The 144,179-nt window shown below is 38.1% G+C and overlaps 1 protein-coding gene across 3 annotated transcripts; it reads left to right on the forward strand.

The window, feature by feature from the left end:
* Positions 1-38,538: 38,538 nt before the first annotated feature.
* On the forward strand, positions 38,539-108,016 carry LGSN (lengsin, lens protein with glutamine synthetase domain). Of its 3 annotated transcripts, none has more exons than XM_074820784.1 (4): positions 38,539-38,652; positions 91,303-92,293; positions 103,273-103,451; positions 106,817-108,016. In XM_074820784.1, the coding sequence occupies exons 1-4, from the start codon at positions 38,539-38,541 to the stop codon at positions 108,014-108,016; spliced, it is 2,484 nt and encodes an 827-aa protein (XP_074676885.1). The 3 variants fall into 3 exon arrangements, with proteins under 3 accessions (XP_074676885.1, XP_074676887.1, XP_074676886.1); XM_074820786.1 differs by lacking the exon at positions 38,539-38,652 and adding an exon at positions 84,053-84,082; XM_074820785.1 differs by lacking the exon at positions 38,539-38,652 and having other exon boundaries at positions 91,219-92,293.
* Positions 108,017-144,179: the final 36,163 nt, after the last annotated feature.

Consider the following 144,179-nt stretch of genomic DNA (forward strand, 5'->3'; position numbering starts at 1 on the left):
ATATGAAGTTCTTCCAAATTAATTAGTTTCTTGCTCTCGTCTATTTTTACTATGTCAGCTTTATTTCTGTGGCTTGGTGTCATTTATTTCCCCCTCTAGCATATTTTCCTCTATTGTTTGATGGATGTCTTCAGCCAAAATCTTTTTTCAAACTGCTTCCTTTTGTTCATTCCTTTAAAAAGTTTCATGATTGTTAAATATTAGTTCATTTCGCTCCTCTGTCCAGGTTTTGCTTGATAGTGCAGTCAGGAAGCCTGTTCTATTTCCACGGCCTGGGCCTGTGTGATTACGGCATACATTCGAGCCCTCTACTGCTGGCATACAGTACCAAAGGAGCACTGTTCTAGTGGAAAATTGATGGAACAGACCTGTGCTCTATGAGCACAGAGGGGGTAACCTTTCTGTCATGGAAATTTCTGTGCTGATGTGCTGCAGATACATTTGATGTATTTGTGGTTTTGAGTGGAATGAAGTGGTTGAAGAGTGATACAGAATTAATGTAGGAAATTTATGTGTGTTGCTCTAGCACATTATCAAAACTGAAAGACTTTACAGTGGATTCTTCATATTTGTTTAGTTTCTTTGGCCATGTGTATTTATAAAAAATACTCTGAATTCATTATGAGGATTTAGCACAGACCTTTTCACCCATTAATGTAAATGGGCACTTCATATACAAGGTGTGGTATGCTAAAGGTTTCCGATATAGCATCATGATCGTGGGCTAGATCTTGTCTATATGCCTCAGTTGTTTTACATTTTCAGCTCCTAAAACTGCTTCTGGTTTTGGAAGAGAAAGTCATTTCAGTTTCTTTCTGGAACTCTGATAATATACATTGGCCATGGACTGGTTAGAGAGAGTAGAGAACTACTGCTGGTACGTCACAAATACAACCAAACATTGTGAAGCCCTTTTTCAGTTGTTTATGGGGAAAATTCAGTGAATTCCTCATGTTGCTTCTGTCTGTTCAATAAAAGAATTGTCTCTGTAATGAACTTTATGCTCAAAATATGTTAGAACTTTGGAGATCTGCTAAAGAGGGATTTTTCATGACTGAAGAAGTCATGATCTTTTATAGGCACGTACTGTAATTGTCAGCAGGTTTAACATTCACAATTGGCACTTAGGCAACATATAATCCAAGTAGATGTTATTTAAGTATTACAGGAGTAATCCTAAAGACGAATAGTTTTAGAAAAGTATTGCACAGTATTGCTCACAAGTAAGTTTTTTGTTGTTACGCACTTTTACAACGTCTACTTATTTATTCCTATTGAAGTAGATTAAGCCTATACATTAGGAATGCTTGGCCTTTTTGATTTCATTTAAGTTAGATTTTCTCCAAACACTCTTTTTGTAACAGTCCAGTGGTCTGACATTCTGGATATATCATGGCGTTTATTTTAGCAAGCTGTTTGAGGTGACAGCCTGGGAGTATTTTCTCAAGACATGTTAGGGGACGAATCAGAGCCTAGATATAGGGATGACGAACAGAGCCTTTGGCACTAATAGTGCTTTCCATATTTGCTGTGACTCTGTATGTAGGAAATTGTGGTATAACGATCCTATACAGCTGCTGTTACAAAACTGCAATCTAATTCTCTTTTTTTTGTTACTGTCTTTCAACAATGCTATCCATGAAGACTGCTAAACTGGGACTTTAATAATAATATCTTTGACATTTTAATGGCAATTACAAGAGCATACAGCAATTACAAAGGCTCATAACTATTCCCTTTTGAAAAGGTTTTTTGGGTGAGTGTGAAAATTCATTTATGCTTTTGGTCTAAAATGTTAACCACAGATTTTATTCCCTTGTGCTGTTAGGGCTGCAGCCAGAACTAAACAGTGGTCTCTTTGCTTAGTCTGTTCAAATTACTGCAACTATCAGTCACTCATTGCCAGTTCAGTATCCTCTCCACGCTGCTTCTGATTTTTTCCCATCTGTTGCTAGGGAGGAACGTCCATTGGGTTTTTTTGTTTGTTTGTTTGGGTTTTTTTTGTGCAGCAAAATATCAACAAATTATTGAGACAGGAAAACTTTTCAGGCCCACTTGTATGACTCACTATATTCTTCTATCAACTGATATGCTGTACTGTCACTAGACTCAAAGATTGTCTTGTCATTTACTGGTGGAATTCCATTATTGTTAAAAATTGTTGCCTTCGATTTTAATTCTGAGATTTGAATTAAAAATTGAAAGATAGAAGCCAAAGCTGGTAACAGAAGCTCTGTTGCAGTTCTATTCCATGCTCCAATATAAGCCTATACCATTAAATGACAAAATTATTATACAAGAAGGAAATTTGGAAGATGTCATTAAAAATATAAATTATTATATTTTCTTGTTAGGCATACATGTCCTTTTGTCACTTCTTTACTTAGTGAACATTTCTCTTTTGTATAGTACCATAATTGTCAGTGTATCAGAAAAGATATACCTGTATTCAATTTAACAGGAAAAACAAGTCACTTGGAAACCAAAATATGTGTAATCTTAAAATCCAAAGATGATGAACACAGAGAAATTATCTAGTACTACTTTAAATGGAGAAAAGCTGTAAGCCGATACAAGGAAAAGATATGTAATTTTCTGTACTTCCTAAAAAAAAGAAAAAATTTAGCTGTTTTTCTATTTGGTTTTAAACAGGAAAGCATCTGAGAGCTATCAGCATCCATGATCAGGCACTGAGATTATTTTGGATGCCTAGTTTCCTTTGCCTTTTGCTTGAGTAAACTGGTTCAGCAAATCAAAAATATGCCTAGTCTTTGTTATAAAAAAGGACTTCTGTTTGGTCTTGTAGTGGGTAGAGTGTTCAATAAACATGCACTTTTTGCATGTTTATTTTACTGACATTCAAATGGTGTGGTAGGTCTTATGCTATTTTGCTTTCAACCTGCCAGATGAACTCTGCACCAGCCTTTGCTCTATGTGTAATTAAATTGTCTTTTCCCTGAGTTTGCACAGTCAGAGTATTATTTTGGCCAGCAGTCATGTCAGATTGTTGGCCAAAATAATACATGCCAAACTAATAGTAGGGACCTGTACCCCATTGAGAGTATGATGACTGACTACTTTGTAGTTTGCTTGTGCAAGTTTATGCAGAAAGGCCTCCTTTGTACCCCTAGTGCCATGCACCTTTTTAAATTTTTCAAACTAGTAGTTCTGAACCTGTCAGCAAGCCCAAAACCAGGGAGTGTTACGTTGTTGCAATTGACGTTTTCATATGTCTTCTCAGCAATTCAAGCTGTAGGCATATGCATCTCCACAATAATCATTTTTTCTGAAACTAACTATTACTTCAACATGTTTCTCATGCCACATGGGTAACTTCTTTTAATAATGAGGGTTAGAATCTCCACACCAAGAAGAGTGGGACACATTTGTTTCTACATCTGTTTAGATGCAAAATCCTGGAGCCACTGCAACTATTCCCTATCTGTGTTGAAATGTTCCCATTGTAGAATTGCACAATTCGTGCCTGAAACACTAGTGTGTACTTGGGGATAGGGTAACAATTGCAGCAGTCTCCATGGCCATCCAGTTTGTCATGAAAATATTATGGTAGTCATCTCTCTTATTTTCAGCATCCTGTTGCATTCCAGTATTGTCCAAAGGGCATGAAGCATCATATGGATGTCTCCATCATAACATAAACACTTAGAATTGGGGACAGCACATTTAACGTGTCTGTGATGCAAATAGAGAATAGTAAGAACTATAGGGGCCAGAAGTACCCCACATGTGTGTGGTGGCAAGCTAAAATAACTACTGTCTTTAGAGCCATAAAGGAAAAAAATCTGTTTGTACCTAGAGACACCCCACTCAGAAGGGCACTAGGTAAAGTGAGATATACCATCATAACCATTGGAGTAAGCAAGTGCACCAGTGAGTATTCAGGATATATTTTGTTTATGGAATTGTAGATAATCAGAGGTATTTTGGTATAAGGTTGCCTGAGTAGATGTGAAAATACTCTGGAGAAAGGTATGGAGCTATTTGCTAAGTCTTACTAAATAGGTCACAACAAGTAATTCTGAAAGTCCAACAATATTTACCAATATAGAAAAGGGTGAAGTCTCCCTTCGTGATGCCAGTAGAGCCAGTATTTCCTGCAGACTCTCACACACTTTTGAAAGATTGCAATACACCAAAAGGAACTTGATGCAATGTCCTCCTAGTTAGTAGAAGAAAAATCTTAGGATACAGACAAGATGAATGTAAAACTGATAATATTTTTTTTTTTCTGCAGTACTTTAGAATAACTAAAGAAGCTTAGAAGCAGACTCTTGCATTTTTCACTACACAAAGTATACTTTTTAAAAAAAACAGATCCTAAAATTTACTGACATCTTTCTTGTAGCTAGTCATTTTATTAGAAATTCCAATTTTTAAACAAAATCCATTATAAAAAACATGATAAAATTTCAAAACTTCTAATATCTAAGCATCACGATACATTTCAAAATTTAATTTTATGTCATTATTTGTAAGCAAGCAAGAAACAGCCTGGAGACATTTTCATAAGTCTGGGCAATGTGATAACAGAACTCTGCAGACACTGTTCCTAAGAACTAACGCTACAAACTTTGGAAAGAACCTCTGAAAACGAGCATGTTATGCTGCTCAGCGGATGCAAATAAAAGCCTGAAAACCTCTGTTGTCTATTTGTTGGGCTCATAAGGCAGCTCTGTGAACCACATGTTTTCTGAAGCCTCTCAACGTTAGTGATTCAGTAAGTCTGGACTTGAACAGAAGCTTTCAGAACCAAGCACTGTTTGTACAAGATAAAAGCTACCAATCTCTCTCTGATTTGACTAAAATACAATGAAAGGTAATGCAGGCACCATGACCTTTTCTGAAGGTACCGTTGTGAATACAACTGCCCATAAATACTTTTCCACTACTCATATTTTGGGGCTTTTTTACTATGCTATTTTCCATTTTTATGTACTTTCACTATCCTTATTTAGGAAAGAACTATACCCTATTTTAGCCTTCTTTCAGAAAATAGCCTGAAGCCTTCATTCAGGTTTTGCTCTGCTTTATTCAGGCACATTCTCACATATGAAACTAATTTTGGAAACAAATAAATGTGACCATCTCTGATTAAGAGCGGAGCAAAAGGTAAGTTTTTCCTTTGGAAGTTGGCCTTTAGTTTCAAAGATTATTTTCAAAAGCATCTAAATTATCTTGGAGCATAAGTCACATTTTCCAAGGTAATAGTCACTTGGGGATACACAGTTTTAGATGGTTCCAGCATAAGGGAATTCATACCCGTAATTAGATGTTATGGATTCCTGTTCAAAGCATGAGAAGAACTAGGAGACTAAGAACGGAATCAGTAGGAGTCAGCACAGCTCACTGGAAGATACAGCAGACAGAAAATGTGGGGGAGAGGAGTAAAACTTAAATAACTCAGCCGACTCTTGGGGGATGAGGCTGACTTTCTTTAGTCAGGCTGCAATCAAAACAAAGGAAGAAAATAGGCAAAGATGGGGATAAAAGGTCTTGAACATAACCGTGAAACTAATATTTTTTAAAAGTAAAACATTTTAAAAACATACTATGGCTTATAAGAAAACTTACTAAAAATGCTGATTAGTTAAGAAAAAGGAAGAGGTATCAGTATAGCCTGCAGGTGAAAATTATTCAGCAAAGTAAATGGCTACTCCAGCCAATTTGTAAATACATTTGAGCCTGTGCAGCACTGTCAGGTGCTTGAAACAAATTGTTTTCCTTTATCTCCTTATCCATCATAGTCATGAACATTAAAAAAAAAAAAAGTTCTTACCTATAATTTTCATGTTCACACACTGCCTCACTCAAATCCATTAATTCTCTAGAAACTAAAGCAGCATACATTCTTCATTATTACAATTATATAACATCTTAACTACTTTTGTATACTGCTTTCTGTCCTTGCAGTACAAGTGCTTTATTTTTAAGGATTTTCACTTATCTGTGTTTGACAGCCCTTCCTGCTCCTTTTTCTCTTCTGGCATTATAGGGACCAATGAACAATATTGTTTTCTTCATCTTATTTGCCACAAGACTGTGTATTTATTTTTTCTTTATTCTTGTGATCTCAGTCCCATATCTTGTGCACCAGGCTACCTCAATCTTCTTTAGAACATTCTTCAGGGATTGCAGTTTTCAACCTCAGAAGCAGAGGTGAAAATTTATTACTTTATTTCCCCCTGCTGAATGGTTAGGAATACAGTTTATATTTAGTCTTAGGGATTAGTTGTTTTTCCTCTCCCTTATGCTCTATATTTCTCCTATAATGTCTTTATCAAGTTCCTCTGACCTGAGCTGTCCATTCCTGCCTATTTGTATGCTTTCCTTATGTTCTGTCTTCTGCCATGTTATTATACGGCAAAAATGGTATAAAATGTTGTCTTCAAAGTAACTGTCGTTGCTTTAAGAGTGAATTACAAGAAATGTCATTAATATGGTGTTGCATTATATAAGATATAAAACAGGAAATAACGTGATAATTATAGAAAACCCTGATCACAGGACTGACTTGTAATGCAGCAAATTTGTGAATTGGTATTCACACAAATTCAGACATTTAACTCAAGCTAAATCAGAATCATTTCCTTTCAAGTGGAAAAATAGACACGTAACTTTGGGCTGTGCCTCATTTAGAAATCTACTGTGGTAGGATACATCCCACGTAACTTTTGCCACCATAAGTTAGGTGTCAAATCTGAGTTAGTGGTCCAGGCTTCCTCTATAATTCAGAGAGAGAGAGAAGTCCTTCTAGAGGGTAATTAATCCTGTTCTGAAATAAGTGTTTAAGATGGGATAAGTTGCTTTTCAGATGTATTTCTCTTGACTGTAGAGAAAGAATGAACAATTACAGTAAGCACCTATATTTCAAACTGGTCACATAAGGTAACATGAATCATGTCCCCCATGGGCAACTTAAGGTGAACTATATATTATTTGTATAAACTCCCCCATAGTTTGTCACAGACTCACAGAGCGATTGGGGTTAGAACAGACCTCTGGAGATCATCTTGCTCAAGTAGGACTACCTAGAACCAGTTACCCAGATCCATGTCCAGACGGCTTTTAAATATCTCCAAGGATGGAGGCTCAACAATCTGTACGGGCAATCTGTGCCAGTGCTCAGTCACCCTCACAGTCAAAAAGTGTTTCCTGATGTTCAGAGGGACCCTCCTGTGTTTCAGTTTCTGCCCATTGCCGCTGGTCCTGTCACTGGGCACCACTGAAAAGAGCCTCGCCCCATTTTCTTTACACTGTCCCTTCAGATATCTATATACATTGATGAGATCCCCCTGAGCCTTCTCTTCTTCAGGCTGAACAGTCCCAGCTTTCTCAGCCTGTCCTCATATGAGAGATGCTTCAATCCCTGAACTCTCATTCAGCTCCTCATCCATCCCCAGGCAGAGCTTCATCTGCCTCACATAAAGGGCAATTCCCCCTCCTTGTCTTTGTAGCCAGTGTCTCTCCATTCCATATGCCTCCTTAGTATTCAAAAGCCTAATTTTTTTAATTGGTGAAATTATAGGATTGACAAGAAATGTAAGACTATTCAATGGCACACAGCTTCTGGTATTAAATTCTGTTTTTTTCAAATCTAATTATAGTCCTATTTGTAGTACTCCTTAGCTTTGTATTAGTATTTGTTCATGGTAAAGTGTAGACATTCAGTGAGTCAAACTCTGTGTAGTATTTTAAATTAGTGGCCATAAATATTAAAAAGTTTTTTCCCTTTTAACTGTAATAGTAGATAATGTCTTAAGCAAAAAATAAATCTAAAAGTAAAGGGAAAATTCTAAAATTACATTATAATACCTTGAATGCATCTAATGCTTACCATTCTATAACATTTAATATAGTGATGTGCAAACAATAACCATGCTGAAATGAAGCTTCTTCTTTGCATTATAAGTCTCCCCAACAACTTGTGTTAGGAATAAAATAAACTACCTTTGTGTTCTGTTGAAACTGTAGAATTTATGTAGGGTTGGGTGTCATGCCTCAAGTGATATTCCAAGTCTTGGCAATCTGGAGTGACATGGAGTCTCCTTACCAATGGCTTTAGTGTATCACTCATCTGAAAAGATTACCCCATCAATATCTAAAACCACGCTAGGTGTCTGGCTTAGTTCTGAGTCAGAGAAAAGTGTATCTTCTGAGTCCCATACTCTGCCTGATGTTTTACTTTGAGTTGTGCTACATACCAAATAGACTTTAATCCGCTCAGCTTGTGAAAACCAATAGAATTGCAGCACAATCAAATATGGCTATTGATAAATATATTCAGTCAGTTGACACAATGCATCTACTATTCCGCAGGACATGATTTTCTACCTTTCTTCTGCAAGATTTCAATACATTCTCTTAACTCATCCTCCTGAAGTTAAACAGTGATACTGTATCTAGAGTGTCAAGTTAAAATGACAGGTAGAGTACTTGCAAGCCCTAGGAACATATGTCCATATTTCAAATTATGCAGTTAAAGCCAAATTTCTTATATTTTAAATGAACTTGTAGTCTTGAAGCCTGTGGGAGAAATTTCTGCTTTTGTAAGATTAAAACCTGATCCCTTCTGAAGGCCAGAGATCAGAGAAAAATGGAGCTAGCTAAAAACCTCACAAAGTCACCCAGTTCATTTTCCTGTCCCAAAGAGTTATGGATCACTGCATGTCACTCCCAACAGATGCTTTTCTAATTTGTCCTGACTGTGCTGCAATATTTGGGATACTACAACCTCTTAGACATCTGTTTTAGTTCTATGTTAACCTTGACCTTGAAATCATTTAAAAACCATAAAGAACAGAAGCCACCACAATTTCATTTTTACAGCATTAAAAGGTGCATTTGACCTGAAGTGATTTATGCACTTTTAAGAAAAACAAAATAAATGAATGGCCTCACATGGTTTCCAAATACAACTATGTTGTTGTATTGGCCTAATACTGCAGGGTCAGGGCACTTGTTAAGGACTACAAGACCTTAAATTTAATCCTCTCTTCCATCTTCTAGGATTTGAGCCTTCATCCCTCAGAAGACTCCCTTAATCCTCAGACTGTACTCCATCTTCATTATACAGTGAGTGACTAGGGCCTCTCAGTCTCCTCTGTTACTCTTCCACTCTCCAACAAGGTGTAAAAACCTTTGCTGAAACACGTCCCATACCTATTAGTTAAGTGTCTACCTTCTTACTCTTTTGGTCTCTGACTCATTGATTATTTATTCTTTATATCCATAGTGGAACAATATCATTGGTGATCCAGGATAGACCAGTGACTGAAGAAACAGGATTTTAAGTTAGGTCTGTTTGTTTCTGGATAATGATTTAAACAGAAGCCTTAAACATCTCAGGATGGTGTATTATCAACTAGTAATTTATTTCTTATTGCTGAATTTAAAAGAGCAAGGAGATATACTGTGTTTCAAACATATTTTAAGAAACTCAGCATAATATAAGACTGAACACTAGAAGGCTGGCAATGAGATTAATGTCAGTTTAGAAAGGACAAATCACTAGACTGTAGGGTTAATGAAGCTCTGTGCTGTGAATATACTTGACCTGAGCTATGGACATAACTTTAGTTAGTGTGACACAAAAGAGGGAATTTGGATTCTGGTTACTGCCTTCTCGTGGGGCATTCAGCCAAATTGAATCCTTGTCTTCTGCTGCTTATCTAAAAGGTGCAATAGCTCTGTCTGTAAACATTAATTTAAAAATATGGTTTCCACTATACATAGTGTTGAAGTAAAAGATCTCTAGTATGATTCTGAACAAAAAGTTTACATTTGTCATGCCTTTTAACATGAAATAGTTTTTCCACCCATTTTGATGCCTGTAATAAATGATGTTTGTTGGTTAGTAATGTCTGAGATGTCCCTGTAATTTGGGAGGGAGGTTCAATAATCCAAAATAAAGTTTATTTAAGTAAACAGTTCTTCTGCTCACTGGACAAAATATGTGGTAAATTCTGATTTTTGTATGAAGGCCTTTCTAAGTCTGAAATGTAATTTTTCAAAAGTTTAAATTAAGTATTAGTAGTTAAATTAATGTTTTTAATGGCTGTTTGACAAAGTTCTGATGGACTAAATAGTGTAAGGAAGACTTTGATAATGTCCTCCTTCCTGTTGGTAGTAGTTAAGCCATCTGTTTAAAAACAGAGGCTTGCTGCATAGGTGCCTTGGTTTTCAGTGAATATTCCCCTAATTTATAAGGGCTAAAACTGATATTTTAAAATATATTTCTTAATATAGTTAAATATTTTAAATATTAATTTTTTTTTTTACCCCAGTTTACATTTCATTTTAAACTTACTAAATTTTTTTGCTGGATCTGTTTTCATTTGCATTCACTGTTTCGAGGTCTGGGATGTCTGCTTCAGCCCTGTGTTCTGTGCATTTTGTGCTGAGTTTATATTGCTAATAATAGGGTTATTTATGAAAGTAAGCTAGACATGGTAAGTAGGCAAAAGAATAGGAAATCCAGCAGCAATAATTTCCTTGCAGTCTTAGATATTGATGACATGACCCCCTAAAAGCAAATCTTTTCGGTTGGGGTTTTCTTCCTCAGAAGGAGAACAATGGAAGGAACCTAATACTTCACAGCACTTCAGACATCATTTTTGTCATTTTATAGAGCAACTAATGGACTGTCTGCCTAAATCATTGCTGGAGCTCTACAGGTTTAGGTTTCTTCTGAAATTAAGCAAATCCAGTTCCTTCAGTCTTTTGCTCCAGAGTACATATTTTGCTTCTTATCCTGCTCCAGTTGGTCCAACTCCTTTCTTGAATTTAGATGCCTGAAATGGGATGCAGTCCTCAATTCAAACATCTATCCATGTCTGTGGAAATGGTACTTCATATTGCATTGTCTACAACACTGTTGTTTATGCATCCCAGTATGGCTTATTTTTTCACAATAGTAAGACAGTGTTGATTGACCTTGGCTTACGAACCACAGTGACTCCCAGATTCTTTTTTGAAGAAATTCTGCCTAGTCATCTTGCAGTTGTACTTTTGGTAAACCCTAAACAGAATAATACTTTGAACTTGTCTTCTTTTTTTATTGCATTGATCTTTTCTCCAATTTGTTCAAGCATCCAAATTCTAATTCCATTGTTCAATCTGCTTATGTACTCTCCAAAACCAAAAATAAAATACAACTGTAATAACTTACTCTTTTATTTGATAATCTAAGTTACTGATTACAGATTATTGAGTAGTACCAGATGTAAGGAAAATTTCTGTGGTTTTACACTCAATCATACCTCCCTTTGGACAACGAACTATTAATTTAAAATTTTCTTTAAAAAAATAGTTAAAATAGTTTCCCAAGCGCTTTTGCACCCACCTTACTTTAGTTTCGTCAAGATATTTTTCTTTGATTGCTTAAAATAAAGTCTCATGGAAGTATAAAAAAACTTTTTGCAAGTTAATAGATTGATCTTTTCTACTTCTCTCATATCCACAAGGCCTTCTGCCTGGTTTAGAAGTAGGTTAAAATGGTTTAATGCAAGAGATTGCCTACAAATCTCTTAGGCTATCCCTTAAAGACCTTCAAATTGTTTGGTTGTTTATTGCAGTATTTTTCTGAGAATTGCAGTTGGCTGACTAGTTCATAAGTTCCTAATTCCCCCCTCTGTCTCCTTTTAAAATATAATTCTTTATGAAACCTTATTTACTGGCTACAGATAGTGTGTCAATTAGAAAATTCTCTAGAAACTAGAAAACATGGGCTTGATGTTGAAGACAAATTTAAACCCAAGGCAGTTCTTCCCTTAGCAGTGTGTTAACCTCAAGGCAGCTACACAGAAACCATTCCACTCTAGTCTAGAAGGAAAGGAATAAATCTGAATCTCGCCTACTCTCGTCCAAGAACTCATGACTGTAGATCACAAGTGGATAGGAATGCCTTACTGTTGTCTGGCATTACATGCAAAATTTCTGGAGAGGATTGATTTCAGACATGTCATTATCCTCAGTTTTTTTTATTGTCTGGGCAGCAGGATATCAAATTTTTGTGTTGCCATTCTAAGTCACTTGCATACTGCTATGTGCTATATATGTCATATGTATGCCTGTACTGGGTCTGGCTGAGCCAGAATTGGTTTTCCCCTGTAGCAGCCCTCATGGTGCTGTGTTTTATGTTGGGAGCTGGCAGGGTGTTGATAGCACACTGGTGTTGCGGCTACTGCTGAGTAGTGCTTACACAGCACCAAGGCTCTTTCTGATATTTCCCCCCCACAGTGGGACGGGGTGGGCAAGATCTTGGGAGGGGACACAACCAGGACAGCTGACCCGAACTGACCAAAGGGATATTCCAGACCATATGACGTCTGCTCAAGTATAAAGCTAGGGAAAAGGAGGAAGGGGTGTGTGTGTGTGTGTGTGTGTGTGTCACCCTTGGTCCTCTGAGACAACCACTACGCGTATTGGAGCCCTGCTTCCTGAGAAGGCCCGACATCGCCTGTTAATGGGAAGTAGAGAATAAATCTGTTTTCTTTTTGCTTCCACGCGTGGACTTTGCTTTGCTTTGCTTACATTGAAACTGCTTTTGTTTTACCCACAAGGGTTGTTTTTTTCCTATCTTATTTTCTTTCCCCCTTTTTGCGCTGTTGAGAAAAAAGGGTGGGGGGGTGGGGGGGTGGGGGTGGGGGTGGGGAAGTGATAGAGCAACTTGATGGGTACCTGGAATTTAGCCAAGGTCAAACCACCACAATGCCAAATCCTCAGTTTTGAAACCTACTCCTGGGACCAAGTGTTTAAATATTTTTATTGGGTCTCTTTTCAGATATTCTTTGAATAGAGGATGCAGTGTGATTTTAGGCTAAGGGCTTCCAGCTGAAAATAGCAGAGGCAGGGAGGGCACAGGAGCAAACTGTGTTGGAAAGACAGGTTCTGTTCAGTCTTAGGAGCAGACCTGATAGATACTGTTGAGCTTTCTGAGGGAAGAACTATCTGACAATAGGCTTACTGGATTTTGGTGCTTTTTTGTAAAGTTAATAGCATCTTTCCAAAAAAAAAAGTCAAAGAGGAAAAAGAGTACATGTGTAGGGCAATTCCCTTGCAAGGCGAAACATCTCTTTAAAAGCTCCCAAAGCTCCCAGTATGCTGTTTGGCAGAAGTTCAGCATTTTTCTATTGGGATTTTTAAGATCATTGCTTCCTATACAAATTGTTCTTTGTCCCACAGATCTTGGCCAGACAAAGTCTAATTTGATAGCACCTTTCCTCAGGCAGGCCAAATCACATGGGCTGTGGGCCAATGGCTGTAGCTGATAGGTCCTCTTTGTACTACTGCTGCTATTGATTGCATTGGGTACCCCCTAATTGCCATAGTGACATTATGTGCTCCTTTTCTCTCATCCCACCCCCCCCTAATTGCCATAGTGACATTATGTGCTCCTTTTCCCTCATCCCACCAAACTTTCTCTTCCTGCGTCAGTGCCAGGCAGAAATGTTGCCTAAAGAAATGTGAAGGAGTGGTAGTGTGGAAAAAAATAAGGAAAATTATTTTTAATCTCAAATCTTCTTTTGATCAATCCACCATTACTGGACTCCACTTTAATATTGTTTTAAAAATCATTTCCACAAAATCCCAAAGAAGAGAAGAAGGACATATTTAATTTCTAAAGCACACAGGGCACTCAAGCGCTTTGACTCTGGTCATTGCAGCAGTACAAACAATAATTAGATCCCAGCACAAAGGTAGGTTATTTCCCACTAATGGTTCCTTACATCTTGTTTGCAACCTGTTTTTGCTCAGAGCACCACAGCTATTTATAAACTGCAAGTGGGAGCTGAGAATAGGAAGAGGTTTATGTTCATATAATGGCACTGTCAGGAGAGCAATACTTTAGCTAAATTGGGATGGCCTCTACAAAGCCCTATTTTTATGATCGTAATACTACTGGTATTTTGGGGACTGAAGTCTCCCAGACACATGCCCAGCTTCATGTGATTTATCTCTTACATATAAAAATAAAAATTTTTTTGAGTAAAGCAAAGATGAGTAAAACTTTTTTGCCTTCAATTTTAGCTGTATGAAATTAGGCAATAGGACAGGCTGATCACCAGAAAATACAAGCAGTTGACCAGAGAAGGCCAAAAGGAGGTTATTAAAACAGTGAGTTATTCTGAGGAGAGAGTAAGGGTGGGTGGGACAGGCAGATGCATTAAGGGAAAAACCATGTCTTCCAAAGACCTTGCAATGGCAGAAAATGCAGTGCAGTTCTAGCAGGTCTGCATATGCCTGCAAATGACCATCTCTGATACTGTTTTTCTGTTTCTCCTTCTTTTGTTCTAGGTAAAAAGAAGACACTGCACAAGGGAGTGGGGAACCTCAAATTTCCAATTATACTTGCTCTTTGCAAGTGAGGTATCATTCCAAAACTTTCTAGAAGAAAATTTGTCTCTAGCTCATTTGCCTCTAAATACTATAGTGTTTGGTGTGCAGCAGTTTGGCCTGGAATTATTACCTGTCAAATGCTGATTTCTAAGAAGAACTAAAAAAAAAAAAAAAATAAAATTAAAGCTTTTTTTCACTTGCTTTGGATGCACTGGGATAAAATGCTGTAGAAACACTAGCTAGAAGCAAATTGATTTAGTGTCAATTTGAACTCCTACCAAACTATTAGATTTGATTCTATTACTAGAAGAGAAACCTGCAATCCAGTTCACCACCTGCTTTTGCCAAATAGATGTTACAGAACTATAGATTAAAAGATATACATTTTTAGATTTCTAAGAAAAAGATTTTTAAATCAGTCAAAACTCTTCTTCAAATTTGGCAAGATACTTGCCTCTCATTTGAACATAGCAACAAAATAACAGTAGGACATGTTTGATTCACTTCTTAAAATTGTGGAAAAGGAGTTTGCAGTTTTGATTTACAACCTTCCGGAACTGGAATTAAAAGCAATGTATTATGGCTCAGTTCATGGGTAAAATACCTTTTAAACCTACTGTTCATATTCATTCAACACAAATGTCTGGAGGCAATGGAGAATGAGTCAGCACCGGAGTTGTTAGTGTTTTCAACACTTCCATGGATATGGCTAGGAAAATATAGTTAAGAAAATGATAGCTTCTCAATTTCTGCAAAAGGGCATTTAAGAATAATGGGACTTATACAGCAATTTTAAAATGTAAAACAAGTACAGAGAACTCCTAGTTAATAATTGCTGATGGCCTTTTGTCACTGTCTATATTGATTTAGAGATCTGAGATGAGGAAGACAAAGGGAGATATTAAATTCAACTGTCCATCTTGTTAAAAGACTCGAAAAGTAGAACAATGTCATGAAGTTAAAGAAAAAGTGGGTAAAATTCCTTTTTGATATACTTGAGGACTAGGTAAACTTGTACTCTCATCTAATTACAGAACAAAACCAATGATGTTGCTGTCTGGTAATTGCAAGTAAATTATACAAATTTACAAATATTGATATTCACAGAGAACTGGGTTTATTCCAATACATATTAAAGAAATATTTTTAGTTGTTAATATTGCTAATATTTAATGAATAGGGGAAAAGACTAGATTAATTAGCTAACTTTCTTATTGAGATTTTTTTAATTACTGTGGTTGTACTAAAAGAAACAGCTATCTATGTGTGTAAAAATGCCTTGTTGGCACTAACCATCTTTCTTCTTTGGTAAAGGGAAATCTGGTCTATTATTTAACATCCTGAAACTACAAACAGAGAAAGTATTCTAACAGCTCAGCAATATTTTCATGTATTTATGCTGTTTACATGCTTATATGCTAATGTAGGTCAGTGATCTGTAGCAAAGACCTCCTAAACCTTTGTTAGTTGCTGGAAAAGCCTAGAATCCAAATATACCTGCTCTTTGGACCCGGTGTCCATAATCAAGTGCAAGTCTTCCTACCAGCCTTTAGGGGCACTGAAGTGAAGTACTGACAGCTTAATGAACTCATTACCCAAGTTAGCTTAAAGTTAGCTTTCACGTATCAGTGCTTGTACATGTGTTGTATTCCTTTTCCTTACTACTATATAAGGTCTCCATGTCTCTGGATAAGACCAAGGAAGAACCATTTGTATGCTGAGGGAAAAAAATTGACATATTTTAAGACCAGTATAATTTTAAATTGTTGAGTAACTGAAGGAGTAGACTATGCATGCTAGGCCCCTGAGTTAATTTTGAAGAATCAAAGGAGACTTTGTGCAGATGATCCAGTGAAGATTTTCTCTTGAGGTCCGAGTTTCCTGAGATAAGACCTTAGAATTTCAGTCAGTAAGATGTAGACAGACAATGATTATAAAAAAAAAAAGAGAAGAATGGTGTAGGAATATCTTAGGGAATCTGTTTCAGAACTTTGTAGTTTAGAAGCACATCCTACAAGTATACATTACCCCATGAGCTGAGTTGGTCCAGTGCTCTTTACAATCATTCTCACTTATGTACTTTGCTGTTAGTTCTGTACTATGTTTAGATACCTTAGCGTTAATCAAAGTCATAAGATATGTGCGTTGTTACTAAAACTCTTGCTTTTCTATGTTGTTGCTGTCTTCTGATCTCATTGGCTAAATCAATAATTTATGATCGAAAAATAAATGCTACCCTGCTCAATGATCATACCTCGGATTTTCAAAGGGTTCAAAAGGAGCCCACTCCTTCAATTTTTTCAGTCATCTTTGAATATATATATTTTTTTATAACTGAATCACTGTTTTTAAGAAGTCAAATCCTACCAGATTTAAACCTTATAGTAATCTCTAGTTTGCTATTGACTTGATCCATATCTCTTGATAATTTATTAATTTTAATCATGTGTTTTGAAAATGGCAGGATTTAAGGATAATTTTGATACAGAACAACTTATGTAGATAAATGGATATGTATACAAACTCAAATGATCTTTTACATAAACAAAAACCTAAATTAAATATACAGTATTCTTAGTGAAGGATTAGTGAGAGCATGAATACTCCTTCTTTTCCATTTTTCAAGTCCAAGTCACTCTTTGTGAGAGGAAAATTGTGTCAGTGCTTCAAAAGTCTTAGTCCAAAGACTTTCATATATGCAGACAGAATAAATAAATACTAATACATATATATATATACGTACATAACTGGCACTAGTTCCTTTAGTACCAATCAGTTTGAATAATCTCAGTGAAACTCATCATCAATTTATAAACAGTTTCGTATTGTCATTATGTAAATCAGGAGAAGTTAGGAAAGCATGTGGCAAATTCCATTCTCACCATCTTTTGAAAATTGCAGAGGTGATGCAGAAGTTCTCTAAAACTTGCGTTTAGAGCTTGACCTTTCAGAATTCTTTATGCCCATCCTGTCTACTTAGCTTTTTTGGTATTTTGCAAAACTTACGGCAGCTGTTTGGAGTTGCAAATATTATTACAATTACTCGAAGGAATCACAATCATTATCTGATTCAGATATTGAATATAAAAAGGAGTAACAGTTTTTGGATAATACTGTGACAAAATGAAACGGTTTGGATCTGTAGAGGAAGGTTTGGAAAACTACAGGCAGATTAGAAATAGGATCAAGTCAGGCTTTCAACAGCACATCTAGCATTTACATATAGAGAACAATGCTGACTGCATGGTCCTGCTATCTTTCAATGTATTTTAAAAGCTCCTGTAATTTTTATCATTTGGGAATTCTGATGAAGCATTTAGAATGAGACAAGGTAAAACATTTTTCTTATGGTGCTTGAACTGTTAGATGCAAACTCTCTTCTGACTGTAATGCAAATTGATCTCTATGTATTTTGTAGGAAAGCTTAAAACATATTGCCATTATTGATATAATGGGAACCACAATGCAGTGCACAATTAACTGAATTTTAACTTTGATTGAGTCTAGGCTGTAAAGTTCAAAAGCTGCTCTTTTATGCAATGTTGTATTTGGTCCCTAGCAGCTTGCTATGTCTAATTAATGCCTATACATGTATTTGAATGCTCCCAACACTCATAATTTGTAGGACCTTTGCTATGGATAAACTTGCAGCAGTGCAACAAATCTATTAAAAAAACCCCATTATTTTTATCTTGTGAAAGCTCTAGTGAATAAAACAAGTTAATTCTGTATCTTGCTCATACTCCATTGCTTAGAATGGTGATCATGATTTCATGGTTTTTGTACACAGGATTCTGTTTCTGACTGAGGTTTTGGGATGTTTCTAACATACATGTTGTATTTGGTACACCAAATTATCATGATCTCAGGATTCATCAAAAGTTTTATGTTCTCTTTACATTTGTGATTTTTAAACTTACTAAAATATGGGTGGTATTCCAGACTTAACTTTGATATATTATGGCAAAGGTTGATGTTATGCTTTTGTATGATTTTCTCCCATATGCTTTTAGTTTGTCTCTAGTTTATCACTGAGATAAAGGACTTTTACTTTGTAAAATTGATTTGCTATGGTGAATTTTTCCTGCTGCTATTTTAATCTTTGTTGATCTGGATTTATAGTGACCGCTCTTAGAGAAATTGTTCTGTATAACCTGGTTTTTTCCCTTAGGATTTAAATGATTGTTTCAGCTAGATCCATGAGGTTTTTGTTTAGTTTTCATATTCAGGTTTATTTCTGTTTTAATTGGTTGGTTTGCTGTTTTCTTGGTGACCTACTTGGCTGTCACAATGTCCAAACTCAGTCTTTTTGACTATGCTCTTTTTTAAAAGGCTGTTTCTAGAAATCTGCTTGTTTGAACAGCATACAAATAAAACAATAGTTCAAGTCTTCTTCCTGACCATGTGCAAAATCTGCCACAGCATCTGTTACCTTTGGTGGTTTTCCATGTTATTGGAGTGAATGTATAGGCATGTTGTCTTTTCTATCACATCTAAGCTATTGGATACTACAACTTCCACTTTATTCAAATTCTAGTTAAAATGTCAAGCTGTGACTTTCCTTGGACAGTATTTACGTAAGTATGGCACTTTCTTACCAAGTAAATATTTTCCTTTATTAATTGAGAGCCACACCTGAAAAACTAAGCCAGTGACAAAGCAAAGTAGAAAATATATTCCTGCTAACCCCCTTCACATCTCTAGATTTAACATTAAGGACTTATCTATATGGCTAATTTTAGCTGGCAACAGTTAAAAACGTTATTAAGTGTATTGACATGTAGCATAGACTGAAATTTCTAACATTCCTCAAAATCAAGTGATGCTAAAACAAACTGGCCAGTAAAAATGTCCCTTAAAGGTGAAACAGGGCAAGAAATGGTAAACTGTTATCTGTTCTGTTGTTCATTTATCTGATTTCATAGCCTGTAGGCAAAAATCGGGGAGTGAATCCTTTCTCTGTTAGTGTATTGGTAATTTATTTTTCATTATGGTCAGCAACTGAAAGATTAAAGTGTTTAAAGAGAGCTCTGTGCTCAGGTAGCACAACTACACAGCAGTGAGCGTGTTGCAAAGCAATGGGGGACAGTGTCTTTGAAGTGACTCTTCAGTTCTCATGAGTTGCAAACATGCAAGGCAGGACATACAGTGAGAAAACACTGTAAAAGCAAAATACAGTCAGTAATAATTAATAACAATTACAAGGAGAAATAATGATGACAGTCATAAATAAGTCCTTTTCTGTTCAGAAGCGGTAGAATTTGCCATTACCTCCAGATTTAAAGTGCTGCTGCAGCAAAATTCACTGTTTTAAAGACTATATGCATATACACAAATCTAAAAATGTGAGTAAGGTTGAGAAACCAAGCACTAAAAAGTTTGTAAGTGCCAGAATGAAAAATGCCTCTGCAATCTTAATTTGGCATCCAAGTGTCTATGTATTATGATATAGAAGCACATATTTAAAATATTACCTAATTCTTTACAGCTGCCAGTGTACACTATTTAAATCCTTCTCTGAATCATTACCTTTCTCATAGATTTTTCTATTAAATGTATCACTTGCATCTGAAATCACCACAAAAATTCATTAATTTGTTGTCTTAATGCCCTTGTGAAATAATGGAATATTTTATCCCTATTTGATTTGTAGGAAGCTGAAGTATGGAGAGGTTAAGGTCAAAGGGTTCCATTAATTTCTTGTGTCTAACTGAGAAGGCTGAGGCCTCATTTTTCAAATAAGGTAGTATTTTTAGCAATTCATACGTCTAGAGCAGAGGTCCCTCTGACAACTGTTACAGTCTGAGTGCTTAATACTTAAAAAATCAGACTATGTGGTTGCAGTTTTCACTTCTTGTACAGAAGCAGCAGAGCATACAGAGCAGCTGGGGACAGCCAAGAAAGGGAAAATTTCCAAAACTCCATGTATGAGCTCAGTCATTCACTTTATGGAGATTGTGTAGGAATAAGCTACTCATCACTACAAGCCTTGTAAAGCTTTAATGTGTTCAATGAGTACAGAATTTCTAAAGATTTTGACTAAAGATTTTTAGGTCTCTATGGGTATGTGTGAGTGGCACTTTAAAGCTTTATAATGTGGCCATTTAAGATGGTATTTCACAGGGACAGTGACAGGTCCATCCTTGAAATGTCCATATCTTGCTCAAGTTCAAAACTGTGGCCCAAAAAATGAAGGAGGGGGAGACAGGGGGAGAGTGAGATGGGGCTAAAATATTGGCAAGAAAGATCTCAGGTTTTTTTAATATGTAGAAAACAATGTGGTTTTTCTTACTCTCTTCTCACAAATACGTTTTCTAAAAGCTTCTAGGCTCAGCTTAGTATCGAAAATGTCAGTTTAAACAACTATTGTTGGGCAAGTTTAAAATAACTCATCCAACTTCTTCTACTGGAAAGTATTGGCTATGGTTATCTCAGCCACCTGCCCTTCCAATAACTCTAAGGGCCTCATTCTGTTCTAAATTGCACTAGTACAAGCCCCAAATAATTTCATTTTTGTAAAAGAAATAACATCAGTGCAACAGTGATATCAAATAATCAAAATAATGTCAAATAAAAAAAATATTTTAAATAATTGGTTAAGATACACACAGTGCCTAATATAAATGTAAAGAATATTGAACAGCTAAAAATGAGATAATGAAGTATGGGATTTTTGCCTTATTAAGTATTTATCAAGTATTTCTAGGTCCAGTTGCTTTTCCAGACACACTCTGGCAGTTTTTCTAGGAGAAAGCGTAGTTTGTTTTCCAACTTGCCTTCAGTTATCTGCATCCTGACAATCAGAAATCCTAGATAAACAATTTAATTTACATCTTTTTTTTTATTTTCTAAAACCAGATCAATCCCTCAGCTAAAGCATGTGAAGAAGTGCATATACATAATTTAGAATGAAATCCACTGATATTCATAAAAGAACAATCCCATGCCAAAAGATCACAGATCTCTTGCATGTTTATTGTGTAAATCAGGAGTTATTTCAGTGCCATAGAAGAAAATACATGACTTTAAAACCGGGGCAAATGAGAGAAGTGAACTAATTTTAGTGAAGTTACATGGAATTAACACTGTTAGGACAGTTTCTATTCTATTTTCAACTGTAAGTCAGATAAGAAGATAATACTTAAACTTATGTCAAGAAAGAGGAGGGCAGAACAGTCATGAGTTTGAACTGAAAAAATGTACAAATTATGATAAATTAAGCATATTTTCCCTCTTTTTTGCAAACTAAAGTAAGAAGTTAAATATCTATTAGTGTCTTGTCTCTCTAGGGAAGTTCTGTTGTCCAGACAATCAATTTTGCAGAAGAATTATTGTCAGGACTGTGTCTTTTGCCTTACTTCTGCTGTAGCAAACACAACAGTATCTTAGCAAGACTAGGATGACTCTTAGCCTGTTTATGTTGCCTTTATTTTCTTCCTAATCTGGAAATTGAAAGTATCAGCTGGCATGTTGGACTTTGTATGTATCTGAAGCTAAGTCAAATCTTTCATGCGCATGCATTACAGAGGCTTTTTGTCGTACCAGCAGCTGTCTTACTTTCCCTATATCCTTTCTTTGAATTGTGACATTAGTTTCTCACAGAAAAATCCAGTCTCTCTTTGCTGATAATCTTATTAGTCCACTTCAAGTCTCATGCAAACACTAATTTATTTTAAAATCACATTAATAATAGGAAAAGTGCACAGAAAATATATTACATTCCTGTGAAATCAGTCATTTCAGGAACTAATAAAAATATTAGACATATTGTGAAATCTTGGCATGATAAGCATTACAGGCTTCTATCTTCTATGAACTTTAAGGAGAGTTGTGTGGAGCTAACTTCTTTTTCTGAAGGAACATACAAGGATAAGAAGCCTTAACTCCCTTACTGCTTCACCCATTTTCTTCTGAAAACAGTTAATTCTTTGAAATAACATAGTCATTTCAGGAAATAATATTGGTATTGAGAAGTGATATATGTTACTGTATAGCTTTAAAAATAAATATGTAAAACCGTACAATTTTATAATAACAGATAATAATAATAGTAACAATTTGATATAACAGATTAACCTTCTTTTGAAGGTATCAATGCCAAATAATCAGGAATTATGTACTACAGATAATGCTTACCTACTACTTACAATCATTTATTGCAGTTGTTGAAAATTTTGTTTGTTTTGCCAAATGTGAGTTTGTATGACCATAACATGTGTTTAAATACCTGAAATATTTCCTCACACTTGTACAAGTTCACAGAATTCACAGAATCATGGAATCACAGAATCATCTAGGTTGGAAAAGACCTTGAAGATCATCCAGTCCAACCATTAACCTAGCACTGACCGTTCTCAACTACACCATATCACTAAGCGCTATGTCGACCTTACTCTTAAACACCTCCAGGGATGGGGACTCCACCACTGCCCTGGGCAGCCCATTCCAATGCCTAACAACCGGTTCTGTAAAGAAATGCTTCCTAATATCTAGTCTAAACCTTCCCTGGCATAACTTGAGGCCATTACCTCTTGTCCTATTGCTTGTTACTTCATTAAAGAGACTCATGCCCAGCTCTCTGCAACCTCCTTTCAGGTAGTTGTAGAGGGCAATGAGGTCTCCCCTCAGCCTCCTCTTCTCCAGACTAAACAACCCCAGTTCCCTCAGCCACTCCTCGTAGGACATGTGCTCCAGACCCTTCACCAGCTTCATTGCCCTTCTCTGGACACATTCGAGTAATTCAATGTCCTTTTTGTAGTGAGGGGCCCAAAACTGAACACTGTAATCGAGGTGCGGCCTCACCAGTGCCAAGTACAGGGGCAGGATCACTTCCCTGTCCCTGCTGGCCACGCTATTTCTGATACAAGCCAGGATGCCATTGGCCTTCTTGGCCACCTGGGCACACTGCTGGCTCATGTTCAGCCGGCTGTCAATCAGCACCCCCAGGTCCCTCTCTGACTGGCAGCTCTCCAGCCACTCCTCCCCAAGCCTGTTGCGCTGCTGGGGGTTGTTGTGGCCCAAGTGCAGCACCCGGCCTTTGGCCTTATTGAAGCTCATACAGTTGGCCTTAGCCCATCGCTCCAGCCTGTCCAGATCTCTCTGCAGAGCCTCCCTACCCTCGAGCAGATCAACACTCCCACCCAACTTGGTGTAATCTGCAAACTTATTGAGGGTGCACTCGATCCCCTCGTCCAGATCATCAATAAAGATGTTAAACAGGAGTGGCCCCAAAACCGAGCCCTGGGGAACACCACTCGTGACCGGCCACCAACCAGATTTAACTCCATTCACCACCACTCTTTGGGCTCGGCCATCCAGACAGTTTTTTTACCCAGCAAAGCCTGTGCCCATCCAAGCCACGAGCAGCCAGTTTCACCAGGAGAATGCTGTGGGAAACGGTGTCAAAGGCCTTACTAAAGTCAAGGTAGACAACATCCACAGCCTTTCCCTCATCCAATAAGCAGGTCGCCCTGTCGTAGAAGGAGATCAGGTTTATCAAGCAGGACCTGCCTTTCATAAACCCATGCTGACTGGGCCTGATCATCTGGTTGTCCCGCGTGTGTTGTGTGATGGTACTCAGGATAAGCTGCTCCATCAGCTTCCCGGGCACCGAAGTCAAGCTGACAGGCCTGTAATTTCCTGGATCATCCTTCCAACCCTTCTTATAGATGGGCGTCACATTGGCCAATTTCTGATCTGTCGGGACCTCCCCAGTCAGCCAGGACTGCTGGTAAATCATGGAAAGCGGCTTGGCGAGCACCCCAGCCAGCTCCTTCAGCACCCTTGGGTGTATCCCATCCGGTCCCATAGACTTGTGTGTGTTTATGTGAGGCAGTAGGTCACTGAGTATCTCCTCCTGGATTGCTGGGGGTTCTTTATCTGTCTTCTGGCTGAGGAGGCTGGATTCCCTCAAGACAACTAGTCTTGCTATTAAAGACTGAGGCAAAAAGGCATTAAGCACCTCATCCTTTTCCTCATCACTTGTTACCATGTTTCCTCCTGCATCTAGCAGGGGATTGAGGCTCTCCCTGGTCTTTCTTTTGCTACTGACATGCTTATAGAAACATTTCTTGTTGTCCTTGATTGCTGAAGCCAGATTAATTTCCAGCTGGGCTTTAGACCTCCTAATTTCCGCCCTGCATAGCCTCACAGCATCTTTGTAATCACTGTGAGTGGCTAGCCCCTTCTTCCAAAGGCCGTAAAGTCTCCTCTTCTCCCTGAGTTGCAGCCAAAGCTCCCTGTTTAGCCAGGGTGTCTTCTCTGGCGCCAGCTTCTCTTATAGCACCTGGGGACCACCTGCTCCTGAGTCATTAAGACTTTCTTCTTAAAGAGCACCCAGCCTTCCTGGACCCCTATACCCTTTAGGATCGTCTCCCAAAGGATTCTGTCAAGCAGATGCCTAAACCAGTCAAAGTCAGCCCTTTGGAAGTCCAGGATGTCAGGTCTGCTGCCCCCTCTCCTGGCCTCTCTAAGAATAGAGAACTCTATTATTTCATGATCGCTGTGCCCTGGTCGGCCTCCAACCACCACATCATCCACCAGTCTTTCTCTGTTCACAAAGAGGAGATCCAGCAGGGCACCTTGTCTGGTCAGTTCACTCACCAGCTGTGTCAGAAAGTTATCTCCCACACATTCCAGGAATCTCTGGATTCTGTGAAGTTATTCACATATGATTTATTGTGATACATTTTGAAGAAAATAATAACCTTAATTTCAAGGAAGCATTATCTGAATAGAAATACAGAAAGTTTTTCATAGAAAAACTGTCTTCCCTCCCACTGATTTCAAGACGTTCTTGCCAGACTCTAGTCAAAGACGTCTTAATTTCTTATATATAATCTTAATAATGATCTTCTAAAATAATAAAATATTTTTGTACTATTATTTTTCAACACACATCTAAATGGAAAAAACCAAAATGCTTTAGAACTTTTTATTTTTTTCAAGAAAGAAACATAAATACCTAAACAACGTTTATAACACAATTCAAATAGATAATTTGTTTATAGCTACTGTAGAAAAATATTTGCAAATATTAAAATTATTTTTAAATGTACTTTCGGTATTAGTTCTAAGTGATGTATATTGTCTCTGCTAGCCATCAATTCAATCTCTGGGAATGACCTAAACATGTTGTCTTTTGCTAAATTCTTCACCCCTACCATCAGACCTTATATCCTTGTGTTTAAGGGTTAGAAATGTGTTGCAGAAGAGTCAATACAAAGTGACCATGTCTCCTGAGTTGACCTCAAGTGTCCCAGAATGCAGGCACATCCTGACAAAAAGCAAAAAAAGCAAAATTTTCTTTAATTTCCTTTCTGAAGCTGGTGAACTGGATCAAGCAAATAACTGGGTTAAAGTAGTGATCTTTTTTTTCCTGGGTTTATTTTTAACATGTGTCAGCTTCTCAATCTGGTTCATCCATGGCCACACAAATAAATGAACCAACAGAACAATGGGGGCAGCACACAAGCAGAAATGAACAGCTGGGATGGAGAGAAATGGGTTATTTAAATTCAAACTATCATGGGAAGAAATGGTTGTGAAACTATCTTTAAATGGGTTACATATGCCATCCAGGGAGTGTTTCGCTTTTCCTATCGAGTAAAGAATGACACCTTGACTTGAGTGGTCAGCCTGGTTAGCCTTAGAAAGTGTTCCTGGTATAGTTTTAGCAGTAAACTGGTAGAATAGCTCCATCCATGCTAAGGTTTCTTTCACTAGAGATATATCTCAAACAAATTCTCTTTGCCTAATATACAGGCAAAACTGTTAGTGCTCTTTTATTTCCCACTTCTGTGAGGTTTTCTTTACTTACCTATATTTTGGGACTTTCTACAGAACAATATTGCAGTTCACCTTCCTAATTTGATCGAATAGTAAGTTTAAAAAGTGTATATTTCTATTGACTTCAGTCAGTGTTGGGTTGGGTTCTTGGTGAATGGTCCTTAAAAGAGGAGAAACATTTAGAAGTGCATTAGTTCACATGTTCTATTTCTACCAGCTGTAACATCATTTAACCTAATATCTTCTTTCTAGAAATGGGAGTAGCCATTTCTATCTTTGCAAAGAGAGTGATAAAAGAAATAAAAGAATTACATTTTAAATGAAGCTCTATTTGAAAGCATAAATATAAATAATTCTCAAAAAGATGAAAGCCAGAAGAGAATCCAGTCTATCAGGGAATCCAGCACACTTGACTGGCAGAAGTCAAATATTTCTCATGGGTAAGAAGTATAATTGCCCCAGATTATGAAACTTAATTAATTCAAAATAACTAAATCTCTTGGAACCAGCTGGCCAGTGGCTACTTTATGCAAATTTTAATCAACAACACTTTATATTAAATATTCTGTTTTTAAAAAAACTAACCAACATGAGAACATCAAGTCAAGATTATGCAGCAACAGAAAACCTCCTAGAAAGTGTGATTAATTTGGAGTTCCTCCTGATGTAGAAGAATGAAAGTTGTCTTGCCTTCCACAGCATGGCTGCATGAACTCTGGTTTTGCTTTTCGTGCTGCATTTAGTAAAATAAAGAGGGGCAGTGGTGGAGAGAAGAAAAGAGTGAGACCTAACTGCTTCCTACCGGACACTGGCAGCATTAGATTATGTACTTCTCAGTGTGATCATGTTTAGCCAGAGTGGTCATGTCCTTCCTTTCCCTGTTTTATCCCAACAAATTAAAATATATTCTACTGGATAATTTTTAAAACGCTAATTTATTTAATCCTATTGGCAGTCTCATATATCAAGGTTGCTTCTTCAGTGCAGTTTTAAGAGCACAAAAGGAGAAACTATGCCTTTTGAAACTTACCCCTCATTGAAGTAAATATGCATTTTGAATACAAGAGATCTAAATTAAACTGTGAAGAATGATGATCACAAAATACCTCTGTTTTTCATTGCATTTGTTTCCTATCCATTTTAACCAATTTCCTTTAGAAGGGGCAAAATAAGACTCATGTTACTAAGTTGGTTGCAGTGTTGTAAGAGAAGAGTGGTAGCATTCATGTTAGTTTTCTACACAATTATATGAACTACTTCACTAAAATGGAAAGATGTTGAAATATCCAGATTTGTGATGTCTGGAATATTTCTTAGATGTGTACATTTTCATGGAGTTTCAGCAGAATTTAATATTATGATGGAACTCTGGCAGGGTTGTCTGATTACTTCTAGTGATCACACAACTTGAGTTCTTGAAATGTAATGAGTTGTTTCAACAGAATTTCATTTGTGAAAAAACTCTTTTTTTCTTTTCACTCCACATCAAAATTAAAGTAATCTCAAAAGCTATTGGCAAATTGAATTGTTTTCCATATAATCTGGTTAACTTTCATTCCAGTAGAGTTAATAGGTATGGTAGCTACATCAGTTCATCTTTATTAATGGAGACATGGCTGGCAAATCCACTTCTGGTACACTTCTGAGATATAGTTTAATAACCAGTGTATGTCAGATGTCAGCTCTGCTGTTCCTCCTGGGATTCCTCCATTAGGAGAACACATATTCTGTCTGTGCTATACAGGCATTTTCTAAAACCATCCTCCAACTTGCTTGCCGAAGACCCACAGAGGACTCAGAAAAACAAGTAATTTTTTCTAACAACTGCATGAGTAGTTTTAAATATACAATGCTTTCATCATCATAAGTCAGTGAAAGACGAAAATGCCATTTCAACCAACTGTTCCATTAGAGTATCTTACTGCCCAGAAAAAGGAGTACTGCTGTTGTGTGGCAATCATGAATGAGGAAAGCTTGGTGAAGATGAGTCACTTTCTTCTCTAGGTTTCCAAACTCAGCGGTATTCTGAGTTACACATTGTTGATTGTTCATCCTCCTTTAAAGAACTTTTTGACACATAGTTATTCTAAACATGCTGACAAGGGCTTTAAAATAGACAACATAACATTTAGAAAATTTAGTTATTTCCACACAATGATATGATTACCTGTCTCCAAATATACTTTGGGAATTAATTTCAAGGCTCATATGTTCATAATGGATGCTTTTGCATAATAAATTAAATGTCCTTCAAATATGCTATAATTTAAGAAATGTCATGGGTTTCATTAGATGGCTTTATGTATGACTGGAATATACTCTGTCTGTCATGATGAGACACTGGAAACACTGGGACTGAATCCACAGCTCTCCAGGAGAACTTCTATTGAGAATACATGAAATTTACCCTCAGCAACTGCAAAGCTGATCCAAATTTAGTAAAATATTGACATCTTCTTCATATTCATAACTTTATCTTCTTTTCAAAAGGAAAGAATATACTGACATATGACCTGCACAGAAGAAAAAGCCTTAAAGGCATTCATTTATGGGTAGAAATGAATAACCACTCTGTTTTATTTCAGTAGATGCAGGAATTAATCATAAACCAGCTGCTTTTTTGAAAGTAAAAATTCAGTCATTTGGGGGCTTTATGTGTTTCTGTGACAGATTTCCAGTTTATATTTCTAATCTTGTTTTTGAAATGATGGTATATATCCACACACATGCATACACCTGCCCATCCTTCCACACATATGTTATATGTACAGTATATGTATAACCAAATTTTTATATGTATTCTGAAGTGCATAACATTGTTTTGTGAACTACAAAAACTAAGATAGTGAAATATTGTATCATTCTTTGTCATCAATTTCTAAAAATGTGTGACTATTCAACTAGAAGAGTCATTCCTTGTACCATCAGAGTGCTTTATTTCTTAAATATAAATTAAAACTGAAGAAATAGTGTAAGTTAATCTGATCTTATAGAAGTAAAAAAGAGATAAGGTTGGGAAGACATCATTGGTGAAAGATGATGGGAAGAGGAAAAGAAGAGAAATGAGAAATTTTAATCTTATAAGGTGTCAATTTAAAAAAAAAATCTGAGCTGGGCTACAAAAAGAAAAAATTAGAGGAGGTTGAAATCATCTGTCCTGAACTCATTCTGTCAGTCAGAGATAGGAAATACCACCTTCAGAAATCTGAATACGGTTGATCCATTGACATGTCAAACACAGGAGGATTTCAGTACACTGATTCCAAAGCCTGATTTAAAGCACTGTAGGAGTTAGTGAGTGAGAAATAGGGAAATAGTAGGCTTGATTGGGAATACAATTTCTGAAGGAGGTTAAATGAGATAAAAATATGGAATGAGCAAAATGGAAAATATAAACTAAAGAAAGGGAAAGAAGAGGAAAAAGGAAGAGAAAGAGAATCTGTAATGTTTTTTGCTTGTTTTCACACAGACTATTATTTTTCTGGGACAAATTTTTGTCCAAATTAATCAGCTGATGCCCATGTGTAACAAGTGCTTGATGCTCTAATGCTTCCTTAGGTAATGAAGAGCGATTGTGATACCTGGGAGTCTGGCTCTATGAGCAGCTATCATGTGTGAATATTTCACAGTATGACTTGCTTGACCCACCTTACTCCTGGTTTGGAGCATTATAGTGAGCAACAGATGACCATTTTTAAGCTTGAATGCTCACTTAAGTCCTAAAACTAGAATTAAACCTGAAATAAATAACCAGGGGCAGTCTGTGATGGTGGAGCCAACACTTCTGAGCAGCTTCTTTCAGACAAGATGCTTCTTCCACCATGTGCACGGCTTCTGAGGATTTATACTTGAAAATGTTGGCTTCATTCCTCAGAATATTTCTGTGCCATCTGTAAATTTTCCACCTCACTATTTCACATTGTCCATCTGTTTAGACTAAGCATTTTCTCATAGGTTCTGAACACAGTGTGTTATCCTAGAAAGCTATGTGAAAAACTATTTATCTGTTGGTCTCAGAGCCTTGCAATTTTTAAGCCATTTATTTCCCCACAATACCAACAAAGTGGGGAGATAACAGTTCTCTCCATTATCTGAGGCAGAGGTCTTATACCAAATGATGCTTAATGCAAAAGTCTTTCACTCAGGTAGTGCCAACTTCCTCGATTTATAATCCTGCCTTCCTCGACACATAATCCTGCAATTCATGTACTGTGTGAATTTCTGCCACTGAGGTACTTCTGCCACCTTACACTGGATGTCACTGCATTGCTTGGGGACCTACACTGAAAATCTCCTGACAGGATTGCCAAACCAGACATCTTCCCAGCTACCCTCTCTTAGGGGATCAATTTAGAGGATGCTCTCATGCTATTTCCGATGAGTGATGAAGAGGTTTGCAGTCTGTGTGGTAGTGGATATACACATTCCCTCCAAAATGTAATAGCCAGTAAAAAACATATATTCAGTTTTTCATTTTAATATATCAGGATCTGGAAGAGTCTTCACCTTTTATGTGAGAACACTTTAATCAACAGAATATAGGGGAGTGAAAAAAAACACACTGAAACAGTTTCATTTTTATGATGTAATTATTCATTGGTACAGAGAGAAAGGACAACAGAGTAGTTTTAAACTGACATATAGGAGAGTCAGGCTTAGATTTCTGTTTCAGTACATTTTATATTTTGCAGCAATTTTGAAAAGTAAGACTTTCAGTTGTAGTGTTGGGCAAAATGGAACAAGCCACTAAACTTGATTTATATAAGTAGAGGATAAAATCTACAAATTTTTAAAAAATCACATATTTCAAAAATCACAGTAGGCGGATATTAAACATTAACAGATACTAATGTATAAAACCAGAAAAAGAATCACTTCAGCCTTTAGGCTGATGACAACCTATCTTGAGGAGAAATTACATAGTGACTTTTGACATTTTTGGCAGAATTAAAAGGCAACAGGATATCCCCAATCTGTTGCTGCAAGCAAGAAAGAAAAGAGTTTCATGTTCTGCCACCCATCTTACATTTTCCATAGCTATTTTTTACATCATATGACTCCTGACAGACATGAAAATTTAATGATGGGACTATAAAATTTATCTGTGTACTACACCACAGCCAGGATATATGTGGGCTAGTGAAAGGCTATCCATATCACTGCTAGAGCTCATTTCCCTTGCACTTTTGGATGTAAACTGAAAGAAATAAGACACTGCTAAGAACATGCAGGAGTATCCAAGACTATAGTGCTACTATCAGCAAAGAAGGCATAGAATCATAGAAGAGTTTGGGTTGGAAGGGGCCTTTAAAGTTCATCTAATCCAACCCCCCTGCAAGGAGCAGGAACATCTTCAACCAGATTTGGTTGTTCATGGCCCTGTTCGTGTTCAGCTCTGTCAAAGGTGTGTGGGTGGAAGGATGCTAAGCCCTCTGTAAAACTCCTCAGGTTATAGATCCAGTGAAGGGGATGGAGAAGGGGTGCCCTTCTGGGAGGAGGTATTCCCATGGGGCTGCTTCTCCTGAACTGCCTGTCCAGCTTCTTTCATCAGCTTCACTCTGTAACCACTGGGAAGGAGCAAAGCAAATGTTTCTTCCTGGAGCTCTTTAAAGTGACCCAAATGAGGGCAAACATAAACACAATCAAAATGAAGTTTTGAAGGGTGTTTGTGTGTAACAGCAGGAAGAATAATCGTTCAAAAATCAACACCTTAGTGACGTTTAAGATGAGTAAACTAGATTTGAAAAGCAACATTGTGACAACTACAATACTTGTTAAGGTTTGTTTTCATGCTGAATTATGTGAGATTCTGGACTATGCCATGAGCACCATACACAAATTAAAATAGAAATAAAAGTTAAGGGACTGCACAGGTCTGAACAATAAGCAAAGAACTGCTAATAAAACCCCAAAGTCTTGCTTTCTACTTGTACTCTAACACAGGACAGTCATAGAGAGCTTACAAGCAAGAAGAGCATGAAAAAAGGGCAGATTTAATCTCAGTCTTTGGAAACTCGGAGCATTTTATTCAGCACTGAAACTACTGGCAGTCAAATGTGGGGGAAATTTACTTTATCGTTAGACATGAATGTTGCTATATGACTAAGCAAGAGATTTCAGATATCATTGTTGTCAGGACTTCCAAGAACAAGAGTTTACTCTCACTATAAAAAGAAAAATGCAATCTGATCTGTTACAATAGCAATATCTGAACATTCTTCTATGGCAGGTTATCTGTGAATAATGGAAAACTTATGGGAGCTAAACAATAAGTAATTGCTCCAGATATACTGAATTTCATGTCACGTAGTCTCTCCATTGTTAAATTTTCAGGAAACATTAACCTAGAGTATGGTACCCTGTTACACTAAGCATAGCTACCACCAAACAACTAGAGCAGTTACAAATATGTAAATTTTTAACTGTGTGAAACAGTTGTACTACACAAAATGAAACTTTAATTCAAGAAATATTGAATTTAAGCATGAATTACCCATATTTAGTGCTGTTATTTGAACAAAGTGAAAAAAATTACAAATTAGTCATAGTAAAAATGTCAATCATGAAAAGGAGGGACATTCATAAACTGTTGCAGAAATGTGATCTAGAGGCACATACAAAGAAAGACTAATGGCATCTAGAGCAAGACTTATGCATGATTGATACTTGGCTAGACATTAAGACCCTTAAATTTAGATTTTCATATTTAGATGCATACAGACGTGCCTATGGCCCCATTATAGCCAATGTAAATCTAATCAACACAGTTGGAGTCTAAAGAGCAGTTCAGTTCACCTTAGAGCAGACATTAAGGCTATAACCTTACTAGCAAATAGAACAGTTCCACAGCTGACATAGCTATAACACTTAAATTTAGGTGTCTTAATCTCATATGCAATGCAGTCATACATCAAAAACCTTCACATGGTGGCTGTAAGTGCTTCATTTCAGCAAGTCATCCTGACTGTTTCCTTGATGCTCAGAGTTATTGTTTCTGCACTGTCCCAGTTTAAGCATCTCAGTGCTTGGCTTCCACCTTTGCCATAGTAGGATCCAAAAACTACCCAAAACAGCTGTTAAGACTTCAGAGGAGTCCAATCTGAAAATCTTGCTCCAAATATGCCTAACTACACATAAAGATTTGAGATCCTTCAAATTCAATCAGAGCTCTAGCTCTACTTTCTAAAACATAGCTAATAGAAGAGATAATAATGATCATTCTCTTATCAAGAAATAATTTAGTCAGCACTACAACTCTATTACCTCATGGTCAGGGCCCTGTGATCTTGACAAAATCACATTCCTCAGCTTTTGCCAGTTTGATTGCTGTCAGTTTTGTACTTTGCCATCAACACAGGCTCTTCTTTTAGCTCTTACTCTATTGTTTCTTCTAGAATCATAGAATCATAGAATAGTTTGTGTTGGAAAGGACCTTTAAAGGTCATCTAGTCTAACCCCTCTGTCATGGGCAGAGACATCTTCAACTAGATCAGGTTGCTCAGGGCCCCATCCAGTCTGACCTTGAATGTTTCTAGTCATGGGACATCTACCACCTCTCTGGGCAACCTGTTCCATGGTTACATCACCCTCATGGTAAAAAATTTCTTCCTTACATCTAGTTTGAATCTACCCTCTTTTGGTTTAAAATCATTACCCCTTGTCCTATCACAACAGGCCCTGCTAAAAAGTTTTTCCCTATCTTTCTTATAAGCCTCCTTGAAGTACTGAAAGGCTGCAATCGGGTCTCCTCAGAGCCTTCTCTTCTCCAGGCTGAACAACCCCAACTCTCTCACCCTGCTTTCATAAGGGAGGTGGTCCAGCTCCCTGATCATTCTCGTGTCCTCCTCTGGACCTGCTTGAGCAGGTCCATGTCCTTCTTATGCTGGGGGATGCCCAGAGCTGAACACAGTACTCCAGGCGGACTGTCATGAGAGTGGAGTAAAGAGGGAGAATCATCTCCCTAGACCTGCTGGCCACACTTCTTTTGATGCAACCCAGGATATGGTTGGCTTTCTGGGCTACAAGTGCACATTGTTGGCTCATGTCCAGCTTTTCATCCACTAGTACCTCTTCTTGTGGTGTTTTTGCACACAAACTTTTCTGTATGTAATTCAGCCCATGCCAATCTTAATATTTCTGTTACAACTCTCTACTGTTGGAGCAATCATGAAGATAAAGAAAATTAAGCTTTCTTTCACTTCACATATATAGCCAAGCAATTTTAATTGCAGAATAAGTTGATTTATTAACTTGTCAGTCTCTTACCACCAGCTTAGCCTCACTTAGCTGAAAGGGACTTTGGGATAGCATTTACAGTTAGTAGAAAGGATCTAGTAAACACAAGTCTGAAAAATCTGAAAAATTGTAGTAAATGCATTTCTCATTAGATAAATGAGAGTCTTTCTGACTTTTTCTTTCTACTGGGATTTAGGCTGGTAGAATTCTATGTCATTGTAACCAATACCATCCAAGTCCTTTTTTTATTCAATGCTATTGGTTTTGATAAGAAATGTTGTTCAGTGTCTCAAATCGTCAAATCGGGCAAAAACCAAGGTACTGAACTTTGTTATAACAAAGCATAAACAAAAGGAAAAAAAATTGTACTCTGTCTTGAAGATTTTTAAATTTAATGTTTTAATTCCAACCTTAGCACTGAAACAATTTTATTCTTTTTTAATGGGGACCAAGGCATATCCATCACTGAAAGCTTTTAATTATGGAACAGACAAACTTCATCAACTGTGACAAAGCTGATCCTGCACTCCAGCAGACAGAAAAACTAAATGACCTCCCAAGATCCTTTCCAGGCCTGTTTCCTATTATTTTGTTAGTATTGTGTATAAGTCACAATTATAGGATGCTGAAATTCCCAAAACATCAGGAGGTTACCATATATACATACATATATAGAGAGAGTAGTGTGTGCATGTATAATTCTATCTATATGTACACACAGTTTGTTAGTCAATGAAAAAGCTCTCAAGTTGGTGTTTTAAAGATACAAAAGCAAAAGCAAGCTCTTTGTCATGTTATACTTTTCCATAAGTCTTAACAAAAATGAATCTAGAGTGTTGTATTAAAAAAAGACGGTCTTTAGTTTGTATCTGGTAGAATTTTAATATGAATTTATAAAACCTGCAGGTTTGAGAACATAAGGTGTATCTGATTTTAGACGTAGTTGTGAAGTCTAATGATAAAAGCAGTTATACTATATCTGCGCAGAGCCAAATTATCTGGTAGAGCAGAGTAGGGCCAATTCAACATGTACATGCAAGGTCAGGTCATGAATGGTCACTACCTGCATTGGAAAAATCATATATTATGCTTTTGTGTCAGTTTTCCTTGTGTATTTTATGTGATCTTTTGGGTTGTCTTGTGTCTAACTTTCCCTTTACTTTCCACAAATCTGCCATATCCAGGCTTTTTCTATCTGCTTTTTGCTTCAGAGCTCAGCTCCTGCCCCAGGAGGCAGCTGCACTGGAAGCTGACTCTTCCAGATGTAGCCACTGCTTCTATCTAACTTCTCACCTGGGCTGGAGTGAGAGCATAAACACTGCACTGGAAGGACTTTTGCAGGTGATGATATTTCTGTTTCAGGCATGTGAGTACTGACGTGTCCCCAGCCACTGAATCACTGCTGAGCTCAGTGAGACACTTACAGCACAGAAATTGTGCAGTCCAGACTGACTGGCTGGCTGGGACCTGCTAACTTCATCACCACCTCTGTTAGGCCCGTCCTCATTCCACTCAATTTCCGAGTTTCTAAAGAGAAAAATTAATGCTAGCAGATAGTTGTGCTGTAAGGATTGTGAATGGATGCAGAAGTTTCAAATGGAGACAGTGACATTCCCATGTATCACATACTAAGGAAGACTGAGTGGCTGTTAGCAATTCTTTACTTGAGCCTGTGTTAGGTCTTGGAGAATTGATTTCATTTCCTGCCGTGCTCTGCTGTGAGCTCAGGATTGTCTTTCTCCTTGATATTCTGGAACACCATAACGGTCAACCATAGCACAGCAAGGTGGACAATTAGTGTTTCAGGCAAGAATATGAAAATGCCTATTTGCTCAAGCCAAGAGAAGACTGGATGCATATGTCTAGTAATGTTTCAGAACGTGGTACTGCGAGGAAAGACAAGCACCCAGGCAAGAAATACTATCATCCATGAGTCACTGGAAAAGCAAAGTTTTGGAAAGTGTGCATATCATAAGATGACTGGCAATTTTTTTTTTTTTGTCTGCTAGATATCCTTCTCCAAGGAGGGGATTATTGTTCCATCCCTGGAGATTAACTGATTTTGCTGGGGGAGAAAAACTTCCAGAAGTGATAGGATAGGTCAAGTGGAAGAGAGTGAAGAGTTGTAGTAAAAAGCTTGGTGCCTGCATGTGAAGGAAAGACTGTGTTCAGTTTGTGAAATCAGTGGCTGTAATGTGACAGGGATGTTGATAGATGTGGACTTTGCACAGACAGGCCACAGCTCCAGAGATTAAATGAAGCCTGGGGGAGGATTCTGTGCTGGACTTCATAGCTATAACTTCATAACTGTATCTCTAGAAGGAGAATGGGTGTAAGTCCAACCTGCAAGATGTTCCTGTTTGCAGAATACCCAGAGCCTGGTTGTGTGCCCATAAAATGGAAAACAGAAGCCAAAGCATTGAGACACACATACATGCCCATAGAAGAGGACCAACAGTACTGCTCACCTGGGCTAGCTGTAGATCTCCCTATGGACACTGAAGCTAATTTTCCTTGATTTCCACTGTAGCAAATAGCCTTACATTAGGAGATGCTTGTGTGCTATTCAGAAAAGCCATTAACCGATCCAGAAACAAGGTCTTCATCCCCAGGAAGGATAAAGCCATCTTCTCATAATTTGGAAGATCTGATAGGGTTTCCCACAGACCTTTTAAATGTCCTTCCTTTCTTGAGGTCCCTCAGGTGTCCATGGTGGTCCTTCAGAGAAGTAGTGAGGCAAGCAGCTAAAGTCAGTAACAGCTTCAAACATTAATTTAATCCTCCTCTGCACTCAGGGCATAAGACTTGAGAGCACTGGATGACTATTCTGAATATGGCTTTAATATCTCACAGGGGGCACAGAAAACAGGCATCAGCAGAAGTATTCCATTGGACCAGCCCTATATCTCAGAATCTGTGCTATTCAGCGTATGATACTTTCAGGGAACTGTTGTGGTTTGTCTGATCCAGTTGTGCCTAGGCAAAGAACTAGTTTAGAAATAAGGTGTTCTGGATGAGGTATCAACATCTGAAAGACATCAACATGCAGCTATATTTTACTGTATTTACCAGCTACTCAGAATATATGGTTACATTTATCAAAATGCACTCATTAGCAGTTTATCAAAATGTACAGTGTAGACCTGTCTTGGCAGTGAGGTATTTCATTTTTCATAAATTCTAACAAGATGTGTTGCCACAGATTGTGATTGCAAACACCTCAGTGCTAATAACCTAACAGATTAAAAATGGCAGGAAAGGTGGTTGCATTACCCTTTTGCTTTAGGGCTGGAAAAGAAACATGGTTTCGAAGAGTTTGAATAAGAAAGTATCACACACAAAGATAATAAAACGTAGCAAAAGAACAAGTAGAGACACTTCCATGGTATTTAAAGGATTAAAAGGTTTATTTGTGTGCCTCTGAAAGTATAGAAGGCACAGCCTTCTATATTATATTAGACTGATAATATTAGGTAATATTAGACTGACAAACTGGTTTATCTCAGAACCATGGGGAAGGTTTAAGGTAGGAGCATGATAAAAAGTGATGTGTTCGTACCCTTAGAAAGAGAATGAGAAATAGGATATAAACAAATTATTTCCTATTTCATAGCTGTATGAGCCTCCCAAAAATTTGCAGAGCAAAACTGATCCTTTTTGCAGATACACTTTGGTTCTAAGTCACAAGTACAACCAAAAACAGAAAAAGAAGTGAATTAAGCAAATATGATCAAAATGTTTAGAGGTATGCTGGTTTTGCCACTTAGTGCTAAGTTAGCAGTTATTTCATGAGAGGGCAGAAATAGACAGCTGGAGTGAAAACCTTTTACAAGATTCCAGCTAAATCAGTCCTTTTCACTATGGGTGCAGTATTGTTAGGTGGCATTTGAGTGAATCCAGATCTCAGCAATCCATCAATGTGTAAACACTGCAAATTATGAACTTAACTTTGAAAGAGCAAATTAAAACATTATTTTGTCTCATTTATTTGTTTGCTTTTGTAGTGAGAAAGCTGTAATTTAAAAGTAATTAATTTATGGTCTGTCTGATTGTGTAGCAGGTGTATTGAATTTAAATATCATTAGGTTAGAATTTGCCCCGCTGAACTGGTAAATACAGTAATTTACAGACAATTAGCTGCTTGCTGATGGCTTTCAGATGCTGATCACCGAGAAACATAACCCCAGTGCCATATCTGCACAAGCAGTTTGTGCCATCCTCCCACTGCTGCCTATTCATCTGGACCTGAGATCTCATAGGCTCATTTCAGCAGTAAGTAAAAAATTGACATTGTTGGCAAATTTACAGCTATGACTCTGTGCGGTAATGTGACTAAAGCAAACTGGCAGGAAGCATGTAGTCATGTCTTAGATCGTCTAGAATTTTGCAGCTATCAAGAGATTGTCTATTCCCAACACATTTAGCAACTAAACCCTATTAAACTATTAGAAAACAGCCTTGTTTGTTCTGTTCTTATGGAACCTCATAGTTATGGATTTATCAGTGTTGTAACCATTTGAACTTGATTTACATCTTTCCTTGTCAGGGATCTAAAATCTGTTGCTTGTCTGTATCTGGTTTATCATCTGTGCTATCTGAACTGCTAGTGATTGTTTTTACAGAGCACAATATGCCTCAGAGCCCACATGTCCAGTAATCCGCCTGGCTTCTGAGCAACATTATTTAATAGTACTGATGGAAAACAAGTATATTCCACAAAATAATGATTACAGTATTTCAATTCCTCACAGTAGTCAAGGAGGAAGTACACTCATGCAAAACATGCAGAAAAATGAAAAAGAGATACACAGCTTAAAAAAATTAACAGTTTATTATCAGCATGAAACCTCAGTAGTGTTGTCTTTTCTGAACTAATTATTATTTTTCAATGGTTTCTAAATCCTCCACTATGTCCAGGGGGCATCGTACAAACCAAAGCATTAGTAATACAAATGTGAAAGGATCTCTGCTTCTGTTTTTTTCTTTTTCTGACTACCCCATCACCTTCCCTTGACTAGTCAACAGCACAGTGCCTCCTTATCTGTTAAGAAAACACATATTAAATGAATAGGCAAAACTCCAGTTCAGTCTCATCTCTGAAAGTAATGAAGTCCAATAACACGGGCTCTATTGATACTCTCTACATTAACCCCTGTCTTGTCACTTGCTATTGTCTAGATTGAAGCTCTTCCATGGACTCTGAAAGGAGAAATTATCTGAAATTTTAAATCCCTAACCACTTAAAATTAGACAAGAACCCCAGTCCTGAAAACTGGTAGGTGCAGGGAATAAGCCTGGATAGTGTCAATAATTTTCAGAAAATTACTCTCCAATTACATTACTGAGGGTTTACAGAAGCACATCCTAAGACCTTGCACACAACAAATGATTGTCAGTGAAAGTGTTGTGATGTACCCCAGTCAATGTGCCTTTGCTAATGAAGAGGGCTGCAGTATATTGAACCAAGGTCCTTTTGATTTGGAGTTTTAGTTGTGAATATGGGTTTAGGATGCAATCATCTCATCTCTGGGAATCAGACTGACCACATCAATTCTACCATCAAATGACAAGAGCTTCCACTCATTGCCAGAGTTGGGACAGCATCAAACAAGTAATTTCATCACTAATTTGCAACCATTATCCAATCACTGATAAACAGTCCAACCATGACTTTTGTTTTATAATATGCTCACTTGAGAATAGGAGTGAAGTTCACCAGGAGTGGATCCTTCTCAAAAAAAATGCTAGAGCACATAGAAAATAAGGAGGTGATTGGTGACAGCCAACATGGCTTCACTAAGGGCAAATCACAGCTGACAAATTTGGTGGACATCTACGTCAGGGTTGCAGCATTGGTGGATAAGGGAAGAGCAACTGACATCATCTACCTGTACATGTGCAAAGCATCTGACACTGTCCTGCACGACATCCTTATCTCTAAATTGGAGAGACATGGTCTTGATGGATGGGCCACTTGGTGCATCAAGTGCATCTATACCAATGCACACAGTATGAGCGACAAACAGGGGGAGCTTGAAGCCATGATGCAGCATGAGAACTATGACATAGCAGCTATAACAGAAACGTGGTGGGATGCCTCACATGACTGGAGTGCTGCAATCGATGGCTAAAAGCTCTTCAGGAGGGATAGACAGGGAAGGAGAGGTGGTGGAGTGGCCCTGTATGTTAGAGAATGCTATGAGAGCTCAGAAATCAAGTATAGTGATAACGGGGTGAGAGTGTTTGGATTAGGTTAAGGGCCAACAAAGCAGATCTTGCTGTGGGAGTCTGCTATAGACCTCCCAACCAAAGCAGTGAGGTGGATGAAGCTTTCTATAGACAGTTGGGAGAAATCTCACAGTCACTTGCCATTGTTCTTGTGGGGGACTTTAACCTCCCGAGTATCTGCTGGGATCACAACACAGCAGAGAGGGAACAATCCAGGAGGTTCCTGGAATGTGTGGAGGATAACTTCCTCACACAGCTGGTGAGTGAGCCAACCAGGGAAGGTGCCCTCCTGGACCTGCTTCTTGTGAACAGGGAAGAGCTGGTGGGGGAAGTAAAGGTTGGAGGCCATCTAGGGTGCAGTGATCATGAGATGATTGAATTTTCGATCCTTGGAGAAACAAAGAGAGGGGTTAGTAAAACTGCCACCTTAGACTTCCGAAGGGCAAACTTTGACCTGTTCAAAAGACTGATTAACAAAATCCCTTGGGAGGCTGCCTTGAAGGATATGGGAGTCCAGGAAGGCTGGACATACTTCAAGAGAGGAGTCTTCAACGCACAGGAGCAGGCTGTTCCTGTGTGCCGAAAAACAAGCAGGCAGGGAAGGAGACCAGTCTGGCTAAACAGGGACCTTTGGCTGGATCTCAAGAACAAAAGGAGAATCTATTGTCTTTGGAAGAGGGGCCAGGTCTCTCACGAAGACTATAAAGATGTAGTGAAGTTATGCAGGGAGAACGTTAGGAGAGCCAAAGTGCAGCTAGAGCTCAACTTGGCTACAGCTGTTAAGGATGATAAAAAATGTTTCTATAAATTTGTTAACAGCAGGAGGAGGATTAGGGAAAATCTCCCTCCTTTATTGGATGCAGAGGGAAACATGGTAACTAAGGATGAGGAAAAGGCTGAGGTGCTCAATGCCTACTTTGCCTCAGTCTTTAGCAGTGGAACTGGCTGTTCCCTGGACACCCAGCCTCATGAGCTGGGAGATGGGGAGGGGAGGCAAAATAAGGTCAGCACAATTAAAGAGGAAGTGGTCAGAGACCTGCTTCACCACTTGGATGCACACAAGTCTGTGGAACCGGATGGGTTACACCCAAGGGTGCTGAAAGAGTTGACAGATGTGCTCGCCAAGCTGCTTTCCATGATTTACCTGAAATCGTGGCTAACTGAGGAGGTCCCATTGGACTGGAGGGTGGCAGATGTGACACCCATCTACAAGAGAGGCAGAAAGGACAATCAAGGAAACTATAGACCTGTCAGTCTGACCTCGGTGCCAGGGAAGGTCATGGAGCAGGTCATCTCGAGTGCCATTAAAAGTCATATAATGGACAACCAGGGGATCAGGCCTAGTCAGCATGGGTTTAGGAAAGGCAGGTCCTGCCTGACAAACCTCATCTCCTTCTATGACAAGATGACCCAACTGTTGGACGAGGGAAAAGCTGTGGATATTATCTACCTGGATTTTCAAAAAGCATTTGGCACAGTTCCCCATAGGATTCTCATAGAAAAACTGGCTGCCCATGGCCTGGATGAGCAAACAGTCTGCTGGGTCAAGCACTGGCTGGATGGACGGTCCCAGAGAGTGGTGGTCAATGGAGTTAAATCCAGCTGGCGGAGGGTCACAAGTGGTGTTCCTCAGGGCTCGGTGTTGGGACCATTTCTGTTCAACATCTTTATTGATGATCTTGATAAGGACATAGAGTGTATCATCAGTAAGTTCGCAGATGACACCAAGTTAAGCGGGAGTGTCGATCTGCATGAAGATAGGGAGGCACTACAGAGGGACTTGGATAGATTGGATCGGTGGGCCAACGTTAACGGGATGAGCTTCAACAAGACCAAGTGCCAGGTCCTGCACTTGGGCCACAACAACCCCATGCATCGCTACAGGCTTGGGGAGGTGTAGCTGGAGAGCTGTGTGGAAGAGAAGGATCTGGGGGTTTCTAATTGACAAGCAGCTGAACATGAGCCGGCAGTGTGCCCGGGTGGCCAAGAAAGCCAACGGCATCCTGGCTTGTATTAGAAATAGTGTGACCAGCAGAAGTAGGGAGGTGATAGTCCCCCTGTACTCTGCACTGGTGAGGCCACACCAGTTTTGGGCACCTCAATACGAGAGAGATATCGAGGTGCTGGAGTGAGTGCAGAGGAGGGCAACGAAGCTGGTGAAGGGCCTGGAGAACAAATCCTATGAGGAGCGACTGAAGGAGCTGGGACTGTTCAGTTTGAGGAAGAGAAGGCTGAGGGGAGACCTCATCACTCTCTACAGCTACCTGAAAGGACATTGTAGAGAGGTTGGTGCTGGTCTCTTCTCACAGGTGATTAGTGACAGAACAAGGGGGAACGGCTTTAAACTGCAACAGGGGAGTTTTAGACTGGACAATAGGAAAAAATTTTTCACAGAAAGAGTGGTCAGACAGTGGAGTAGGCTGCCCAGGGAGGTGGTGGAGTCACCATCCCTGGATGTGTTTAAGGGTCATTTAGATGAGATGCTGGGGGATGTGGTGTAGGGGAGAACTTTGTAGAGTAGGGCTGATGTTTGGACTCGATGATCCCAAGGGTCTTTTCCAACCTGAATGATTCTGTGATTCTATGATTTGGAATTGGCTGGATGGTTGGAAAGAGTTGCAGTCAATGGCTCAATGTCCAAGGGAAAAGAGGTGAAGAGTGGTATTCTTCAGGGATCAGTACTGGTACCAGTGCTGTTTAACATCTTTGTCAGTGACATGGACAGTGGGATTGAGTGCACCCTCAGTGACTTTGCTGATGACACCAAGCTGTGTGGTGCAGTCGACACGCTGGAGGGAAGGGGTATCATCCAGAGGGACCTTGACAGGCTTGAGAGGTGGGTCTGTGCAAACCTCATGAAGTTCAACAAGGCCAAGTGCCAAGTCCTGCACGTGGGTTGAGGCAATCCCAAGCACAAATACAGGCTGGGTGATGAGTGGATTGAGAGCAGCCCTGCGGAGAAGGACTTGAGGGTAGTAGTGGATGGAAAACTGACTATGAGCCAGCAATGTGCATCACAGCCCAGAAAGCTGTGGTGGTGCAATACTGGATCCAAATACTTTGTGTGTTTGTAGGTTTTGTATTTGTGAATACACATGTATATATGTAGATGTAAGGTACCGTGTAGTAAGTTAGTATGAATCTTGTCATCTTCGAATCTGTAGACAAGTTGCTATTTTAACCGAATTATTTTGTAAATCTTAAATTGGTTAATGATTAAGTGTTTCTAGTCATTAATAAATCTTGATTTGCTGCTAAATCATTACCATGTTAATACTTTCATCCATGACAAACGCCAACCTTATCCTGGGCTGCATCAAGAGAAGTGTGGCCAGCAGGTCGAGGGAGGTGATTCTCTGCCTCTACTCTGCTCTCGTGAGACCCCACCTGTAGTACTGTGTCCAGCTCTGGGGCCCCCAACATATGAAGGACATGGACCTGCTTGAGCAGGTCCAGAGGAGCCACAAAGATGATGAGCACCTCCCCTATGAGGGCAGGCTGAGAGAGTTGGGGTTGTTCAACCTAGAGAAGAGAAGGCTCCGGGGAGACCTTATAGGGGCCTTCCAGTACTTAAAGGGGGCCTACAGGAAAGATGGGGAGTGACTTTTTATCAGGGAATGTAGCAACAGGCTGAGGGGTAACAGTTTTAAACTGAAAGAGGGTAGATTTACATTAGCTATAAGGACGTAATTCTTTACTGTGAGACACTGGAACAGGTTTCCCAGAGAAGTTGTGGATGCCCCCTCCCTGGAAGTGTTCAAGGCCAGTTTGGACGGGGCTTTGAGCAACCTGGTCTAGTGGAAGGTGTCCCTGCCCATGGCAGAGGGGTTGGAACTAGGTGATCTTTAAGGTCTCTTACAACCCAAACCATTCTATGATTCTATTATTCATACTTCCAATGAAAAAAAAGTTGAATTCTTGTGTCAAATTACAAGAACAACTTTGTTAGATCAGGACAAACATCTGTCTAGCTCACTGATCTGTCTCTGTCAATGGTTACTAGTAGATACTTTGGGAAAGACAATAAATGAGGACAAGCACAGAATGATTTTTCCTGTGGTTATACCCTTATAAATTTCAGCAATCTGAGACTTGGGGATTTTCAGAATGGAGGTTTTCCATTCACTCTTCCATTAATTTTGTCTAATTGCTTTTTGAGCCCTTTTATACTTTTGGCATTGACAACATCCTGTGGCAATGAGTGCTTCAGTTTAATTATGTGTCACATGAAAAATACTTCCTTTTATTTGTTCTAAACCAGTTGCCTGGTAAATTCATTTTGTTCCACCTTGTCTTTGTGTTATGGGAAACAGTGAATAGTTATTCCCTGTTCAACCTCTCTATGCCTTTCACAGTTTCTACATACTTCTCTTCAATTTTCCCATATTTATTTATTTTCCATACTGAAGAATCTTAATTTGTTTAATCTCCCCCATGTTCTAAATCCCCAATTATATTTATTTTCCAATTTTACTGTGTTCTTTTGGAGTAGAATCACAGTACCTTATTTCCATTTGATTCTTTACTGTTTTCATAATGGTTCTTGCTATTCTATTTTCTGTTTTGATAATTTCTGAACATTGAAAAGATATTTTCAGAGAATTTTCCATAAGATCTACTTTCAGGATCACTTTTGAAATCTAGTATTATGCTTGTCAACTTACAGTTTGTTTCCCTTCACGATGATAGGCATGAATTTGCATTCATGAAGAATGAATTTTGTTTGCCCCTCTCTCATTCAGATATTCTGTACCGTAAGACCATTCTACAGTTTGTTCTTGTCAGTTCCAGTGCTGACTCTTGTAATTCATTTTCACAGAATCACACAATCACAGAATCATCTAGGTTGGAAAAGACCTTGAAGATCATCCAGTCCAACCGTTAACCTAACACTGACAGTTTCCAACTACACCATATCCCTCAGCGCTATGTCAACCCGACTCTTAAATACCTCCAGGGATGGGGACTCCACCACTGCCCTGGGCAGCCCATTCCAATGCCTAACAACCGGTTCTGTAAAGAAATACTTCCTAATATCTAGTCTAAACCTTTCCTGGTACAACTTGAGGCCATTACCTCTTGTCTTATTGCTTGTTACTTCATTAAAGAGACTCATCCCCAGCTCTCTGCCACCAAGACACAATTCAAGATTTATAACATTAGACTGCATCAAGTATTTATTTCAATTTTCTCATGAAGGGTCTTCAGATTTGGAGAGAAGGGGAAATAAATTAATCTGTTAATGGGAAAAGGCGGCGCAGTGCTTGCTATGGGCTAGAACAAATATTTCCAGACTGGACATTCCCCACCCCTGCTTTAAGCCTTTGTGGACCCCCTGTGATGACATTGCAGCCCCCCCAGGATTCCACAGACCACAGGTTGAGAACCACTGTTCTACTGTATATTCCTAATCCTTATTGGTTGTTCTTTGACCAGTTACTAATCCATTAGAGGACTTTCCTTCTTCATCCCTTGACATTGAACTCTTGATAGAGCCTTTGTCAAAGAATATTTTCAAAAGCTTCTTGAAAATCTAAATTCATTGTAGAGCTTCAATATTAATTCCTTAAGATGATTATTGTTCATGATAATAAAAATAATTTATAGTTCTTAATCAGGGGTTAGGATTCAGCCATGTTTATGATGCTGAAAAGTCCAGACCTGACACCTGTCAGTGTCTAATGTATCATGAAGAAAAGCTCAGGGAAGTAACAGGAAGTTGATATTTGAGTCTCTCCGGGCAATGTTTTCAGCTGACCACCTTTCTGTGGTTCCAGTGGTGGACAGTGGACTAAGCAATACGTCACACTCCATTTTGGTGGTTGACATGAGAGGATGAAAGCTAGAAACTATACTTTTAAAAATCAGATTCAAGTAGCTAGTATCTAAGAGATCTACAGTAGCTACAAATTTAGAGGACCTGGATATCACTGTAACCAGAGATAAAAGTCAGTATGCATTTCACTGCAAATCTTCACTAACATGTCTTGATTGTGAAGACAGAAGTAGTTTCCTAAGGTTGAATATCTTCACGGAAAGGTACCTCATAAAAGGGCTCAGCAAACTTATGGAAAGCTAGGCAAGAATGAGATTTTGATGAATAACTTCCCATTTTCTTGGACACCAAGACTACATCTTCCATATTTTATAGTCTCAGCTCTGCAAGATACTGTGTTTCTCCAACAGAGACATTTTTTCTCCTGTAGCCCTCTTTTGACATCTTTTTTGCTCCTTAACCTTGTAAGCTAGACATACTAGTTTATATTGATAACAGTTATACATTTGGGACTGTGAGATAACAGAGAAGCAGAGTTGTCATGAAATGTAAATGTATGTAGTCTTAACTGCAGGAAATAGGAACCAAAGTGTATCTCAGCTTCACTGTGTGAAACTTGACAAGTGAAGGAATACCTAAATTTAATCAAAGAGGCAAGATTGCATCTGCCTTCTAGTATTTTTCTTTGCAATTTTACTCTCTGATAGCCATTCTTAATTGGAAATAAAACAGAATTTAATCTCTGAGCAATAGACAAATTTTACTATGACCCATCTTTAGAGTTATTGTGGAGACTGAATTTTCTTTGTCTGGAAAAAGATGTCAGAATATTGGTGTATGTCAAATATCAGCTGGTTATGAGTAGAAATTTTTATGCTTGGGTAAAAATTACCAAGATCAGCGAAAGTTTAGATGGGTAATGGGAACTGGAGATTACTTCATAAGAGATGACATCTTAGAATAACAAAGCAGTTTTAAGTATCTGTAACTGGCATGTTCTTAAAGATGTAGTTTGCTAAAATACCCATGAATAAAAAATGATGGTTTCAAGGGGCTGAAATTTGATATGATTTGTAGAAGAAAAAACATCCAAATAGAAATATGTAGTAAATCTGCACTGCTTCTTAATCTACCATCCAACATAAAAGAAACATAAACAAGTCTAGGTATTTGTTCTTCATTAACTCTTTTGAACCTCTGGAGCCTCATTATGGTTGTGTTTTGCCTATTGGATTTCAGTTATGCACCTAAACTTGGACATATTTGTTATACACATATGATTCAAAGTCTTGTTATACAAGATAGAAATTCATTACAGGAACACAGTAGAATTGTTGACTTCAAGTCAACACTGAATATTGAGATTAGAATATTAAAATAAAAATTCATGATGCACATTCATTATCTTTTTCCACAGATAAGGACTTGCTGACAGAGTAACATCCTTGTTAAATAAGCTCTCTGACAAATGTAGTCTGCTTCTGTTATCAGAGTAATCCTAATTTATCCAAACATATTTAATGTTCAGATATTTCAGAAATAATGGCAACAAATAATTTGTAAGCTAAAGTACTTTCTTTGATGATGTATCCAGTATTTTTCTAGGTACTGTGTTTGGCAACCAGAAAATTAACATTTGGATTTCCTACCAGTTTGCTGTTCAACCAGCATTTGGGGCACTTCCCAATTCCGCCCATTCCTTATTCCCTAAACAGTCCTGGCCAATATGCACAGAATCTTCTTCTTCATATCAGTGTAGATGAGTGTGTAGGTGTTATAGTCATGAGGTATTGTTTCAGCTGCCTGGTTGGAAGACAAACTTATGAAGAGTACAGGGAAGGGGAAGACTAAATTTTATGCATTCATTAAAACCTTAATTGAATCAAAATTCACACTAAAATATATTAAACCTCCAGAATTCAGACTTTTGATTTACCAACCTGTCATCCTTTGCATATGTGTGAAGAGCAATACAGACTCATGAAAAACTAAAGAATCACTGCATATACATATGGCTCTTCCTGAAATGAGAGTAAAGAAAGAAGGGGAAAAAAAGGAAGTAAGATGATAAAGAAACACTAGGAAGGAACATAATTTGCTGAAAGCTTTGTGGTATCTCAGATGCAGATTCCTGAGCTTTTATATAAAATACCATATTTAGAAAACCAGCTGAGTCTCCTATTAGAAGTAATTATCATATCTTGCAGCTACCCCTTGTATTATTATTTGCACGAAGATTATAAGGGTTATTTCTTTGTGAAAATCTAGACCAAAGTACAACAACTCAGTTTCATTTCTTGACTTTCAGTGTGGTTTCTGAAAGGGTTAGCTGATATAAAAGAACTCAGCCATGGTATGTTCTTCCCTTGAGACAACCTATGTTCATTTAAGAAAGGCTTAAGTCCCCAGCCATGCACGTGGAGTCTTGTTTGCCTCTCATTTAGCACAGGCTGCCAGGCTGCCTTGAACAGCCTTTGGAGAGGCAGAAAATAGGTATGTATACTGCATTCAGAAGCAAAACAGAAAAAAAAAAAAAATTCTTGATTCATACCAGGGAACAATTTTGGAGATCTGTAAGTATTCACACATTTTTTCCCTCAGAAAAGCATACAGAATTCCCAAAGTTTATACAGAGGAATATTTTCTAACCCAATTACATGCTCAAACATCTCAGCAGTTCACTGTCTGCAGTAATTTGAATCTAAAACTGAATAACTTCTGCCCTTGTTCTGGTTACTGGTATTTTTGGAGGCTACAAGCTGACTTTAGGGATTCCTAGTCTCCTTAAAGTCATCTGACATCCATGATTGTGCTGGCCTGAACTCTGGAGCTAGTTCTTTGACCTGCCTGTATTTATTTGTGGGACCAATGTCCAGCCCCAAGTTTTAAACTGTACTTGATCCTTCTCCTGCAAAAAGTAACTATAACGGAGCCTAAGGTATTAAGGGTCCAAAAGCCTTGCTTTTGACTGGGGTTTGCCTCCTGCTGTGAGGAGCAGTGCAGTAAATTCCCTACCCTTTAGTCAGGTACAGCTGCTATGGGTAGATCACACCCACTTAGCATGTGGATGATGTGTGGCAATAAGGCCGACACATACAGGAACACAAGACCATAAAGTAAGTAGAGGTCACAATAAAAATAGTCAGAATTACTTTATTTCAGATTCTGGGGCATTTATTATTATTAATATTCTCTTATAAGTTGTTACAGGGTTGATGCTGTTTAGATTATGTCGAAAAGATGTGCAAATCCCAGAAAAGGATAATTCCTATATATTCTGCTGCAGCCTGCCTTCAGACAAGTGTGGACAGTGCTGTGAGTGACGAGTCATTTTGCTCATGCTCTTTGTGGAAATAAAGTGTTTGGAGAAGGAAAGCAGACCATTTCCCTGGGCTGTGAAGACAGAGCACAGGAGATCTTGACCCTGTAGAGTAGTAATTAGGGCGTGCACTGGAAGGACAGTGACCTGGATTTTGAAATATTTTTGTGATGAATGTTGATGTTAGAGCATCATAGGTAGATATGTAAAACACTTCTGGATAAGGATTAGTGCTTAGAGCTCTGTTTACTCTTTTGTTCATCCAAAAGCGTGTTTTTTCCTACTTTGTCATGTCCTCTCCTGCATTTGTGCTGTGTGGCCAAATGACTTTTATGTTGTTCTGTGTACAGTGACAGTACCAGCAAAAACGATGGCAAGTACCATTTTTATCCAGTTAGTCCCTTGTCTGGTGCTTAAGGTACAAACCAGTTATTTGGGCTTAAATTTCTGCAAGCAGGGGAGAGTGCTGAGGTTGCATATCCACCTCGTTAAAGCTGATGAGACATCAAATGGATTCATGCATAAAATTTAAAGGGCAGCTTTGTGTCCTCAGCCTTTGTTTTCATTTTAAATATAGTCCTCACTGTTGAATTCTTCAAAATGTGGCTTTAAAAATAAACCCTCTACAGATAAGTCTGAGTTTTTGATCTCTGGGTATAGGTAAACTTAACGGCAGTTTTAAGAGAGGCACTAAATCTCCAAACGAGATACCAGCCTCTTTTTTTTTTTTTAAGTGATTCTTTTTTGCTGACTTTAGAAAACTTCCTTTTAACGCGTACACTGGAGGGGATGATTCCAGTATCTATATTCCTACCTCTTTCTATAGGCTATTTACAAAATCAGGATATCTAACAGAAGGTTATGTGGTGACCAGATACTTAGGCTAACCATTTTTGTGTTTATTTTATTAAATAATTTCCATACATGTTAAAGCTTTGTGACTAATACACATTTCATGCCCAAAATTCACAGGTCTGTAGAATTTAAAGATACTATCTCAGAGATATCTGTGTTCTCAACTTGTCTCGGAAGAGCAGAATATCTGCTCTACATCTCACATTCCTTGGCTGCTTCTCTTCAGAAATAGTAGATACAGATTTCCCATTATTACAAGGCACTGCCTTAGCCAGTAAACAGAGGGGACATTGGGTAATGCTAGGTCAGATCCTAGGGCAATTAAGAAAAACATTTTTGTTTTAAATTCAGTGTCAGGAATCCTTATTACTAGAAAATGTTTGATGGGAAAGAAATAAAACAATAATTATGTGGGTTGAATTTTACACTGAACTGAAGCAGTATTCCAGAAATATTGCTGGACATAAACAGCCAAAGGGGATTTCTGATAATTTGGTGTGATTTCCATCTGAAGAATTAAACGAAAAAGATGGAGATGCATTTTCCTGACATTTGTTAACACACGGCCTGACTTCTTGTGTCTTTTTTCCACTACTTATTTATTGTAGTGCCTTGAGCTAAGCTTACTATGGGCAGAAACTAACTTTTGCTGGGATAGAAACTGGTTTTCTAATTTATACTTGTACAGCACCCACAACATAAAACTTAACTGAAACACCTACAAGGGATAAATAATAATAGTTTAATACATGGCAAGATAAGAAATGATGTTGGAATATATCTAGTACTAAGACATATAGTAGACTTTTAGAAGGCTTTCAAGATAGATAGAAGAAATGTAACATCAGATAAAACTTTCTACTGTCAGACTTGTAAAAAATGTTTTTGATACCACTGATACCGGTATAACCCTTGGACTGAACATTTTTTTCCTGTAGGGAAGTTGCAATAAAGAAGGACCTGTAATATGCATTACAGCTGATTCATGGTGAGACATATCAGGGCCCTGAGAACACCAGTTGAGCGTAATGGCCTTGACCAGCCTCACCTGGGACTCCCACCCTCTGCCCCAGGGCTCCTTGTCTTTCATTTCTGTCCTGAAGCTTCAGCTGTGGTGTAGGTATGCCTATATCCTGGATGGACCTCAGACTTATGCTCGTATGTGGCTAGTCTCTTGGATGGACCTCTCAGATGTAGGTTTGGGAATGTCTCTAGCCCCATCTCCCTTGCTCCTGACTGAGCTCCCTGGATGGACCCTGGATCTGATTCCTCTTTCGTTGTGTCTGTGGCTATTGAGGGGCCCTGTTACCAGCTCCTGTGGGACAGTGCCCTGCTGATGCGGTGCTACCTATACTGTGGTCACCCTTAGCTCCCGGTTCACCTTCACATGGTGGTTGCCTCTCACTGTGCCTGAGCATGGGTTTCATCTCTGTTTGTAGCTAGAACTGGTAATTTCAAGGGGAAATTTTTGCCAAAATTGCAAAATAAAGAAGCAAGCAACTTTGTAGAGAGATAGTAGTCTTCTGCTGGTTAGAAAAAAAGGAAAAAAGAGGGACTTAGCAAAAAAAAAAAAAAAAAGAGGCATTTCTTACTCACAGAATGCTTAAGTGCAACTTCTTATTAGCTAATTGTTTGCTTTGCATAACTTAATACTGTCGTGTTGAAATATTAGATCAAAAAAACTATGTTTCCAGCTGAAAGGATAATAGAAATAGTAATAAAATGAGCTAAGAGTACTCTGCTACAGTGGTCGGTATATGCTGTCCAAGGTGTGGCTATAACTGAAGCATTTATGAACAATTCAGTATTCAGGTCTGGATGATAAGGAAAGCTGCGCTAATGTAATTTCTTTGACCTCCAGAATCAGTGGTGTTTCTTTAGCATTGTTTTGCTTTTCGCTAATCAGTTTCTGCATCAATAACGCTGACTGCTTTGTTCTACTGGTTTGTTCTGGATGTGGGTATGTGTGTGTAGGTGACTTACTTAGAAAATGATACCTCAGCTTTGCACCAGTTTAATTCCTGGAAGGGAAGCTCCTTCTACCATGCCCTGTCACAGCCCATGAATATGATCATGTGTGCTCCTATTTGCCTTAATAAAATAAGAAAAAAACTTTAGAAGGCTTACATCAAAGAGAGATGATTGTTTAGCAAAAAATATTTTCTTTACTGACCTCAGAAAGGTACTCAAAACACATTCCAATACAAATCTTTTGCCTGCAGAAAACTCAGGCTCTTTGGATGAGGAATGTAAATTAAATAAAAGGCATCAGTCAGGCTGTGGCCAAACATTCCTTCTGAGTCTACCTGTCTCAGCTGAAACTGTTAAGGGCCCCAAATGTACCACCTACTTGTTTATGACTTGGCTGCCAAAAGGTTTGTGCATTTGTTTTCTAATCTACTTTCAGGCAAGATCATTGAGATGGTGAAAGTAGTGATACAAGACTGCTTACCAGTCCAAACACCTTTACCCGAAGTAAATTGGGGATTGTTCACCAGATTCCTCCAACAGCAGGGTTGTGGGGTCAGCAACCTCCAACAGACAGGAACAACCAGCCTGGGACTGTCAATGTTTTCAGCCACATAAATGAAAGTTCACAGTTGCCTAATTTGTTAGCTTTCTAATGCTACCTTTTCACTGTCGTGTACTTTGTGACCTGAGCTACATTATGTTTGTTGCAGATGTGGTGCAAATATAGTGGAATACAAATGTACTTGATTGTGGCATTAGCAAATTAGGTGGTGATGAGTAATCTGTGCTTTCAGGTTCTCACTGAGAACAGTTCTGAAACACTTAGAGCTTAACAGATGTGTCAAGCAGAAAATAAGCTATATCAAAGTGGAATATCCAACAATAATTATCTTGCAATTTGATTAAAGTAAATTTCAACTGCCAATTTCTCCTCTTCCAGATTTCCCAATATCATCTCTGAGGTGAAATCTGTGAGCCTGTCTTCTAATTTAAGAGGGCTACATTGGGAGAACTGGCATTTTTTTACCTCCTTTTTCCTTATGTGTATCTGAATATTTGATATGTATATATACATATCAGATACACACTTTTGTATACAAAATGGACTATTTGCTTGTCTCTCTTGCTACTCATGTTTATAAAAAATGAAATATCAAGACAGATATCGAATCTTCCATACATTTCACTGAAATACCAATGAAAATTTAGTGTGATTTATCATCTCTTAAAAATTCTTCCTTCAGTTAATTTGCATTAACACTTTCTGTTCACAGAAGATATCATGCAGCAATTTAGTGTGTGATTCTACAGATGTCAAAGATGGCGTGTGCTGCCATGGATAGACAGTATTTGTGATGATGCAGTTGTATTATTTTTAGTGGCTTTAGAAGCTCCAAGAGAATTACACAGAGAAAAAGAATTTCAGAATGTTAGCTAAATGCAGTGAACTAGCAAAAATATCAAGTGTAAGGTTCTATCTTTGACTCAGTTATTGGTTTTGCTTGACATTTCACATAGAAAGAAAAGATCACATCGGAGCTAAGTAAGTCAGATGACACTCTTACAAGATGCCATACACATTCTTGCCAAGGTTAGCAGCCTACACAAATTAAGCCCCCCAAAACAAGCTACAAAAATCTAATCAATGTCAAATAAGCCTAACAAAGCAGACAAATTTTTTGTAAGGTTTTTTTTTCTGTAGTCTAATTGAGGATTGATTTGTGTTAAAGAGTATTTTCCAATGGACAGAAAAAAATACTCTATTGATTTGTTACCACATCTTACTCTTTCTAAATATCTTAGATGGGTGGTTCTTACTTTGCCAATATAGAAGGCCTGTCACTGAGGAGACAATCTCTGGCAATTTTCCATTGTGTTATGTGAGCCAGAGTTGCTTTTGACCTCTGAAGAAAAGGTAGAGGTTTCCAAATATTTGGAAAAGTATTTTCAGCAAGGTGGACACTGGGCACATCCTGGTCACCAACTCTACACTTTGTTCAATGGCTGAAACTCTAGCATGGAGGGACTCACAGCAAAGTACCTCCCTTGGGGTTTCCCAGTTCTGAGTTTCCTTTGAAGGAATACCTACCTTTGCTCAGCAGCCTGGAAACCAGAAACCTGCCAATGAAATGCGAGACCTTGGCCATCACCCTTGTTCTGGGAGATGTTGAAACCACACCTTCCTTGTCTCAGAGTCTGGGGAGGACCTGGCTGCTGGATAATTGACAGTGAGGATGAAGCTGTATCATTGTGCAGAAAAGACTGCAAAAAGATCATGGAGTCAGAAGGAGAAAAACTCATGGGGAATGGGGAAATCTCTATTCCAAATAATGTTTGCGCTTTTTATCCCATGTCTCTTAACTGGATATTACACAGGCAGAGCTCAGATCAGGAACCAGAATGAGACACACTGTCTCAGAAAGGCTGTAGACATATGTGCCCTCTTGTTTGCCCTCTCAGGCTAGTGCACACTGTAAGGCACCAAATGTGGACAAATTGGGTATAGACAAGGGCCTGAGGGTTCAGTTCCAGCACAGCAGCTGTAACAGTGGTTGCAGGTGAGGGAATCTCAGCAGCATGAGAAGTCACTTCTGGTCCAGGCACATTCAGCCCCAAAATCCAGACTGTAGGTAGGTGTGATGGATTTCGACCACAGTGACTCTAGTCCACTTGAATTAGTCCATGAACTGTCGTATTTCACAAACTATGTGTAATATTGTTGGACTTCATTGAAACCCCTGGGGAAAATGTTGTGAAAACAGATGTTAAAAATGCAGTTTATTACAGATATGGGCCTATTAAATTGAAGGACATTAAGTGGTGAAATGTACTTTAAAGAAAAATCAAAACTAACAGACAATTGCAGGCATTGTCTTGGGGAGAGATCTATTTTCTGCTCAGCCACAAGCTCAGTAATGGTGAGATATGATCCATTTAATGCAGTCTGAAATGTAAAAGCACTTGTTCTAGATCATATTGTAGGAACTGTATGCTCTAACACTGCATTCAAAATTAAATATTCCAGTGTTGTACAAGAATCACATACACAAACTTTTCCCCTCTGGGAAAGTTCAGCACCCCTTTGTATAAAGAACCGATTTTATCACCTCAGAAAATTCTTCTAAAGCTAGTCACAGTTGTTAGGATTTTGCAAAAATACTTATGTTGTGTTTGTCCTCATTAGCAAGCTAAGAGGTGCTCCTCCTTAGCATTCAGAACCAACTCCAACACTTCAGTGAATAGATTAATAATGAAGAGAAAATGGGAGAAAGAAGCTTTCCGTCCTTTAAGAGACTGTTTAGATATGAAGAGCTTAATAGCAGTCACGGGGATCTGAACCAAGAATCTGTCTTCAAAAATTTCCCAGGTGATAATGGCACAAAAAAGTCAAAGACAAAGTTAAATAAAAATGTTGTAGAGTCCTATGGCAGCTACAGGTCCTAAGATCCAAGAACCCTCACATTTTAAATTGAGATCTGAATCTTTTACAGTGCAAACCCAGGCTAACATATCAACCTCCAGTTTAATGCAGTCAAACCAATCTTGGAATCCAAGATTTAATTATTTTTTTTTTTAGTTGGGTGTTTGTGGTTTTCTTTTTTTGTCAAACAGAAATGAGGTTTATACAATTGTATGTGCTGAGGTTACTCTGAATATATGGTGATTTTCTGAATCCTCCCTAATAAATGGAAAGTCCTGTCTGATTTCTATTACATTTGGCAAAATGGTAGAGATCTCAAAAATAATTAAGCTCCCAGTTTTATGCAAATAAATGAACAGTTAGAGGAGAAGAAGTCTGTTAATTAAAGCCTGCAGTAGAAATTTATATTCTGTTAGAATGTGCATGAAAAAGAAGCCTGGAGACTGGAATGAAAAACTTCATTTGGACAGCACAGTTTGTGAAAAGCAGTGCTTCAAGTGCTCACATCTGGCCAAAGTCAATCAAGTACAAGGCACAAATTTATAGGAAATCAGGCTTTATTGGAGATTTGTTTTACATAGTAAATAATTTATTTCTTCATTTTTTGCAATCTGATGTGCCTCTGCTTTTGGCTGGGTTTGGAAGCAGAAATGCAGTAACACTGTGATAAAGGCCAAGGCATTTCTGAGCCAGTCTAAAGCAGAAAGTCTGGGCAGTCATGTGAAAATAAATTTGTTATGAGATTTGCAGAGTCTAAATCAAACAGGTTTTGATAATAAGCATCCATTATAGTGTGTCTTGTTCCAGTATTTCTTTGGGTTGTTTCTAGATGGCTGTCCCCTTAGTATAAGATATATTAATTCTAATTATCTAGTCTAAGACTTTTCTCTTTCCATGATACATCATTTATAAAGAACCGCTCATTGTTAAGGCTTAAACCACTTTGTGCCTTCTTCACATCTCTGATTGAGAAAAAGCGTTTTCCTGATTGCTATACCAGAATCTCCGCTTACTGTGCAACTATGTGTGACAGTGTCTGCAAGGAAACCATACAGATGTGCATATACATTTAGGCTTCATGAAGCAAAACCTATGAAATTATGGAACTCTTTCCAAATGCTTATATCCAAAGAAGCCAACATCACTGAAGCCCCACCACAAGACTGATCAGAGTGTAGTTTATGACTGTGTCAGTATTGCAAATGCACAAGTGAGTCACAGAAATTTTTTTCTCCTTTCTCCTGTGTTTCTCTGCAATGCATAGTAAATCAACTTTAATGTTTCTAGCATGCAAATAGTACCCTTAGTAGCTACCGTTTAAGCTTAAGAATATTTGCAGTGGGATTTCCTAAAAGGCTTCGTAGAAAAAAAGGCTCATTGTTTGAAACCCAATTCATCTTTTGGTTAAGACTGATCAAAATAGTTTATACAGATTTTCATAAGCTTTTTGCTCACACTGTATTATTTGGCTTAGTGATCACAGCTGAAAAGCATGATTTTAATAAAGAAGTTGAATAAGTAGATTAAAGTAAATTGCAGGAGCTGCCTCATTCCCATGGTAAACAAAATAAACTAGTTTAGTCAAGGCAAGATAAGTTATATATAACGTGTATTATCATTACTTCATTTGCTTATTGCTTTACGTTAGTATTTAAAGTAGCCATCATATCACAGATTATAAGAAAGATTATTTCTAAATTACCATCTGAGCTCCTTGGTATGTTTTTATAATTTCTTCTGATGAAGTAAGGAGAGCTGTTGCTGTAAAATCTAATTCTAATTAGCATACGCCAAACACTCAAGAATCAATAATTTGTTTACAAGCCGCTATAAGGAATGACTGAGCTAATCACTTTGAGTATACCCTTTGTGCAAGGACAAATCCATGCCTATGCTAACTACAGATTGATTTTATTGACTCCAGCTATTTAGCATTAGGTGAAAGAAGTGATAGGAAAGACACTGGCAAAACTAGTATCTCAGGTGATGCGTGCAACGAGACATATAAGTGCAGGGCTGAAGGGGTTCCCAGGCCTGGAATTGGGAGGGAATTTTGCTCAGGGGTGTAGTGGCCACGGACTGCTGAGGATTTTGGAGGTTTTCTGGCTTTGTTAAAATCATGTGGGTGTATTCCACACAATCGCATTCCTGCAAGTGCTAGAGGGAAGGTGCTTGTGACCCTGGCTGCTCTCTGTCCCTGCTGCTGTGGCTTGATTCAGGCCTCTGGGACGCTGTGCTCCCTGAGCCGCCTTTGCTTTTTGGAAATCGCCAGCGCATAAGATGACAAGTGTGAGAGCGTTAGTGTGGGCACATGATTATTTGCAACCTTGATTTTAATCAACAAACAATTATATGTACCAGCTGAACACCAATGCCATCTTTCTGGGGAAGGAACAGTCAATCTCACTGGGCAATTTATATGCAAAGGAACTCTACTGCTTTTCCTGTAACATTTAAAGCTTCTCCAGGGTATTTGTCTAATGAAGAGTGTAAAAGCATTTGACCCCTGGCCAAGGGTCTGGCTGTGTCACTAACTCTGCAGCCCACAGTGTTTGAAAACAAGTGACCTAGAGCTCTCTGAGTTTGAGGCAGAGCAAAAAGGTCCCAGTCAAGTAAGATCTATTTAATTGCATCTCATCATTATAACAATATTTATGCAGAGACAGTGTTGTATTGTGATACATAAGTTTTTATTTTTTTAAAAAGTGTTTTTCCAGATGAATGACTAATCTCGGAAATCCACGGTCGCTTGGGATGCAGGTAACCATGGTTACTTTTGTTGCCAAGCGACACCTGCCTTATGCTGCTGAGCATGCTCCTGCTCATGCCACTTCTGCGCAGCACAGACTCATTCGGCTGCCACCACAGACCAGTTCCCTTGACATAGGACAAGTTGTTTTGGGTTTATCCTGCAGTTCAGGAGATTAGAATTGGAGTTGGTGTGTTTATCTGAAAAAAAGAAAGAAGGAAGGAGCCAAACTATATTGAGTTGCCAATATAGAAACATAAACCCAGTTGCAGTTTAAGACAGGATCTGACTCAGAGTGTTGATGTCAATCCTCTTGTGCTGTAAAACACAAGTTTGCATAAAAGTTCATTTGGGGCAGGATTTAAGGGTATTGATTAGTTTCTCAGCCCAAACACAAAACAAGTTTTAACAAACTAGAGTCTGTCTCCTTTACTGGGTGAAATGCAGCATTACTTCATTTAGAAACAAGTAATGCTCATTTATGTCATTTCAGAAACAGAAAATGCATTTGTTTTATAAATAAGATTTTAAAATACACTTATAAACAAACTACAAGTCAGATTCTCTCAATTATATCACTTTAATCTGTGTTATTTGTTTATTAATTCTTAATAAAACAACTGTTCTTAATTAAGAACAATACATTTTACTTGACTTGGTTATGAAGGGCTTCTCAAAGACTGCTGGTTTATGCATGCCACGACTCACCAGCATCCAGTCTTAGTATGCAGAGGTCTGTGGTTGATGTCACAGCCTTGGGCTCTGTGTTTCAGAACATTTTCTCAGAACAATGACTTGCAACCACTTTCACCTGAGCACTCAGGAAGGTATCTGTGGTTTAGCTGGATTGCTTACACAAACAGGTGGACAAATTTCTTATGTAAATCAGGCACATTTGGTGCAATCCTGTCTGTCTGTATATAGGGATGCCCTTGTCTTCCTCTTCAGACTTCCCCTCTGCAGCACTCAGCAAACCCATTGCCTTGCAGTAGGAACAGAAAAAAGAAAAGTTTCTATGCTTACAATCCTGAGTTTGCCCTTCCAAGCAGTGTTCTGCTGAACAACAGCTCTTTTAGGAGCTTCCTTTCTGGAGTATCGATCTGTTTTCTACCTGTGGTACATACAGACGTGCAGTCCAATTAATGTGCTTTTGCAGTAAGTTCTTGAAAGTACCATTGTTCTCCTTTGGTTAATTCTTGCTCACAACCTCCTTGAAGTTACTGCCACATGTGGTGTCTCTTACGCTAAATCTTCTGGAGAATTATACTCAGCCATCTGTAGTGCTAGATTATTAACCTGGTCACTGGTTCAGGCTGGATCAGCTCAGACTCCTCGCAGCAGTTCTTGGGCACTACGCAGGAGTTAGTACAGAACAGAGGCTATTCCCTCTAGGCCGCTTGAAAGCAGCTACCGTGCTTTGGAGAGAAAGCATGGTCAGTAGTGCAGACATAGGACATTCTGGTCTGGCCAGTTTCAGTGTCAGAGAGAAGTTCTGGGTGTGTTTAGCCTTTTGGAAAGTATGGTAGTGTTTTAACTGCTTTATTCCATCAAGTCGCTTGCTACCTCTTGAGCAGGTTCAGCCTGATCACTTTTTACAGAGATACAGACAGGTGTGGGACTCTCTTTCTGCTATGTTTCCTGAGATCTGTTCAGAAAATCAGAAACTTGCAAAAACTATGTCAGCAGTTACGGTGCAGATGTTAACAGTTAGGGTGCAGATGTTCTTCAACTGATGTCTCTTATAGTGAACAATAATGTTTCAGGGTGCTTTCCTCTTTCTATAGGGATACTAGACTAAAGGACCATCTTGATCCATTGAATGATCTTCATCTGCATTTATCTGTTAATTCTTGTGTTGTAATTAGATTGTTAGCAGTAGGGGGCTTGTAAAGTGCATAGCAAATAGAGCTATGATTCAAGACTGCAAATAAGCTCTACAGTTCAGTAAGTAAAGAAATAGCAATGGCCTTAGCCAACCAAGGGGCCTGTGTTGCCCAGTGTGGTGCTGGTCTCCTTTAGAAAAGAAGGGACTTCTTGTTCACTTGGAATCTTGTCCAGAATCTTTGTAAGAAGTGCATTTCTCCTTTATTTCTGTGCCTTTTCTAGAGCCTATTGAAACTTTTCATTGTTTTTCCTTTTCTCCTTATTTTACACTTAATTGCATGTCAGGACTACTCTCAAATTACACCCTTACTCTGTCTGTATATCCTATGCTTAGCATTAGAATTATATTTTTTTATTTCTACATGCTGTTCCTTGTAAAAGCCTTCCTGGTTAAATATAATTTGTTTTTCTGTGTTAATTTAGGATAATAGTTCCTCTTGCCCCATTTGCAGCCCACATACTGATGCAACTTCCCCTTGTTTTGTTCCCAGATAAGTATTGCCACAGTACTTTAATAATATGATGTAGGACTCTGTTTACAAAAGAGTGCTTCTGTAGTATCTTACTGCTTTCACAGGAAGCTTAACAGCTTGCAGAACAGTAAGTGGCAAATGTTTGGTGCAACATTATGCCAACTTGAGGACAAACTGTTCCTCCCAGGAATGTTTTCAGGCTTAAATGAGAGGAAAATCCCCCGTGCAGAATGTGAATTCTTGGAGGGGGCAGGGAGTGACTGCCACTTCTTTGCCTTGCCAGCAGCTCCAGTTCTCAAGCACCTTCCAAGGCTTTTTTAGATCAGCTGTAGCATAAGCTCAGCAGCTAGGAGTGATAAAGCTGTGACTGGCTTTTCCAGAGGGAGAATTCCTCTTGTGTGGATGAGGCAGTAAATCTTCCAGCCTTCCTCAGATCACAAACGCTGGCTTGTGCCCGCAGATGCTGGGAGGGTACAGGGGAGGGAGGCATGAGGCCATGGCAAAGCTATTAATGTGAGTAAGCAAAGACTAGCAGCATAGCTGAAAACAGTGTGAGATAGAACAGTTCAGAACTTAAACAGTGATGAGTCAGACTGAAATACGTGTCACTTCAGCCATGGGAGTCACCCATCAAGAAGATAAGTGGATATTAATGTATTAATGATTAGTTTGACTAAACAGTGAAAGGGGTTGAATTTAATACCATTATTTCTGTTAATCCTCCTAAGCAGTAAAAAATGTTTGCAAGTGGGCTCTGCCCATTAACAGTATTCTTCATCTCTGGACCTCAACCTCAGGTTAAAATATTCTACTGGCTCTCTGTGGCTGTTGGGTCCTGGATGCATTAAAGGGCAACTGCATGGCCGTTATCTGTAAGTGGATCCAGGACTTCCAGATGGGTGGCTGACCTATACAGTGTGCTGGAGCCTGGAAGGCACAAGAAATTGTGTTGTGTGCTTTCTATCTTATATCCAGTCTTTGGGGCAAGGCAGCACTCGGGTGTTCTAAAACTGACAGGATGCTCAGCTGAGGCTGTGAATTTACCATAGGAAAAGTACAGTGAGCTGCAACTCATGGCTCTCAAAGTCCCAACAGTGCCTGAAGACTTTGTAAAAAGTCTGGATGAGTTTCAGACCTGGATACCCCAGTCTTCCACCTCAGGAATATGGTCTAAAAAGAGGGGAGGAAGAGGAATAAAATGAAAAACTCATCAGATGGAACCTGTGATCTGATAAAGAAATACAATTCTTCATTCTAGTAAGGGATATCTCCAGTAAACCATGGGAAATCTGGTCTGGCCAGGAAGCGTCACAAAGGGTGTAACAGCTTCTAGATTACAAGGCTCCTGAAGCCATAGTTAGAGTTCAGTATGTAGCAAAGAACACTTTCATGTTCATGATAAAGTGAATTGTCATGTTTTCATTAAAAAATAATTTTTCTGTGGAACATCCAGATTTTGCAGAAACTGTGTTTGCCATGGAAAGCCATTTTAACAAAATTGCTCCTTTATATGTAAGAATAGGCTTCAGCTACATCTGGTCAAGGGGCAGGAACTTTCCCTGGGAGTACCCACAGCCCAGTTTGGGACACTGCTGGTGTGCAGAGGGACCGTGTGCTGGCCCAGGCACCCAGGTTGCCTTCACGTGGAGGCTGGGGGAAGCTGAGGCATTCCCAGGTTTCAGCTGGGTAAGGATTTAGATAGGGCCAGCATGTGGTTTCAGACCTGCTTGCTGGAAAGTGTCCCACAGCTTAAACAGCCAGAAAGCACCACTTGGCGACTTGGCCATGAATTGCAAACTTGGTAGGCAAATCACCTTTGCAAACCAGCAACAGCAGAAGATTTTCTAGAGAAGGTACACTGGCCAGAGATAGGCCGAGAAGATTAATTTACATAACAACAAAAAGGTTCATTTCAATGCTCCATTTACCTTCATGTAAAACTAAATATGTTTTTCTTTTTCAGGGAAAAAGTACCATTTTTTCTGCATTTATATTATATGCTTCAAAACTGACAAGCAAAATTGTTAGGTAGATGAATTTCAGAGGACCAGTACATGAAGAAGTAGTAACTTTATACAGAAAGGATTTTAGTTTTTCAAGTACACAGAAGAATTTTGGGGAAGGAAGAACTAACTAGAAGATCCCCCTTGATACCTCTGGAACTTGACTGTGGACATGGAGTTTGGCAAGCTTTTGAGGGATTATTTGAAATGATCAAAAGACCCTTTAAACCATGTGGAAATCCTCTTCAAATGGAAATTCTGCCTTAGTAAAGAAAAAGAAAAGAGCATGGATGATGAAATGTTTGCTTTATATGTAAGAGGATGTACTAAGAAATATAACGAAAGCATTACATTATGAGTTATGATCCATTTTTCATGTGGATTTCCAGCACCAATAACTCTTTAAAAGTTTGCGTTTTGGGGTTTTCGGGTTCTTTTGGGGTTTTGTTTTTGTTTTTTTGTTTGGTGTTTGTTTGTTTGTTTTGTTTTGTTTTTTCCAGGTAATAAAATTATTCCTGTGTTGAGTGATAGGAAACTTCATAATGAGGACATATGATAGAGCCTGTATTTCCCCCTTACATCCTTGGCAGCAGTTAATCTGTATTCATAAAAAGACTGGACTTGAAAACTGAAAACTGTGTGCAAGGCTTTCATTATGAGAAAGTGAAGATTAAAAGTACAGTAGCTTTGATTACAGTATTATGCTTCTGTAAATGAATGTTAAGCGTCTGAAGCTTCATTAGTCACAAAGATGGAGGCATTTTCACAGTGTTATTTTGCTCACTAAAAAAAGACAATATGTTTTATTCTCATAGAAAATTAATTTCTAATAATGCTTCTTTCTTTGTGGGTTTTGCAATGGCTGCACCAACTCATGGAACAAAATGAGAACAAGTATGCTAGTATAATAAAATATATCGGTTTGGGTTTTTTTCTTTAGTATCTTCTACAAGCAGTATCCATATTCCTGCATCCTAGATTCGCTTACACATGACATTAAGTCTCCAAAGCAGGACTGCAGGAAGCAACAGTAGCCTGAAAGCAGCAAAGGTCAGTAATTTTTTGTGCTGTGCTCTTTTTTCCTCATTTTTATTGGAAACAGTTGTCTGAAAATTCTACTCCTGGCGCTCATTTATCTCCCATGTAAAATTATCATAAACATGTGTATGAAAATAGTATTTTTCATGACAGTCTACTGCAATGTCACATATACCTTTATGATGTTCATGGAAAAAGCATTCATTTATGCTGTAGTATTATAGTAGATAGTAACTAGTTAGTAGTAACTAGTTGTTTTATTGCTCTTCAGAGATGAAAATCATTAAATGTATGCCAAAAAGTGGTGGCATTATGAATAATTCTCAAAGAATAAAAATCCTGTTTTCATGCAAATGTTTATTTGCATAATAATAAAAGAGAGCCGTAACAAAAAGACACCCTTGTACCCCATAAAAAAAGTATGCTTTTCTCAAGAAATGTTTCCACAAAGCAACATAGGTTCTCTGAAAGAGCTATATTCAGTGCACAGAAGTGGATTTGATTCAGATAAGCAAAGACACCAGTTGTCATTTCTTGAAAAGTTTAGTTAGAGGTGCTTCTTCTGTTCAGTGGGTTCCCTGTTCCATAAATTAATACAGCAATGAGATTGTAGGCAATCTGCATCAAGCCACTTCTGATAGAACTGATTTTAGTGGGGTAAAGGCATTTCAGCTGCATGAAGGGTTTTTGGAAAGGAAGACTCCCATAGGAATCCACAGTATTGCCTTTTAAATTTTGATATTGCAGCTATTTATTAGCTTCAGGCACAGGATGTCTGGTGCAAGCCATAACAAAGTCTCAGGCCTGTACAGTGAAAAATCTGTTTTCCTAAATATTTATAAAAGAATGTAATACAAAAGCTCATGAGTCAGAAGTTTGTATCATAATATAACTTTGTAAGTCTCAAATATTTCTCGTGTTGCATGATAGCATCAAATCTCCTTGACTGATTAAATAGGCTCACAGGTTAACGAACTCTAAGAAAGCTTTGTTTTTCATCACGTTCCTGGAGTATTTGGCTTCTTTTATGTTCTCACTTTAGACTTAGTTATGAGTCTGAAAAAAAGAGCTGAAATGAAGAACATTTGCCTGAAGGCAGCCAAGCACAAACTGCGGGCAAACCCAGAAAACCAGGCTGAAGTTATGGACAGACCAGAATAGAAGTAGCCATGACAGATGAGTCACCTAGTTCAATAAAGAGCAAACCTGAGATCAAGGCCATATTAGCTATCCACAGATTAAACCAGACCAAATAAACCCCTTCAAAACAATGCAAAAAGCTTTTGGTCAGTGGCGTGTTGGAAAAGGTGCTTTTAAACAGGCATAAAACATAAACAGCAAATATCAAAGCTTCTTAAATTGCCAAAAAGAAGACATAATGGTGTGTTTTCAATCCTTGGAGCAATTGACTATCAGGGACAGAAACACAGTGTTCTTCGAAGCGGTTCATCCTGCCCCTAGAACTTCATTATAACTATAAACAAAAGAGCTGAAACAGGCCAAGTAAACAAAACTCGAAACAGTTTCTTCTCTTAAAATCCAAATGCAAGTTAAAGGACATTGAGGAAAGAATTTTGTTTCATTTGTTCTCTGCAGTCCTGTCATTGCCTAGTAACATTTTCAAACAGTGCTGGCTACCACTTGGAATCAGAACTAGGAGGACTGACTTTCTCCCCTCAAATAAATTATTGGCTTTTTGGTGAAAAAAATGCTGACGGTCTGAGCCTGACCTCATAAATTTTCAACCTCAAACTTTTATGCTTAAAACTATGGGTTTTTTTATGTGGAATACTACTTCCATGCCTTGTGGGAACCGCAGCTCAATTGTTCATATCCCATTTTCTTTCATGATTTTCAGTGAAAATGCAACATCTCACATGAAAAATGATCACATTTTAGCATTTAGTAGAAGCAGTTTTCTTCTGGAAACAAACCAACCAAACCCTGAAAACTTCTCACAAGGCAATGCATGTTGGAGTTCAAGTTTGTGAGGCATGAAAAGCAAAGACTGCCTCTGCTATCCACTTGCAAAGCTGTGGTAAAGGACACTCAAAATTCACTTGGCTGTGTCAAAAATATAATTTAAGATAAAGGGTCAAGCTGCACAGAAGCTAGGGATGACTACACATACAGTTGCCCCTGAAACCTTAATTTAGCTACCATTGGAATCCATTTTCAGCATTAAATGTAAGGGACAAAAAGGGGGAAGATGTGATTAAATAATTAAAGACTGTATTAAAGTCTATTTGCACAAGGGAACAGAGTAAAGGTTGCCAGGAAATAATGCATCTGATGTTTTCTAACTTCCAGTGTCAGACCTCAGTTCCTCAGCCTGCATTCCCTGCCAGATGGTCACACACACCAGCTGTGGTCCCACAGTTGTATGGCTGTGTTAAGGTAGTGTGGTGCCAAGCTAACATATTCAAGCACTCATCTGTGCTTTTTAAGTCAAGCAGACTAAAGCAACTAAAATGGCTGCTGGAGTGACTGCTAAAGCGACTCTCCAGCACCTGGATTGAAGCTGGCCAATATCTACGTTGCTAACAGTACAAGCAGAGTTTGCTTAGGAGCAGCAGCACCTAAAAATGTAAATGACAGCAAAAGAACTTGCAACCCAAGTAATATTCTTTTTATATATTAGTTTTGAAGTTAATTCCTTATCTGTTTGTTTAAAAAGATGACTGAAAAAACTTCTGTTACATGACAGTGTAAGAATCTACATCATCAGATTTGAACCCTCAGTTGTTTTCCACATCACTGATGTCAAAACTTGACAGATCTGACTTTTGGACAATAGGAATCTGTTATTCGTTGTGGGAATATAAATCCATGTGCTAGTGCTTAGATGCCTTCATGAAGGAGAAAGAGAAACACAGTGATTCTTCTGTGGAATTAATTTGTGCTCTATGTGGGACTTCTTGATTGAGGATAGGTAGCTGTGGCCTCCTTTCAAAGCATGGGTGAAGGGATTTTGCTCATTTTAGCGTTTGTTTTCCATTCCTACTACTCACTCAGGATTAGAGGTCCTTGAGCTTGCTGTGTGGTTGTGCTAGGAAGCGTGGGGTTGGTCGGGGGCTGAATGAAGGCTGTTCACTGGGTGGACTGTGTTCTGCTTCTCATTCTTAGTCATGAAAAATGCCCAAGCCTGTAAGATGTGGCTCAGTTCCTTTTCAGCAGAATTCAGTGATGACTCCTACCTTACAATATTTGTGTGTTTAGTTATCTGAGTATTGCCAAATATCAAAAATTTGGTGGAAAATATGGTGTGATAAGAACTTTTCAGAGGAGGAGATGCAATACTGTTTTGTACGACTTGTGGAGCCACAACAAGCCCCATGCAGCAGTATCTCATTGTTGAAACAATCACAGGAAGGTTACTACAATAACTTAAAAAGTTATAAAATAAAGGAGACCTTGAAAACTGTTGTTATTTCTCCTAAATTCTTTTAAAGATGCTCTAGTGCATCTGTGCAAAGGACTCCTCGGCTCTCCATATGGATGTTGAGTCATTCTGATGTCAAATGTGAAGCCTGCAGGAAACTGCAGGTTTGTTGTTGCTGAGTCATAGTGGCATGGACATCTTGTTAACTTCATCTCACATACAGGAAGGACTGATATGCATTTTGCTCCTTGTCATGCCTCTTTGACTCTAACAGGTTGGGAGGACTGAGGCCTGCTTTGGAGATGTCCTAGAGAATAATGCTGGAATACCCTCTGATGATGTTTATTTCCTGGCTGCTTCTTGAGCTCTTAATTAAAATGGAATGCTAGGTGGAGAATAAGTGAATATTACATAGAATGGGTCATTAATGACCTTTTAAACTATTCTGGCATTTCTATTAAAAGATCCTTTTCCCTTCTGCAATAATGGAAAGAGAAGAAATGGGTTCAGAGCTCTCTGTGTCTGTTACATGTGGTGTGAGCAGCATCGCTTATTATGCACCACTGAAGGCACCAGTGAAGACAGCCTCCATTCCCATTTTGCAATACTGGTTTTAGTTGTTTATACCTTTTTGAAGCACTGAGTTTAAGCCAAAACTTTTCATACCCTGCCTGTGCCCCTGGATGAATTCCATAATATTTCAGCCAAATAATTCAGCTCCTTCAGTGAATGAGCCTAGGAACAAAGTGCCACTTTGCTCATGTTAATACTTCGAGGTCTTTTCTGTAAAATTCTCCAGCAACAACCTGCTTTGAAGCAGGGATTTTAGGTTTGGCAGAGGAATAGCTCTCATGTCAAAAATAAGCCTTCCATCACGCCTATGAAAATACTCCCAAATTTTTTCAAAGTCGTAATAATTATGTCAATTGCAATTCATACAGGATCAGGAAAGTTGTGAGAAAGCTGTTACTTCAGGCTTTTAGATATCTTCTACAGAAACTAAAGATCATTGCAAATGTCATTGTTACTTTAAGCTGTTACTTTACCCTTAGCTGACCAGATGTGTTATGTGTACTTTCCCCACAGAGTAAATATGCTTCAATCAATGACTTTGGGGGAATTCAGAAAAACTTTTCATGTTTGGAGCTGCTTCTGACCCTATGCTGGCTTTCTGTACGTAGAAGGGGAAGTAACATAGAATAGTGCTCAGCTGCAAAAAGAAAGAATTGCAGAAAGAAGAGATTGGTGAGATGGGGTCTGTGGGGAAAAAAGAGAAGAATAATGCACAGCTGCATAACAGAGCCTAAAGATTTCCTGGAGACTGACTGTGGAAAGGGTGGGATCCTATGTTTTAGGGCCAGAAATGAGCCTGGGAGAACAGGGATGACTGGGTAAAGAGACTAGAACAAACATGCTGGGAATATAGGCTGGGACTAGGAGAACAAGGAAAGGACTGTAGTACCTTGAATTATGGAAGGAGAGACATATGATGGAAGTAAAAGCATGGAGTAAAATCAGAGGAATTCTTAAAGAAGAAATAGCAGAAAAGTTGTCAGACATATTTGTCTCTGGAGGTTGGAACTCAAGATGCTGAAGATTGTCCCTTCTCTGGGTACAAACAGATACCTGTGGAAACCTAAAGGGAAAAGTTGGGATGTTTATTGAATTAAGACATTGAATTAAGTCTACGTAGAAAACTTTCATTCTGGTGTTATTTAACTTTATTTATTTATTTAAGGGATTTGGCACATCTTCTTGTTCATGTAAGCAGATAGGGAGTCTTTCCCCATACCCTCTCTAGATCCTATTTGGAAAGACAGTAAGATACTTGCTGAAGATGCAAGCAGGTGTCTACAAAGAGTATTCATTCATTATTAAAAGTAGCAGAGGGATCTATTTGTAAGTGGGAGTTTGAGCCTCTGGACTGAATATAGGAAAGAAGAGCTTGCCTATGATACAGTAACTAATCAGCTTGGACAAGGCAGAAGCATGGTAGGTGTGAACTGGCCTGATAAGACAGCGAGGAAGATCAGTCAGAAATTACATCTACACAATTCCTTTATTTACCAATCTATGCCAATGTTATTCAGCTTATTAAAAAAGTTTACAGAGGCTCAAGATTTGCTAAGTAATGACCTCTGGACTATGGCACAGGGGGCCGAGTCCCTCACCATCATTAGAGTTGCAGGAAACAATCTGGCAACTGAATTATTTCAAAGGCTCATGACACAGATCATAGGCATTTCATAGCCTAGAGTATGAAGAGTCATTTATAGTTGAACATTTTACAGTTTCCTATGTGCTATCGCATCTCTACCTCCTTTTCCCCCGTCAGCCTAAATGTAAACTAGTATACGAACATGATCAAGAGCATCTCATGGATCCTGAAGTTACCTGGAACTGCATGACTCATGCCCTTATGTCTAATCTCTTGTGCCTTTCAAAAATGGGTTTGGCATATCTAAGTCACTTATTAGGAATGGTCCCTGCCCTGTGCTAAACACTGAACTGTGACAAGACATTGCTCAGTGGAACGCCACCTGGCATGTACTAAACCCATGTCAGGCTCACTGGTGAAGAGAAGTGTTGTAATAGGCCAATATTGGCAAGAAAGAGTGATGGGCCACACGTATGCTGTTAGAGGGCCTCCCAGACTGATTTCATTATATGCCTTGAGTCCATTTATCTGTTGTGTGCATGGATGTTTCCATACCATTGTCTGGAGGTCTATCAGGGTATGAATCATCCTCACAGGCCTGATTAAAAGAACAATAATGATAATATATAAATCTGTTTGTGTAGCCTTGATCCAGTGGTATTTCAGTGGATAGGGTAGAAAAGCAAAATACATGTATTATAAAGCATCAGAGACAGCACACTTAACTTCACTCTGTCCAGTTCCTTTGTTATTATAGATAATGAGTGTTTAATTCACTGTTTCAACCTCAGGGATGTTTGCTTCAAGTATGACAAATGATAAATTACATTTGTGGAATCTCCTAATATTAGCCATCTCAAGTAAATGTGCAGAATTGCAGCACGATGATAAACATTCACTATGTTCTCTGCTGCAGTATGTGCTGCTGTACAGATCAAATACTTTTAAATCCTATGGTTGTTTTTTATAGCCAAGCCTCTTTTTCGCAGTTGTAGGTGCGGTCCCAGTAACAGTACACTACAGAAAAAGCCTCTGATTCTTTCCTTCTCCTTCTAGGTACAGACAGTACTGTTACCTCAGTAAGTGTGTAAGATATGCACAGGTGTATGGGAGTAATTCTGTTTTCCAGGACTACTGTGGTTTGCTTTGTTGAAAGCTTATCCAGATTACTTGTAACTTTTATAAATGCTGTATAGTAGGCAGCTACATGTTTCCATTCTCCAACTGACCTATTAATTGCTGAAAAACCTGTTACATCTGCTCCGTAGAGACCCTTACAGAAGATAGGAAGGAAGTCAGAAAGGCACTTTAGAGTGTCCTGGTAACCCTCGATGTCTAAAAGTATTTTCAGCAAAGTTTAGCTGCAGTTCTTTGAAAGCTCTTTAACGTTGATACCAATGAAGTTTCCTTGAGAGCAATAGAAAAAGTATACTTGGTTCCTTTGACATATCTTCTAACTTTTGTTGCTGTTATTTGAGACAAGTTTTTTTAAATAAATAGATCAGTCTTCCTTGATTCGGCTCTGAAGTAGCAAAGAAAACAGAGTGAGTGTGTCTTGTAACCAGTCCAGTCTTACCTGGGACTGAAAACCTTTGACACATTTAATAATAATTGCATGACCATTGCATGATGACATCCCAAGACACAATTAAGGCTAGGTATTTATGGTCTTCCATACCTTAACATGTTTTTTTGCCAAAAGCACCTACCCTGAATCATAACTTCAAATTATCACAGCTTTTTTTTCTGGTTATAAACAGAGTGGAAGGACATTTAACATTACTGGATCAAATCTTAAAGCTTATGAAAAGCCCTTCCACTAGCAACAGTTGTAATAGGATTCAGAGGCTGGTTTTACCTGATATCTAAAATTGCATATTGGGTCCTCAGGAGATTTAAAAAAAAAACTTTGTTATTTAACTTCCACTTAAGTCACAGGCTGTTTGGGTCACCTGTCTCTGTGAGCATTGATAAATTACATGAACTTTCTCTGAAGTGAAATTTGATATCAGAAGATCATCAGCAATAAGAGCAATAAGATGTGTAGGTGAAAATTTCAAATAACATTTACTTGAGTTTATGAATTTGACGCTAACTCCTTAGGTCATGAAAGAGAAGTTACTTAAACTGATTGCATAAGCTCCTAGGGTATTAAACTAGAGATGGAGCAATGAACTAGAAAGTCATATCTCTTCTGATTTCCTGAAATACTTAGGCAGTTCCCATTCTGTTTCTATCTGTTTAGCTGTATGTATTTTTCAAATTTTGGCAAAACTAAACCCCGAGCTTTCAAGTACAGCTCTTCCAAGAGTTCTCCTTGAGGCCAGGAACACTGGTGTCATAAGTCTTGTAAGATTTTATTTCTAATGAGATTTTCAACTCTGATGGCAGACTAATGGCATGGAAATAGGACGACAGCCAGCTGGAACACTGTTCCCAAAGTACTGAAGTACATCAGAGTGAAAACATTTTGCAGAAGTATTTAAAAATATACAAAGTTTTCTTCAGAGGCAGGGAACCTTCTTACATATAACCATTGGTTTTGGTGTTCCACCTGGAGATACTGGATGTCCATGCCTAAGTTCATGCCTTGTTAATGTGTAGGTGATTTGAGAAGAGGCTGATCTTAAATGTTACAAAATGGAATTGGCAACCTCAGCCAACTTTTTTGACATTCCTCCATTGATAACTGAAGAATATAAGGATCCTGGAAAATTATCATAACCCAGCTAAATCTGAATCATAAGTGGGGTTTAGATATTATTTTTCTGGGAACAGAACCTGTTTAGAGATAGAGAGTGCATTGTAGGTTTAATACTAAGCCTATTACAGAGCAAGGTTTACTAGTAAATCCCTTGGTATTTCTACTTTCCTCCTAGCTATTCCTTGTAGCTTTTCTTCAGTAATAGAGATATCTTTTATGCTGAAACCTATTACTCTTTCTTGTCTAAATAGTGTAAGATGTTCCTATTGGTTGCAAATTAAGTACCTACTGTATCAAGGTATTTCACACTCGATTTCAGAATGAATGTTTTATAGCTTTTTGACGTAAACCATAAATCTGTGAGGATGGTGCCACCTAATGTAGATAGAGAACATGACAACTATTTTCCATTTATTTGACTGTTACCAGTTGAGATTGAAAAGTTAGGAATTTGGTATTCTTTTATCACTTCTGCCTAATTACATGGAAGGCTATTCTGCCAGAGACTTCCATGGAATGACTGAAAAGGTCTAATTTCTACAAGGTTCATTTTTATTCTAGTCTTTTTTCATCAATATATTTTGAACTATTTCAAGTTTTTAAAACATACAAAATACAGAAAATGTTTGACAAATAATCTCTTAGGTTTAGCTGCATGCAGGTCTCCTGGCTTCAGTCGGATTCATCAATCACCTGATAACATTTTCAAACACTGCTGGAGGAGGAGGCAGTAGAATTTAGTAGATACTTTGCCTGCAGAGAAGAAACAAGGGAAAACCACACAGAAAAAGCCTAATAGAGTAGCAGCGCCCTTGTGTCCTCATTAACTATGCTTTTTCTATCTGCATTGCTGCAGACTTAGCCACGATCATGCCCAGTCAGTGGTGTACATACATGTTTGTGTGTGCTTAGTGCTGCCATCACTAAGGGGCCACAATGGAGTCGACTCAGATTTTGAGAGTCTGTATTGTGGTTTGGAGCAATTCACCTCTTCTGTACTGAGTCAGTGCTGGCTGAGCATGGTCAGAAATGTGTTTTAAAGAATCTTTTCTATAAGAGGAAAAGTGATTTTAAAGTTGTATAAAGGCAAGAAGAGTTTAGGTACCTACCTTGAAAAAAAGACATTATGGAGACCTACTTTCAGATGCTCTATTTCTTAGGCCATTTTTGGATAACCGGTATGGAAACTGTACCTGATATAAGATGAGCTGTTTGATACAGTGCTTTACAAGGCATAGTGCCCTTGTCATTTAACTTGTGTAAATGGGCTGTATAATTCTTCACCTTTTTACATGTAATCAAGCAAGCTCATTCAGTCATAGTGGTTTGGGTGAGGTTGAGTGTCTATATGACTTAGGGTGTTTTTTGGCACTTGTTTCTAAAATTACGGTAAGAACTCCTGATTGCAAAACATCCCAAGCATAGCTATTCATAAGAAAAGGATAAACATTGTGACTGTGGATGCACATTTTAATTAACTAGAAAGTCACATTTTCTTTTCACTAATCCTTTTCACCACTCTCACAAAAACTGTTTCCTCTGGCACTGGCTTGTTTTCAAGGCTTCCTTGAAAACAAGGCTTCCTTGAAAACATGAGATAGAAATATATTTTTAAATGAAAGCTCCAAGAAAATGCAAAATCTATTGTGACACTTGTCATAATATTCTTGAGTGCTGTTAATAATATGTCTTTACACTACTGCTTGTGGGAATTCAGAAAAACATGACATTTGTTTGATACCATTGAGTTTCTATAAGCGAATCAGAATCATATTCTGCTTTCAGTGAGCCTTAGAAAAAACTAGATTTTTGAGGTTAATTTTGGTTAAACTAATGTAACTAGGCTTACAGCTGTGATCAGTTTGTCCCTGCATTCTTATGATTGGTTTCGTTTTCTTGTCCTAATTAGAAAAACATTTGAAGACTATACATGTCCAAGTATGACTAAACATAGAATGACTTTTTGCTTTGCCCTTGCTTCTCTCAGCCTAAGCCTTATGGAAACTAGAAGAGAAAGGCCCTTGGTGCATGTTTTTCATACAACCATTTAAAATACTGAACTGTTTGGTTTAGAGTGTAGTTACTAAAGTCATCCCAATCATTTCAGTGAAATCTTACAGATATCTCTGGTTTCCCGCTGGTGTGACAGATCAAACTGTAATCCCCTTGGATTGAAAGAATATCATCCAAAGGGAAGGGACCCCACACTATCTATTCTATCCTAATTGAGTTCAAAACCTGTCTGGCAGAAAAGCTAGATAGAAAACAGCTTCAACATAAAATACATAATTTTTACCAAGGCAGAGATTAAACTTGGTGCCTTCTCTGTCTAGAAGAGTGTCTCATTAGTGATATATAGAATTAATCTATATTTCTTCTTTATATCTGATCCAATAATTTTGTAATCAGTTTACCTCAAGTGGAACAATTTTAACAAAATTAAGCACCTTTGTCATGTATTCCTTTAGCAGAAGCAGCTGTTGGCCTGATTTAGACTAGCCTAGACTAGAATGAAATAGTTGGAAGAGGCCTACAATGATTATCTAGTCCAACTGCCTGACCACTTCAGGACTGACCAAAAGCTAAAGCATGTCATTAAGGGCATTGCCCAAATGTCTCTTAAACACTGACAGGCTTGGGGCATTGACTGCCTCTCTAGGAAGCCTCTTCCAGTGTTTGATCACCCTCTCAGTAAAGAAATGTTTCCTAATGTCCTGTCTAAACCTCCCCTGATGCAACTTTGAACCACTGGAACATGATTGTTAAGGGAATAGGTATGGAGGGTAGAATTGCATATTTAAATCCATTCAGGCACAAGTTGAATTGAAACCGTATCTACTGTATCCTAGATGAGTATACTTTATTGAACAAATGAAAAGTGCATGCTCCGTTCAGTCTGAACAGCACAAATAATCTACTAGGTAAAATGGAGTAAGTACATATGAATACAACAAGTAAAGCAGAGTGTTCTGTGCATGCACATAGTGTAAAAGAGAATTTATTTTTGTAGTGAACAGATTTACCGAGGAGATAAAAAATAAGTACTGGAGTTCTGGTGCAATGACAAAAACACATCAAAAGATCTAGGTAATTAGGCTGATAAAGCTGGGGTCAAGTTTAAATCAGCAGAACCACAAAAGTTTAAATTAAGTATAATCACTCAATACAGAATTCCATTTATAGAATGCTAAAAATTGTTCCAGAATAAATCTTAAAGATAATTTCCCTTAGGTTTGTTTTAAGATTCCAGATGTTACCTGAGAAAGACCCTAAAGACAGCAGTTACAAGTACATAACGTAGGCAAATAAATAGATTTTTTGTTTGATTTCTTTGACTTTTGTCATTTTATAAGTACAAATTAAAGTAGCAGACATAATTAATTTCTCCTTAATGATCATGTATATATGTACTTTTTGGACAGGCAATGAGAAAATTCAGAACTGGAGAATGACTTGCATGAATATTGTTAATAGTCTCAGATTACAAACTAAATTTCCTATTTTTCCAATGGTATACATCATTCAGTGATTTGCATAATTACATACTATGAAACTGCTGCTAGTTCCTCAGCAAAAATACTTCACAGGCTACCTACCAGGCAGGCTGAAATATTTGCACACCGCAAGGAGATTGGATCAGTCTGTTCTTGTTGTATTTGAAGGATGTTTCTTCTTTTATCACTGTATTGCCATGAGAACCTCTCATTGTAGTGTTAATGAATTTCAATGGCAGCTTGCAGTCTGCTATTTGGTTTACCAAGAACTTGGAAGCTGTGTTGGAGGCACATGTAAACTCCCTTCCTAAGTCTAAGTGGAAGGCCAAGGGTGTTAAGCATCATTTTAATCCTCTTTCTCCAGCAGGCAGGGGTAACCCCGGAAAAAATTAAATTATTGAAGCATCTTAGGCATCTTGCTGTGTTTACCTGGAGAACATGGAAGACGTGAACAAAGGCAAGGGCCAGAAAAGGTTGGAGGCCATAGAAGCCGTAAGAGGACAATGAGTTTTCCCATTCTTCTGCTAGACTGGGCTTGGTAGACAAAATGTGAAAAGGCTTTTGAAGACTGACTGGATATGGAAAAGAAAAAGCTGTGGAGGGTGGTGGCAAGTAACAAGAGGTAACAAGAATCAAATCATGATGCACTGGTCATGGTCCACGCTGACAACCAATAGTAACCATCTAACCTTCTTCTAGCATGGGTTCATGGCCTCCCAAATTAACATGGTTCTGGAATGAATTATCAAGACTTTATGCAGGCTGAAAAGATCTGTAGTTACAGCACATCAGCTTGTGACACTGCTGTGTTGATGTCTCAGGTAAGATCTGTTACATCTTCCAGGAATTTGTATGGTAAATTAATGTGGAAAATCCCAGATGTGGCAGAAGATGGTGTTGGTGTTTCTGTTGTGCATTTTCTGTTGTGCAGCTTCTGCCGGTTCACCTGAGACTGCGTCATAGCTAGACAGCTTTACAGGGATAGCTGTAAAACTGGAATACTTGTACTAATGCTCACATGATGTATTTTGCAGGATTAGCAATTCAGGCATTACTTGGATTTAATTTAATCCAGATTAATTGCTAATGATAGTCTGCAGGGCCAGGTGCAGCCATAAGGTTCACTGGGAGGAGTGTCTTGTGCCTTGCTTGATGGTCTCCCTCCCTAGACGTCATCACAGGTTACGCCTCAACATGGGATAGCAGTGATGAGCTGCATGCAGGATCACGCTGTGAGGCAGCCTTCCCACTTGGTGCCATGCTGGAAGAAGCATAGGAAACCATGGACACAAATTTCTAGCGCTGCACACCCACTGCAGCATCGGCCTTGTGGCAGTGTGTGACTGCCAGGGGAGTGAGCGTTTATTGTCACCATGGTGGCAAAGGAGGAGGAGGAGGACAGTGTTTTGGGCAGAGCTAGGGCACAGGAATTCTTGTTCTAGATATGGTCTTATTTTGGTTCCAATTTAATATTCTTCATTGCCTGTCTAAAACCCTTTGCATTATTCTGTAACTTGTTTTTATAGAGTCTATTGCAGTGACAGCTGTATGCAGGAGCAAGGAAAGTAGCATATGCCTTGCAAGTAAAAGCTGGCCTATGAGGAAAGACTTTTGGCACAAGGCTCTATTTAATATATGAAGAGTAGACTATCTTCCAGACTGGAAGAGAAATTCTAGTTTTGGCAGAGAATGAAAGCAAAAAATAAAGCGATAGACAGAAGAAACAGAATAATTTTCAGTCACTTAATAAAACAGAGGAAGCAATGGAAAGGATGAAAAAATATTTGATTCCTCTTATTAGGAATGATACAAACCCACAAGGGCTTGGTTGTTTGTGTAGAAGTATCACTTTGACTCATAGAATGACAGACTCTTCATGATCTCCTAATCAGTGGTTCTTTATAATTTGAAAAGTAATTTTAAACTTCCAGTACAGAAAATGAATTAAATGTGTTGTCAAGAGTAAAATAAATGAAAGATCCCTGCATTTTGTTTGCACATTTGATATATAAAAGACTGGGAAAGATGTAATAATGTCTGTTATTTCATTTTAATTCTGAAATTATGAAGAGCATATGTTAAGGCTACGTCTGAAGCACAAATAGTGCTACAGTTTCCAATAATCAACCTTTCTGACAACTGTAGTTCTTATGTGTATAAAATAGTTGCTTATTTCCCATTGATAAGATTTCTTATACATGCCATTGATGTAAAAGTCAACTTCATTAACTTCTAATACATCTTAGGCCAATTTTTCAGTCCTATCCTTGTCTGTAAGTACCATTTTGCCTACCTTTTGGCACCTGCAAATAGAGGAGTGAGCAACACTTCGTTGTGGCATGACTAGCTACTTAACTGGAGTGTAAATCAAGAAAGAAGCATTGTGCAACAAAGGGGGGATACCAGGTAAATGCAGTCACGCATAGTGAAAGCACACTTACAAGAATGTGGGAAAATTGTGTGATGAAATTGTAGAAGATGAACTAGCAGAAACATAGCTACAATAATTGAGTAAGGATCAGTACAACTCCAAGCTCTAATAATTTTTCTATTTTTATATTTTCCTAGGTAGCAATATAAACTGAAATTTAACTAGATGAAGTCTCTTGCAAATCTTGATGCTGAATAATATTTTATGCCAGCTGTGAAGAAATGGCGAAGAAAAAGACACTTTGTGCAAGACAGTGTTGTTTAATAATGATGGTGAGGCGCAGGGTTAGAGGTAAAACCAGAAGTATATCCTGTTGGTAAAGGAACATATTAGGTTAGATTTTTCTGAAGGGATTTTGATCTTCAAATTTCTCCTTTGGCTTTGTAATGTCAGCCTTTAGGTACTAGTACAGAATTTTATAGATTTATGGTGGTGAGGTAGAGACTTAGTGAATATCTCCTTTTGCCGGCCATGTAATTGCCAGCCTTGGAACTGGGGAGCTCAAGGGTCTTTGTTCTCAAAAGCTCCTGAGATAGATAGATCTGTGCAAAATCTGTCTTAGGTTGTATATCTGCACAGTACTGTGTAGCATGGATGTTAGTTGTCACTAGCCAGTTGGCACCAGTTTGGAAATCTCCATATGTTGTAAGAATACTATGAGTCTTTAAAAGGCCTTTTATTTTTAAGGCTTCTGGAAGTGGAGGAAGTAATTTTTCATTTGAACTGTTTTCCTTGTTAACCTTTAGTTCCCTACTTCAGATTCTTTAAGGAAAGGGCTACTTTTGAAGCCAGTCAGGGTGGATAGGTGTGCCTGACAGGACTAGAAATGGGAGTGGCCACATCCCAGAAAATTTAGGTGATTATAAAGTGTGATAAAATTCTTCTGAGAAATTTTTCAGCCCCATGAGCAGATTACATGATGTAGTTCTTCCTTCCTCCAACCTGAGAAGCATTAGGCACTATCAAAGGCCTATCCCAGATACAAAATCTGTGTCCTCTAAAGTCTAAGGAACCCACTGAAATTAACAGCTGACGGTAACCTACACTAGTGAGAAGAAAAAAAGTTTCCTGGTGGATGCTCAGAGGCCGGATTCTTTGATACTTAAAATGATGTTAATTCAGAGTATATAGACATTTCCCCTTCTGGAAAACCAATCTGAATGGGAGGAGAGTAAAAGCTGTGATCATTTTAACCTCCTTTTTTGAAAATACATGAAAAAATCCCTGAGTCGAATCAGAAGTACTTCTAAGCCATGATGGTGGTGAAGTTATATGTATGGAGGAGGCTGGCACCTCTCCAGCAGTCGTCTGCTGCAGTGTCTGTCATCAGAGAAACTGTATCTGTTCTTTAGATGGTGAAGAGCGACTAATGAGATAATGAGCAGTTTGCACTTTCTCATTACCACTTATTCATCATAGACAGTGCATACAAAGTATCTGTAGTTAAAGTAATAAGTGATCATTTTTGTGATGTTTGGTCTGTGTTACATTTCGAAAGTGTCTAGGGTTTTAGATTAGTATTTGATAAACTGTGGTTGAAGCCTAGTATATTTAAATTAAATAATTATGCAAACTCATGATATCAGTTCTACCTTCTAAAAGAAAAAGATCATTTTGTGTAAATCTCTGCTTCTCCAGATAACACCCTTATGGACTGTTCTTTTGAGGCTCCCTTTCCAGTGATGCTACAAAGAACATATACCTATCAAAATATTAGACTGTATGATATGCACTGTTGAGGAACTGGGTTTACAAATAACGATGTTAAATATGACTTCATAGCCAGTACAAGCCGTAAAAAACCAGGGGAGGCAAGATGGGACAAGGAGCTGAAAGAGGAAGAGCCTGAGAGGCAGGTTTGCTCCAGCCCATTCATCTGCCAGGAACTGAGGTCAGGGGGATCGGGGTGGTGCGGATGTTTGTCGCAGGTGCCTCCCTGATCAAGCAGTAGTCATTACTCCATCCTCTTTGACCCTTTCTTTGGTGGCCAACACCAAAATCTTCTGCCCACCTTAATTTTCTAGGCCTATTAATTTGCATCTTGATGCTGGAAGCTGTTGCTTCGTTTAACAGTGGTCATTTGCTATGGACAGAGGTAAGTAAAGTTATAAAAGACTTCTGTACAATTATAAACTATTTTGTACTTTAAAACACACTTACATTTCACAGAAATGCCTCTCACACAGAATTATGTAACATAAACATGGTCCCATTCATTTTATCTTCCCTTCTCTCTATCGGATACTAATAGAATTCTCCTTCTTAGAAAGTCTTCCTCTCTGGAGCTTTTTTGGGGAAAAGACCATAGAGAGATTTGGTTTTATGAAGTGATACTCCCACACCTATGTGAAAGCAGGTTTTTACAAAAACTTATTGACAGAAAATATTTTTCTGAATCCATATATAAAAGCCAGTTTCTTTACAAAACCTTGAATATTGCTCATGCAGATACAGTAGATTTGGCCTGATTTATCTCATTTGCCAAAGGTGGGAAGATGATGAGTATTACTGAACACACGGTGCTCTTTGCAGTAAACTGTGTGTTGTGGTAGATGTGAAATGGGCTTCCACCAGTTTCTGGATCAGATTCTCAGCTTCTCTGATCAGCACAGTTATACTGAAACCAGCAGTCTCTCGCAGGCACGTGTTGGCAGAGAACCCTCTCCCTCCTCTATTTCACTTTGTCCAGAAAACAAAACAAAACAACACTGTTTTTAGGAGGATCTAATTGGCACTTGAGATAAAAATAGCTGATCCTTCCAGTGCTAATGAAAACATTATTCATTACAAATGGTGTTTGCCAGGCTAGTGCCTCAGAAACTACACACAAGTTGTTCTTTCTTGTCTTAATGTTCTGTTCAGCAAAACAAAGTAGAACAGAATACAAAGTATGGTGGAGATGTTTTGTACTTGCAAAAATGTAATGAAGTTAATTAAAAAGATATATAAAGGAGTCAGAATAATTTAGGCTGAATAGCATGTGTGGTAGTCATCAGGTTTGATCTGCCATTTAAATCAGGGCCAACTTTGAAGTTGTATCAGGTTACTCAGGGCCTTGTACAATCAAGTTTTGAATATCTCCAAGGATGGAGATCCCACAGCCTCTCTGGGCAACCTATGCCAGACTTTGACCACCCTTCTTGTGAAGAATGCTTTTCTTGCTCTGAAGAATGAGATTTTTAACCTGAAGTGTATTTTTTTTTTTTTTTTCAAAATATGAGCTGAAGTTGTTCAGTCTTGCATTCAAAATGGAGAGCCAGAAGACCTGTTTCTGTCTGGCCTCTGCTTCTCAGACTATTTGGTCTGAGTAGTTCTGCTCAGAAGTGTTCTCCTCTTGGCACAGCCCATCACAACATAGACTGACAAGCAACTTTGCCATGGCAAGATATAGGTCTTCCGTATGTTGCCTAAAAAGGGGATCTGTGAAATTGTGTTAACTCCTGTGTGATAACAGTCTGAAGGTAACGCTTTTAGAAAAAGTATTCTACAAGCAAAATGCTGACTTCCATCCTATAGGTCTTGCAGGAGCCCAGTCCTATAGAGTGTGCAGGGTATTGATTTTTTTTAATGTCTGCTTGACAAAATGTCAAGTCTTGTAAGTAGGTCTATTTCTTGAATACTAATAAACTACCAGTTGTTACCTGCTCTGCTCTGTGACAAGTGGGGCAGTTCAGAACAGGGACAGTTACAGAAATCAGAGTTGTGGTGAACGGAGTTAAATCCAGTTGGTGGCCGGTCACAAGTGGTGTCCCCTGGGGGGGGGGGGGGCACTCCTGTTTAACATCTTTATTGATGATCTAGACGAGGGGATCGAATGCACCGTCAGTAAGTTTGCAGACGACACCAAGTTGGGTGGGAGTGTTGATCTGCTCGAGGGTAGAGAGGCTCTGCAGAGAGACCTGGACAGGCTGGAGCGATGGGCTAAGGCCAACTGTATGAGCTTCAATAAGGCCAAAGGCCGGGTGCTGCACTTGGGCCACAACAACCCCCAGCAGTGCTACAGGCTTGGGGAGGAGTGGCTGGAGAGCTGCCAGTCAGAGAGGGACCTGGGGGTGTTGATTGACAGCCGGCTGAACATGAGCCAGCAGTGTGCCCAGGTGGCCAAGAAGGCCAATGGCATCCTGGCTTGTATCAGAAATAGCGTGGCCAGCAGGGACAGGGAAGTGATGTTACCCCTGTACTCGGCACTGGTGAGGCCGCACCTCGATTACTGTGTTCAGTTTTGGGCCCCTCACTACAAAAAGGACATTGAATTACTCGAGCGTGTCCAGAGAAGGGCAATGAAGCTGGTGAAGGGTCTGGAGCACATGTCGTACGAGGAGCGGCTGAGGGAACTGGGGTTGTTTAGTTTGGAGAAGAGGAGGCTGAGGGGAGAACTCATTGCCCTCTACAGCTGTCTGAAAGGAGATTGCAGAGAGCTGGGGATGAGTCTCTTTAACCAAGTAATGAGCAATAAGACAAGAGGTAATGGCCTCAAGTTGCACCAGGGAAGGTTTAGACTGGATATTAGGAAGCATTTCTTTACAGAACGGGTTGTTAGGCGTTGGAATGGGCTGCCCAGGGAGGTGGTGGAGTCCCCATCCCTGGAGGTGTTTAAGAGTAGGGTCGACATTAGCGCTCAGGAATATGGTGTAGTTGGGAACTGTCAGTGCTATGTTAATGGTTGGACTAGATGATCTTCAAGATCCTTTCCAACCTAGATGATTCTGTGATTCTGTGATTCTGTGAAATCGAGCAGACGGAGCCACAAAGTTAGGAGCTATTGGCCTTTCAGTGGCTCCAAGATGAGGAAAGAGTTTCAGAATCACAGTTTGGGACTTGGGCACCTGTATTTATGCATTTCACTGAAGATGCCTAAGATTGTTGTGAACTATAGCTCTTAACCCATAGTCATTATTTTGATGAGATAATTTTAACAAAATCAATTTTTTAATTTTTTATTTTTTGAAAGTATATAAAAAAGCCAAACTTACATTTTCACAGGTTTAAATGCCAATCCTAACATCATGCTTTCTTGTGTTTATTGAGTGGTCAGTTGTCAGGAAGGGTTGCTGTAAACACACTCAATATGGTCATCCTGTAACGTTATGTCAGCTAAAGGAACTTACATGAATGAGATGTCAGTTAAACACAGCCCTTCGAATTCATGTTAAACCTGATAAATAAAAAAGCATAAGAAAGACAAGCTTAACTGTATAATCTCTGAAATATTTTTGGAGATCTAATGTAAAATAAGACCCCTCTCCCCAATTCTAATATAACCACATCCACCAATATTAATTAACAACATACAAGCACCTAGAATAACAGACTAGTATTGCCTGTTGTTCTTGCAGTGTGCTGTGCCTTTCAAATCCCTGTCCATGTGCCTCAATAACATACTGTTGTTATAATGCCCAATATAGGCTTTACCTCTAAGGAGCCTAACAATAGCTTCTATTCCAGAACAGAAATAGCTTGTTACAGGACAAAAGCCTTTTGTGAGGAAGTTGAGCAAAACAGTTTTATATTCAGTTGTCTTTGTTTCCAGGCAGGCAGGCAGCTAATAATGTGTATTTGTCAGTTTACTACTTTAACACTGTTCCAGAAAGTGGTGCTCTTGGCCATGACATGTTGGGGTTGCTCTTTATGGTTCATCATCTGCACGGCCTTCTGGGAAAAGAACTTTACAGCAATTCTGTTTTAACTAACCTTTATTGTATCTATGCCTATAAATACGGGATGTCTTTCTACTAGATTTTTACTAGGCCATTTCTAATGGTGACCTGAACTAGAATGAAGTGGACATGAACAAAAAGGAAGATCTTACTCAGCAGGTAAGAGACTGACTGTGAATGATTTTTGAGCAGATACATTGATATAAAATACTTTTCGCATCCACTTCGAGATTTCAAGTAAGTAAATCTTTCATTGCGGATTGTGTGAAAGGCTATTCATGTGCATGTGTTGAGCATGGTCTAATTCTGAAGCAAATGCAGGTCAAAGAAAGGCTTCTTGTTTAACCCCCCCAAAAATGCATTTGCTTTAGGAAGCCAAACTAACACATTTCAACTTCCTATGTCTTTCATTTGTAAGTCTATCAAAAGTAACAGAAATAGAGGTCTAAAATCTGATCCCATTAATATTTGTGGGAAAACAGACTGACTTCATTAATGCAAATGAAAGCACTACAATTTGTGGACCAGAGGCTGACCTGAGTGAGAAAGTGACACTCTTGAGTCAGGCTACCAATCTAAGTGGAGCTGCTCAGTTTCTATATAAGTGCATTTTAAAACAGTTTCTGGTCTTGACGTTGTAACAAATACTTTCAATAAAGTAAAAAAAAAAAAAAAGTAAATAAATGTAGTGTTCAGAAGATGTCATTGTGAAAACATGAAATTAAAATGTTTCATTAAAAATATTGAGGAAGATGTAATGTGGCTTGGAAGTGATGGTTCAGGCAGACTTCCTGAGGTACTAGACATTTTTATCAAGGTGAAAAAATGGATACTTTATATGCCAGAGTTGTACCTACTCTGAGTCGCTGACTGCCTCCTAGGCCATCTTTGTATATGAAATGAGTCATAGAAGTTAGACATAAAAGTCTTGTACATCATTAAGTCCATTCCCTCACAAATGTCTTCCTGAGGATTAGTCAACCGTTAAATGGAGCCTGCTTTTAGATCTCATTTACGCTGCTGCAAATTGAAGATGACACCACCAGTGTACTTTTGTGGTCCCAAATCACTGTGAAAGCAGGATCACTGTCTGAATTTAGAGACTCTGTCTTTAGGGATTCTTTTTACATGGCGCAGGTGTCATAGTCCAAGAGAAAGTATTTGCAAATAACCTTGCCACAAGGACAACTCTGTTGCTTTTAGGCAGCAAGAGAATCAATGACCTTGAGGAGCTCATCTAATAATTGCATATGTAGTATGAAGGCTTTGGATGGGAGTAGCAGCTAAAGACAAATGTCAGATGTGAAAATAAGTGACATGATATTGTGAGCTAAACTCATTCCATTCATTTTCACATGAAGGCATTAATAATCCTGAGTATATTTAAAAGTTTCAAAAAAGGAAGGAGACTTTGTTTCTGCTCCTAACATTGCCACACATCTTCCTGTGACGTATGGCAAGTTTGTGCTTTAGCTTCTCTAACTGCAAAATAATCACATGTACCTAATATTTATGCCACTTGCAGGTCCTTCACTAGGAGGTTTTTGTAGCAGTAAATCACTCTTCAAGAGCCACTTCATCAAACAAGCTCACTGAGGGAGAAATTAGTCACAGCAACATCTTGACAATATGCTGTGATCTTCATGTCTCTAGCTTACAAGTCACCGGTGTCTGTTTATTGTAGCACACATTATTTTAGCACTGCACACAAGAGCCAAAACCCCTCTCTGTGCCTGGAAATGTCTGTGTTGTCCTCCATACAACTCCATGGCCAAATTCCCTGCTGGTACAAATCGGTGTAGCTCCAGTGACTCCAGTGAAGCTGCATTAATTCCCAGCAGTAGATAATTTGTTCCTGCATCCTCTGCTCCTTTGCTGCCTGGTTACTGGTGGAGCAGCTGGGCAATGCTTTCCATCTGTCAGGGGAAGGGTCAGGGAAAGCAGTTGGACATGGGCATACTTGCTTTATGGGTACTGTTTGTGTAAGGTCTTAAGTAGCATCTCCTCTTGACTTGAGTTTTAGCTTTTGAAATTTTTTACTACGCAACAAGATTAATTAAACTTGACTGTACCAACCTGGGGGAGCTGCAAAGGGTAACCTGGTAACAACCAGAGTGGATCAGAAAAAGTTCCTCAGCATTTATGGTTTCATAGCAATTGAAATACTTTGTAAAACTATGTTACTTTGGAAATAAAACTGGAAAAAAGTCAAACAATGTGAATAATGTCACATGTCCGCATCACTTGAACAATATTTTAAATTTTTTTAGATTGAAAACATTTTGTTTCAGTTTTGCAACATTGTTTTATATGATAGGAAAAAAAGTCAAACTTAAGTGAAGCAGTTTAACTTTTCATAAATAAATTCAGCCAAGCAAGCCTTATGTATTTTTGTCTTTTAGTTTCCCGTGTTTTTCTAATTCTTAGTTATATCGGATTTTGACATTTTGATGTTCTTTCCAAAATTAATCTTTTGTTCTTGAAAAATCTTTAGCAACAACTCAGGAGGATCATCACAATTTGACCTCTTAACAATCAGTTAAAATAATGGCTAAAATTGGTTAATGGTCTGGAACAAAAGAGAAAATGAGAATGTGACTGAGACCCCAGTGTATTTTGCTGAGTGTTTGAGTCACTTTTTTGGGTAGCCAGTAGCAGGAACACTGGGTTATCTTGATTAGATATACAAAAGCTCCTGATAGAGTTGCACCTTGCCTCTTTCACCTTTTTCTGTGATAGAAATCCTTCTGCAGCTAGTAATCTAAAGTTATTCAAAGAATCTTTTAAATAACTCCCTTTCTCCCTTGTTTCCCTTTCAAATACTATAGTGTAAGTTTCTTTTTCTCATTTCCCTGTCTGTTTTTGTCAATATGTTTTTGAGAGGTTTAAAAACCCCAACAGTGTTTGCAGCCTTGCCTGAGGTCATGACACAAACAAAAAGTAGGAGAAAAATTAGAAGGTCCCCTCCGCTGCCTCTGAATTTGCCTCACAGGACATTAGAGAAATATTTTTCAGTCACCTATAAAATCCTTTTAAGGCAAAAATTCAAGAATTACCTTGGATTTTCACCTGTGCTTCACACACCAGAAATCTCAGCACTTATTATTCCTCCCAAAGGCAACACTTCACATTTCCAAATACTCTCATCTTGTGGATTGGAGGGTTTACAGATGAATTACCTTTTGGCAGTGCTGTATTTCATGATATACTTAATGTTCCACTTCAGAGCTTGTACAAAGCCTAAAAGTGAACACAAACTGATTGAGAAGAACTGCTTTAGATGTATGTTTTCTGTGTATCTACCAGCTGTAGAAGCCTGATGGCATACCAAAAGTGACATGTAATTGTGTTAAGTAGAGCAAGCAATTTCACCTGCACAGTGCTGAAATGTTTGCTTGGTGATACTGTTCTCTATTCTCTCCTCTTCCTACCTGCATGGTGCCCTAATAACACTGCTGTAGTGCACAAGTGTAGCTCTTATGCTTGTTGATAGTCACAGACTCGTGTGTACTTGAAGTGACACAGTACGTATCTAGTGAAGACGGGCACAGCTGTTATTTGTATGAGCTGAGATTATTCACAATGGGAAATGAAGTCTGATCCACCCCTACTCTTCCTGCCTATTGTAGGACTTGTACTGGTTCACCTCTACCGAAACGCCCAGTGCAAAGGGGATTGGTGTTCTAGCGTGAGTTGAAGCACTGGGGCAAGAAGTCTTGATGAAAATCAGAACTTGGGGAAGTACCAATACATATCAATGACAAGTAACATCAGATACATCTTTAGAAAGAAAAATCTAAATCTCAGATTTGTTGTATAATGTGGCCCGCACTATTTATATTTTGGACCTAATCCTTCTGGCAGGAATATTTGAATCACCACACGAGTGTTTACTTGCTAAGAAAGAGAAGCAAATTTTTAAACTTCAAGACCTCTGACTTAGAGTGACAGTAAATATTTGAAAACAAGCAAACAAAAATTGAATGATGCTGAAACAAATGTTGGCTAAAAGAACTTTCAAGTATCTTTAGTATCTCCTGTTACTGTTGCCACACAACAACAAAAACCTAGGAACATTCAACAATGATATAAAAAAATAATCAGAACTTTTGTCATAATGATGTAAAAAAATAATCAGAACTTTTGCCATATTAATGCCATGACTGTTTTTTTTTTTTTTCCTTTCAGCACAGCAGGACACACAGTTCCATGAAATTAATTCATGATCTGTATCCATCTCACTTGCACTGTAACTCTTTCAAGCTGCTATTTTACTTAATCATCCCTGTCTTCTGTAGGAAATACTTGCTAGAAATAAAAAATTAAACAGATAATTTGTAAGTCCTGTTTCCTGAGTGCCCAGGTACTAGGCCTTTTCTGATGGTAGACACCACATAAACTACAAGACAAGTAGGGCTGGGTCATAACTCATGCATATGACTGTCTTTAATATGAAGAGATGCTGTATTTGTACCTTGCAAAAAAATCTAGCCCTGTTTAATTCACTGCAGAAAATACAGTGAATGATTTGTAAAAGAAAGTCCATAAATGTCTGAGTTTATTCAGAAATGAAGAGTCATTCTCCTGCACAAAGTCACAGTGTGCCTTGTGCTGAGGATCTTTAGTAATGCATAGGTTGTTCTCTCTATGAATGTAAGTTTTGTTTACTTGGAGGTAAAAATGATCACTGTTTTTGTTTAAGAGCAATGGGTGCAGTATCTCTTTCAGGTCTATGACCAAAATGCAGTACCATAATCTCAAATTCTTAATGGAAAATAATCCCTTTGCAGACTACTGCAGATGCATTAGTAGAGTTTTATTGCAAATGAGTATTTTCATTGACAAATTTACAATGATCAGTCCTTATCCTGCTCATCTTTATTCAGAAGGAATTTGTTTTGGTAAGGATTGTAATGTGGAGATGGCATTGTGTTCATGAAACCATTTAGAATGGCTAATTATGTGAACAAGCAGTTTTCTGACTTATTGCTTTTGATACATGAACTAGTCTTTGACATCAAGTATACAGGTGTTCTAAAAAAGGATGTGTTCATCTTTCCTTGTCATTTTACTGAACATTTTTCAGAGATCTACAATAGGGACAACAGGTAAAATCTTAGTTTAACATTAAAATTTTCAATGGCTATCTTTGAGCACAGAGAGGGGGAGTACGTTATAAAGCAGAAATTCAGGTCATGTTATGATTATATAACTGGTTTCAAGATATTAAAAAGAAACAAAAGAATTCTGAAAACTTCATAAAGTGGAGATCAGGATATTTTAATGATGGCAACCTCTTCTTTCTCTCAAAAAATAATTTTATACATCTAGAAATTCAATTTGAATCCTATGTTATTTAAAAATTATTTGGTTTTTCCATTTGGCAGATACTGGTTCCTCCACCATCTTCATTCACTTGCATATTACTAGTGGAGGTGTCAAAATTGTCCATTATAATTCTCCATTATGAGCAGTTTTTGTCTGCTTCATTATTCAGGAAAGTTCCTTCATTATATTTGTATCCATAATGATGCAGAGCTGTAGGAATTAGCGCTATTCTACATGGGTGAATGTGTAGAGGTATCAGCAACACACCCAGATTTATTTTATGGGGTACTATAGGGTGTATTATGGGAATAAATCAATGCCTTCAGATGAAGAAATGGGTTCATTAAAAACTGAGTGCTAAAGCTGGGGTAAGCAAGGATTTCTGTTGTGAATGAGCCAGTAACAGTGTTTGATTGTGAGTGGGCATCACAAGCACATCCCTGTCAAGATATGTGCATGGGAGTTTCAGGCACAGAGTGGCTTATTCTCCCTGTAGAGCTGATGGCCAGCTGCCTTCCACACTCACCGCAATGCCCCAGCAATCTTCCAGAGTAGCTGTAAATACAGCATGTCACAGAAATTTAGAGCAAGGGGGAGAGGGGAAGGGAATATTTCTGTGAGCTCTGTGTTAGGAGAGAAGTCATAAGTCTTTTTTGACTAGATAGTGATGGAAAATAGCGTAATGAGAAAATGGGGAAAATAGGGAGGAATAATATAGAAAAAGGGAGGTGTTAATAACCTCTATGTAGGCCGTGTAACTGTTTCCTTCCACATGCACATCAGACGCTGCTGTCTTTTCTTCTACATGCTTTTATCTGCCAACAGGAATATATTTTGCCTTATCCAGACTGGCATTCACTTTGCTTTTGTGCAGATTCCTACTTCTGGAAATTCAGAAATTGGAGAGAGTGCAGATTATTCCTTTGTGGAAAAGGTAAAGAATGGTTTTGTTCAGAGGATATCTCTTGATTTCCCAGTGTTTTTACAGGTGTTAATTCCAGCCCAACTCAAGCAAACCAAGCACTGTTGGTTAAACTATGAGTCTTAAATACATGCTCATAAGCAACATAACAGTTTGTGATTGGCTATGGAATGATTTATGTTTTGGTGAAACCATATTACGGAACCTTTTTCAAGACATTGTGAGATGGAGAATTCAATCCATACCTTGATAGTTTGTGAAATAATTAATCACCCACAATATTAAAATCTCTGTAATTTTTAAAATTTGAATGTATCTGGTTTTGATTTCCTGTCCTTTTCCCTGTCACCATCAGATTAATCACAATTGTGGTAGGATCAGGATACTTAGGAGGGACAATGATCCAGACACTTCTTGATATTCTTTGGGATAATGCAAACAGATTAATTTTTGTATCTCCTATATGCACCTTCTCCACATGTTTACATCCATTTTAAAATCTGCTCCCAGCACTACAATGTAAACCATATCAATGCCACATACAAAAGTAAACATAATCTTCTGTTTCTTTCCTGTTTACACATTCAAATATGGGTTTGTCCTTTTGACCACTGCCCTGGAAGTTCAGTTATTTGCCAAATTAGATCCTAAAATTCATTTAAAGCTGTTTATTTTCAGGTTTCACTCCCCATACTTATAAGGATTGCCAGTGTTCTGTTTCAGGGTAATACATTTCCTTTATGAATACAAATGCTTTTAATATAAGAAAGAATATACTTAAATATAACTATTATAATACTTTTTTTTCACATTTAAAGGGCGCATGTTTGACAAATGATGTCACACAGTGTACAATGTCTTATATGTTAATCTACTAAATCTCTTAAAAAACTATATTATGAAGGCACTTTCACCAATTTTATTCTAAAACATAAGAAAAATAATTTAGTGAGAATTTTAAAAATCAAAATAGCAGAATTTGAGGGTCAGTAAGTGTCCACAGAGACCTCCATCATCAAGAAGTAATGGAAATGCTACAAGGTAAATGCAGCTGGTGGTAGTACTCCATTGCCATGTTCTGTTTCATTCATGCATGTTATTTGGTTGTATATTTTATTGCTGGTTACAGAACACATCTGAAAGTGACAATGATGAAGTTGATGGCAACAATATATGTGGTTTCAGAAAGAAAAAGGGAGTCAAAGGTCCTACAAAGTACATTCCTCCTTTAGAAAATGAGAAGATGGAGCTGTCCCACACCTCAAAAATCCCAGATCCTTGTCCCCTTCAAGGAACCACTGGTTACTCACAACCACCATCAAACCAATCTCTTCAAAACCTGACTAGCTTTCCTCCAGTACAAAAAGACAGAGGGAGTCGTGACAGTTCCCGTACTGGCAGTGACATGAAAGAAGACATGTCTGGAGAAACACAAGCAATCCAGGAAAATGCTGACACTGGGAAAAGAATTATAGGAAAAATGCAAGAAGAAATAGATACAGCAGCTAAAACAGAGCAGCCCATGGGTGTGCAGCCCACGAGGAGCATCAGGAAAGCTGGGTGCACAGAGGCAGCACGCAGAGGAGAGGGCAGTGAGAAGGAAGAGAGTAAGCCAAAAGAACAGGGTAGGATGGAAGATGTCAAGTTTCATGTGACAAAGACGGGCTCCCTAGGCAGTGCTGTAACCACACAAGGAAGTGATACTGCAGAGTCCTTCACAGGGGCACCTGACATTTCTAAACGAAGTCTGAGAGAGTTGAAAAACCTGCTGAGTGAAGGCCCTCTGCCTGCTCATGGGCCCAGCTACAGTGGCAAGGCAGGTGGCACTTTTTCTCAGAAAAATTCAAAGCCCCGGGAGAAAACAGCTGACAAGCAGGGCCGACCCTTCGAGACTTTTAGTCCCCATTTTGGAGAGGAGAATCGAAAGTACCACAGCTTCCACAAGGAGGGAGTGGGGCAGCAGAGCAAGCCTCTCCTGGTTCTTAGCGCTGCCGGGTCTGATCAGCAGCAACCAGAGGGAAGCGACATGGATCAACTTATCCTGGGACTACCAGCAGCTTCTACACATGCAGAAAGCACACCTCCTGAGATTCAGTTTGACTCCTCTGCAGGCCACGCCGGTAAGGATATTTAAACATCACTCGCTGTCCTGTTAAAGAGAATGCTCCTGTTGTTTTGCGGGCTTTTGTTAAGCTGCAAACTCTAGTCAGAGCTAGTGCATGAGAGAGTTGACACCTGTGGTTTCTGTATGGTCAGGATGGATCAGAAGTTGTGCTCTACATCAATACTGGGGTTTTTTTAAAGGCATTTATGAAGCCCAGCTGCCTGCCAAAAACTGCCACGCACAAGTGGTCATGTCTTTTTCACTAAAACTGAAATATTTCCTCATTTAAACTGAGCTCAGGCATCATTTCCCAAAGGTCTGCTAAACACTGCAAAGCTCTGATGGCATCTGGGCTTCTTAAAATTTCCTTTTTGTTAACATTTCCAGCAGTGGAAATTGCTCCCATGTAGGGAAGATGTTTTCAATTATCTGTCCTGTGAGAGGACTGGAATGCAAAAACATCTCGTATAAACTATAAGGGAAGAAAAGCAAATGAGGCAGAAAACTTCCACTTCATGCTGTTCAATAAGTCTATTTTGAAAGTGTTTATAGAGCCAATTAATTGCTACTAATAGGCTGTGATTTCTTTGAAACTGTAAAACCTATGCTTCTGGGCTAGCTGGATCAGCAAACTGAAAGCTACTATTAGCTATGTAATGTAACAGGCTTGAGCAGTTCATTGTTTTGTGCCTATTCCAGGAAGCACACAAACAACAATTTGACAGCTGAATAGATATCAGATTAATAAATTCCCAGAAGCAACAGATTCAGATCATATTATCAGCTTTTCAGGATAGATATCTTACCCTCTGACTTATCTCACTGATACAAGAAATATGAAGCTCTTCACTGACAAAATACTTTGTCTATCATTAATTATGCAATAAAAACATGATAACAGCAATTACATTTTTACAACAATATTAAGTTATCCTGCTCTTTTTAAAGTGTCCTTTCAGATGGGTAGAAATATTGCTATACATACTCTGAAAACAGACAATTTGAATTTATCAAATGTTGTTAGCTACAGCAGGATTTCTCAATAGACGTATTGTGTTACCCAGTTTGAACAAGTCTAAAAAAGATATCCATGAACATTGCCAGTGATAACTCAGGGCACTGCATGAGAAATATAAAGCTTTGAAAAGATACTTTGTGCTCAAACCACTTTCTATTCATGTCTATTAGAATAAAGAGGTTAGAGGATTATTTCTCAGCCTACACTTGATGCTGTTCATTTTCCAGATTACATTGTTTTTCATATTGCTGAAAGGCTAGCAAAATGCATTGTAAAATTTAGATTACTACTGTTTTCTCACTGTCTGCAAAACCAGCAAATAGATTTTAAAATATAAGAATAATTATTCTTTGTCATAACACCATTTACAAGGTACAGGGAACTGATGAAATTAATTGTACACTCCACAGGGAGATTTCAACCCAATTTTAGCCACTTAAAATGTAGTGGCTAATCCAAGTTTATTACCTAGTCAGTAGAGAATTTTATCATCAAAGAGGTATTAAGGGTTGATGAGAAATTGACCTCTGGAGGTGGGCATCTCTTTCCACTCAATGGGAAGAGGTCCCATGATGGTTAGTTTAGATTATTTGCCTAACTCTGAAATCCCTAAAGCTACCTGGGGTTAATCCTGTCTGTATCACTGGAAATAACAATTATTGTAAGAGAACTATAGATGAGAACTAACTATGAAGGGAGGTGGGGGAAAACTGTTTTGTCTCATCATCCAGAAGTTCTGGAATCTCATGAGCTTTGCACTCCATTTGGCTTTGACCAAATAAATTGTAGGGGTCCATTTGTGTTTCCACTAGTAAATGGAATGCACAGAAATAGTTTCTGCTTAATTAGAAATGTATGTGTTTGTTTGAAATTTAATTTTCATTGAATACATTCAGTAACTTAACTGAAGAGAAGAAAGTTTTGCATAAAATTCTGCACTCTTTAATGAGATTTTGCATAAACAGCATTTGATTGCTGCAGGTGATAATTTCTTAAGATTGATAAGATGAAATCCTAAATATTTTAGTTTTATGACTAAAATATTACCTTAAATATTTTAGTTACCAGAGTGCCTGAAGTCTCGTATCTAAACATATCATGATACTGAGTAGATCTGAAATTCAAGCTCTTGTATTTTTCAAGTTTTCGAATATTTGACCTTGGTCAAATCAGAAATCTTGATCCAAAATATTTGAAAAAATTACAAGAGGTTGTATTTCAGATCTACTCAGTGTCAAGATATGACCAAAGCAGGAATATACCTTATTGTTCTAAAAGTACACAGTTAAGGGACAATCTCTAGAGGTCAGCAGTAGAAAGGCAAAGACATGTAGCTGAGCTTTAGAGATTCAGTGTGATTCAGAGGATTGAAATACAGTCATGCTAGTTATGTCGTTAACATCTCTCTAAAATGATAAATCCATATATTTTTTTCCAAAATTCTGATTGGAAATTGTGGAAATATTACTGCCTGTGCATTTTGTCCACTGCTTGTTAGGTCTTTTGTAAAAGAAATTTTTGGACATGGGAAAAAAAATAATGGAAAAGAGACAGACATGCAAGATATTTGGGTCAGTATGAAAAATATTACTTGGACAGTGTCAGTGAAACTGGAGCTAAAGTTAAAGCTAAAGATATTTTAATCTAATTCATCACCATGGAAAGATAGAAACTAAAACATGCAACTAATTAGTCAAATGTACTGACTGCAATAACATGAATTTAGTAATTTTATTTGCATAAGTATCTATATATTATAATGATGTGCACTTCTGAATATTGGTATGTAGTCATTGATAATCAGGTCCTTCTTAAGCTGTTCAGAGTCTGCATTCTTGGGAGGGAGTCTTCCAAACAGTACAAATTCAGATGAAATTTCATGTATGTAACATATAACACTTCATAGTATGTACATGCATACATACGAATGCATGCATGTACTATATGTATAGTTTATATAGCATATAACGTAAGTGTATATTGACCTCTCTGTACTCAGATCTTATCACATGCTGTTCTGCACACTACTAAATTGGAGTATTTATACAATGATAGCCAGAGAAGAGGCCAAAGGAAAGAACTTTATTCGAGCAATGTGAAGTTCCCAAGGATCATGATACACCACGCTGTCGGGTTTCTCTTTGTCACAGAGAGATATGAGCTGTCAAAGCCAGGGACTGCAGCTGGTTTCAGCAGCCACCTGCACTGCATATGGTCAGAGGGACCTGCAGAGCCTGGTGCCACCACACAGGTTTAGGAGCAATCCCTCTTCTGAACCTTGTGAGACAAGAGCACTTCCAAGCAGCTGTAGGTGGGCAGCACACTGGAATCAAGCTGTGACCTGAGGCTTCAAATTCCCTTTGTATGTCTTGGCCTGTAGCTGGGATAAAAAAGTTTGTTAAAAGCTATTTGAGTGCAGACTGCAGAGCTGGGCCTCCAGAAAGCTGAGCAGCTCCAGGAGCAGGTCATCTCAACAGAGCTCATCTTCTTGAGTATACATCAAGTGAGGCCATGTAAACATGACCAGCACAGGATCAGGAACTGTTGGAGGGAGAGGGAAATTTCTGAAGAAAGAAAATATGTCTTATCTATAGCTGGAATCAGTAGCTACCTAGTGACTGTTGAAATTTCGAATGCACAGAAAAAGAAGGTTGGAACGCTCCAAGAATCACATGAAATGTTATGCAGGTGCTGACCCCAAAGACTAAGTTCTTTTGCTAAGTTACTGTTTTAAAGAAAAACATATCAAGTAGCTACTAACAGGCTATATTTCATGTTTAAGAGTTCAACATATTTCATTAGTCCTACAAGCAATTCTCTTTTCTATTATGATGAATAACCTCATGTTGTCACTCTTAACTTGTTTAAAACTCTTATTTTTAGTAATAAGGCAGTCACAAATTATGATACCTACTATTTAGGGGCAGAATTATGAAAAGAAGTCTTCAACAAAACAAACAAACAAACAAACAAAAATGTAGTCTAGGCTTTTTGCTCCATTGAAATTAAAAAGTTTGTCCACACACTTTTAACAAAATTTGAACTCTCCCTGTGGTTTCACTGTGCTCTGTGCTCACATGGAAGCGGCACATTTGTCCTCACTAATTCTGATCAGGAAGTCAAGTCAGTGGTGAGGAAATAAAAATGGATACTCTTCTGGAGCTGTGAGTGGACAATCAGGAGATATAAGTGGACATAGGAGAGGTACGTAAATTGCTGCTCCAGGTACTTCATATTCACTGCCTTCACAGAATAACCACGTCTGACTGTGAGGATTATTTAAGACTGTGTTTTTCACTTGCTACTCTTCTCTGCTTTGTGTTTTACATAATCTGTGCTGTTCTTGCATCTCTCCTAAAGTGAAAAAACAAAGCCATACTGTTTCTTCATGGTCCTTCCTCATGCCCTACCTGCAGTTCAATAAATTTTTTCTGTTTCTTTTTCTACATTTTGAACTCAAGTTGAACATAGCAGGGCTGAAGCTCAGCTCCTTTCTAAACCTTCTTGATTGCCCTTATTTTCTCTTGAACAAACCATCATATTTTCTGACTATTTGTTTCCTTTTCCCTCTGAACTGAGCTATATACAACTTGCTATTTTTTTTTGTTACCTCAGAAGCTCTGAGTAGCTATTTTTCTTTAAAGCAAACCAAAACTCTTAAATCCTTTATCTTCCATACCAATAGCTGAAATCTTCCTGCTCTGTGACTGTACAGTTTTCCATTTTTCCCGTCAATCTATACAAAACAAAAATGTTCAGACAGCACTTCCAGCCTATCTTTCTAATCTATTTTGACTCCTTTCGGGTGAGATCCAACTCATCTGTCTCTGGTGCCTGTAGTAAGCTAGTTGTCCTGTGACTTTGTGAAAGAAACACGTGTATTCAAACAGCAATTCTTCCCACCCATTGGAGATGCTTATTTTCCTTCTAGTAATAGTGAAAGGTTGACAAAATATTTAGTTTAGAACTAATCTAAGTGAAATGCATTCTCTGGTTAATTTCTCTGCCAGCCTCTTCTCCTCTACAACATATTCAAGAAGAGTTTAGTCTTTACCTTCAATACTGTGCAAAATCTTCTCTTCCCTAAATAACCTTGCTTCCCATTTAATGTGGCATTCTTACTCATTCTCACTTTGTTGGTTTTTTTTTGGTTTTTTTTTTTTTTTTTTTAATTAGGTCAAACATTTTCAGACCAGAACGGGTTACCTGGTTTACAATAGTGTATACCTCAGTTCATGCAACTTTGTTCAGTGATTTCTTCCTTAAATCCAAACTTTCTGTTTGAGTTTGAAGAAAGACATGTTACTGTTGATCCATCATATTTAGAATTATTAGTTAGGTAGTTCCAGTGGGTGTTATTCACCTTAATTTTTTTTCAGACTCCTGAATACTTTGTTTTCAAATCCTCTTACCTAGGTGGAATATTTTCTAACCTTTCTATAAAACTGTGATATTTTTCTTATTAAATACAAAAGAACTATTTTTATAAAACACCCTGGAAGATAGAAAAATATGGGTGATTTATCTTTCATCTATTGAGAAATAAAATCTTATTTTGTATTCAATTCTTGATGATGTATCTCCTCTGAGAAGCTGTGTCATGTTGTTGTCATACAGTTTGGAAGGAATAATTCATGGATGATTGAAGCTGTTCATTAGTCTCTAAATTAGCTATAAATCTCACAAAAAAGAGCTGAGCTTCTCCATGGCCATATCCATAAAAAAACCTACTTCACACTTAAGATTAAAAAAGAAAGCAGACTATCAAGAGACAAAGAAATGGATGGAAAAAACATTGAAAATATCAATATCAAACAGATCAGGGAAATATTTTTACTGTCTCTCATGCTTTGATAATTTTCTGGTATGCTTACATATTTATTCCCCTGTTAGGGGTTTTGTGGGGGAGCAACTTTTTATGTACTTTACTGCAGAAATCAAATACTTTACTGATCTATCAGTAAACATTTTTAGCAAAACATTTTTTGGGTGAAAAAGAAATGTAAATTACATAATGTCTTCAACTTAAAATGCTTATGAGCACTATTCACATCAATAGTACTATTGAAATGTAACCCAGTACTCATGTCTATTTACCATGTTAAAAACGAAATGGGAATAGAAAAGAGAGGCTTTAAATACTAGCAATAAGCATGGTGTCTAGCATAGGAAAAGCTGTCATCTGAAGCTTGAGAAACAGAGGCTGTTAATGTTTCAAGACAAGCATGAGAACAGTAAGTAACGTGCTGTACAAACCAAGTAGAGAAATACACAAATGCACAAACCAGGGTCCTGTAAAGAACAGATGTATTTAAATTAGTACTGACAGGAGTTTCCATAGGATTTACAAGAGTGTAGATGTGTGATTGCCCTGTGGGACTCATTGCTAGTGGATATCATCAGCACAAGGTAACTGTTTTTATAAAGGGGATCAATATTCACATAGATTTTCAGACCACCCAGTGTTAGATTTCTAAGAATAAAGAAGAAATTAAGACAAATTTGGATATTAACCCTCCTGCTCCTAACCACAAGACCACCTTTTTAGTGAGGAACTGCAAAACCCATTCTCTTTAGATGAATTATTTTGCAAAAAACACCTTGCCTTTCCTGTTAATAGCTGTTGCCAAAGACAGCTCAGAGTGATGAAACGCTGCCTTGACTGGCATAGCAATTCTTATGCTTGCCAGGGTTTTTATTTCCCTACCTCTCTGAGACAGTAACAGGTGTCACAATGTGCCACAGAGCACAGGGACATGTGCGTGTGACTCAGGCATGCCCAGACCCCATCTGATGGTCAGGAGGAGGGTGCACGCCAGCTGCGTGGCTACAGCAGGCTGTATCAGGAGGGAGCACATCTGACACAGTTGGTGCTGCTGGAGAGGCAGTGGGAGGAAGACACTGGGAGAGGACTGATGGAAACGTTTCCTTCTCTGGTGCATGATTTGTATCTGGAGACTACCTGCTGGTGTCTGCTCTTATTGCCTTACGTTACATTGGTGGTTGTGTTTCTCAATGAAGAGTTTCCAATATTACTACATTTGTTATGTCAGCCTGTTCCTGTCATTTTCAAGTCCTCTAGAAACATGTAGCATGTTCTTTTTGTTTCATCAGGTTGACAGTCACCTCTTATAGAGCTGAGAAATTGCTTGCTTTAGATGCAGTGTGATTTAATAAGGGACCACGGGAAAGGATTTCTTTGAACAAGCAGATAATGACAGATTGATCTGGGACATGTGCACTTTCTTCTGTTATGGCACTTTTCTGTTGCTGAGAAGATAAAGCTGATATTAGCTATTTGCCCTAGCCTGATGTCAGCTGCTCTCAGCAATATGAATGATTTCAATATTAATAATCTAAGAATGGCATCATTCTTATGCTAGAAATAATAATATAATTTGTATAATTTGTAGATTTTTTGAGTAATATTTCCATTTTTTTTAATTAATATTTTTAAATATGTGAAGATAATTTGTTTATATTTGTAGATATTTTGGACTAATTACAAAAGAAACATGAGTAATACTAATTGTTTCTCAGTGGTAATTTAAATGGGAAATGCAGATAAAACCATAGAAAACCAAACATTAAGTGCTTTTCTGTGTACTACTGATTTGATATAGATATCTAAGGATTCGCGTGTACTTTATTTGTATGCTTTAAGAAAGACATACGGTCTTTGATTTTTAAAATGAAAATCTGAATCAAAATCTGAGTATCTTGTGAAATTTACATATGTGTTTCCATAAGCAGATTTTCTGAAATGAAAATAGAGATGCCATTATTACTAGAGGCCCAGAGAGCTAGGGAAGTAGTTATACTCAGAAACAAAATCCTCCCTCATAAGAATGGAAAACTTGTATCTAAACATGTATCTAAATTTGCTAGACCTGTCTAATACTTATTTATTAGCTACCTTATCTCCAGTAACTAATGTTCTGGATAATGACTACAAACTGGGAAAAGACAGAGTACTCAGTTCTCTACTATACTTTTCCAAACTTTAGTCATCGTTGGCTTCAGGGACTTAGTTTGCTAGTGATTTATTCAGCGGCTTCCAAGAAAATATATTTTGGGAGCTGTGCTGGAGAAAAGTAAGTAGTCTCAGTAGTTATTCACTAAATATTATTTAAAAAACAAATCCCCTTTCATATTTCCAAAATCAGTCAGAGATATTAAGTCATGATGGTATTTTTTAATCTATTATATAATTTACAGAAACTTATTATTTTAATAGGAAAGATAATCTGCAAATGCTATAAAAGATGAACTGCCTCTAAAAAGTACGTGAAAGCTGTGAGAGTGTTTCTATTGATTCTAACAGATTTTGGATAAAGGCTATTGTAAATTAATAAGTATCTGTGTTTTGACTAGTGGACTGTCTAGAGTGGTATATAGCCTAATTTTAGACTAATACTAGACCAATAAATACTAGACTAATATACAAATTTTAGGCTCATAATTTAAAAAGATCTATCATTAATCATAAGTCCAACTGGAGAAGACAAATTCTTGTTTCTTTAGTTAATAATTTTTACTTGCTTAATGTTCTTTAAAACATAATTTTATAGGAATTTTCTGTTAATTTTTATTATTTTGTATAATTTAATTATGTAATTATACATTTATTCAAATAACTTTAGCCTGAAGACAACAGATATATAAAATTTGGAAAATTACCTACCATTGGTAGATGTTTAAATTAAGCATATTTGTAGCTTTACTTTATCATTATATAAATGCATATATTAATATAAATGCATATCACATTTGTGTTTTTCTTAGATAATGATTTTATATCATTTATGTCTCTTATGAATAATGACTTAAAGAATTACTTGGGTCAGAGTTAAAGTTGTTTTTCATGAATTATGTTTTTATCTGAAAAATGTTTGTTCAGTAGATGTAAATTTACCAGGCAACATTTCAGGACATTATAAGAAATACTTGCAAAATTTACATCAAAAGTTGACAATATTCTGATGTCAATGGTTGCCAGTCAAACTTTACTCTGAATAATATGAAGACATAAAAATTTCCGTGTGACATTCCTTGTCTACCACCTTTGCACAGGAAATTAAACACGTGTAGAATAAGGGTTTGAGCACTTCTTTTACAAAACCAGGTCCCTGGAGTTGAAGAAAACGCTACTCGCTTTAATCTGTAGGAAGATTTTCAGAATCTTTTAAAATTCTGTTAATCTAATAAATAACTACAGTTTATTAGCTGTTAATAAACTTCTAATTGATGATCAGGTTCATAAAGAGGTCAAATCTGTTAAATGTCAGTAAACATGAATGTTGTAAAACAACGTTACAGGATGACTGAAGTGGTATTCAAATAACTATTACTTGGATGACATACACAAGACAAGACCAGTTTACATATCCTCCCTGCTCTCTGTTTTGGCAGCATCTGTAACAGTGTGAGTGTTACACAAAATATTTAAACAGGACTTCCTTTTTAAATGTACATCTTTTAAAGGACATAGTGCCCTAGTGTTTATAGAAGACAGTGGAAAAAAGCTAATTCCATCAGCAGCTTACAGCTGAAGCAGACCAAAGGGAAAGATGTCATAAGAAGTGCATGTGACAAAATTCTTTTTTTCTTGCTTCTACCTTTTTGATTTTTACTGTTTTCCTACAGACCTGTATTTACTTAAAATTTTGTCCCGTGCTTTCACCTGTCATTCCTCAGGGAGCACTGTTACTACTTAACCTCTTCTTACTTTATGACCTAAAGTATCCTTGTCACCCCCTTGCCATCTGAAGCTGGAGGATACTCCAGTAATATTCAGAGGCTCCAAGAAGTTTATGACTGTGGATGAGTCTTCTGCCTTCTCAAGGAGTAATCAGACGGCCTTGTGCTGGGCTATCTGGAGAGCCTCCTTACAGTCTCACAGCTGGCAGTCTTACTTGCCCCAAAGGAGAGGTCAAGAAGATGTGTTTTTGCCTGCTGGCTACTGCTAAAGAATATCTACTCTAGTCTGGGTAGTTTGGTACCGGAGAGATTGGGAGGGCTCCCACCAGCCTTCGTAGTGCCTCAGCATGAAGCTTTTAATTTTCACTTGAAGGGTGGTGGTGAATGGTTGCTCTTGGTGATCTTCTACTGTGGATCTGAAAGATCTGCAAAAATTCATCTGATCATATCCTTAGGAAGAATGGAGGACTTTCCTCTCAGAAATGTAGAAACACATTTTTTTACACATTTTTTTCATATCTTAATATCAAATTTTACCCTTGTTGTAGTTAGTTTATTAAATGTAAATTAATACCTCATAAAGTTTAACTTGAATAATAACAATACATAGATACTCAAAACAAAAGCAGGTTGAGAGATGAGAGGTTTGTGAAAGGAAGTTACTGTGCCCAGCTCTCTGCTCCATTACAGAAGTTATACTCAGATGTTACTGCTTTCATGTCAAGAAGCTTATACATCTGCTGTAAGACAGTTAAGAAGACAACTCCATAACAGCAAATGCATAAATGAATAAACTTCTCTTAACAGTCTACTGCCTGTGCTGGAGAAGACTGCAGTCCTTCTTAGTAGGTCTTGAAACAGGTTGAGAAGACAAGTTCCCTTTTTATCATGTTTCTGTATCCATGCACTTTTCAAAGACATTGAGGAAATACAGCATTTGAATTCTATCAGCTTTTAGTGGGAAATAGGTAACCAGCTGCTATTTGTGCACCCAACAAACCAGCTGAGGTATCCCTCAGAAATTCCTGACTGTACTGCATGATTCCCCTGTGTTCTCTTATCAACTTGAAAAAAAAATTTAAGTTATAGACCATTCAGAAAAAGACAGGATTTTATACAGGTCCTCAGAGAAAAAAAAAAGGTTTTGTCATCCATATCTTCTTATTTTTGTTTTTACACTCAATGTCACAGTTTTCCACTATTGCACTTTTAGGAGAACAGCCTGTAATCCAGCATTCATAATTTTGTTTGACATGAACATTCCTCTTCACTTATAGCATCCAGCAGAGAGCCTGATGTAAACGGCCTCGGAGGTCCAACTCTCCTTCACCTGTTCTCTCATATTGAATTTATTAAGCAGCAGATGGCCAGGGACAACGTACAGTTTGTCAGATTTGAATCAATAGACCTCCATGGTGTGTCAAGATCAAAGAATGTTCCTTCTCGCTTTTTTCACGTAAGTTCTTTGGTTTCTAGCTGTATTTTTATGTGTTTTCATGGCCCTGTTCTTAATTTTTTTTTTCATAGTGCAGACAGAAACTCAAACTTAGAACAAATTTTCTGTTCCCTCTACTTGTTGATGTTCCCAAAGGATCTGAACATTTTTCATCACTGCAATCATCTATTCCTCTGTTCTTTCAAACAGTAATCTAATTTAAAAAGGCCAGTAATTTCAGTTCTTTGAGCTTCTAATAATCTCTTCCCACAGAATTATCTTTTCAGGTTCAATGCATTATAAAGATTTTGTTTTACTGAACATCAGCAAATGGCAAAAAGAAAGGAGTAAACACTGAAGGAAAGAAAATGACTGAATGAAAATCACTTCAGCTATGAGAAATTTTATAGTGATCAATCATATAAGAATATACCATTGGGTTGTATGATTACTTAATAGCAATATTTGCCATATTAACAATTCAGGAAATAAGAACCAAATTAGGAAGCAATCCTTATTGTGTGTATCCTTAACGGATCAGCCTTTCCAGTATATTGCTTCTGTGATACTTAATGTGCATAACTACATTATACTTTCATTCACATATCACTATGAATATTTTAAGCTTTACTGATGATCACAAAAAAAATATATGAACATAAAAAGATGTAGAGCACTTTTGTTTCAAGTTCCTTCTGAAGCCTAAGCATGTTTTTGCTATTTCCCTTTTAGATATTGCTAAACTGAAACTGTATCATCTAGATACAATTTGCTTTCTCTGATGTCATTTGGATTTTATAAAAAATAAACTCTCAGTCAGTTTAATTCTTGTGAGGGGCGGTAGGTTAATTGCAACTTCTCTTTCAGTTGCTGTGTCAAATTGCAGATGTCTAGATCAGCTTGTTCAAAGACAGCTTTTGCATTTACCTTACCATCTGAACAAATTGGAGCTTTGCATGACAGTCCAAATTTCTAGACACTAAAAAAATGTGTATGTGCACGCACACACATACATATGTATACACTGAGAGCAATTTCCTTTTTATTTTTTATTTTTTTGGGTAGTGGGGTTGGAGGAGGGAGAGGTAGTACTATAGAGTAATCACCTTCAACACCTCTCCAGTGTCAAATGGCCAGCTTAGACATCTTGGAGCAGTATTCACCATACTGTGCAGCTGTGGTGGGTTGACCCTGGCTGGACACCATATGCCCACCAAAGCCACTCTATCACTCCCCTCCTCAGCTGGACAGGGGAGAGAAAATATACAAAAGGCTCATGAGATAATGACAGGGAGATATCACTCACCAATTACCATCATGGGCAAAACAGACTCAACTTGAGAAAAGTAACTTAATTTATTGCCAATAAAATCAGAGTAGGATAATGAGAAATAAAACAAATCTTGAAGTACCTTCCCCCACCCATCCATTCTTCCTGGGCTTATCTTCACTCCTGAATTCTCTACTTCCTCCCCGCCAGTGGTGCAGGGGGACAGGGGATGGGGGTTGTGGTCAGTTCATCACATGTTGTCTCTGCCGCTCCTTCTTCCTCAGGGGGAGGACTCCTCACACTCTTCCTCTGCTCCAGCATAGGGTCCCTCCCATGGGACACAGTCCTTCATGAACTTCTCTAATGTGGGTCCCTTCCACAGGCTGCAGCTCTTCATTAACTGCTCCAGCGTGGGTCCCTCCCACAGGGTGCAGTCCTTCAGGAACAGACTGCTCCAGCGTGGGTCCCCCACAGGGTCACAAGTCCTGCCAGAAAACCTGCTCCATCATGGGCTCCTCTCTCCACGGGGCCACAGGTCCTGCCAGGAGCCTGCTCCAGCGTGGGCTTCCCACGGGGTCACAGACTGCTTTGGGCATCCACCTGCTCCAGCATGGGATCCTCCCCGGGCTGCAGGTGGAGATCTGCCCCTCTATTAACCTCCATGGGTGCAAGGGTACAGCCTGCCTCACCATGGTCTGCACCACGGGCTGCAGGGGAATCTCTGCTCCAGTGCCTGGAGCGCCTCCTCCCCCTCCTTCTTCACTGACCTTGGTGTCTGCAGGGCTGTTTCTCTCAGATACTCTCACTCTTCTCTCTGACTGCAATTGCTCTCCCACATTTATTTTCCCCTTCTTACATGCATTATCACAGTGGCGCTACCACTGTTGCTGATGGGCTCAGCCTTGGTCAGTGGTGGGTCCATCTTGGAGCCGGCTGGCATTGGCTCTGTCGGACATGGGGGAAGCTTCTAGCAGCTTCTCACAGAAGCCACCCCTGTAGTCCCCCTGCTACCAAAACTTTGCCATGCAAACCCAATACAGCAGTCTTGGTTATGGGTGTCACACAGGGAGGATTGTTACCACTGGACTGCCACCTACTTAAGAAAAGGCAGACCTTATATATTTATTTATTTTAAGAGAAGCCACCATAGGCAGTTTGAAGTATTTCAACAATTTTCCAACTGGATAGGCAAAATTTTGTTTTTTCAGCTCTGAGTTTGCCCCTTTATAGGTTTGTTCTGTCTCCTCTGCTCACTCAGATGGTAATACATTCCCTTCAAAGAATAAAGGTAAGATGTAAACATGAGCCAGATATCACTTGATAGAACTTGGCATATTTGCAGTTTTCATCAGCTAAAGGTTTGAACGTAAGGTAAGTTGTAAAGGTGGTTGTTTGAAGGTAGATGGTCCTTTCTTGGGGTCCTAGCAACATTTCATTTGTGTAAGCTGAAGCTCTCTGTTCAAATGGACAAGAAAGGGTAATAATGTGTTTATCCTGTTGGCTACCTGAAGGGTAATACTGAAACACTAGAATAATTTCTCACTTGGAAGTGCTTCCCTGCATTTTACCCCTAAACTTATTAAGTCCAGAAAGTGAGAATCCTGAGTTAAAATTTGCATCTGAAAAACAGTGAGGTATGTGTTATGGCATTTAAAGTGAAGTCACAGCCTGAATTCGTGTTGTCATGAGTCTTGTGTGGTCACTTGGATCTATGTAAAGGAAATGCTGAGAGGATATGGTAGCCTAACAGAGTAACTATAGATAGAAGTTTTGACTTACAAAGTTTGCACCTAATTGGTGATGCCCATAGTTGTATAAAGACCATGCAAGATAAGTGTTCGACATTTTTTTATTTCTTTATGGAAACTTAAAAAATGGTCATTGGGATACTTGATGCCAGGGTTTTCATACCAATCTTGTAGAAAGTTGTTCTTCTTCACAATGACACAGTAACTGGCTTTTGCCCTCCACTTTAGCAATCACTGCATTTTAGTGTTCTTTTAGGAAAAATACTATTGTTCTTGCTGAGAATCTGAGTTTCATATATTTTACATACATAAAAATACTGTTGAGTTCTTTTCTCCTTTGGTAATCTGTCATTCTGCTCTGTGTTTAGGAGAAAGCAATTAATGGTGTTGCCATGCCCAGAAGTTACCTTGAGCTGACACTGAATCCTAAAGATAATGAATTAGATTACATAAATGCAACCAATTTTAATTGTGACATAATCCTGAACCCTGATTTATCAACATTTCGAATACTACCCTGGACTGAGCAGACTGCAAGAGTGATATGTGATTCCTTCACCGTGCTGGGCAACCCGCTAATGACCTCACCGAGGCACATTGCCAAGAAACAGCTGAGCCAGCTTCAGGACAATGGCTTTTCTCTGCACTCTGCCTTCACTTATGAATTTTGTATTTATGGCATTACTGAAGTTGTAAATTCGAAGACAATATCCTTTCCTGCAGCCACGATACTAAATAACCATGACCAGACTTTCATTCAGGAGCTCATTGAAGGAATGTATTATGCGGGTGCCAACATTGAAAGCTTTTCTTCTTCCAGTGGGCCTGGGCAAATGGAGATCACTTTTCATCCAGCGTTTGGCATAGATGCTGCTGACAGTGCCTTCACATTTAGAACAGGCATTAAAGAGGTGGCTAAGAAGTATAACTATGTGGCTAGCTTTTTCTCAGAATCAGGATTCTACAATTCAGGGCCTCTGTCACACAGCCTGTGGGATTTGAATGGCCAGAAGAATTTGTTTTCTGTTGGTTATGGAGTTGAGGAGCTCTCAGATATTGGGAAAAATTGGTTATCAGGTCTCTTGGCGCACACAGCAGCTATCAGCTGCTTGATGGCTCCTACCACCAGCTGCCGTAAGCCTTATTCTAAATACAGTAAAGAATCAAAAGAGACTGTAAATGCAAAATGGGCATATAATGATAACAGCTGTGCCTTTAATGTCAAATGTCATGGTGGGAAAGGCACTCACATAGAGAATAAATTAAGTTCTGCTACAGCAAACCCCTACCTGGTGCTTGCTGCTACTATTGCTGCAGGTCTAGATGGAGTAAAGAGAGGACTTAGGTATGATGATATGCTCCAAGAAGAAAATCACATTGCTGATCTGAAACATTCGACAGTGCCTCTGAAACTAGAAGATGCTCTTGTAGCACTTGAGAAAGATTCATGTATTAAGGAAGCATTAGGTGAAACTTTTATCCGATACTTTGTTGCCATGAAACATTACGAGTTAGAAACTGAAGAAATGGATAGTGAAAGGAATAAATGCCTGGGGTATTTTATTTAGAAGGAACACTCTTCTGTAGTGATGCTGTGTAAATGCATACAGTGAATGGCTAAGAATCTTGAAATTAGTAAATATATTTTAAGATGTTTTTAATGCTTTGGGATTTTTTTTTCCTCCTTTGTATAGTACATGGTGATTACATTTTATTGTCAGTGTGCATTCAGGATGGTGCAAAGCTGATATTAATGAAATAATGTTAACAAGCTTTAAAAAACAGTAGTTTTTTCAATTTAAGTGAACAGACCTGTTGGTGAAAAGAAGAAAAGAGAAGACAAAATGGAGAAGAGCAACTTGTGCAACTGTAATAGGACTGTATAATGTGCAGAAAAGTAGGAATGGGGGAGGAGCAGGAGAACTGAGGAAGAAGAAAAAGTTTTTGTTCAGCCTGGCTATGGGATTTCTCCCAGCCTATTCAGTAGCTGAAGGGTTGCTAAACCAGAAGAATCTTGAGCCTGATTTAAAACTTAGGATAGAGTGATGAACACTGTATGGCAAAGGACTGAAGCTGTAAAATCTGAGAGTCAGGAATCAGTATCTTAATGTTCATAAATAAAAAGACAGGAGGGATTATAAAATAATCTATACATCAGGAATTCTGCTCCTGAATGAAGTTTGCAAGAATTACAGTGGATAAAGAAATCAAATGGTGGCTTGAAGATGGAATGATTAATAGAAAACCAGGAGTGTCAGGCCACAGTGCAGTAAAAAGGAGCTGGTATATCTGTTTTGATAGTTAATGGGTTGATTCAGAGTTGAATGGCAAATGAGGAAAAAAAGACCAAAGAAACCAGAGAATTAAGAGCTTAAACTGGACTTTGTTGGGAAATCTGATGTTAACAAGGATGAGGAAGATGACCATGAAGAGAGGAACAGAAAGAGTAGGTTAAAACCAGAAAGAATGAGAATTCATAGACTGACAAATAATGTTTAAAACAGAGGAAGAGAAGACCCATCCTAAAATGAGAAATGGCAGTGGATGTAAAAAAAATAGCTCGTGGAATGTCAGAAGATGGATTTTAGATTTGCTCTCTGTTTTTGTTACTGTTGCTGCTGTCACCCTTTATTATTAAAGATAACCCTTGTTTCATACCCCACCCCCACATTATCAGTGATTCCTGATGTTTTTATTTTGTCACAATATTTTGATCTATGTGTAGGAATTTGAGTGAAAGTGTTTCGTCATCAGTGGAGTGAAAACAAGATTCAGTTGATGTCTCTGTCAACTTGCAGAACTAGAAGGTGTGAACAGAAATGTGCTAGTTGCCTACTGATGGATCTTCCACTCTTCCCCTACAGAGTATTGTACTTGAAATGTAGCACCTCGTGTGCTAGAACTTTTTGTGGGATTCCAAAGAAGAATTTACTTTATACTCAGGTAGCAAGAGGAAATAAATAATCTAAGGAAATATGATAAATGCATTCCCTTGTTTCAGTCTGTGGTTGGTGGGTGGGTTTGCTTCTCTCCCTCACTTACACATTTTTTTGTGTGACCCAGATCATGGGACTATTTTTCTTTGTTCCAGGCTGATTTGCATTGGCCAGGTCTAGCCTTGCATTTAAGCAGACCTTCCCATTCTGAAAAAATCCTTCTCTTTTGCTGCCCTAATATTTCTTCAGGGGTTCTGGAAATCCATCTGTCTTCTGACTTGCCTTCTGTCTTCTCTTTCTAGTTATTTCCCATTCTTATCTTCGCAAGCTTTTGGCAGAAGACACCCATAAAAATTCTTTCCTTGCTCAGACAGTTTACTTACTGTACTCATTATTTAGTCCCAACAGTCACATAAGTTAATAGCTATTCCTTCGTTCTTCATCTGGTGAGGATGTACTAAAACACAGCACTGCAAGTATGATGTGTGTTAATCTGATAGGATCTTTCTATGGTAGTAAATACACTGGCTCAGCAAAGCTGTACCAGAAATGGCTGTGAAACATTACATAGAACGTAATGCTTCTGCAGGCATAATGATATTAAAGTTTATGTAGAAGTTGATCTTGAAATAGAAACACATTCCCACACCACAGTTTTCAAAATCCAATTTCAGATCTGTATCTGTTTTTCACAAATTATTCTTTAAAAATAAAACTTACTAAACAAAACACAAGTGAACTCAGCCTTCTCAATGAAATACCTTATCAAATTGAGTTACCTTGCTCTTTCAGTTCTTTTGGGGCCTGGAAAGTGGCATAACACTGACCACATTTTAAAGTTCAAATCTCAGAAAATATTTAGGTTCACTTTCTACATTTTACTTCTGGACCTGGTTATAAGAATGGCAAAAAAGAATGAAAGAATCAGATAAAAATGTGTATTTTTCTCTTCATTTTATATATATATAGGTAGGATGTCATGCTACTTACTATGCTCATTTTCAAACAATTTTTTATGGGGATTTATAAGACACTGTGGTTTGTCTTGGATTTATAATTATCTGTCACTATATACAGTCCCTTTTTAAGAGATAATATATAATGAACTTCTATAACTGATTTTAGTGAACATGAAGATCATTACATATATATATTATCCATACTGTTTTCTTATCACAACACTGAAAAAATAACATCAGCCCTGAACTTTTTGCCGTATATGTTCAACTATCTGATTAAATTCAGTTATAGAAAGCTGTTATTTAGAAACAAAAACCAACCAACTAGAATTCATGTTCTACAGGTTATCTTACAGCAACATAAATTGATAAATCCACAAGAATTTTCTAAGAAGTCCTCAATGACATAGGCTCTGAAAAGACAGTGACTATATGATTAAATAAAAACATTTCATGTTTCTGGCAAAATAATGCTTTTTTTTTTTTTTTTTTTTTTTTTAAAAATAGAAAGTTCACAAATACAGCTTGAAGCTAGTTTGTCCCAAACTTTGGCCAATATTTTGTTCAATACTTTCCTAAATACGTTCTATATAATAAAAATAAAATAAGTACAACTCTGTGGGAAAACATAAAACATGCTTATTTCAAAATAAGCAGTTATGAATTTTTAAAGTTGTGCTCATCCCCAACCAAATTTCTTTAGAAAGACAAGAATAAGATAATTACTTCATACTGCTCAATTGAAATTAATTACTATTGACTGTTGTATTGCTAACATTTTATCTTGAAGTGTTGTCTGAAAATACTCTTGAAAATGCTAGGCCTTGATTCCATTACATACAGAAGAATTACAAGGAGCATTGCTGTAAAATCCTAAGCTTTTAACATGCCAGAAGGTGGCTTTTGCAATGTCAGCAAGGTAAAGGCAATTCAGCATATGCAGGTAAATAAACAGTTGATAGGCTAGCTAAGCTTTTTGGTCAATACCATCAATAATGATTAGAAAAATCAAAATAGGGAAATTTTTTTTTTTTTTTACCAGAAAAGTTAGAAAACCTTTTTATAATTAACAGCTAGGGTATATAGACTTTTAGGGAAGAATATTCCATATTGCATAAGTTGTATAACCTATTCAGCATTTGCATCATCACTATGCGTCAACAAATCTTTTCACTGAAAAGCAAACTTACAGTCTTGTAATGCGAAGTGGGAGTTTTTTCCCCACAGAAAGTGTATCCTAGAGAGAGATATTGTAAATTTAGGTGATATTTTCCAAAACTCATCTGTTAATAAGAACAACAGTTTATCTGAAACTAGTAGCAAACATTATGAGAATTCAGTGTATAATTTCAGTGGAACAGCAAATGAACTAAATTTTACAGAAAAATCTAAAATGACAAATGGATAATTATGAAAGGTTTACCTGTCAAAATGGAAGGAAAATGGAAGAATGTGTAGAATAGGATTCGACAGGGATCTGTCCTGGAGTCCAGTGTTCATTGTTTTCTCTAATCACCTGGCTAATGAAACAAAGAACAGGCTTACTGTCTTCAAAACCACCAAACTTGTTTTTTTTCCTCACTTGTGTCAGAGAACAAGATAAAAAGAAGAAAAGTGGTGTTAACAGGTTGGAGAAATGTTCTGGAAAAACAAGTTGTACTTGAACAAGGGTTAAGTGCAAGATACTACATTGAGACAAGGATGTGAACTGCCTAAGTACATGTTTGTTCAGAGAGGAGTCCAAGTTGTGTTCATTTCACTAGCTCAGTGATTTCAAAAAATAGGCAGATCAGGAAATATAAACAAAGGCATAGCTTGCAATAACCAGAAACTGATCCTTTTGCTCAATTAAATTCTTCTCAGGATTTGATAATAAGGTGACACACTTTAAACACATGTAGATTAATTGGAGAAAATCCAGAGGGAACCAAAGCAAGCTATCATAAGTCTGGGTAGGACCTATTTAGCAGGAAGAACTGAATGACTGTGTTTAACTTCAAAAGAAGAGATAGGGTATAGGTGTTAATTATCATTTTCAGGCATGTAAAAGATGTAGTTAAGCAGCAGAATATTATCTTTTCTTGCTGTCCATTGCAGTTAGAACAGAATAACAAACTTGTATCAAGGAAGATTTAGACTGGACAGTCTGGAAAACTTCATAGTGTTAAGGAGTATGACAGATACTATGTAGATGTCTGTGGAAAGTGGCAGGGTTTTGATAAGAGATACCAAAGTGTAATTTGTGATGTACCAAGACACTACATCCTTAAGGTGCATAATGTTGACAGGTACAATAAACTGGCTTATTTTCCTTATTTGCTGGGGTTTCATGTTGATCCGTGATTCTCCTAGAGTGTACTCATGGCTGAGTTTATAGGAAAGGAAAATATTTTATCTATTTTAGAAGATACAAATAATAACTAAATCACATTATTGTTTAATGAAGGGAATTCTCTTAATAGTGTGTGTATGCAGGGAAGAAGGTAGACCAGAAGATATACACTAGCAAAGCAGTCAGAAAAACTGGCTTACAGCTACAGTTAGATGCACCATGTAATGAAATGCTAGGAGCACAGTAAAAATGTATTGAAACACTATGTTATCATTGCTCAGGTAAATTTTACGTTGTGCAATGAACAATGAAGGTACCTCACACCGCTTGTTACATGTCATGCCTCGATCTATTTTGTGATATAGTATCAGAAAATGACACAAAATCTACAGAACCCTCCATACAAGTAGCTTATTTTAAATTTGGCAATGACATGCTTCTAACTAGGCTTCAAGTTTTGTGGGATATGAAAAGAGAATTTGATTTATTAACTAACATTTCTCCAGCATGTCAAGCTGCTGATGCTGTGCACACAGGTGAATATTCAGACTTTCTTTTTTCGGGCTCCAGCCAGAGGGCAGCAGTGTACTGTGCAACTTTCCTCTGTGATCTCAAGCTCTCGTGCTGTGCTGAAAATTGCCCCATTAAAATATACCCATATATTTTATATATGTACTTATAATATTTTAAAAAACGTAGTATGGCAGCTGAAAATTAATGCATATATTTGCCATTTGTTTAGTTAAGCTTAGTTAACTGTTGAATTTATATAGCCTTTTCAGTAAAGGATGCACTATAAGACTCAAAATATTATTTCAATTCTTGATAACACTGTATAAATCTTAAGCTAGTAAAAGGTGTGTGTCTATATTTGTGTGTGTGTGTGTATGTGTATCATCTTTATGTATTCTTTAACAACCTCACAACAAAAGTACAAATCTTTTAATGGCAGTATTCATATCTGTAATTTAATGTAGGCCCTCACTGTAAGTTCTTTCAGACTTTCATCTTATTAAAATACTTTGGGAAGCCCACTTGTTTATAGGGACTGCCATTTTACCTATACTGATTCCCCTCTTTTCCAAATATTTTTTTCCTGTCTGCTGAAGAAAAATCATAAATATGTAGGGAATAAATGTACCCTAGACACAGGTATTTCAAACACCTTTATATTTCTGAGCGGAAAACTAACTCTATTCAGAATTTAAATTATTGGAATATAGCTACGCATTCTAGATATCAGTCAGTATTTGGATAGACATTTTTAAGCGGTCCTGACTACATATATGTATATGGATTTGCTCTGCAAGTCTGCTTCCACAACTCACCTTTTTCACATATTAAATCTCCTCACAAAGTTGCAGTAGAGACTTAACTATCCCTTTCCTCCAACTGTTTCTTTGCAACATTTTTTTTTTTAAAGTAAAGAGCACAACTATGTCCAAAATTCTTCAAATGCTTAAAATAAAAATTGATCCTGCAAGGTTGTTGTAGAGCATTAAATTAGCTGCTCTGAAACTCTGCTGGTTTAAAGCATTTTAATGTGCAATCTGTGGAAAACAGGCAAATGTGGTCCCAGGGTATGACAATGAAGGAAGTAAAGAGGACAGGAACTATTTACAAGCAATTGAACTAAATAGGTGTGTTAGACTTGAGCAGGGGGAGAAAGATGTGAAGAGGGATGAGCAGGTGAGAGTGCTTTGTGCAAGCTCTAATTCATCACCTGAGTAAAACCCAGAAAGGCAGTGGTCAGAAGATCAGCTCAGGGATGAAGAATGATCAGTTGAAGGTGAGAAACCACTTGGATGAGTTTGCAACTACAGAGCAATTTTCTTTGATTGAAGGTATACAACAACAATTGTTCAATTTAACCTGTAATTTAAGAGTGCTTTTTTATTTCTTTGCTGATACTAAACTCTCATCATAACAACATCCACAGATAGCTCTTTCTACCATCTCACACTGGCTATGATATTCCATCACGGTACATGTTACGTCCTTCATTTTTCACTCCCTTTTTTTGTTTGGGTTATAAGGTTACAGTATTACTGAGGTGGACTCTGTCACCACTTACAGAATTGCAGTTAATACATGACATTGTTTTAGGCCTCTTTCATACACACTCTACATGGTCTGCACAGACTCACCCCACCTAATTTTAGTCATTTAACTGGTACCCCTTGGTTAGGATCTTAGCTCCCACAGGATGCCTGACTGCTCAGTGGCAAGAGATAGACATCTCCAAAGGGCAACTAAAATATTATATTCTTTTCTATGCTATATTGTTTAAGTTCTGTTGCAGTAGCATTAAGTTAAGGCTAAGGACAACTTACTGAAACCTGCTTTCTTAAACATCATTCAACAGTGTACCAGGTCTGGCTGGGATGGAGTTAATTTTCTTCATAGCAGCCCATACTGTGCTGTGTTTTCGATTTGTGACTAAAACAGTGTTGGTAACACACCAGTGTTTTAGCTACTGTTGAACAGTGCTTACACAGCATCAAGGTTTTCTCTCTCACTCTGCCTCACCAGATAGTAAGCTGGGGTGGACAGGAAGTTGGGAGGGGACAGAGCTGGGACAGCTGACCCCAAATGACCAAAGGGATATCACGTGCAATATGATACTGTACTCAGGAATAAATCTGGGAAGTAGTCTTTCCAAAGTAGCCATTGCTTGGAAACTAGCTGTGCATTGATCTGCTTGAGGAAGATGGTGATTGCCTTTACATCTGTAGTGCTAAGGCCTGAATAATAGGCCCTGAAACAAAGTTGAACTCTAGATGAACCTCAAAACCAAATGTTATCCATTATTGGTATCTGTTAATTAGTAAAATCTGTATTACCATTAGTGTTAATTATTAGTATCTGATCATTAACGAAATATGTATACATCACTGAAAGATGTAGCTTAGACAGAATATAATCAGTGGTGAGGATGAAATGTCATGAGAATGTATCCAACTTCTCTTGTTTAGCCTTGTTCAAGGCTGAGAACCCAAGTGTTTGGTCTTATTAGAAACTCCCTTGGTTCTCCCCCCTGAGCCCTGGCCGGGCTTTGGGTGGAATCCAACAGGAGGACGAAACCAGACGTTTCTGCTCAAAACAAAAGTGCAAGTCATTTTGGCTTGCTGATTTTGGGTATATAAGCCTGGACCCGCTTGCAGCGACTTTGGAAGCCTCACCTATGGATGGACATATCGCATAGGACTTCCCACTTGCCGGGACAGGCTCTCTAAATCCTCGCTGTAACCGGGGCTCCCCAGCGCCTGCGGATCTGGATGATGGTAACGTATGCAAGTGGTGATGGATCTTTCTTAATCACTATTCTTCCCATCGTGTAGTAATGATTAGGTGCATTACCTTGCTTATTCTTATTTTCTATAATTGACTGTATGGAGTAATAATTAAGTGTACTATTCTGTGTTTTTCTTACTGCTTATTTTCTGTAGTACTTAGTTATATCCTTTGATTATTAACAGTAAAATCAGCCTACTCTTTTCACTCTGGTGTCTGAGTTTAACTGGCATCCCCGATCAGCAAAACAACATCACTTGGGTTTTTTTCCTCTTCACTTGTGAAACTGTCTTTATCTTGACTCATGACTTTTTCTCATGTTTGCTCTTCAAATTCTCTACCCCATCCTGATGGAAGGGTAGGTAAGTGAGCAACTGGGTGGCTGCTTAGTTGCTGGCCACAGAAAACCTGCCACAAACAGTTATTTGAATCCTTGTGCCCCTGGCCCAAGACAACCCCAGGTGAAAGACAGTGCATTAGTTAAAAATCTTTGAGGTTTTGGAGGGGAATAATGATGTGTAACATTAGTAATACTAGGATTTTTGTGTAAAAGGTAGAAAAGTCTGAGGCTTTTGAAAACTGGGAGGTATGAGGCACACATAGTATACTCTCTACGCCTGGGCGTTAGATGTCTTGGAGAAAATTGTCTTTTCTGTGTGACACTGTATTAGTGGACAGATTAGCAGCAAATATGTTTTAATCCAGATTCTCTGCTCTGGAGGCTGCTTTTTATATTTAGATCTTTCATTGGCTGCAGATGTTCTTTGCCACATAGCAGCATCAGTGTGTTGTTAAAGTCCAGCCTATCCTCCAGCAGGACTCAGTGAGGACATCATTAGAGGGCCACAACAGAGCTGTACAGTGAAGTCTGCTGTGCCCCCTAGTAAATCAGAGTATTTCACACTGAAGTTACAGTTACAGCTGCATGATACTAGAAGTGAGTAAGAAGAGTCTCACAATGAAGCTACACCATAGCGTTCTGTATATTGTACAGCAAATCAATACAAATTTACAACAGAATTACATGCTAAGCTTCTCTGTATTATACGTTAAATCACGGAGATTCACAGCAGGGTTCACCTTTAAGCTTTCATGTAATATATGATAAATCACTAAGTTACAACAAGAACCTTGTTTTATTTGGGCTATTATTATTATTGCTGTAGTGATATGGGAGCATCTGTCATTGACAAGTAAAGTTAAGGAAAATGGCAAATCACTTTGACTTTGAGGTTGTACATGGAATGTGGCCACTTTTCACTGATTCAAATCTGTGCTTCCTTTGTGATGCTCACAATGCTGCTTGGAAACACAGTAGCTTTGCAACACACAGGGACATATTAACAAAAGAATTTTAAACATCTAAGGACAGTGAGATGGTCTCTTTAGCATAGGTATTCTGCACATTGCTTCATCACTGTTGACTTTCTGACCTCACTTGACAAGTGAGGATGAACTAATCCTGGGGCTCTGTAGGTTGCCTTAGCAGCATATGCATTCATTAAGTAACTTTCAGTTCTCTTTTGGGGATACTTTGCTATTCAGTGAAGTCTTCACTAGACACTGGAAAAACAGTATTTTCAAGAAAATCTGTGAAAACATCAGTTTAAAACTTACTGTAGTTTTATTTTGATGAGTAGCTTCAGATCACAGTGATTAGAATCTTCTTTTCCTAATATTTTCACTGAAAACTTAGGGGAGTACTCTTAAGGATATGTGCTTACAGAAATGTTTGCACTGTAAGTCTGTTGTGCTGGGGGTTGGAAAGGGAAAGGGAAAATTCATGCAGATGAACAGGCATCAATAAAACCAGCAGAACAGGAAAGTAAAGCTGAAGTTGATCATGGGAAAGCAAAAGAAAAGAGAGATCATAGGTCTGCTTCAGGCAAAAGAGTTCATCCTTCATCCAACTGAATACCTGGTACACAACTAACCAACAAAGAGCATGAGAGGGATGCATCTAGAGGCAGTTTCCAAGTGGAAGCTATTTTGGAGATGGCCTACAAAGCTTTGAGAAGTTCAGTATGTTGATGGAGCTTGCACTGAAGCATCAAATATTAATTACAGAAGCCACATAGAGACCAATGGTTACTCGGTCTAATCATTGGCTTCTCTGGAGTTCCCTTAAGCATAAATGATGAATTAATCTGTCATTTTAAAAAGGGTCTGACTCTAAGCCCTGGAAGAGACATTGCATGCTATAGGACCAGTGTGTGATCTATCCTAACTCAAACAAGACAATAAAGGCAGGCACTACAATGGCATTAGCAGATAGCAGTTATCTCTCTGCTCAGCTGCTGCTTCAGCTGAATCCTGATGGATCCAAGAAGCCCAAAGCTTGCTGCTCTGTCTGCCAGGTGTTGCCTTGCAGCTGAAATGTTGCTTTCATCCCCTTGCCTCTGTGCTTGACGCCAGGAATGACAGTGTAGCCTGTCATCAGGATCAGGGCCCAGCCAAAGTCACTTGCAATATCAACTGAGCTATACATTGTTTAGTTTATTTCTTTCTTATGTAGGAGGAAAAGGGATTAATGTATTTTTAAAATCTGGAAGCCATACAGGCCATTTCTTGGAGCCTATGGGTAGCCTTCAGTATGCCAAGCATTTTGGATGCCAGTAACATCTCTGTGTTGTCATTTTTCTTGTACTACTGTGGTGGTGCAATCCTCTCCCCTCCTGGGCTGCTCAGTACTTGGTGCAATTCCCACCCTCCTGGGCCACACCAACCCAGGATGGATTGTGAAAGGCAGCAGACCAGAGCACTAAGACACCCCTTAACGTACTTGGCTCCTGCTTCCCCTATTGCTTGGGAATGATAATGACAATCAATCACCTCCTGACAGCCTAGTACCTCTGTACCTGGGTCATGGCCCAAAGGGGGGTGATACCAGAACCTCAAAATCTAGCAAGTCCTGGGCCTGCACAACTGGTGGAAAGTACCAGAGTATTTCCTCATCTGAGCTGAGCTGAAATGCAAAAATTGCCCGACAAAAGTCAGTTATCTCAGATCTTATAAATAGCGATTCTAAGCAAGGCCCTTTGAGCTCTCCTGGATTGCAGCAGGATGTGACCAGCATCTCCCCCTGAGCTGGGATGCCTCTCAGACTCAGACTTCTTGAAGTTTGAAGATTGTCTGCCCACAAAGCCAATGGAAGGCCAGGGTGAAGTCAGACTTCTTGAATCTCAGTTATCACTCATTGAGAAATACTGCTGCATTGTGAGTATTTGCTTCAAACTGGAGAAGAGGGAAATTTTAAATATAGCCTAGCCTCTTCCATCCATCTCTTTACCTATACATGTGTTTAACTATGCACATTTACCTTTATGAGTGTGGATGTTTATATATATTTCACTGGATATCCAAATATTTCTGAGCTCTTTGTGTGTGTGTGTGTGTGTGTGTCTGTCTTGTGTTTTACATGTATACGTGTATATATATATACTTTGATTCAGAATACCTTGTAGTAAGTTAATGTGAATCTTGTAATCTCTAATCTCTAATCAAGTCACTCTTTTAATCATACCATTTTACCAAATAACGTTGTTAATCTTAAAATCAATCAACCATTAAGTGCTGCTAAAATTTAACCTTTGATTTACCTCACACCATTAATAAACCTTAAATTGTTATTAAATCATAACCGTCTGAGATACCTTCATTCACAACAACCACTCAAACTAAATGCTCAGTGCTGATTTTAGAAGCAGCTGTATGGAATGACCAAGGAAATGCCAATGTCATCTTGAACGATTTTCATTAAGTCTTGAGATGCCACAAACTATCAGTAGATTATTTTTGTGGATCTGAGTTACTTGCCTAGAGGGAAGTATATGGTTGAAAAGTCTGCACTACCCACCTTGCTGCTTTAATGAACAGAAATGGATGTTACCACCATCAGCTTCTGATAGCAGGGGAACAGGTCTTTCCATTGATCCTGTCAGAACAAACCATGCAGCTCATACTTCTGGTATGAGATATGCTGTCCATTTATGTCCTGCCTTGTGCATCTTCAAAAATGGCAGTATGCAAAGCAAAGTCTGTTTTGTTTTGTGGAAACCTGTTGAATTATCACACAATATCTGCCTTATGTTTTACCTGCTGTTTGAAGTCACAAATCTTGGGAAAAGATAGAGGTCAACAATTGTTCTGTGATAGCTGAGGGTACTGTGTCTCTCTGGGTGCACTGTGTGAGCTGGAAACGTGTTGCTTCATAAAATCATGAAGCTGTGGCAATTACATTGAAAGAGGTATTGAAATGTTGATTTGTTTGTCCCAGGACTGCGGGTGGCAGACTCATGGCAGACGTTTATTTAACTTATATCTAAAAAGTTCTGGGAACAAAGGTAATCACAAAGGCAAGCCCTTCTAAGACTTTCTGTCCTTCCACATATCCTCAGCGTGGCACTTCCTGAGGCTGATCAACTACTAGACACAAAATTAGTTTTTGTGAGCACCAGCACCTCTATGTTAGGTGATAAAAGCTTGTCTGCACACCCACAAAGGAACACAAAGAATCAATGACACATGGAGGGGACCCCAAATAATATCCAGCTCTGGGTTCTCTGCAGACCATCCCAGGAGCCATCGGTTTACCATGAGCTCATCTCCACAATCCCAGAGGAGCACAGAGCCCAAAGCAGAGCCAGAGCAGGTGGGAACCCAAATTAAGGATTCAAAGGAAGGGACACTCTGTCTGGGCACCTCTCAGGGGTGTCCCAGGAGACTATATGTGTTGTATATGTGTGCTCTGTGTGCATATGCCTACCGGGTATATGTGCTCAGCCCCGCTATTAGTGGACCTGCGGCATGGAGCTGTGGCAGCCTCAGCTCTGTGGGGCTGATGGTTCCAGCACAATATAGTTTCCCCATACTTCATACACATAATTTGTTTTAAAAATTAGGTTAGACAGATTCTTCTTACAGAGCCATGTACAGGATAAGTAAATGCCCATAAACTCAGAACAAAATAAATAGAAGGAAAGACCATACAGTTTGCTCGTGTCACATCATATCTTATTTTAAGGACAAGAAATATTTAGATAATTCAATTTAAATTTAACCAGGAAACTCCCTCCACACAGCACACATCCATGTTGACAGTCAAATGTTGTCACCATCTTAATTTTGTCTCATTCAGCAGATGACTATCCCAGCAGTTCTGTGCAACCTGCCACCATGTGAAGATGCTCGTCCAGCAAATTTCTGTGTACAGCATTCAATTTCTGCAGCAACAAAATGTTTCCCAAAAAGCTCCCACAAGATTTATTTCTTAGGTGTGAGATCTAATGGAATGATGATACAGTTTGGTATATTGCTGGTTTTACTGGCCTGATTTCAGAGATTAAGGGAGAAGGCTCGCACATTTGATGGCTTTCACATTTGTATCCAGTTTAGTTTATCTGGTGGCTACAAGTGTACTTCCAAGAGTCCTGAAAACAGAAGAGGCTTTTATTTTAAAGATTTTTGGGTAATAGAAGAAATTAGTCTGAGATTTAACCTTGCAGTGTTTCTGACTTGAAAAACTTAAAGTACGACTAATATCTATATAGCTTTTTTTTTAGTAAGGCCAAATTATTCAAGTGAGCCTGTTTGGAACAGAACTAGAAAAATATTTTTTCCTACAGCAATGTTACAAGTGGAGATGGGAACATAAAGAAATGGATGCTTAAGCAGCATAGTACCAAGCCTAAAAAAATCATAATATGTAATTGCTATCTACTAAGACAGAAAAGAATTTCAAGATTGTTTTTATTCTCACTGATTTCCTTCTGTTTTGCTGGATCCTGGTCTTGGAAAGAAGAAAAATAAAAATAGTAATTTTAGTCTCTGTCTGTGGATCACTGTGTCTTAAGCATGAGTTTTTTTCCCATGCAAGAATATTAGTTTTTAATATTTATGTATTCTCTTAAACCAATCAAAACCAGAACTATTATTTATCATTAATTATACTGTTTAAAACTTATGTAAAATTAAGAGTTTTTAAAATATCTTATTTTTCATCATACTTGCTTGCTATTTCTTCTTTTAAGAGCTGTTCTGCCAACTGAGTGCATAACTGACTACATTTTTTATCTTTGTTCAGGATTGAGTTACTGCCTAGCCATTTCTCTCTACAGCATGCAGGCAGAGATATCTTATAGTTCTGTCTGACACAAATACTGGGGTTTTCTGTTTAAAATATTTCCTTCACCTGTTATAGTGTAGACACCAACTACGTGTACTTGTCTAAAACCAGTTTGAACAGACACTATGATTAAGAATTTAAAAGTGAAGACTTCAGAAAAAAAAAAAAGATTCTTACAGAAAGCAAATCTCACCTCCAGTGAGATATACTGAATATTCATTATTTTAGTGCAATGACCCCAAATAATCAGAGCATTCAGTTCCTTGATATCCTTTAACCTGTTTAAACTCTAGGCCATTGCCTTGTAAGATTTTATATTTTGAAAGATAGAAGTGGAAAAAGAAAAAAGCCCATTCTGCTTTTTCAAAATCAATACATCATTTTGCTGAGTAAATAATAACAATGAAAGCAATTATTAGCTTTAATAAGATTTATTCTAGTTCATCTGATGCTTTAAACATGATTCCTGACATAGTAGGCTATGATCTCAGCTTTTTGGGTATCAGACCTTATACTCTGAAAATCCTGATCTGATCTGTGTAACGGTACTCTTTTTTCAGACCCTTTAATTTCAACATCCTCTCCTTAATGCCTTCATTTTACATAATACTACCCAACAGTGGGAAGCCTCCTTAGTATTTGGAGACTTGCCCCTTGTTTTACTTATCCTCATTTTATGTCAGTTTAAACCCACCTACTTGAGTAGACCTGGTCTGTACTTACACCATGGTGATAACAGAATTTCACCCAACAGTTCAGCCCTTAATTTCATCTTCATGGATGGTCAACTCTCTTGTTTCTTTCTACACAGCAAACTGAAGATACTCAATCAGATCTTCAGATGAGTTTACTGAAAGGGACAGCTCTCAGAAAGGACAGGGTTTGTCATACTCACCCTTTATGGTGCTGACTCTTGTCTTTTGCGCTGTTGCACCGTTGAGGGGTAGCTCTGGGTCTCCAGAAGCAACACTGAACAAATACTTGCTATAGTCTTACAAAGTCTTACTGATGCAATGATGTTGCCAGAGGTATGATGAGTGATTTTTGTGCTTACTGACAGAGGAGATTACATTTTCCCTGTTAAAAGGTAAGTGAATACAAGTCATAACTCTTATACAAATGTTTGTGTTTACAAGAATTAACAGGATAAGAGTCCTTGTTCCCTGATCATCCAGAATGGGGAAAGGTTAAAACATGCTTTGGTCCCTTTCTGGCAGGGGATGCCCAGGTTTCCACCCCACAGAAACTGAGATGAAGAAGGATGAGAGGAACTTAGTGTACATCAACATACAACCCAGTAAAGGATAACACAGATGTGACTGAGGCACAAGTACCTGGAAGATCTTTTGCAATTAGCAGTTTAGACATAGTCCTGAACACCATGTCTATGACTGGGGCACATTGCTAGCTGTTCCTTCACTAGCATAACCATCTGTTTTACAGAGAGGGTGGATTCCAACGTGTTAGTTTTTACGTATGAATTGCAACTCAGAACTGTGCCAATACGATATAACGTCTTTCACTGAGCCTTAAAAAGAGCGTCTTCCTTTTTTCTCCCTTCTCACTGTTGGGCTGTTTCATGATCAGTGCAAGGAGTGCTTTCCCTACCATGCTCTGGCTCCCCTCTTTCAGCATATTTGAGAGACAGGGACCCATTGTCTGATCATGCTTTAGCAGGCTGTTCTTGCTGATTCATTGTTACTGCCCTCTTGGGGTAACCTGGGCTCCCACTGTGAATTGCATCTTCCCCAGCTGCAGACTGACTAAGTGAGAGAGAAAGGGCTTATATCTTCTGCTATACCTTAAATATATGGCCACTGTCTAAAGTCTACATATTGCCTCATTGACTGCAGCACTCCTGAGCATGTAACTTATTTTACCTGTTTGCCTAGGCACTTTATACCGCTCTGCATGACTCATTATTTGTATTGCGGGACTGTCTACAGCAGTAGTCTGCAAATCAGGAATTACAACTGGAAGCAGAGTGATAGTAGGAGATATAAGGGAGTGTTATAAGAAATGCAGTAGTTTTTTACTGTATTTGCAGTTGTGTGTCTGGAGGTGAGCAAGAAGAGAAGCTGCAATCATAAAGAATTTGGGAATGAAGCCCATGGTCTCTAGTAATGACTAAATCCTAATAGGATTTAGGTACAATAGAGATAGCACATGGAGACAGAAATATATGGCTTACAATCTATATAGCTATTTATACAGTTTTAAAAGGTGGGGGTGAAGTGGTATCCCTTCACCAATATAATGAATAGTCATATAAAAGTCTGAGAAATAAATGTCAAAAATGTTTTGGCTGAAGACCAGAAGCATTTCACTTCTCTGGGAGGTTTTTATAATGGTGAAGATAACATTTGTCTGTATGGACGCATTGTAGTTTGAGCCTCCATTCAGGAGGTTAATGGATTGCAAAACATTAAGTAGCAATGTTTCAGTAAATCAAATAAATGTCTAATCAGTACCTATGCATTATGCACAGCTACTTCATGTTGTCAACAAAAGGATTCAGGATTTATAGAGACTTTTACACTCTTTTTTTTTTTTTCCTTAATCAAGAAAAAATAATCTGACAGGTTCATTCCTCATTTTCAAAGGGTCCTCAAGGTGTAGCACAACTATGCTAGTTACAATTTAATTAAGTGTCAGTCTATGCAGAATAAATTACTGTTATCTACTTATATTTAGAGTTTTCAAATTATCTGTAAAATCTCACCAAAGGACAAAAAAGTCTTAGGAATTTTGAAATTGTTCATCAAAGTAGATTTCTAATGTTTCCAGATTTACAATCCTTCCCCATGTTGTAGAGTTTTGACTGTGAAATCATTGAATTGCAAAACTGTGATAATATTCCTGTTTTCATTCCAACTTTTAATATTAATTAGTTTCTTATAAAATCTCAAGTATGTGAATATGTATGTATTTTTTGGCTTAGGAAATAAGCTAAATCAACAAGATCTGAATGCATGCACAATATTAACAGGAAAGATCAATATTAGTATTATTTATTAACAACATTGACATGTGTTAGAATTTATATGATTCTGATGGACTGCCTTGCAGCAAACAGAACAGAGATGTTCCCATGTCCAGCATAGTAGCATCTTCATTGTAGTCAATATTTTCTGAGCATCTCCTCACAAGACAGCGCATTGCTCTCACCAGACTTCCTCTAACATTCTCTTCAGCTTCAGGCAAAACCAATAATTAATGATAATACTTGAGTGGTGTACAGCTAAGTACTAAACCAGGCTGTCTCTTCTCATCTCTGCCGTTTACTTGCTCTCTGATCTTCAGCAATTCTTCAGACTGATTGTAGGTAAAATTGTATGTTATGAAAACTCTGATGTGTATACCTACAGTTTCAAAATAGATTAATTCAAATCTGTGGTTCCATGGGACTCTCAATATCTTTTGTCTAAATAAAGGTCTACTAAAGTTAATTAAGGACATTAAGGTAAAATTTGCTCTACAGGAACTATTATCTCTACTGGAAAACCTTTCAAAGTGTCTATACTTTGAAAAATGTTAGGGAAAAAAAAAAGTTTAAAAAATACTAATTTAAATCTAGGTCCATGCAAGAGTGTTTTTATGATATGATGATACTAGCTGCAGATATTAGGGTAGTGGCTGTGAGGGTACAAAGTCCGAGAGGAGGAGGAGTGTCTTTTTTAGATAAACTTTTAAACTAAAAATAAAGTTTGCCTATTTTTTGTTGGTCTGAAAAATTACTGTATCACCTAAAAAAATCACAGTACTTAGCAGTACCATTGTCCACAATATTTGTAGTTGTAAATCTTAATGTAAACACAACTATACAGGGGAAAAAAAATGGTTTTGCTAGTGCATTTTACTTTGTTGGAGTGAAGTTGGATATGTTACCCTGCCAAAAGATGTATCTAACTTAGAAACATCTCTTCTTACAGCTGTACAATAAATCTTTTTCTAATGCTAGCTAAGCCTATGATCTTTCATTTCCCTTCACTTCTCTTTTCCTTTCCCGAGATTGTCCTGGTTTATTTGGATTTGAGTGGTTCTCATTGCAGTTACACTTCCAAGAATTTTACAGCACTAGTCCTTTATCGCAATGCATCAAGGATTTGATGGCTTCCCAAACAAACTTTTTCTAGATTGAAAACCTTTCTATGGGAAAGTTAAAGAAAGTTAGTTAAAATGTTTCAGCGGATCAGTGCTGTGTCAGTGCACAAAGTTTCAACTATAGAGGGATTTACAGATCAAAACAAAAAGCCAAACATTATGCAGAGTTAAACAGGAGCCCTCAGAATAGAAAGACTTATTTCTCACTCCACTAAACAAGTTGGCAGCTACATTCAGCACAAGTATAAATGTCTTGCAGGCCTTCAAAAATAGCTCACGTGCCAAACATCTCATTAGTTCATTTGGGAGACCCCAAATATGCATGAACTTGTGCAGTGCATGACAGTAACAAAGAAATGGTACAACTCCAACAATACTCTGTCTCCCACATCCTTTAGTTTGACAAATATCTTGTTAAGAAAGGAGTGAGTATACTTGCCCAGGAGGGTATAGAGGGACCTCACATGAAATCTCATTGAACTCTTCTTGCTCTTGTGAGGGGACATGGCAATTAGTTTCAACTGCTTTCTCAAATTTCATGAGAAAGGTGATTTTTTCCTTCAGGGCATTAAGAGATCTCTTACCTTCACCAAAATCTTCCCCCCTCACCCCATGCCAGGCCTTTGGCCATCTCTTGAGCCAACAGGCTGCACTGCACTGCCCCATCTTGCTGTGCTACTTGGGACTTGGGAACACACATGCAGGTCTTCTTCCTTGCACAAGGTTTTGCAGGAACAAGTGGAAGCCTGGGCTGGATTTACAACCAAGTTTCAAGAGGGAACACTGTTAGCAGCTAATAGACACATCTAAACATTTTCCTCTCTTATTATTTTTTATTTTGTCTATGTAGGTATAACATATCAAAATGATGAAAAAGGATGCTATATTAAATTGGCTTAAGAAAAGTAAAAAAAGGAAAAAAAGTTTATTATATTTGTATTATTGGCATAGTCATAATATTTGTGTGAGACTGTGTATGGGGGAGACAAGCAGTACCTTTGTAAACAAAAGAATCATGACCATATATTACTAATGCAAGAAAAGAGAGGAAAAAAGAGGAAAATTGTACTTTTGGGGTGAAGAATTAGTTTGGTCCAAAGCATAAACAAGTCTGATTTATCTCCAGAGAAGACTTTGTGTGACTAAAAAAGTCCTATTTTTGTCCAATAATGTCATTTGCTTAATAAAATACTATTTCTTTCCACAAACCCACCTCACCATTATTTGTTAAGCCCTATCTTTTGTACTGAACAAGAAGAGGAACAGAGAAATATTCTAAAATAGTACGGCTAATTGTGCTATTGCTTGAAACCACTTATAGACAGTATATCTACATTCAAAATGAAAAGAGAAGGTCTTTATATTACATTCAAATATACAAGAAAAAGCAGTAAGCAGCTCTTAACGTAAAGTAGTATGTTTCTTTCCTTCCACTAGATAGAGCTAGGGGACTTTATGTATCAGTGAAAAGTTCTCAGCGTGCCATGCCTGCCGGGAGACCTGGTCCTCCTCTGTACTAGTCTGGAAATAAAACACATTTGCAGAACTGTGTAGCTTTCTGTGTTTGAAAGCTCATTTTATATCATATGTTGAATCTCTTCTTGGGGACAGTGAAATAAAAAATAGTATATTTGCTTTTTAACTTTAATATTTGTAGGATATGGCCTTGAATCCTCTCATTATGCATTTATTATTATGCGCTACCTTTTTTCATATTAATAGGGGCATTTCAGCTTCAAATCTTATGTCAGACATACCTTTTTGCCTTACCTGACAAAATGACAAGGAAAACATGTAATTTAATCATTGAGAAACATATTTTTTAAAATTTAACGTCTCTCATTATTAGATTTTATTGCCTTGGCAGTGACCCAATTTTTTACAAAAATATGAAACTGAACATTATGTTCTGAGATTTTGTATTTTTGTAAAATGTGAATTTTGGCACTTATAACAGTCTTGGTTTTTTTCCCTTGTTGTCTATTTTCTTGTTTTCCTTAAGGAGGAATACTGTAAGATTGAACTGGGATCAAGTTAATAAAGTCCCATAGATATGAATCCAAAAAGTATAGCTTTTCTAATGATACAACTGAGCTAGGGAAATAGATTTTTATTGATTTTTTTATATTGTCTTATGAATTTTTTTTTTAAAATACCATTTGCCATTACATTTTATTGAATTAAATAGAATGCTTCAAACAGCTCTATTTTGAAATTGTAATTGTCTCTTATATTCGACAGCGCTTTCCTGAAAGTTACTGCACTTGCAAAGAAAAAGGCTGGCACAATATACTTGTGATTAAGCACCCCAGCTCTCTGAGGGAGGGCTGAGCTTGCAGGAGGCAGATGGAGGTGAGGCTCTGCCTGCAGCCAGCTGGCCTGCTCTTTGGCTCTTACTTACAAAGCTTGCAACAAAGCCATGAGAGCAGCTAGGGACTGACAGAATAAAATGTAGACATTTGAGGGAAAACGATCAGTAAAATGCTTGGGAATATTCCCATTTTCCTATATTTGCTTCTTTTTCCCCCGCCTTTAAATTTATTGCTTGTGTTTTATAGAAGAATTTTATTCAGTTGCCTGAGTGGGAGAGTATGGAAAGGGTAGAAAGGGAAGGCAAGGGGGTTAAACCCTTTTTCTGTGGGTAAGAACAGGGGTGAAAAAAGGAAGAGATGAGAAACTTTTCCCCTGAGAAACAACACCTCATGATTAAGGAATCCAAGTTCACCCTGCAGAGTCCCATTATTCTATATTTGAGATTTTTCTCTTCCCTGACTTACAAACTGGTTAGCTCTGGTTATCTTGCTTGCTCGAGGGATGATGCTTCTGTGAACAATCTTGACAGGCTTTAAAGCAAGAGTTACAGCACACAGAGTGTAAAATGTTGAGGAAGACAAAAGCAGATTCTAAATTAGAATGGATTTCCATCTCTTTCCAATCTCTGCAGCGAAGAGGGGGAATGAACATTTCATGTTTCCCATGGTAGGTTCTGCACATTGTACACTATTTCTGATGATCATAAAAGAAAAGTTATATGTGGCTGCTGTGTAGTAGGAGTGTGGTCTCTTCCTGATAAAAAGAGAGAGCTTAATTCTGTTGTTCCATGAAAATACAGATGTTTTCAAAATGTGTTCAAGTACAGTCTTACTCCTTTCATGTGATAAGCTGGGAGATAGAGCAAAGATAACAAGAAACAGCCACTCAGGTTTGTATTCAGGTCAGTGTCTCTCATTTAAATATTTGCAAGAATCAGACTAATGAGTTTGTCGGAAAAGTTGAATCTCAATTATGGTTCTATTCCTGGTGATATCACATTATGCCTTCAACCCAGGGACTACACGTACCACCTTATCAGTGACTTTATTCACTAAAACACACCTAGGAACCCCAAGGCAGGAATACAACAAATTGCAATTCATGTTAGAGTTATACAAATGCTCTTTTCCCATTCCTCCAGAGGGTTTGCCAGAGAAAAATTCCTTTACATCTTTCTTAGCAAAACCCTTTGCTTGAAAGAACCTTGTGTACAAACTTGCACACACACACACACACACACACACATAAACTTCTGACATATAACAGAAATTGCTTGAACCAAAAAGCATAGTATTTAGCATACTGCTAAGTATTTCAGCCACTAACCTTCAGACTCGGCAGGTAGAATAGCGATTCAGGGTTTCTGCCTAAGGAAATTTACATCAAGTCTTCTCTATCCTGCTAACGCATATCTTTCTCATATGAGATGAGCAACAGTTTCCTGTGTCAATTTACTGATAAAACATAACCTTCTAGGAGCCAATGTGTATTTATCTGTGTTTTGGTTCTTAATGATATTTCATGAATGTCCTAACTGCAGACTGAATTGCTACTGTCAAGATTAGACATTCATCCCCCTGCTTAGTGACTGAGATGGAGATGATCTTTTCAGTAAATGAGTTCAGTATTTGTTTTTATCATTCGCATGCAGCTTTCCACAGACTTAGCCCAAAACCTGATGCTACCAATCCTAGCAAGCCTCAGTGAGCCTACTGAACACACAAACTCTTTCTCTTGGTCCGGATTTCTCCATGTCTGACCAGACATAAAAGACAACTTTGATGGTTAGTTTTGAATGAGAAAAGTGGTGCTGAAGTCCTGTCAGGCTTACCATTACATAAACTGACTGGAGACTTGACTTTCATTTATATTCTTTCATAAAAGTTCAAATATGCCCTCAAATATTTTCCCATGTTTTTCCAATTTTCTGACTTGGGTATGTCGTGGTTTGAACTTGGCTGGCAGCCAAACACCACACAGCCAGTCACTCACCATCCCCCAGCCTGGTAAATGGGGTCGAGACTGAATGGACACAAGGAAATTCATAGGTTGAGATAAAAAACCCAGTTTAGTGATTGTAATAAAACAAAACAATAACAGTAATAGAAAGTAGAAACAGATAATGCACAATGTGATTGCTCACCACCCACTAAATGATACCCAGCCCACTCTCGGACAGCGATCCAGAGAGAACAAAGATCCTATCATCGCAAACCTGGAAGTGAGAGAGAACCCGCCTCCTTTATATACTGAGCATAATGTCACATGATATGAAATGCTTCAATGGCCAATCCAAGTCCAGCACTCCAGCTGTGCCCCCTCCCAGCCCAAGAGAAAATTAACTCTGTCCCAGATGAAACCAGGACAGGGGATCAGTATAAAGACCGAGTTTATTAAACTGTGTAACTCAGAGGACATTCTTATGTATCTGTGGAAGAAAGCAGCAGTGAAAAGAGCATTAATTGAACATATGGCATACTTTATTTTGCAAAGCTCTTTTGTCAAGCTGAGGAGTATATTTTCATCTCTTTATCTCTTCTCTTCTTCAGTTCTACTTTCCTTTAGATCTAAATTAATTTTGAATTCTCATAAAAAAAACCCCACAGTATGGGAATCAATAGCTCCCAGAATTCAGCTGGAGCTGTTTTGTGTAATTTCTTTTCTCCATTGAACTAATTCTGCTGGGCATCAGCTTCTGTGAAATTGAGGCATGTGGCTGGACTATCTCAGTCTTGGTCCTTCCTGTGTGAAGTGGAAATCAGTCATCTCATCTTACCTTAGATGTACACAGTGTGGGTGTCTACCCATAACCTGGTTGCCCTGGGTCCTAGCCCTTCTTGATTTTGATGCATCTGACCTGTTATAGACTTGAGGTTCAGGATTAGATTAATTGTACTCTAGTGTACTTATTTTTTCTCCATTCACTATAAAGAAAACCCACAAGGTCTAGCTTGAATTCAGACATTCGTATTATAGGCATCTTCATTTGGACAGATTAATCCTGCGCATCTAATCTACCTGTATATTTTATGTGGATGTGATAAGAATAATGATTTTACACTCAATTGCTGAAAGCAATATGTAAAAATTCTGCCAGTACTGTTTCAGCTCCAGCAAACTCTATTTAACACTAGTTCATTACTGAATTATCCAGTACACATGTAAGATACCATAACTTTCCTTATAAAGCCAAATGTATTCAGACTGCAGACCTGATATTTGGATCAATAATGGCAATCCAAATAAAAAGTGTGTTTCTTTTTAAATTATACATGTCCTGTTAAATTATACTCTTCTGTGCATTGTTGAAAAAATGTTAGACAAGATGTTAACAAGACAATAAGTCCCCAAACCATCCTATTTTCCAGATACTCAAGTTTTCTTCTGGGAAAGGCACTCCAGGGCACTTTTTTTCATTAGACTATGACCAAGAAATTATCCTTAATATTTATAATGATTTGCAGCAGCATACAACTGATTGATCTTCAGCAAAGAGTGTTTTGGTTTGCTTATGTGTATCTTTTCTGTGCTAGTTCATGAAAGATAAATATGTCTAGGCTTCTGCAGAAAGTGAAAATATTAATGTGTAGAAAAGTGCTAGAAAAAGGTATTTTTACCTTCTACCACATCTTCTTTCAATTTTTTTTTAATACTTTACACACTGATAAACACAGATTTAAAGATCTGTATTTATGTTAAATATCTAGAACATGAAACAACTTGCCAAAATCTAATGTGGAATTTAACCCTTTTTTCTTTAAAACAAAAACTGATGCAGGTATCCAAATAGTCATGCAATATGCAAGTTGCTATTAGCACTTTCCTAACTAAAGTCACGGTGTTCATAACAACACCGTAGCATAAGTATTGAATTCCCTATTAAAATTATCACAATTGGTACTCACTGTGTTTCAGCTCTGTTTTCTTATGTGCTTGGGAAAAAAATAGTCCAGTTACCTCTGTCCAGAATGCTTGAGTATGGCTCAATGAATCATTATAAATATGCAATATTTCACCCATGAAGCGTGAGTATAATGTTTCTCTCACAAGTATGAAAGACGCATTACAGGTTTTGAAGGTCTGTTTTTTAAGGTGACTGAAATGTACGCTTCATAGAGATGACCTGTTTTATTTGTTCTGTCAGGATGAATCCACTGAAGTGCAACTTTTTAATTCAAACAAGTGAACTTTCAGAGCTTGGCATTCTGTTGTGCATGGGTGAAGTAAAGATGAGGTGGGTAGATGATGCAGAGAATGTGCTGAGGGGAAGCTGTGTTAGGATTTATGCTTTTCAAGTGTTTGAACATCATTATCATAAAACATACAGAAAATTTACTGTCCACATTTATTAAGACAAAGTTTTTGAAAATGACATCTTCCAAAGGTGCAATGTTCTGATCCTGAATATGCGAATACAGACCAGCTGAGGACTGTGGAATTCAAATAGAAATCCTTCTGTGGCCTGTGCATAAGATGAAAGTAAGTAAAACATATTCTTTTAAAATTCCACAGAAATATTTTTTCTTTTCACTTTCCCTGTTTTTTGTTCCAAGAAGTTGCAAAGTGAGACATGAACTGTACCGTGTTGTGGGTGAGCCAACAATAGCCAGTGCTATGAATAATGAATAAAAAGTCTTAGAAGAACTCACTTTAGTAGCTGGCTTGGATGCAAACAGAAGAGAGACATGTAGGATCCAGGAAGATTAATGTCAGCTTTTTCTTCTGACCAAGACTATTTCTCATTCAATGCATATATTTTATATCTTCTATTCTTGAGTAATTCTAAGACACCAGTTCCAAATACACACTGTACAGAGTAGCAAGGAGTATTGCACACAAATGTAAAGATATGTCATAGTAGTATATATTAAAATAACATTTGCTTTGTAATTAATTTCTGTTATATTAAAATTATTCTAATACTTACATTTTTGGTAATTATTTCTTTCTTGTTGTATGTATCTTTTACTTGTAACCTTGCTAATTCCAGGATGGAGTTGACTTTTGTATAGCTCAGGTTTTTTTCCAACTTTTTCTACTTGCTGGTCATTAAGGGCTTTGTAGTAGAATTACAGGTAACTTCAAATACTTTGCATGCATATGGTGATGTCTAGCATATAAGAATTTCCTTCCTTTCCTTTTCCTTTTTTGTGCTGGGTTTGCATGGCAAGGTTTTAGTAGCAACAGGGGACTACAGAGGTGGCTTCCATCAGAAGCTGCTAGACGCTTCCTCCCTGTCCGACAGAGCCAATGCCAGCCGGCTCCAAGATGGACCCACCACTGGCCAAGGCCGAGCCCATCAGCAATGGTGGTAGTGCCTTTGGGATAACATATTTAAGAAGGGGAAATGTTTCTGTGCAATGGCAATTGCAGCTGGAGAAAGGACTGAGAATATGTGAGAGAAACAACTCTGCAGACACCAAGGTCAGTGAAGAACGAGGGGCAGGAGGTGCTCCAGGCACTGGAGCAGAGATTCCCCTGCAGCCCGTGGTGCAGACCATGGTGAGGCAGCTGTGCCCCTGCACCCATGGAGGTTAATGGAGGAGCAGATCTCCACCTGCAGCCTGAGGAGAAACCCACACTGGAGCAGGGTCCTGGCAGGACCTGTGGCTCCCTGGAGAGAGGAGCCCACGCTGGAGCAGGTTTGCTGTCAGGACTTGTGAGCCCATGGGGGACCCACGCTGGAGCAGTCTGTTCCTGAAGGACTGCACCCTGTGGGAGGGACCCACGCTGGAGCAGTTAATGAAGAGCTGCAGCCTGTGGAAGGGACCCACATTAGAGAAGTTCATGAAGGACTGTGTCCCATGGGAGGGACCCTATGCTGGAGCAGAGGAAGAGTGTGAGGAGTCCTCCCCCTGAGGAGGAAGGAGCAGCAGAGACAACGTGTGATAAACTGACACAACCCCATTCCCTGTCTCCCTGCACTGCTGGCGGGAAGGAAGTAGAGAAAATTGGGAATGAAGTTGATCCCAGGAAGAAGGTAGAGGTTGGGGGGAAGGTGTTTTAAATATTCAGTTTTATTTATCATTATCCTATTCTGATTTGATTGGTAATAAATTAAATTAACTTTTCCCAAATTTGAGTCTGTTTTGCCAATGACGGTAATTGGTGAGGGATCTCTCCCTGTCCTTACCTCGACCCATGAGACTTTCATTATATTTTCTCTCCTCTGTCCAGCTAAGGAGGGTGAGTGATACAGAGGCTTTGGTGGGCACCTGGTGTCCAGGCAGGGTCAATCTACCACAATATTTTTGTGGGGGTTTTAGAAGCAGTTTAAAAGTTTCAGAGAAGAAATAGATATTCAATTTAAATAATTGATTAAATTACAAAATAGATTAAATTATTTAAAATTATATACTACTATTTCTATTGATATGGAAATATATTCAGTGAAAGGATAATCAAAATGATAATCAATTTTGATTAAGCCATATTTCCTGCTGTCTTCGAGAAAAGGCACTTGCACAGTTCATTTCTGATATTGATGTGCACATCTTGATTGTGAAAGTGAAGAAAGAAAAATATTTCTTTGAAGAATGCTTCTAAAACTCTCATTTGCAAAACCTTTTTTGAACATCCTGGTGATATCCCAATGTGATATTCTTACTTGATGGGACAGTAAAGTCAGTATGCATTATGAGCTTTCATGAATTACAGTTTGATTTTCAGGCATGATTCTATCTTTATATCTTACCTGTCTTTACCTTAAACTGCCTCTTCATGGTTTTGGTAGGTGAGCTGGGAAGAGATGAGAAGGGAGTAGTGCTGTTAATGTCTACCCATGAAAGGTTAATTATTTTCATCAGTATCTAAATAAACTGCTCAGGTGATGACAATGCATTCCTGGTAAAGGCAGTTTCTTGTAAAACATTAGCGTTTAGGGAGAGGTAAATCCCCAGAAGATCAAACAAACTCAGTAGAGTTGCTATGTATTGAAAAATCTCTGAGGTTGAAAAATTCTGGAAAAACTTGAAGGAACTGAGAGAGAAATGTAGCTTGCAGAAGAAAGAGAAACACAGAACCATTTTTAACTACTGAACCTGTAGAGAAGAAGACTGGCAGCATGAGAGAGATCTGTCTGTAATTTGAAGAAGAAAACTGGAGGATTCCTTGGTGTGGTGTTTAAAAATAATACTCGAGAGCTGTGTGGTATTTTGTCTATTACTAGTCAACACTGAAAGCTGGATTAAAACTCTTTTTATAGGAGTAGTGGGTACAAGAAGTCTAACAGAATTTTGGATAAATTTGAGCTTGATAAACTCTGAAAGTGATCATATAGCATGGTTTTGCAATGGCAAAGACCTGAATCAGAGAATTAAGGAGATGTTTTTCCATCTTGTGCTCCTTAATAAGCAGATGCATGTGTCAGTGACTCTAGAAAAATAAAAATATAAACTTTCAACCTGTTGCAAAGTTTCTTTCTTAACAAGGTCAGTCTTAATCTAAGATGTGTTGGAATCCTCTTCGACAACTATTTCCAAAAGCAACTCTTCTTACAACACAAAGAAAATCTCTGCCTTCCCAGACCTAATTTTATATTGCACACACTGTTCTGTTCTTAAGCAGATCATGACAGACCATAATAAATTTATCCATGTTATTTATCACAATATCATAGGAGCTATGTAATATGGATGATGTGATGACCTACACAGTTCAGAAAAGAGTGGATTTAAAGAGCAGAGTTGGCTCTAGTTGATCTCAAGAAGGGATTTCCCCGGGGGCTTTTTTCAGCCTGCTGTCCATGGTGTGGTCCTGCTGTGCACTTCTGCCAGGATCACTTGTGTGGCTTTGCAGCCGGTCAAGTCAGAAAGTGCATTCTGCTAAAAACTAATGCAGAAAAAAAGTGTTTTGCAGTAGGACCTGTAGAATGTAACTATGTGCCTGATCACATAAGCACTTGTGCTGACACAAAAAAAGATTGGGAACTTGTAGCCAAGAGCAAACTGAGATTCAGTTGGCTTAAACTAGTTTAAGCTTTCTGTAGAACAGCCAACCAACCTTAAAGGGACAAATTTTATAAACAAAGTGTTTTATTATTATTATAATAATTTATTTTCACCTTTCTCTTGCTAAAAAGGGACTGAATCAGATTGTGGCATTTTTGTACTGAATTTACCAGAGTGCCTGCTAATATGTTACAGAGGATATTGCCGATAGCATTAATAAAAATGGCAATTATTCAGATTTCCTTCAATGGGAGCTATGTTTGGATTTATCAATAGTTGTGATATATTTAAATAATAATAAAAAACTTGGCCTTGAAATGCCATTTCCTCTTTTTACTTTTTTTCCACTTTAATCTGGATACAAATCCCACATGGAGGGCTAGAGGGGGGAAACTATGAATATATCTCATATGCATGAATATGTTAACAATTCTACAATTCTTACTCTGTAGGATATAGTATTGTAGAATATGTCAGAGGTCAAAATCCAACAAAACTGGTTATTTAGCTCAGTCATTAGTCAAAAATATTAAAATTGTATGCAGAAAACCCTTTACAGGAGATTTTTTGATCCAGTTCTGCATTTTTCAGTTGTTTGGATTTTTAAGTTAAGATACAATTAAAGACCCAAATCTTTTCTCATCTGAATGTAACCAGAATGCTAAATCTTTTGATCTCTATCACTAATTAATTAACTATAATATTTAAGACTGTAAGGAAGAATGGCATTTATAACTGTGTTTTTCAGCACATCAGGCAATGAATAGGTCTTTTATCTAGGGATGAAGAGCAACAGAACTACACTGGCAAGAAAAAAAATCTTTATTATAGATACAGTTTTTTCCTGTGATTGACTGTTAAAACTGTGTCCAAAATAAAAGCAAATATTTTTATTAAATATTTGGTAGAAAGGTTGTATGTTAATGTTTTGAAAAATTCTGAAGTTGAATATTTCTATTCCATTTATTAAACATCAACTTTATGAAGTTAAATTATTTCTAAATTAAAATTCCTTATAGTCGTGTATGTCAAATAGTCATATGTAGAATACTCTAGTTGCAGTTACCAACAGATACGTAGAGAAGCAGCAAAACTAATTAATCTTTGTTTCTGGTCTCTCTAGATTTAAAATATTACCTGAGTTGCAGAGACGGTCTCATTTCTGGTTTTGTTTTTTTGTATACCAAAGTAATTACCGAAAATGTTTTGTTCTTCCTTCAAGCTTTCCTCTTAAAGACTGCTGCAAAACAGAAAGATGTTTTGAGAGATGAGGTCTAATTATCTATTAACTACCAAATTTCCCCACAATCTCTATTTAGGCTCTGGAACATCACTTGGGATCTCTGTTTCCGTGTTTTGGAAGCACTGGGAAATTTTGTCTGTTCACATGAGACTTTGTTTTATTAGGAATGATTCAGTGCAGAAGTTTTCGGTATGATTTTTGATCCTTTTTAGTATTTAATTTTCTAAAATTCCATTATGTTTCTTGGCTTTTTCATCCTTCTACCTGATAAATATTCAGACAATTTTTCATATATATTTGATTTCTGAGTGAGAAGCGTAGTTCAGATTTTCTTTCTAATTAATGTCTCTGTTGGTCTGACTCTGTGCCCTGCTGTAGGAGTGGTTTGTCCTTCAAGTAAACTGAAGATTTTGCTGTAATACCCTCTCTACAGTTTAACCTGTCTATTCCACATGGTGGTTACTGTTGCATAACATTGTTGTATTTGATAACCAAACTTGTCCGTGAGTGTTTGAAATCATATTTAGCAACAAAGCAACAACATTCAAAACTAACAACTGAAATGCATCCTGTCCTTATGGAAGCCAAAATAGTCATAAACTTTTTATCTTCTTTATAAATTGACAGTGAATAACAGGTAGAAAATGTGGTATTTCAATAAATTGAAAAAATAGTAACTAGCAAGCATATGGAGTCTTGTTTGCAAAACACGCTGTATAATTTTCTCAAATTGCTCTCTTCTAGTGGTGGTGTTATAATGAGAAGTTCTGTTTTCTAGAGTTTTATACCCTCCGTATTTCACTATTTTTAACCTTGCCACTGCTGAACCATTTGAGTTAAGAACCTTTATTTATTTATGGAGGTAAGTGTGGTCCTGTATCCTCCTCTGTGGGACTCAGGCCTCTGAGTCAATGTAGCAATAGATCATATGTGTCACAGGGAAAAACTGCTCAACTCATGTGGTTTAAATCAAACCAGGATCAAAGTGGTTTATTGATTTATTAATGACACAGTTAACTGGTAATCAGTGAATTACACATTCAGGATCAATACTGGCAGTACAACAGATAAACCACAATCCCAGATGCTTGGAAAATGTTAATATAGCCCTACAGACTTCCAAAAGCCCTTCTGTAACTAATGTGCTCCCCCATACTTACATGCACCCTTGCACCCTCTGGCAGGTCAGGTACCTCTCCCTCCCTTCTGTGTGGGTGCAGGTCCTCCAGGTGTTCCCCTGCTTGGGGCATGGACAAGTGCCCCACATGGTTCTATGTGCAAACTGAGGAGGGGTACCCCCACACTGCCCCTGTGCGGTGGGTCACAGACCGGGTACAGAGTTCTCCTGCATCCCACGGAGAGCTGCTGGGCCTGACACAGGCAGGGATGGGGATGCCACAGGGTGATGTCTGGGAGTGCCCACCAGGGTCACTAATCTTTGTCCAGCTACAAGGCCTCTCTGTCCCGATCCAATATCGGGGAGGGTTCTTAAACGATCCCAATAGTGAGATTAAGACACAAACGAGGTCAGATGCCGTACAACCTTGTAAGCTTTATTTCCTGTAGCAACTGATAATAGCGATAGGACAGAGAGAAGAAGAAAGAAAAAGTCAGAATACCTAAGCAAGGAAATGGAAGAGATGCAGCAAGATTAGTTACCACCATGATGAATCCAGCAGTGTCCCATTGGTTCGGTCTCAGTGCAGATGATGGGGGGTCCCTGCAGGTGATGGGGAATCCCCCGAGAGAAGAGTACGCAGTCCTTTTATAATCCCAGTCCCCACAATAAGTCCTCCCATTTCCACAGAGCTCATTATCATATTTGCTGCCCCGTGTTCCTCCATGCGCACATGCACAAGTGTCCACAGTGGTCGTACTGGAGGAGGGGTCAGCCAGCGACGCCTTCAGCCTCTGCACGTCCTCCTCATCCCCCAGCCCTGCGTGCACGCACAGCTTGGTAGATGTTAAGAAAGAGGTAGTTGGTCCACTGTGGGTTTTTCAGGGATATTTTTGTCCTCTTCAGGGTGTACTTCTTCATGGAAAAAGGATGTTGAAGCCTAGTTTAGGAAGTGGTGCAGTGCCGAAACAGACAGTTGACATGGTCCGACAGTCTTACACCAGCCTGCGGCTCAGGAGGTGGTAATAGCGCACCAGCGGTGCCGAGACAAAACATCTGACATAGTCCCTTACACTCTCCCAAAAACTTCTACAAATTTCTGTTTATTTTACACTGCTTTTCAGGCAGTCTTAACAGTCTCTTTCTAATTTCATGGTTATTGTTTAATCCGATTAATGGTTTTCTTGGAGTTCCTCCTTAGCATTATCAGTTTGGGGTAAAGGCTCTCTCAAACAGGTTTGTCCCACCACACACACTGTTACACACTCACGTACTGTTTTGGGTGTAGCTGTCAAGGTGTTGGTATCAGGGGGGCTGGTTAGTGATCTCCCTATCTTTACCTCCCCCATGAGGTTTTTCATCTTACTTCCTCTCCCTGTCCTATTGAGGAGAGGGAGTGTATTGGTCATATGTATTTATTTCTGACTTGCGTGGCCATTTATACCTTCTCCAAGTTTCTTGGCTATTTGAAAACATTAAATCTTTTGTACTTTGAAAAACAAATACATCTGCAGTTCACATTGTGGGGAAAAATACTCTGCTGGTATCTACTTCCCTTGACTATGACCATAATAATTGGCTTGTCATTCATAAAGACTGAAGAAATTATATGACACAATATGAAGGTATCATACATGTACATCACACACACCCACACCCACCATATTTTTAAACAGGTGTTTTACAAAATTTTGCATTTAAGAGGTAAGGCCTGAATACTCTTCCTTTGTGCCTTTACATTTGAGTCTGTAACTTGATATATATATATATTTTTTTTTTTTATTTCAACTTGTGTATGCAGTGTGTTTTGTAAATACTTGTTCTGAGAAGCAATTAATAGACATGATTCTCCTATGAAAAATAAAGGTATTAAGATGCAAGGTAAACTAAAAAAAGCATATAGTTGGTCTTGAATGAATACTTAGCTAGTCTGAGAAAGAGCAGGGAGATTAACTGCTGATCTGTTTGTGTGTTTGCGGAGACAAGTATAGAAGAAAAAGGATAAACACAGATCTTCATGTTCTGCAAGTCCAGCTTTGTTACCAGCTGGACATAAGACACTTCATTTTCTCTCCATTTTAAACAAATTACCTTTCCCTATTATCCACTGCTACAACTACCAAAGTTGCTTGTGTTAGTTGGAAGTGAGACACATCTATCAAACACTAGGGTATGAATCTGAACACATGCTGCATGTGGTTTTTCTGTGAAATGGAAATCAGGTGACTCTGTGTCCTGTTATGTACAATTTTCAAACAATATAAAAACTTCTGATAGAATATTTCCATTTGAAGAACTGGAGGAAATGTTGGAAAGACAATAGGTTATATAATTTCATTGAGAGTTTCCCTCTTAATTTCTAAATAGATTCAGAAGAATCATGCTGAAAGAGAAATCTTTGTTATTAAATCAGTCTTGAAAAAAAATCACCTAAATTTAACTAATGGTTAGTTAACTAATAGTTAACTAATGGTTAAATTTACATGTGTTTTGTGCAAACAGTGTTAAAAAAAAAATCACATACATGATTCTTCTGACTCTAATTTACATTTTACACTTTATTAGATTATAATTAATATTTCTCAGAATTTTGTAGAGGGCTAAGATGTGATTTAAAAAGTCTTTTGATTAATGTAGTAAAATTGCCTGATTTGAGAAAAAGACACAACACTAAGGAAAAGCTTCTCGTTAGTTATTAGCAATCTAAAGGGGAGGAAATTTGAGCATGGTTTTCTTAGACATTTACTTCCAGTAGTTGCAACAAATGTAAGTGTTTTCCCTGGATCAAGGGCTCATTCCCAGATAATCCAGGGCTGACAAAGTTTCTGCTAGTGATCAGAATTGCTAAGTCTTCTCAAACCTAGACAGACTTATCCTTGCTCTTTGGTTTAAGCTATGACCTTACCTACTTCTCAGTCTTTTCCAAATCCCTGTTGAGTCCTGCTGTGTCCCTTAACCACTGGATCACTCATTTCAGAAGTCTGGGAAAGCCTGGAGTGCCAGTGTGAAAATAACAAGCTTCTTTTTCTTAGCTGATAGCAGAAGACGTCAAAAAATCCTTGTAGTCCAGGGAAATAAATTAAGGAACTTTGCCTGGAAACCAGAACTTTTATTTAGCCCCAGCACTTAGCACATTTTATCTCTTTTTTTTACCTTAACTCCTTTTTAAAACACATATTCTATTTAATTTAAAAAGGTAGATTGTCATTACTAGCCAGAACATTTGTCATTGCAGACTTTCTTTGAGTTCACTGAGAAAAAGTGTTTGTGTGCAAAATATAATTTTGTTTCACACATCACATTGTGGCATCATTTTCCAACTAATGGTAAAAGTCATATGGTCCCATTAACATCAGTAAATAAAAAAGTGGCCCTATATTCCTGTAAAGACGTACTTTGCTGCCATAGAAGTGCTGTAATGGAAACAAGTAGTTTTCCACCAGTTGAAGAAAGATGTTACAAGAAATAAAATGGCCAGAGACATTACATTCTGAGGCCATAAAAACAGGTGCAACTTATCAAAGCCAACCATCTAATTGCACCATCTGTGTTACTGCGACATTCTCAATGCAAATATAAGAGCAAATATTTCATGGAACCATTGATATGGGAACAGACATGTTTAGTAATCTGTGGTGCCATTTTGACTTTGCAGACAGTGGGCACAGCTCCAGTATTGTAAAGCCAGGAAAACTCCCACTGAAATCCTCTCTAATCAGAACTGCAGAGCTAGGACAATATTGACGTTTCTAGCCCAGCAGACCAATGAAGTCAATGTTATTTTCTGACTGTATCCCATAAAACTCACTACAGAGCCATCTGAAGGAACTCCAGGGTTTTATTTCAACAGTGTCTTTAAAACTGATTCAGAATCTGTTCTTACATATGATGTATTTTCAGACCTCATTTTTGTGTAGAATAATAATTATTCAGAGCCATGTTAATCGTGTTTCCTCATCCAGAAACATTCTGGAGTCAGAGAAAAAGGGTTCTTCCTTTTTAGGCAGACAGTGTAAAGTTTTCTTAAAGTGCTTTGCAAGTTGCATCTTCTCTTTTCTCCCAGAAATGCAGTGCTCACAAGGAGGTATTTGGAGGACACTAATAAAGTCACTCCTTTCTAGCATTACAAAACCATCTTGTGCCCATGAAGTGGAACTGTAGAAGTCACTCTGCCTGTGCTGGGACATTCAAGAACACTTTTTGTCTGTTCAGCCCCTTTCTTACTCTGCTTTTGCCTAACACGGTATTTAATTTTTATTAACAATGTATTTTAAAAAACTGTTGTGCAAAGTAACTACTTGATTATTATACTAGTGTTATTATAAAAATGCTTTTCTCCTAATGACAGGTAAAGCCCAAACCCTATATTTAAGTTTAGAAATCTCCAGATTTCAAGTTGAAATACAGAAATGTGTTTATGCATTGTGTTTACCAAGGACAGGTTCAGAGTGGCCAAACTAATTTTATTTTGTCTCTATTAACAAAACCTGATGAACAACAGTACCAAAGAAGAGCTTTTAAAACTATAAGTCTAAAGAAGGAATGTATTAGGAAAAGGATATAAAAAATATTTCATTTAGGAGCAGGTTTATAAACAGATGATTAGACTAAAATATGAAAATATAAATTGAAGAATAAGATAAATTGAAGAACAGGATGGATTCCAGCATATAACTTAGCACAGGCTGTATACAGCTGTGAGGTCCATGAAGATCCAGCAATGCTTCCAAGTCTGACACCTTAGCAACTCTCAAATAAGGTGCTTTTGCCTATGCAGCAACCATCAGGTGAGACCTGGAGTTATTATTTTCCTTTTCCTTCTTTATTCCAGTCAATCAAATAAAGGCAGATTGAGCTCTGCACAATATTGGAGTGAGCAGGAATGTACTAACTGCTAGAAAATTGCACTGCTTGTGTAAAAACTTATTCCTGTTGTAAATGAAATAGTTCCAATGGAATTACAATAGGACTAAATGTGTCCCTGGCTATTTAGATCTGTCATAGTGCAAGGTTTTAAACTTTTAAAAAATACCACTTTGTAGGGTCTGACAGTCAGGCAGGGCTACACAGGATCAATTTATAAAAGAATTATGGCAGGTATATGATGAAATTGGTGTGAAATAGAACACAGAGACAAAAGAGGAAATGGCTGTCTTTCCCTAATGATAGCATTGGATTTTGAAATTAAACACAGCAGGTAGAGAGAAATCCCACACATATTTCAAAAGAGGATGCATGTCCTGGTACTAACACACACTTCAAAGTGCCATGGGGTTGAAAAATCACTATATTTAAAAATAGTTTAACTTAGACAAAGCTATCAGGCAGCATAGCTATTAATGCCAAGCTGTTATGCAGTG

Source organism: Strix aluco, chromosome 3, assembly GCF_031877795.1.
Source record: "Strix aluco isolate bStrAlu1 chromosome 3, bStrAlu1.hap1, whole genome shotgun sequence".
In the NCBI taxonomy this organism is placed as follows: Eukaryota; Metazoa; Chordata; class Aves; order Strigiformes; family Strigidae; genus Strix; species Strix aluco.

Excerpts from the sequence above, each read along its gene's own strand:
- LGSN (XM_074820784.1), top strand. The coding sequence starts at position 38,539 with ATGCTGATCACCGAGAAACATAACCCCAGTGCCATATCTGCACAAGCA. Across the intron at positions 38,653-91,302 it reads CTCATAGGCTCATTTCAGCA|AACACATCTGAAAGTGACAA; the intron begins GTAAGTAAAAAA and ends TGCTGGTTACAG. Across the intron at positions 103,452-106,816 it reads TTCCTTCTCGCTTTTTTCAC|GAGAAAGCAATTAATGGTGT; the intron begins GTAAGTTCTTTG and ends CTCTGTGTTTAG.